This window comes from Cibotium barometz, chromosome 15, assembly GCF_041138505.1.
Source record: "Cibotium barometz isolate CiBa-2024 chromosome 15, ASM4113850v1, whole genome shotgun sequence".
Lineage (NCBI taxonomy): Eukaryota > Viridiplantae > Streptophyta > Polypodiopsida > Cyatheales > Cibotiaceae > Cibotium > Cibotium barometz.
Window position 1 is genome coordinate 43,795,295 of NC_141060.1, and position 120,289 is coordinate 43,915,583.

General features: G+C 46.4%; 2 protein-coding genes across 6 annotated transcripts; one reads left to right on the plus strand and one right to left on the minus strand.

Moving 5' to 3' along the window:
* The first annotated feature begins 973 nt into the window (after nt 1-973).
* Nucleotides 974-111,971, plus strand: LOC147631340 (uncharacterized). 5 transcript variants are annotated; one of them, XM_086809737.1, is made up of 15 exons: nt 974-1,102; nt 22,482-22,646; nt 24,354-24,404; nt 24,600-24,681; nt 46,044-46,132; nt 49,220-49,415; nt 72,356-72,480; nt 72,633-72,893; nt 72,983-73,183; nt 73,357-73,755; nt 73,874-73,972; nt 82,728-83,837; nt 84,011-84,796; nt 110,406-110,717; nt 111,643-111,971. In XM_086809737.1, the coding sequence occupies exons 1-15, from the start codon at nt 1,034-1,036 to the stop codon at nt 111,754-111,756; spliced, it is 4,059 nt and encodes a 1,352-aa protein (XP_086665863.1). In that variant the 5' UTR covers nt 974-1,033; the 3' UTR covers nt 111,757-111,971. The 5 variants fall into 5 exon arrangements, with proteins under 5 accessions (XP_086665863.1, XP_086665866.1, XP_086665864.1 ...); XM_086809740.1 differs by lacking the exons at nt 974-1,102; nt 22,482-22,646; nt 24,354-24,404; nt 49,220-49,415 and having other exon boundaries at nt 24,647-24,681; XM_086809738.1 differs by lacking the exons at nt 974-1,102; nt 22,482-22,646; nt 24,354-24,404; ... (1 more) ...; nt 46,044-46,132; nt 49,220-49,415 and adding an exon at nt 59,705-60,009.
* Nucleotides 78,057-79,500, minus strand: LOC147631341 (uncharacterized). Its single transcript, XM_086809742.1, has 2 exons — nt 78,272-79,500; nt 78,057-78,191 (listed from the first exon to the last, which is right to left on the minus strand). The coding sequence occupies exon 1, from the start codon at nt 79,373-79,375 to the stop codon at nt 78,485-78,487; it is 891 nt and encodes a 296-aa protein (XP_086665868.1). The 5' UTR covers nt 79,376-79,500; the 3' UTR covers nt 78,057-78,191; nt 78,272-78,484.
* Nucleotides 111,972-120,289: the final 8,318 nt, after the last annotated feature.

Below are 120,289 nucleotides of genomic sequence, written 5' to 3' on the forward strand. Positions count from 1 at the left end.
GCAATTCTCTATCTACATGTGAGAAACCTCTAAGTTATAAATGAGAAAGGTGAGAAAAGTTTTTAAACGATAATGAAGCTAAGTTTGAAGTCTAATATGGTCCCTATCGGATAATGTGGTTGGTTGGTCATTTTAGACCAAGTTGTGGGTTGGCCAATTACATGGCTGATCTACGTCCTTGCCAACCCTGGGTACTATATTAGACTAGTTTTGTAGCCCTAGTTCATCATCGAGCTCATTGTGTTCAAGCACTCTTCTAAGCAACACATCCTCTATCCAGAGTAAAGGCCTTTTAGACCAAGTCGTGGGTTGGCCAATTACATGGCTGATCTACGTCCTTGCCAACCCTGGGTACTATATATAGACTAGTTTTGTAGCCCTAGTTCATCATCGAGCTCATTGTGTTCAAGCACTCTTCTAAGCAACACATCCTCTATCCAGAGTCTATTCAATGAAGCTAAGTTTGAATCTACACAATAAAAAATGAGAGTGAAGGAGTTAGGCTCCTCAACAAAGAATGGCTAGTTTTTCCCTAACTCATACATTGATCTTCCTCACATTTTGCTGAGGCTTGGAGTCCTCGCACTATTTTTGCACAAACCTCATGAGATGCTCTAGCAACACGTTTGTAATCCAATTAAGAGAGGTGGTCCACATCTGTTGGACGGCCATGTGATTAGAACTAAAGACTTGAACAATACCAAAAAAGTCATAAATCTTGCTTCTAGGAGTTACCTTCCCAGTACTTCTTCATGAGGAACACCAAGTTGTGGATGCTGTGGGAGCACGATGAGTGAGACACATATTTATACGAGCTAGCATAGGTGGCTATTTCTAAAGGAAAATAGAACATTAAAATCCATTTTAACATATTAAATATCTACAGTTAAATTCTACTACTCTTTTTTAAACATAAAAGAAAAGACGGTTGATTTATCATGGCAAAATCTGTGTTCGTTGCGCAAGAGCTTATTTGAATCTCGTCACCTTGAGAACGCGAAGCCGAAAGGAAGCAGACACCAAGCAAGGAAGCATGTCGAAGCCCAAGCCCCAAACGAAGACAGAGGCAAGGAGCGGCACTCCGGCGCCCTCTCGTGACGAGGTAATATGCCACCCTAAACATAACTGTTGTATCTAGTACCATGGTTTCTGCGCAACTATCAAAAAGCCGCTTACAGGCCTTCATGCCGAGCTATCGCAGCTCATTGGAAGGGCGCCATACCCCAGCCCCATGCAAGAGTTGAAGATTCATCTAAGAACATGAAACGTGGTACAAAGAAGAAGAGATCAACGTCTCTGTTTCAATTTGAAGTAGAGCATACTATGGCCTTACATGTGGTATCATCACTAATTGCACCATAGGGCTTTTGTGGATTCAATCTCGTTCAAAATGCCCTTGAGAGCATCAAAAGAATCTGAATAAGGCATTTACCGAGAACTATGGTGGTGCTCGTAAAATCACAAGCCGTGTCCTCCTTGCAATTGGTGTGTTGGTACCCACCTCTAGTTGTGAGGTGGGGTGACTGGTGTCAGCGGAGTGTATGGTGTGGTATAGTATCCACCGTGGGTGGGGGAGAATTATTGTTGCTAGTGATGCTGGCGGAACACTTTGAGGTAGAAACAATTCTTGTTGTCATGACTACCCATTTCACAGAAAGTGCGGAAGCGCCATGGTGGGCACTCCTGTGTGGTATGCCCAAATGCCTGGCACAGAGCACATGTTGATTTTTTTAGCTTCTGTATTTCCTTCTTGAGTTGGGCCAGGGGGCCTTGCTCATTCTCAAATTTTCGCAATTTCAGGGCTTTCAGTTTGCGTTTGAGTTGGGCGATTGGATCATCAAAATAAGTGATAGGACAAGTGGCACCCCATGCTGAGTCGCGCTCGAACATGAGTTAGGCTTTTGCAATTGGGATGTTATCTCTTGAAACTCTTGTAGGGTAGACGCTAGCCTCATGCTCTCACGGATTTTTTGCTTGGTGGTTTGTGGCAATGCCTGCATAGTCCAATGGTGCACCTTGAACTTGCCGGCATAGATGGGCAAGCATTGTCACCCACACTTTGGGCCTTGTCCAGGCTGTAGCTGCAGAGAACTGAGATCTTTGAGGATGTGGTCCTCCTCGTAGTTACCTAGGCATAAGGTGCGGAGGAAGGTATCTCTTAAAGCTCCGTCTCCAAAGTGGTTGACTGATGATCTCAACCGGGCACAATGGTGCCAAGAGAGTCCTCTAGGGGTCGATGAGAAAAAGATCCCATGATCCCACTCCCTCATGAAAACAGTGCGATTTGCTTGCACAGATCTGGATGGTCCTTGTATACGAGCCCCGTATAGTATAAATGCACCGAGTGTCGTATATGTGAATGCCCTCTATAGCCTCTGTGCATATGGCCCTTGAAATCTGCCAAGCTATGATACTGGCAATGATCCCCCAAGTAACATCAATCCTCTGCAGAGGTGATGTATACTGTGTATGAGGAATATCCAATAGCATGCAACCTTGGGCGACACCTTTCCATATCATTATGGCGGTGTCCAATCCCTGCCCTCAAAAAATATATGTGGACCAGATTGAGTGAGTCACAAACAATAACACCCCAAGTAACATAGATGGTATCTCTCCTCAATCTGCTCATATGCTGAGATATCGAGCCCCAAGTCTTGTGATCAGCTGTATAGTGCATATTGTACACTGCATATGCAATGTTGTATTGTCTTAGAAGCTACTGAATCTACCGAGCATCTTGGCAGGAGGGGTCTGCACAAAAAATAGCCCTCCACTGATTAATGGGGAGGTCACCGTGTAAGAATGACCAAAAGAAGTGGGAAATCTGGCTCCTCCTGAATCAGTGCCAAAGTGTGTGCCAAAATATCGTTTGATTCAATGGGGTAATGTCATAACTCTCCAAGTGCGGCCTGAGTGTAGGAATCGCTTCTCCAGGCCTGGATCATGGCTTTTCGCTCAAGCAATTAATCGCTCTGTTGCTTCATGAGAATCATGAAATTTTGGAACATCGCTTGCATCTTGTCCCCAGTGAGAGCACTTCTCCATGATGCAGTCGCTGTAGAAGTGACATTCTCTTCTTGGATTTGTTGCTCTCATCGTCCAAGGTCTCGCAATAGTGGGAGTTGCCAAGGTTCTTCCTCACCGCAAATAAACCATCCACTATGTGTGTGTGGGGAGACGTTTCCGGTCGTGTTCTAGAGGCTGAAAACCAACCGTCCTTTGAGGGATAGGAGTCACACTGGAATGGGGAGTGCTTCTGGTGCCTAATTACCACTTTTTTCTTGGCTGAATTTCTTCACCAAAAGGCAAAGCTCTGATCCCACTGTAACCTACAGAAGCTTATACTTTGATAAATAACTTTCAGCCCTTTGTTCTTGACGATGTGTAGCCCAATGTAATGAAAGCAGAGAGACAAATACATAGGATTGGGTGCCAACAAATACCCTCTGAAGGGCCCCCACCACGTATGCTGTATTTGCTTTATTGAATGAACAGGCTGACAGATTGCTGGCTGCAAATAACGAGGACTGAGTTGACTTGGATACCTTCACCTGGCTGAAATTGCATTCAGCCTGAAGAGGACCCCTTGATCTACACTTGCCTTTAGCTCCTTCTTGGTTGTCTCAGCCCTTGGAGTATGGCTCTTGCAGAGAATATGAGATGAATTATGCAAGAGGCTGGAGATCTCTTATACTGACCCCCATATGCTGGTCGGTTTGCTACTACTGCTGTCGGCCTGTTTATCTACTCACAGCTAGGAGAAAATAGCATTTAATGCTATCGCATTCATTCACACGTGTGCTGCTGGGCAGCCCTTGTTGTTGGCCGACAGGGTTCCATGGTCCTTTAGAAGGCTGTCCTATCGCCTAGGTTTGGCCTATGGCTAGCTACAGTTTCCACCAAAGGGCAAGTGGAAAAAACGGGTCAACCGATTGTGCCCTGAGGTGAGCTTGTGCTACCGATTCCTTGGCTGATTCCTTGTTGCCTCCTTCCTGGTCCCCGCCTCTGTCCCTTCTACTCCCGCCTGCCCCTTCCGCCTCTGTCCCAGTTGCTGTTGCCTCTTCTTTGCCCCGCCTCTGTCCATTCTGCTCCCCTTCCCCCTCCGCCGCTGCCCCAGCTTCTCCCGCTTTGCCATTGCTGGTCTTGCCTGCCCCGTACCTACCCCTTCACCCACACCCCTAGTGGAGCACCCCAACCCTTATGCAGCTCCTGTCTCACAGGATGTTGATCCTTCTTTGGAGGATGCGGCTTTGCAAGCACATGATCTGGATCCCTCATAGAAGGATGTTGCATTACAGTTACAGGATGATTGTACCCTTGAGGATGATGTTGCGCAGTCGCATTATCATGGTACCTCTCCAGTTTTGAGGACTAGCCTTGGCTTTTCCTTGGAGTGGGAGAGAGAGGTAAGATTTACATCATTAGCTTTTCCCTCCCTTACCTATGCGAGATGTACTTCCGTCTCTAAAGGGGGTCCTTCGTCGCCCACGAGATTTGGTCGTTCCTACTCTGAGTCCTTATGAGGATTGTCTCTTGGAACATTCAAGGTCGTGGGGGTTTTTTTCCGCGCCGACCGAAACAAATTGTCAAAACCCAGCTTCATCGTGCAGTCGGCCAAGCACTTTAACTACACGCATTGGTATTCTCAACCTCTATGCTCCTAACCATAGAGGTGAGAAGATTGTCTTCTTGAAATCTCTCACTAAGCTGATGCCTCTTGCCGACTATTGGATTGTTGGTGGAGATTTTAACATGGTTGAGATGCCAACAGATTAAAGAGGTGGACATGAGGGCTTGGTGCATCCTCTTGAAAGAATGTCTTGAGAGAGGTTTATACTCTCTGTTCATGGTAGAGATTGTTGGCATGAGGATGACATTTCGAGGAGACCATCCACTCTTCTTTATTCATGGTCTAACAGGAGAAGGGATGTAGGATGCATTTATGCACGGTTAAATTTTATGTGGATGATTGGGTGGTGGACAGAGGGGGGCATACTCTTATTGCTACAAGCACCTCTAAATCGGATTATTGCCCAATGGTTTTATGTATTAGAGATCCGAGTTGCCATGGATCAACACCCCATGTACACATCCCTGATCATTTGTTTTCAGATGCAAAGCTATCTCGTTGTATGCTTGATATTTGGAGATCTCATCATTTCTCACAGGCCTTACAAAGCCTGCTGGCCTCTGCTCTCTATGATATTAGTGACTTTTATCAGACATGTGCCGTGTCTAAGAGGCAAGAGGCCTTGGATTTAGAAAGGGCTATCAGACGTAGACTGGCTGCCTTACAGAAAGAGCACAAGAAACATCCTTGTGCTCAATGGGTTGCAGATTCTCTATGTATTGTTAGGGCAGAACTTCATCACTCCCTTGAGCAGTGTGCGGAGTACTGTTACCATGCCCAGGAATCCTTTTAAACACAGATGGGTGGCAAATGCAACAAACATTTCTTTGCTACTCATGACCCATCTCACGCCAGAGATAGTGTCAGGCAGTTGTAGGATTCACATGGCACTCTTCACTTAGATCTTCTTATGGTTAGCCAGATTGCCACTGATTTCCATCGCCAGCTTCTTAGTACTGAGCCGCACTTTGATTTGAGACACAGGGCACAGAGGAAGGTTTGGAATGCATTGCGACATTTGATCACTGAGGAGATGTGTGCCGTTCTGGATGCCCCTTTTTCTATGTAGGAGTTCAGTCATGCTCTTCATTCCTTACCTCATGGTAAGTGTCCAGGGGAGGATGGCCTCTCACCTCTTTTTTCATTACTTTTTGGGATGAGATTGGGGCTGAGATCACATCGGCTCTCCAAGAGAGGTGGGACACAGGTTCTATGCCTTCTTCTCTCACTGAGGGGCTTATCTATCTTATCCCTAAGAGTGGGGATAAGACATTGATTGGCCAGTGGAGACCTATCTCCTTACTTGGGACTGCATATAAGATTCTTGCTAAGGCAGTGAGCATCAGATTGCAGCCAATTTTCCAGGATGTCATTCATGATACTCAGAATGGATTCCTACATGACGGAAGGAGCATCTTTGAAAACTTTTCCTCGTTTTTTTTTTGGTTTTTTTTTTCAGAAAGGAGACTTCTATTAAGTATGAATTTTTTTTATAAAATGGAGATTTCACACCAAGCAAGGTGGAGATCTCAACTAATCAGCAGCCTTGTGCTGCCAATAGGGTCCCGAATGAGAGGACGTGAAAAAGATATCAATGTCCCACGCTCTCATAAACTGGCCACGCTTCCTCTTTGTAGCCCACAAAGATCCCTGGATTTTGGCCCACGTAGCCATAATGGTGTGAATAATATCACTCCAAATCCTGCAAAGACACTGAGAAACAAGAATGGGAGTACCCTCAATGGCCTCGGTGCATCTAGCCTTCCAGATATTCCAGGCTGAGATGCTAGCAATAATCTCCCAAGAGCTGTCTAACCTCTGTGCCGGAGGGACAAAGTGTGAGAGTGGCAAATCGTGAAGACAACGCTGCCCAGCAAATCCTTGCCTAACGATAATGGCCAAGCTCCTGTCAGTAGCTGAGGCCCAGACTGTGTCAACCAAATGATAGAACCAAAAGAAATGATAGCATCCCTCTTAATCCTACCAAAGAGGTGTGTAATCGTAGACCAAACCCTCTGTGCTTCCCTGCATTCCCATAAACAATGGTAAACTGACTCCAAAACTCTTGCACATCTAGGGCATGCTGGGCAAGCACCAGTAACACACCTCCACTGATTGGTGGCCAGACCACCATGAAGAGAAACCTAGATAGAGGAGGAAATCTATAGCTTCCTATAAGAATGCCACAATCTCCGCCAAAATACCCTATGAATGTCAATCGAAGTGCCGTAAGATTCCCAATGGGGTCTAAGAGTAGGGACACTCTGAATGTGTCCCAAGATAAGATGTCTGGCATTCCGCACCGTATAACTAAAAAAAGGCATGATATTCCTGTTGGAAATAAGTGCACACTAGGTGTACTATTTCTAGTCTAGTTTCACTTAAGTCTTTGTGTCTTGAGTCTAGTGCCATGTGGCACCTCTACATTTATCCCATAAGTCAGTCTACTCAATCTTGTACTTCTCACCTATATATTGTAGGTGTCACATCAATGAAAGTATCAATCTTGTGTCTTGTCTACACTCATCTCAAGGTAACTCTTTGTATTTCATTTGCTCTTGTTTTATTTCTAGTTTTGCACTTGCTTTTATATTTCCTACATGGTATCAGAGCTAGGTTGCCTGCCATAGCTTCTCCCTAGCTGCGCTCAGCCTGTAGGACCAGCCGGTTCCACTCATCTCATAGCTGCGCCAACCTGAATCTGCTGTCCACCCTGCGCCGGCTCCATTTATCTCAAGGCTGCGCTGACCTGAATCTACTGTCCACCCTGCGCCGGCCTGATTTCAGTAGCTGCTGCATACTTCTGTTGCTTTCGTGAAGCTGCTACTGCTCTCTCACTTGGAGCTGCTGCTGCCCGCCATACTGTTGCAGCCCATCTTTGGCTGCCTTCTTCATCAACTCAAGGGTGTGTATCATCTCAAGGAAGCTGTAGATCGACTGTCCTCCTAAACGAGCTATTTTTTTGCTGCATTCAGTTCTGCCATTGCTTCCTCTTGAAGAGTCTACAAGGTAATTGTGCATTGTCTCCATCAGTTTGCTGATTAGTCCTTTTTTATCTACAAACTGCTAGTTCCTCATGCTTCGATAGGCTGTCAAATGCTATGGCCTTGACAAGTGGTGAGAGAGCCGGCTTCTAAAAACAGTTTGGATCTCTTCTTTCATTCATTTCTGCAATCTTGTAAGGGAATAGACACTGCCCTTGCATTTTAGCAAGAGGTAAGACCTTCCCACATGGCCTCTTCTACTCATTCTCTCATGTCTATCGACAAATTCAATGGCTCCAACTTTCATACTTGGCAAATCAAAATCAAGTGCCATCTTATGAAAGAAGGTCTCTGGGACATTGTTCACCATGTTGCTCCCGAAGATTCCGACATTGAGCAAGTTATCACTTATGCTCCCACTGCTAAGAATGACAAAGCCTATGCTATCATCCTGCTCGGTCTTGGAGATGATTACATTCATCACATCTCCGACATACAGTCTGCTTCTCGAGCATGGATCAGTTTGGATACCCTCTTTGGACCCCGCTCTAAAAATTCTAAGATTGCACTTATGATCTCATTCTTTGATCTATATATGCAGGAGGGAGCTACTATAGCCTCTCATGTCAATTATTTTCGCAGTCTTATGGTTCAGCTTGCTTCAGTGAAGTCCCCCATCTCCGAAGATATTGCTATTGCTGTGCTTCTCAAAAGCTTACCTGATACCTATGCTACTCTTGTCACTACCTTCAAGTATCACAATAATCCTACTCTTGAAGGTATCATCAATGCTCTCCAAGAGGAGGAAAGAACAAAACAACAAAAGGTAACTGACACTGCATTTTTAGCAAAGAAAGGAGGATCTAAGGTAAGAAAGCCTTGCACCCATTGTGGAAAAACTAATCATTTGGAGAAGGACTGCTTCAAGGCTCATCCATGCACCATTTGTGGCCGTGATAATCACCGGGAAAAGGACTGCTACTCTAAAACCTCTACATCAGCCCCTGCATCTGCCTCAGCACATGTTGCTGCAGCATCTACAACAGCAGATCTTGCTGTTCATTCCTCACATGATGAGGAATGGGCTTTCTGATTACTTCACCTTTCTTGTCTACCACTTTGACCACCGATGATGTAGGTCAAGGGGTTCTAGTGTCTTACTCATTATGCTTTTTGACCTCTCTCTTGTCCCTACCCAAGAGGCAGCGATTGCCCTTGAGGAGGGGTTGTCTTCAAGGTCCATCTGCTTGTCTACAGTCAGTCATCTGTCTATCTATCTGTTGTCTGTCTATCTATCTGTTGTCTGTCTAGTCTTGTCTGTCTATCTATCTGTTGTCTGTCTATCTGTCTATCAATCTGACTGTGTCTTGTTTTAGATCCATCTTGTCCCTACCCTTGTGGACCCATATGAGGATATCACTTGAGGAGGGGTGTCTCAGGATCTTCTTGTCTCTCATGTCTTGTCTCTCAGTCTATCAGTCTTTATGTCTATCTTCTAGTCTTGTCTTTTTTGTCTTCCTCCTAGTGTCCACTTAAGGAGGGTGTTGGAAATAAGTGCACACTAGGTGTACTATTTCTAGTCTAGTTTCACTTAAGTCTTTGTGTCTTGAGTCTAGTGCCATGTGGCACCTCTACATTTATCCCATAAGTCAGTCTACTCAATCTTGTACTTCTCACCTATATATTGTAGGTGTCACATCAATGAAAGTATCAATCTTGTGTCTTGTCTACACTCATCTCAAGGTAACTCTTTGTATTTCATTTGCTCTTGTTTTATTTCTAGTTTTGCACTTGCTTTTATATTTCCTACAATTCCAAGGGTTACAAGCATCCTTCCACTCCCACTCATCGGGGTCCCAATGCAAATGTCTGATAGGGTAGCCACCATACAACCAAAGGCTAACACTCTCTGTGATCATCCCTGGGGGGGGGAGTGAACAAAGACGTGCTTCCCTAACCTACCAACAACTCTGAGTGGATGAATCTGGGGGCCCTCAATAAGGTCCTGCACGTCACACCTCTCCAGCTGCCATCCATTCCGTACAGAAAAAGAGACCGGTACATCCTCCTCGCTAGGCAAGGGGAGACCCATAACCTGAAGAGGAACACCTGTCCCAGAAAAAACCCCAAACCAAGAATGATGACGGCCTTCCAAGAAAGATCCAGTGGTTGGGAATGGCTGCATGAATCTGTGCAATCCTTCGGCTGGAGCCTCTCAAATGTTGCGTGAAATCCAATCTCTGCACCTCGGTGAGGCTCTGAAGCCTCTTCCAAGCTAGCATTGTGGGGCATAGGGTTTGAGGCTCTGAAGCCTCTTCCAAGCTAGCATTGTGGGGCATAGGGTCTCCTAGCCAGCCCAAAGAATATGCATAGCTGCCCCAAGAGGCCTACCGTGCACATCTAAGATCAAATCATTCCACAGAATGGGCTGCCGGTTAGCTTCCTCCACTGAACGCGGGGGGATGTGTACCAAAAAACTCCTTAGGCAGTCCCAGGCCCGTAGGAGAGACCTAACCAGGGGGGATGAAGGGAAGCGGTGAATTGCATCCGAAAAAATAAAGCGTGAGCTGAGAGTCCAGTCACCTCTGCGAACAGGGACACACTTCGTAATCTACTGCGTGAGAAAGTCCTTCCACGGCACAGTGCCTGGAAGAAAGCCCCTAACAACAAGCTTACAAAGCAAAGCCTTACATTGCACCTCAAGGTCAATGATATTCAATCCCCCTTCCTGCTTAGGCCTGATAATGGTTTCCCAAGCAACTCTGGCCCTGGTGTGCACATTTCCATCAAGTGTTGGAAATAAGTGCACACTAGGTGTACTATTTCTCTAGTCTAGTTTCAGTTGAGTCTATGTGTCTTGAGTCTAATGCCATGTGGTACCTCTACATTTATCCCATAAGTGAGTCTACTCAATCTTGTACTTCTCACCTATAAATTGTAGGTGTCACATTAATAATAAATCAATCTTGTGTCTTGTCTACACTCATCTCAAGGTAACTCTTTGTCTTTTGTGTTCTTGTTTCATTTCTAGTCTGCTCTTGCTTTCATATTTTCTACATGGTATCAGAGCCATGGTTTTAGGGTTTCCCTGTTTTTCCTCTGAGCTTTCGCCATTCTCTCCAAGCTGTCCCACTCAATTCAGCGCAGCCCGCTGGTGTTTGCTTGGTTCAATTCTCTCTCTCGTTTTGATCTGTTCGGTGCAAAGCCTCCATCGCCATGGACCCCAGGACACGGAAGGCACGCGCTCTAACACATGGGCCTCTCTCGCTGGCGTGCACCAACCTCTCTCTCTCTATCAAGCGATGGCGAATCAAGAAACCCCTACTACTGTCGGGACAGTGGTAGGAGGAGCTCCGACATCAGCGTTAGCGTCCTCACGGGCAGCTGCTGGCGCCTTTCTGGGCCGCATCTCAGAGACTTGGCAGCACACCGTCTCACAGAGCCGGCCATGGCGGGAGCTCGTGGACCGCTCATCCTTCGCCAAGCCAGACTCTCTGGCTGAAGCAGGCAGCCGGATCCGCAAGAACGGCGCCCACTTCCGCCTCAATTACGCCTTTCTCTTTACTGCGGTACTCGCCTTAACCCTAATCTCTAATCTTGTCTCTCTTTTCCTGCTCTGTGGCCTCCTTGCAGCTTGGGTCTTCGCCTACCTCATCAGAACCACTCCCCTCATCCTCTTCAACAGAACTTTCAGTGAAAGGGAAGTCAATGTCGGATCTGTTCTCATCTCTGCTGCCATGTTAGGGTTTGCAATCATCTGCATCCATGCCACTCTCTTCTTCATCAACATGTGGGTTAGCTGTCCATTGGACCAGCCAGACCTGCAGCAGCAAATCTAAAGCAAAAATCAAGTATCTCTCTATCTTGTAGGGGATTAGACACTGCCAAATATGGTAAGACCTTCCCATCTCTCTCATATTTGTCTATGCTTTCATGCTATCTATCACCATTGATCACCAATGATGTAGATCATGGGGTAATGTCATGTTTATTTGTCTACATGGACTTATCTTGTCCCTATCCAAGAGGCACCCCTGCATTACCCACTCTAGCAGGAGGATTGCCCTTGAGGAGGGATTATCTATCTAGGTCCATCTCTCTATCTATCTACAATCAGTCAGTCTCTCTGTCTATGTGTCTATCCTGTGTGTCTATCCTGTCACATGTCTTTGACACTCTATCTATCAGTCTATATGCCTCTCTTTTGTGGATTAGCTACCCACATTCTCTTGGCATTTTCTGTCTATGTCCCCATTTATCTTCTATCTGTCAGACTCTCTCATGTCTATCTGACATTCTCTCTCTCTGTGGGACCACTCTACTGGCTGATTGCCTCTCTCTCTCTCTGTCTATGATCCACTCTTGTCCCTACCCTTGTGGACCCATATGAGGATATCACTTGAGGAGGGGTGTCTCAGGATCTTTTGTCTCTCATGTCTTGTCTCTCAGTCTATCAGTCTTTATGTCTGTCTTCTAATCTTGTCCATCTTGTCTTCTAGCTTGTCTCTCAATCCTTGTCTAGTCTCTCTGTCTTGGTCTTATCTTTTGTCATGTCATAGTCTTGTCTTTTTGTCTTCCTCCTAGTGTCCACTTAAGGAGGGTGTTGGAAATAAGTGCACACTTAGTGTACTATTTCTCTAGTCTAGTTTCAGTTGAGTCTATGTGTCTTGAGTCTAATGCCATGTGGTACCTCTACATTTATCCCATAAGTGAGTCTACTCAATCTTGTACTTCTCACCTATAAATTGTAGGTGTCACATTAATAGTAAATCAATCTTGTGTCTTGTCTACACTCATCTCAAGGTAACTCTTTGTCTTTTGTGTTCTTGTTTCATTTCTAGTCTGCTCTTGCTTTCATATTTTCTACATCAAGGCCTAACAAAAGAAAGTTCCGAATAAGGCGACGAAGCTAGCCAATGTAGCCCTTATGAAAAATCCAGCACGAAGCGATAAACCAAGCCGTGGCTAGCAAAACTTGGTTAACCTTCAAAGCTCTAGAGGCCAAATCGAGCTTCCTCCTACTCCAGTGATGAAGTTTGCTTTTAATGCTCAAGACCATTGGAGCAAACTGTTGTGCAGGGTAGATGTCAACGCCCACTCTTGGGAATAAGGTGAATCAGCCCCTCCGTGAGGTATGAAGGCATCATACCCGACAACCACATTTCTTGAAGGTGAATCAGCCCCTCCGTGAGGTATGAAGGCATCATACCCGACAACCACATTTCTTGAAAGGCAATAGTGATAGCATCTCCAATATGATCCCAAAAAAGAATAAAGAAAGCGGGAGAAAGACCATCATCCCCTGGGCATGAACCACTGGAAAGAGCATGTAGTGCGTGAAGGAATTCATCCTTCGAGATCCACTGCACTCTAGCAGGGATGATAACACCGTGCCCAATAACATGAGGCATAACAGATGCTGCCAATGAAATGCAAACACCCCCCTCTAGTCCCAACTGCCGAGGACTAGAAGGTGTGGCTAGAAAGCATCTTACCAGTTTTGCCACACTGAGATCTATCCAATTTGTGTTCTTGCAACAAAAGTACATCCATAGACCCTCTTGTAACAGCAGGGTGAAGCTGGTCCTTCTGAAGGCGCTTCCTACCACGGGTAGGAAGCCCTCCAAGGCCCTGAACATTCCATGAGATGATTCTCATGGAAGAGAAGAGGGTTTGACCCCCGATCTAAGAAGACGATGGGCAGCTTGAGGATGCCTCTCATAATGCGGGAGGATGGGAAAATCCACGGGGCAAAGTCCACTAACATGCTGTTGTCTGAGGCCCTGCATAGTACCTGCATATGTACGGGAAATCTGTTCGCCCTGCGGGGCATCAAGGGCAATGGCATCATGCTGAAAATCCTGCAATACATGATCCCCACTGCGCTGAACATCCTGCATATCGCCCCCTCCAAGTAGAGAGGACTCAACAAAATCATCCTGATCTGAGATATCATCTCTCTGCAAAGATGCATCAGCTGACACATCCCTCAAACCCGAAACATCATCTATCTGTACATGATCCGAGGGGAGGCCGTGGAATGGGCTAAAGCAAGCAATCAACCCTTAGCCATTCTGCTCTTGGATTTTGAGAAGGCCTATGATAGAGTGGATTGGGACTTCCTTGAGGGTACACTTAGCCATATGGTCTTCTCTCAGAGATGGATCGAGGGAGTTTCATGCATGTATCGTGATGCCCACAGTAGTGTGCTCGCTTGTTGTGATAGAGGAGAGCGGTTTCAGATTTCTTGCTCAGTACGGCAAGGTTGCCCTTTAGCCCCATTATTACATATGATAGTTGCACATGCCATGAGCATCTTTCTTCGCTCCACTGCTAGTATTTCTGGATTGAGGTTGCCTCTTCATAGTCAAGGGGAGCTGGTTTGCTCTGAGTTAGCTGATGACACAGCCATGTTCTTGGAGGCCTCACATATATGCTTGTGTTCCTTCCGGGTCGCACTAGAACAGTTTTGTTTGGCAACAGGGGCACTCATTAATTGGCACAAATCTGTTAGTTTTTGGATTAGTGATTCACCAAGAGTTGCTTGGGATGCAGAGCTTGGTTTTACTTGGATCAGTAGAGGATGCATTGCTAGATATTTGGGATGCCAGGTTGGGATTGATATTTCTCCTGCATAGCAGTTGGCTCCAGTACTTATGAGTATCCAGAAGAAGCTTCTTCATTGGAGCTCCAGGAGATTAGATTTAGCTTCCAGAGCTTTGGTGGCTAATCAAGTATTGCTTGCCTCGGCTTGGTTTATTGCCTCTTGTTGGTGCTTCTCTTGTGCGTGCATTGGTCAATTGTGGAGATTGATCCACAATTTTCTCTGGTCGGGTTTGGATGGCATCTCAGACACTCGTGCCAGGGTAGCTTGGCTCACAATTATTCAGCCCAGATGAGAGGGGGGCTTGAATATTATCAATCCGGATGTTCAGTGCAGGGTGTTGCTCTGCAAACTTGTGGTTAGAGGTTTCCTACCTGGCACTGAGCCTTGGAAGGATTTTTTCTTGTCTCAGATTTCCGGATGTACACCCCGGGTTTGGAGAGACTGGCTGCCCAACACACGGTTTTTGTCTACAGAGGTTGATATCAGGGCACCATCTTCCCCTCTTATTGCAACCATTGTCAGAGCATGGAGAAGCATGAGACCCTTTTTGCGACAAAGGTTCCTAGGTCTTTGGATGAGGCTGACCGACAACCTATTATGTGGAACAAGCTCATTAGGGATGAGGCCGGTCGGGCACTTGGTGTATCTTGCTACATGCAATGGTCAGGATGGGAGAGATGTGCATACACAGTTCTTGCTTGGAAGACCGTTAAAGAGTCTTACGGAGGATTGGAGAGTTGCATCCATTCAGCATCTTGGGGACTCTCGCATTCGTATTGATCAAATTGATGCAGCTATTCCGCATGAGTGGCTCCGTTGGACCTTTCATGGAGAGTTGAGACTATCATCCGAGTTGGTTGGGAGTCTTTTCGAGGATAGGCATACCTCTGTAGGTCATTGCTCTCCTAGGCCAGGAGGCTATAGATTGCATCATCTACTCTATCATGCCTAGAGGGATTGTAGCATGAAGGAGATCCTCCCAGATACTAGGCTTAGTCCAGTGAGGATTGTTGGTCGTTCGGGGAAGCATTGGTTCATTGACCCTTCTCCTCAAATAGTGACTCATGGCTCTTGGTGTTTGTGGTTATATGGTGGCAGTGCTATCAGATATCTTCAGTGGGATCGAGGAGAGTGGGAGTGGATTGATGCCTTCGATTCATTGAAAAGCCTTCTCTTTTTCAATTTCACAGTCCGGAATGCTAGGCTTCTCCTCACTCGATAGATGCATAGGATCCCTACTCTCAGGCCTCATTAGGAGAGCTATGATATTTCTCCAGTGATACAACGCAGATATTGGCATAGGCTTTGGCATTCATACAAAAGGAGCCAGATCTCTCATTTCTTTTGGTTATTCTTATATGGTGGTCTCCCCACTAATCAGTGGAGATCGGTTTTCAGTGTAGCACTTACTTGCCCTGGGTGTGCGGCAGATTCTGGGACTGTACAGCATTGTTTATGAATACAACACTACACAACAGATTTGGGGTTCTGTAGCCCAACTTATGGGCAAATTGAGTGGCCGCGCCATGCATGTGACTTGGGGGGCAGTTTCTTGGCTCTCCCAGTCCGGTCCACAGCTCTTTTATGAGGGCTATGGTACAGACTCTGCTATTTTCATTCGTAGAGGTATTGCCCAGCATGGTTTATTGCAGATGTCCCTCACTTTGATTATACACCCCCCAGACAGAGGATTCACACCAGTTGGGAGATTGTTGCCAGTATTAGAGCATGGCAGATCTGGAGAGCTAGATGCACGGAGGCTATTGAGGGTGTCCAAATTTTTGGGTTTCAGTGCATTAGTACTATATGGGGTGATATCATCCATACTCTTATGGCTACTTGGGCTCGTATTCAGGGGTCCTCTCGTTCTGCGCAGGCAAAGTGCGTTATATTTATGCGGGAGTGGGACCATGGCATTTTCTTTTCCTCTAGTCCCACAAGTCTCTCGTGGCATCATGATGCTCCTTAGTGGTTGAAATCACTGCACATATTGGGGTGATTCTATTCTTTTCCAACTTATAGCTGTGATTGTTGTATGCCTTTTTTCATACTTAATATGCTATTAAGTCTCTTTCTTGAAAAAAAAAAAACGGGTCGACCTGATGGAGAGGGTGGAGTGTTGCGCAAATGGGGCGACCAAAAGGGGCGAGTATAAGTGGGTGGTGGACCGCTGGTGTGTAGCCAGCCGACTCGATGTTATGCAAGTGCGACCACTGGTGTCCTCAAACAGCGATGACAGAGTGGCTGCCATGGAGGAGTCCTGAAGGGTGGGGCCAAAGGGGACCCAGAACTGTAAAGAAGATCAACCTGTGGCGAAGTAGTGGACAGGGAAGATTCCAATTGCACCTTGGAAAATCTATTTTGATTTTCTGTTTCAGGGAAACATTTTTTTGATATTTGAAGAATTTATTTATCCAAAAATATCCCAATATCAGAAAAGGTGGAAGATGAGGGGGGGAAGATGGTGGCAATTGACGGAGGGGGGGTCCGGTCGGTCAAGGTTGGCTGCAGGGATCGAGCTCTGACTTGAAGGAACAAGGTTTTCAGGGGAATAGGTGCTTCAATTGTCATGAAGTGCAATATTTTAGGGAGTCCCCAAGTTGTAGGTCACCCACCTAGGGACCACAACAGACAACAAGCATACAAGGCTTATTGGATGAGAGTAGCACAGTTTGTTTTGTGAGCCAGATCCACAAAATAATTTTTTCAGACATGGGGGAAGACTTGCTCCAGCATTCAAAGGTGGAAAGATCTGCAATTGTCATTGCAGATGCTTAGAGTGTCAAGAACAGTAGCAGATTTGTTGGAGATTGAGATGCTGCTTGAAGTTGCAAGGACATCAACAGATCCTCTACAAAAGCTGCGATAATCACTAGATCACATATCCATTTTTATTTGAGATAGAAGACTTGAAGACGGAATTGATCAAGCTGTAGATGATCCATTACTAAGTGAAGTGTGGAAGTCAACACTTCAGTCTCTTGTTTAAAGATAAGCAGGTGCAGATGCCACATGCATTAGGGCTGAGATGTATGTGCCAGGACTGGTGAGGCCATGTGCTGGGTAGTTTAGGAGAGAGAGAGATCATTTTGAGCTCTAAGGGTTTGCATGTAGGATGCATGTCTGTGAAAGGACTTTCAATGCTTGTGTTCAAAGGCCTATGTAAAATAGCTGACTGAAAACTAAGAATGAATAAAAGATGGGTTGGACATTGTGGACACTTGCATCAGGGCAACATCGGCAGTAAATTAGCATGAAGCAGAAAGGGGACAGGTTTTGGTGGTGCTAAGTAATAAGCAACCCTAGCCAGGTGACTAGGGCCTTGCACTTCGAAATATCTCTTAGGGGCTAAAAGGGAGATGCAAGCCCAAGCCCGTAGAAGGGATCTAACCAAAGGGAAAGATGGGGGGGGGGGCGATTCTCTGCCTTTGAAAACATAAAGCGTGGGCTGTTTATCCAGTCACCTCCCCTAACCGGAGCACCCCTCTCATGATCCAAAAGTGAACATCCGCCGTTGTCTATAAAACTCCCCAAAAGCCAGCACATGGAATTCTCCAAGGTCTCTGCGACCGAAAACGGGTTTGATTTCTTCCGCTTGCCCCTCATGGCAGTGGCTAGGACTGCACCACTGGTTTCCAACCATCCACAAATCGCTCAACTCTGCCTTCAAAAACATAAAGCGCGGGCTGTTTGTAATCACCTCCCCTAACCGGAGAACCTTGTATGATCCAAAAGTGAACATCTGCTGATGTCTAGAAAACTCCCCAAAAGCCAGAACGTGGCATCCTCCAAGGTCTCTCCGCAACACAAGTGGTTTGATTTCTTCCACTTGCCCCTCATGGCAGTGGCTAGGACTGCATCACTGGTTTCAAACCATCCACAAATCGCTCAACTTGCTCTGACTGTCGGATGGTCCTCAGGAGCATGAGCAAAAGCTTCTAGAAATGAGTGAGATAGTCAGTTATCTATTTGCATAAAATGCTACGATTGTTTCTTTGATTCACACGCTGGTAATCTATGGGAATAAAGTGCTTCGGAGTGGTGCCTAATAAGATGGTCTTCCCACTGTATAGAGCGGGGTTGGTTGCCCGGAACACTAAAGCGGTGGTTCTTCTCTGGACAGTATGTCCGGGAGTCCTTGATAGTCACGACACAATGTAACACTTAAAACATACTTGAATGTAAGCAAAGAACAATGCACAAGAATACTATAAACATCACTTGTATTACTTCCAAGCCTCACTGCACTGTGCACATCGAGCAGTGTTCACAAACACAGAGGACAGAATGACATAATTACTACAAGACTCAATGAACAAGACAAGATGACAATGACGGACTGAGCTGAAAAGATGTATGTAGAATCCGATGCCCCAACGGTTCCATTGATGTGTCTTTTAACGCTCTGGAGAGCCACACCGTTGTTGGGACTTTGTTTTGGTGATCCACGGAGGAGCCAGGGTGGGCACCAAGACCGGCGTTAAGATGATGATGAGTCCTAGATGTACATACCTTTCTATCTATGTGAGTCATGTTGAGCCTTGTGTGCCCAATGGATGAAGAAGCTTTTGTATATATTCAATTAGTGTTTGCAGGTGTCTTTGAAGGGTGTAAGCATTGCATGGTTTACATTTTTGTAAATATATAGCATGGCTGTTTGTTAAGCTGTGTGTGCACATGCCAGTGTTTTTTGTGTCTATGCTAGTGGGAACTCAAACTAGTGTGATGAAGAGGCGTGTGCCTTATGCAAATCCCTAGTGTCAACTAGTGGAAGTGACCTGTATCTAAGAGGTGATAGGTGTAAACCTATGTTAGCTAAGAAAAGTACATTTGATCTAAGAACAAGTGGCCAACATGTGAGCAAATGCAGTATGTGAGGCTTGCTGCCATGTGGGATGAAAAAAATGTTGTGAGGAGCCACCAACTGCAGCCATCAAGGACACGTGGCATAAGCTCATGGAGGCCACATCAAAAGCACTTTTATACGGCTGACTCAGAGCACATGTTACTGATGTATTGGATGGGTTTAGCATGGCTGCTCTGCTGAGCATGCACTGGATTATTGACAGCACACCATCAACGTGATCCTGAGGAGATAGCCGCCTCAATCTTGCTATTAAAAGCTCCTCATCGTGGAAGAAGAGTGAGCTCTCAAGCTCTTTCACTTAACACATGTTCTAAGATACTAAAAACAGGGTAATGGGGAGACAGTTACGCCAACAACAGAATGCAACTAGAAGGAGGAGTTGGGGGTAAAAGGAAAGGACTTTTGGGTGGTTGTGTTTCTGGAACTATCCATTCCCTGAGAGAGAGAGAAGGATGATGATGCCAGACCACCCAAGGTCACAGACAGAGCTCGCATGATGCTATCATGTTGGGGTACTGAGTTTTTTTTGAAGATCTCGAAGCTGGTGGAGGCAAACTCCTTGACGATTCTTATTGCTGGTGTTGAAGGCGTTAGCCGTACAGTGCAGTTCTGTTAATAATGTGGGCATGTTATCAACGTGTCCAGTTTGAGGTATTATCTTTCTGATTGTGTTGGTGTTGAGGTTTCGGTTTCTTACTGCTTAAGAAATTATGTGTGATGGTGCTGTTGGTGTTGAGGCCATGTTCTTGCCTCAATTGAAGACAATTGATAATGTATCCTTGATGATCCTGAGGGCTTGGCACGCGTTTGGCCAAGAGAGCTATTCCTTCCTCTTGCTTGGGTGGGTAGCTGTAGAGGCCTTCTTGTTTTCCCAGCCTGCCAACACGGTATCCAAGGATGCTTTCAGTGAGTATCTCTTGTCTTTGGAAGATGCCAATCAGCGTGGTGCCTGTTGGCGCGTGCACCTCCCATTTATCTGTTTGTGCGCTTCTTAGAGATTCTTTGGAGATCCGTTGTTGTGGCCACTGGATGCTCTAGCCAGGATGGCCCAAGATGACCCTGCTAGACGGTCGAGGATGATCTAGCCTTGACGGTGCAGCTGGCAAACGGGAACACTGGCACCCTTGGTGGCTACACCCACCAAGGCAACACCTGTCAAAGCCATACCACCGAATGGAGTTCAGAAATATCCAAACCACCTATTGCCGTGGAGCCATCTCCCGGGTCCAATTGGTGACAACTTCTTCATCCATCTTCCCATTGAACTTGGGAGGCTTCAAAAGCTTCAATATTTGAGTTCGTTCCTCACGAGGCACGGAGGAAGAACTCAACAAATCGGTTGTCCCCCCCCGGTGTTGAGCTGGTGAAGGCGAGTGGGAAGTTTTCGGAGAATCTGGTGGAGAGGGACACGGCGAAGGACACAGTTGTGGTGATGCGAGAGGCGTCTCTACTGCTAACTACGCATAGGTGTAGAATGATGACTGCCGGACCAAGATCGAAGCGTGTCTCCAATACATTTCTACCTGCATCCAAAGGAGTGAAAAACCCTCCTTTGGAGAGTTTCGTCACTTTGTTCCAGAATCCTCGTGGCCTTGTTGAGAAGCATGAGCCTAGGTAGACACCAAATCTGCAGCGGCAGATGGCCGGGGTACTTTATCCATTTGACCACAAGTGGTCGTCAAGGGCTCAATTCGCACATCCACATGAGCAACGATTTGCTTCTCTGAACGAGCAAGGCTTCCATAAGTGCCTCTGTATCCATGATGAAGAGCTAGAAACAATTACAAACAAGAGAAGGATGGTGGGTTGCAACCCTTCGTACTGAGGATGGGTGGGTGGCATCTGGTGGCCAATGGGGGGCAACTATACACTAGAAAGAACCCAAATAATTACTTCGGAAACCCGGCCTTGTGCACTCCTGGTATCTAGGGGCTCTACCCTATCCAGGCAGTCAATGCACAAGCGTGCCTAAGCTCTGGTACCAACTGTAGAACACTTGTGCCCTTTGTGCTTGGGTTTTGAGAGAAGAGTGCGGCAGAATCAGACATTCAACACACATGGGAGTCCTAAACTACTGATCTATATTATGTACAAGAAAAGAGTGTTACAACTGTACTTCAAGTACACAAGATGATTGAGAAATGAAGACATCAAATCAGAGCCCAAACACTGCTGAGGATCTCTCGGCCAGCCCATGCTCTGAGAGAAAATCTATGTAGAAAGACTCATGCTGAGAAAGACTAGTGCTGAGAAATGCAGATGCTTTTGATGATTTTCTAATGCATGTATATATATATGCACCTGAGATGCTGCTCGGCCACTTCAGATGGTGTTGGCTTGTGATGAGGACTGCCCACGACCCATTTCCAACCTGGCCGACAGCTGTCCACTGGCTGACTACCACGTGGCACAGGCACCTATCCTGAATGCTTCGCATGCTGCCCTGCTACCTACTATCTGATGTCTGGCTCATCCATGCATGGGGGTTGTGCCTTGAATACTTGTAGGTGTGTAGTGTATTCGATATTTTCAAATATCACTATACATGTACTATGCATTCTGTTTTACCACACTGACACTATATATTCTGTATTAATTATCCTAGATTAAGAAGTGCCCTTTCTTGAAGCACCGTGAGCATTAGCTTGCAATACAAAGGGCTGATCTTAAATGCTATAGAACGTCCAGCCTTTGATCATAAAGAAAGACTTCTTGAGAAGTAGTCAAGCATCCTTTACTGGTTATAAGGGATTTCACTATATTTTTTAGAGGCAGAAAATTGGGCCAAGCAGCATACTCATGATGCTAAGGACTTGACTGAAGTGTCTTATGCAAGAACTACAGCATCCCTGCCTACTGCCAACATCTGGCAAGCCATCCATCATCTGGTCTCGGAAAGCCTGCCGCAGTGCATCCACATTCAAGTGGCCAAAATGGAAGTGCCACAAGTCCCCGATTTGAGTGCCCGTAAGAGAGGAGAGTGCTGAGAGTTTGTAGATACTGTTCTCCACTCTGCCTTCCCATATAACTTGGCATGTTTCTCTATCCTGTGCTCTTTCTCTGTTTAGAGCAAGATTCAAGGTCCCTAAAGACTGGTAGAGGCCAGAGGCCTACTTTCATGAGCATTTGCGGTGACAGTCCTTTCCTTTCACTTTCTCTTGTGGGGATAACATTGCATTGTTATCTTCTTGAGTGGCTTTGCCACCTATTCTGGAGGGGTGCTATGACTTCTGATGCTTGTTTATTATGTTTGACATGTTAGACATTCCTTCATGAAAAAATGACGTCATGAAATAAAGTTCTTTCTTTGTGAAAAAGATACTGTATTTATGTTTACAATAAACATGCAATGCTATGCAATACACACTGATTATGCTTTGTATATTATAGGCGCAGGCTTTGCCTGGTTTCCCCATAACCTGGACACCAATTGGAGTATGTGTGGCGATGGTTGAGGAAGATTTCAGTTACCAAAAGTTGGTGGATCTTGTCAATAAAATCACATTGCCACGTTTGAATGTTGTCGTGGTCAACACTCAAGAATTGGTCGAACAGGTAGCAAAATTTTACTATTTGATGTGAAAGCAACAAATTTGAAAATTTCCAGCATGTTGTTTGTAAATTTAAGCAGATTCAGCAGACCTTTGGCATGGTAGAAAGAATTGTCACCATTTACGTGAAAACAAGTCAGAAGTTGGAGGCAGATTGGGCAGCTACAGTTTGCAGTACTTTCAACCATCCTTTGTATCCTTGTCACCAACGTTTTAGGACACATGCTTGTTCCCCCTCCACACCCTCCCCTCACCCCTCACCCCTTGCTCCTCCTCCCCCTCCCCCTCCCCCCCTTGTTAGTTAGAAAAGGGCGTCTTCTCAATGTAGACTACAACCCTCCGAGGGGGCTGAAACCCTTCTGTGAGGTTAAGAAATCGTAGAAAAAAGAGGGAGGGGGGGCGCTCCCTCTTTGATTGGCACTCTAGGAGGGAGGTTACATTGGAGGGGAAAGTGGGGGATAGTCACACAAGGGGCTTCTACCGCCAAACGAGTCCCGAGCCCTTGAAGTGAAAAAGGGGCTCTAGGCTCAAAGTACAAGGTGGCTTGGCATTGTTGCATCATGTCCGAATTGTTAACTAGGCACTCCCATTGTCATAGACGGATGGTTTCCGCAGGTGGGGTAACTGAACCATCGATAGTCTCACTGCCCCTGGCCTGCTAAATATACCATGCAGCAGTGATGCTGTTGATGAGCTCCCATATCTGGTCCACATGGGACTCTGGGGTCCCAAGAGGCTGGTCAGCCACACACAGGCTTCCCTCACAGCTGGTCAACTCCTCACTTCTTCTCCATTCTCCTTCTCCCTCTTCTTCTTATTCTTCTCCTTTTCCCTTCCGTCTTCTCCTTCTCCTCTCTCTTTTGTTCTCCCTTGTCTCTTTCCCTTCTTTCCCTGTAATTCCCTCTCGTAAAATTTTTCTTTTTCCCCCTTAATTAGGTGACTTTCTTCTTTTCTCCTTTATCCCCCTCTTTTCTTTTGTTCCATTAGGTCATCCCCCCCCTCTTCCCCCCCTTCTTCAATTAGGGCAATTTATCCAATTCTCCTTCATTTAGGTCGAATTGAGCCTTTAATTACTCATGTATATCATGTTTATTTATAGTAAAAAAACATTGATTTTTCGAAACCTCGAAACCTTGAAGCCGAGGGACAAAACCTCGAAACCTTGAAGCCGAGGGACGAAACGTTTCAAAACAAAACCTCAAAAACCTCGAAATGTTTCTTGTGACTATGGTCCACACTATTCATCGGTCAACAATGGCATGTGGGACGTTTTATGGATTTCTTGGATTCACAGGAATCCGTGGATATGAGGCTTTCTTTTGGATTATTTTACTTGTAATCTGGATAATCTGGCCTATCCCATGTGTGGGAATTAGAGAGGCTCCCAAAGCTTGTAACTGATAAATACTCCTTGGTAAATTCCAAGGGAGGGAAGGGGGGGGGGGTGGGGGGGGGGAGGGGGGGGGGCATTGCGGTCCTAGTGTGGTTTCAAGTATTGAAATGTGCATGAAGTTTTAAGTGGATAAAGTATGTGCCTTTATTTTCAGTGTCTAATCGCATTAATAGTTGTGTAAGTTCCCCCGGATTTGTTACAGTTGAAATGTTGACAACAAATCCAAGTACTCATAAAATATGTCAAAGACTGACTATAACATAGTGAGAAGGTTTTTGAGTTTGTTTAAGAGGTAAATTTAGGCTATTGGTTTGGCAGGAAGTTCGTGCTAATACTGATTTGGGTTCAAGGTTAAAATCTGCAAAGCAGGTTCTTTTTTTTGGCCTACGTGATGCTTTATTCTACTTGATCAGGTTCACTTTGGACATGTTTGCCTTTGGTTAGGATTATTTTAGTTCCCTTTGGGACATTGTTGTTTCAATGAAGAAAGCAAAGTACAAGGAAAAAGCATTAAGACTGTATATCATCTTCTAGTTGTGAATCACAAACAGCTCCTTGTGTCAGGAGTTCAATGAAAAAAGAAAGAATGAAACAACTCAGCAAAGCTGGATACCGCCATCAATGTTGCTTCTAGAATCACTCAATGGTATGGTGTTATTTACGTAGTTCAAGATGTGATCCGTGAAGTTAATGACTCAAAAATTAGTCTACCCATGTAAGTAGAGAAACTTATTAGTCTACCCATGTAAGTAAAAGAAACCCTAGTGTGACACTCTTATGAAGTAACGCCTACATTCCTTCCCTGTTAATAAACTGCACTAAATGCATCATCAAGTTCCTCCAAACAAATTCTTCCACATTTTCTTGCTGTCTATGATTTGCGAAACTTGGTGCCCTCAATGACCTCATTTGCATCAAGGAAAAGAGATTTCTATTAAGTATGAAAAATATACAAAAGGGAGATTTTTTTTTTGTTTTTTGTTTTGCACAAAGGAGACTTCGATAAAGTATGAATAGCCATACAAAATCATGCCTAGAAGCCAGAACAAAATATCCTCATCCTAGAATGTAGGGTGGGTCAATGAGAAAAGACCCCTTGATTCCACTCTCTCATGAAAACAGTGCGTTGTGTTTGTGTAGATCTGGATGGTCCCTGTATACGAGCCCATATGTAATATCTCCCTATATAGTACAAATGCACTGAGTATCGTATATCTGAATGCCCTCAATAACCTCTATGCGTTTGGCACCCCAAATCTACCAAGCTGTGATACTAGTAATGATCTCTCAAGTAGTGTATAATCCTCTGCAGAGGTGGTCTATATTGTATGAGAGGAATATCCAGTAGCATGCAACATTGGGCCACACCTCTGCATATCATTATGGCGGTGCCCAGATCCCTGAAAAAATATTTTTGGAACTGAGTGAGCCAAGCAATAGCACCCCAACTAACTTAAATGTTACCTCTTCAATCTGCTCATGAGCTGAGCTATAGAGCCCCAAATTTTTTGAGCAGATCTACACCCCCATACACAATGTTATATTTGGGGTTCGCCCCAAATATAACCCTTCACCGATTAATGGGGAGGCCACCATGTAAGAATAACCAAAAGAAGTGGGAGATCTAGATCCTCCGGTATGAGTGCCAAAGTCTTCCAAAATCTCTTGTGAATCAATGTGGTAATGTCATAACTCTCCCAGTGCGGCTTGAGTATAGGAGTCCTCTGAATTTGTCCAAGTAACAGGAGCTGTGGCACTACAGACGGTGTAGCTGAAAAAAGACCAACTCTTTATAGGATTGGATGCATCAATCCACTCCCACTCACCAGGATCCCAATGAAGATATTTGATAGGACACCCTTCGGTCGAGCGGCGACCTGCGAGCTCCCTGAACCTCCACCTCTGTCGACTGTGTGCCCCCCCTCCTTCCTCCGCCCCCCCTCCTTCCTCCCCCGCTGTTCGCCCCTGCTTCTGCCCGCCCCTCTTCCTCCCGCTATTGTCTCCAGTCTCCGCCCCTTCCCCTCCTGCTCTCCTTGTTCGCCTCCTCCCTTGGTTCCTTCCCATCCTTCAGTCCGCCAGGTGTGGCGAGCTGTCTCTCATGCCCGCCCCCCTGGTGTGATTGATGGGAAGGCCTCCTCGGATCATGCATAGATAGATGATGTTTCTGGTCAGAGGGATGTGTCAGCTGATGCATCTTTGTAGAGAGACGATATCTCAGATCAGGATGATTTTGTTGAGTCCTCTCTACTTGGAGGAGGCGATATGCAGGATGTTCAGTGCAGCGGGGATCATGTATTGCAGGATTTTCAGCATGATGCCATTGCCCTTGATGCCCCGCAGGGTGAAGATGTTTCTCGTACATATGCAAGTACTCTGCAAGGCCGCAGACAAGGGCATGTCAGTGGACTTTGCCCGTGGATTATCCCGTCCTCCAGCATTATGAGAGGCATCATCAAGCTGCCCATCGTCTTCTTAGATCGGGGGTCAAACCCTCTTCTCTTCCATGAGAATCGTCTCATGGAATGTTTAGGGCCTTGGAGGGCTTCCCACCCGTGGTAGGAAGCACCTTCTAAAGGACCAGCTTCACCCTGCTGTTATAGGAAGGTGTATGGATGTACTTTTGTTGTAGGAACACAAATTGGATAGATCTTAGTGTGGCAAAACTGGTAAGATGCTTTCTCGCCACACCTTCTGGTCCTCGGCAGTTGGGACTAGAGGGGGTGTTTGCATTTCAGTGGCAGCATCTGTTATGCCTCATGTTATTGGGCACGGTGTTATCATCCCTGCTAGAGCGCAGTGGATCGTGATCATGCATGAGGGTCAGAAATTGGGAATCTTGAATATCTATGCACTTAACGTGAGAGGTGAAAGGGTGGCCTTTTGGGACACCATTACAAATGTCATTCCCCAGGTCGATCATTGGATAGTGGGAGGAGATTTGAATATGGTTGAGCAACCTTCTGACAAGAAGGGTGGATGCGAAGGGGGTTTACACCCTTTGGAGCGAACCTCATGGGAGAGGTTCCACTTTCTTTTTTTGGCAAGATTGCTGGACTGAGGATGACTTCCAGAGAAGGCCAAACTCCTTATCTTTCTCTTGGCATAACCGCAGGAGCGGGGATGAGAGCATCTTTGCACGTCTGGATAGGTATTATGTGGATGATTGGTCCTTGGACAGAGGAGGCACCATTGCTATTATGCTTGGCACCACCAAATCCGATCATTGCTCCGTTGTTTTGTGTCTCATGGAGCCTGGGGCTCGCTCGGCCTCTCCCCGTGCCCGTATCCCTGACTCTCTTTATCTAGATGCTGACATCTCCCTTAATATCAGAGAGATATCGACATCTTGTGACGGTCTTGATCCTCGTTATAATATTGCGCTGGCTCTTGAGAGGACCAGCCATCATTATCATAGCACTGCCTTGTCCAAGAAGAAGGAGGCTCTGGACAAGGAGAGAGATATTAGGCGTAGGATTGCTGCTCTTCAGAGGGAACATGAAAAGCATCCACATGCGTCTTGGATTACTGACCTCTTGACCGTAGTTAGAGCAGAGCTGCAGTTGGCTATGGACAGGAGGCTGAGCTCGCGTTTCATGCGAACGAGGCTTTCTAGACTTAGATGGGTGGCAGATGCAACAAAGAGTTTTTCTCAGCACACAAGCCTTCCCATAGCAAGGATTCTTTGAGGTACTTGCAGGATTCACAGGGTGAGGTTCAGATTGAGCCTGATAAGGTGAGGGGTATTGCTTCAGATTTTTATCGGTCTTTGTTGACTGCAGAGGTGCCCTCTCCTCAGAGATGTGGCACGATAGAAAGTTTGGGAGTGCATGCCTAGGCTCATTACATATGCTATGTGTTTTTCCCTGGATGCCCCTTTCTCGAAGGATGAATTCATTCACGCAATGCATGCTCTTTCCAGTGGTTCATGCCCAGGGGATGGTCTTTCTCCCACCTTCTTTATTCTTTTTTGGGATCATATTGGAGATGCTATTACTTTTGCCCTTCAGGAAATGTGGTTGTCGGGTATGATGCCGCCATACCTCACGGAGGGGCTGATTCACCTTATCTCCAAGAGTGGGGACAAGACTGACATCAAGCAATAGAGGCCCATCACCCTCCTTGGATCTGCATATAAAATCTTAGCTAAAACCTTGAGTATAGGGTTGCAGCCGATTCTCCAAAGGACTATCCATGATACACAGAATGGGTTCCTCCAAGGAAGGTGTATATTTGATAACATCTTTTCTTTCTGGGAAGCTGTCGAGTGGGCAAAGTCTAGTTAGTAGCCTCTTGCCATTCTTTTGTTTGATTTAAAAGCTTATGACAGAGTGGATTGGGATGTTTTGGAAGGCACTATGGCACATATGGGGTTTTCCCAAAATTGGATCAAAGGGGTGTCCTGCATATACAGGGAGGCTCATTGTACTGTTTTAGCTTGTGGGGGGCGCGGCGAGCGTTTTCAGATTTCCCGTTCAGTGAGGCAGCACTATCCCCTTGGCCCCTTTACTGTCATTGTAGTTGAGGCTATGAGCAAGTTTCTTTGGGCTGCCCCTGGTGTTGTGGGTCTCAGGCTGCCTTTATGCACGGAGGAAGAGTTTTTGGACTCTGAGTTAGCAGATGATACGGCGTTGTTCCTTGAGGCTTCACATGGTTGTTTATGTACTTTCCGGACAGCCTTGGAGGCCTTTTGTTTGGCAAGAGGAGCTACTATCAATAATAGTTTGCTCCAATGCTCTTCAGCACATTAAAAGCAAACTTCATCCACTGGAGTAGGACGAAGCTCGATTTGGCCTCTAGAGCTTTGGTGGTTAACCAAGTTTTGCTAGCCACGGCTTGGTTTATCGCTTCGTGCTAGATTTTTCATAAGGGTTGCATTGGCCAGCTTCGTCGCCTTATTCGGAACTTTCGTTTGTTAGGGCTTGATGGAAATGCACATATCAGGGCGCCAGAGTTGCTTGGGAAACCATTATCAGGCCTAAGCAGGAAGGGGGATTGAATATCATTGACCTTGAGGTGCAATGTAAGGCTTTGCTTTGTAAGCTTGTTGTTAGTGGCTTTTTTTCAGGCATTGAGCCATGGAAGGACTTTGTCATGCAATAGATTACGAAGTGTGTCCCTGTTCGCGGAGGTGACTGGACTCTTAGCTCACGCTTTATTTTTTCGGATGCAATTCACCGCTCCCCTTCATCCCCCCTGGTTAGGTCCCTCCTACGGGCTTGGGACTGCCTGAGGAGTTTTTTGGTACACATCTCCCCGCGTTTAGTGGAGGAAGCTAACCGACAGCCCATTCTGTGGAATGATTTGATCTTAGATGTGCACAGTAGGTCTCTTGGGGCAGCTATGCATATTCTTTGGCCTGGTTGGGAGACCCTATGCCCCACAATGCTGGCTTGGAAGAGGCTTCAGAGCCTCACCGAGGTGCGCAGATTGGATTTCACGCAGCATTTGAGAGGCTCCAGCCGGAGGATTGCACAGATTGATGCAGCCATTCCCAACCACTGGATCTTTCTTGGAAGGCCGTCATCATTCTTGGTTTGGGTTTTTTCTGGGACAGGTGTTCCTCTTCAGGTTATGGGTCTCCCCTTGCCTAGGGAGGATGATGTACCGGTCTTTTTTTCTGTACACATGGATGGCAGCTGGAGAGATGTGACGTGCAGGACCTTATTGAGGGCCCCCAGATTCGTCTAGTCAGAGTTGTTGGCAGGTTAGGAAAGCACATCTTTGTTGACCCCCCCCCCCCCCCCCAGGGATGATCACATTGAGTTTTAGCCTTTGGTTGTATGGTGGTTGCTGAAACCGGCCTCTAGTAGAAACCAAAGTGCGGTAGACTAGCAGTCACCCTTCCACTTGTAGTCCAGATATAAAAACAAATTTGATTGGAGCTAGAGTGCCCCAAATCTGAAATAAAACCGACACCTGTTGGCCCCAAAGCTTGGCGCCCCTTGCGGTATTTCTTTATTCAATTTCAAAAATATGTAAGGCTGAGTACAACAAAACCAGCCAAGAGAATACACCTGTATTTATCAGATAACTCTGGGAAAGCTTAGCCTGCAGCTGGAGATACATTGCCTGCTACTGCTCAGAACTGGACAGATCTGGAACCGACTGTACCTGTCCGTACAGGTCAGTAGTTCATCACTGTACCTGTCCGTACAGCTGTACCTGCAGGTTCCTTCACCTGTATAAGCCTGTGCGTAGCCTGAGTTCAGCGCCGCCTGTACCTGTTCTGTCCAGCGCCGCCAGCACCTGCCCTGTCCGTACAGCTGTCCGTACAGCTGTACCAGCAACAGCAGTTCTGTACCCGACTTCAGCTACTGTCAGCGTAGCTTGTACCTGCAGCAGAACTTGCAGCAGCAATTCTGTACGGGCAGATTCCTCCTGGACTGTACGGCCTGCAGCACGTGGACTGTATGGCCAGCTTTGCACAGAAAACAACAGCAAAAACAGCAGCCAAAACAGTTTGCTCCTCTCACACAGCAATCCACCGTCGACTTCCCTCTTCTCCACGCTTCAAGCTTGCACGATTCCCAAAAGCAAGAGAGAGAGAGAGGTGAGAGAGGCATGCAACTCCAAAAGTGGAGTGGCCTCTCTCCAAACTTATCCTAGGGCCCCAACTTTAATAAACATTAAAGTTCCCTAGGGGCCACTAAGGCCTAGGGGCAACCATCAATAAAACATTAAAAACATTAATGTCTTGGTCCCCCCTTTCACATCTGAAGTGTCCACACATCATTTCATTTGTCCGGGCACCCCAAATGTGAATCTTTTAATATTTTTGCTCAGCAACAACCATGCCCACACTTGTGCTGTTCCATTTTCACAAGGCCATGACATACCCCCCTCTTGAAAAATGGCAAGCGTCCTCGATTGCATTTTGGTGATACAGCAAAATATCCAAAGTGAAATATACAATATGGCAAGATCAGCGTCCCAATCTCTCTAAGCCATGCACATGTATCAACATTCACTGCAAACCAATGGCGTAGTAGTAGTCCAAGTTGTATACCACTGTGAACCATACACAACCACAACATCCAATGTGACTAGTACACATATATCATAGAAGTCCCATAAACACATGTACTGTCAGCCATCAGTATCTTCGGGTGAGATAAAAACTGCACCAAGCGACCTCTGAGCCTGTCAGTATCAAGGGAGTGGAGGTGCTACCCCCCTCTTGAGCATCAAGAAATGCTCCAGACCCATGCTCTGCTGAACCTGAATGAGCCACAACAAGAGTCGGCTCTAACTCAAAGGCATCGAGATAAAGCTGCAAAACCTGAGGTGAATCTGTTAAGTCACCTTCCTCCATCCACTTCGCATCCATCGGTGAATAGTTCTTGAACTTCACAAGATAGCAACGGGAAACTTTACCTCGTACCTTTCTTTCCTTATGTGCCAGTATCTGCTCTGGAATAAGAACCTCATCAAGTTCCTCAACTTCCGGTTGAGCCTCGTCTGATACATCCTCAGGCACATCCCCACGGAAAGGTCTAAGGAGACTCACGTGAAATGCATTGTGAATCCTCCAGTGATCTGGTAGCTTCAAACGATAGGACACCTCACCAATCTTTTCCAATACCTGAAAAGGCCCATAATAGCGCATGCTCAACTTAGGGAATAAGCGCTCTTTACCCTTCATCTTCTTGAGTCTAGCCTTTTCAAAGCGCAAAAGAACCCAATCACCCAATGCAAACTCTAATGCACGTCTGTGACGGTCTGCGGCTTTATTTTGCTTCTGCTGAGTTTTCTGGAGTGCCAACTTAACTCTCCGATAAGCTTCATCCATATTTTCCACATACTGATCAGCCTCAAAAATCTTATCCTTTGTGTGCAAAATGGGTGGTACCTTCTTCCCTCCTTCCACAATCTCAAAAGGCGCCTTGCCTGTCGAGGTATGAACAGTGTTGTTATATGCAAACTCCACCAAAGGAAGATACTTTTCCCATTGTTGCTTGTGCTCTGACACATAACACTTAAGAAGATCCAACACTGTAGAGTTAGCCTCTTCTGACTGACCATCTGTTTGTGGATGAAATGACGATGAAAACTTGAGAGTTGTACCCATGTTGTCAAACAACCCTCTCCAGAACAAACTCGTCATCGGTGGATCACAGTCACTAATGATAGACGTAGGCAAGCCATGATACTTGAAGATGTTCGCCATGAACAACTTCGCCATATGATCAACTTTGATCGTCTTACGCACGGGAATGAAATGAGTCTGCTTACTGAACCTGCATATGATAGTCCAAATGCCATCATTGCCCGTTTGTGTCCGTGGAAGATCAAATATAAAATCCATGGCAATGCTCTCCCAAGGTCTATCTGGAATAGGTAAAGGCTGTAATAACCCTGGTGTCTTTTGACAGTCAAACTTTACCTTCTGACATACGATGCATTGCCTAACAAAGGCATCAACATCTCTTCTCAAGGTTGGCCAATAAAAGAAAGTCTCCACTGCTTTTACCGTGGCGTCAATACCTCTATGACCTGCATACGGTGGAGCATGACTTTCAATCATAACCTTGAGGCGCAATGGCCTGGTAACACACAGTCTGCCATGCATCAATAAAAATCCATCTCTGAGAGTATAGTGCTCATGCCGCTGACCCTCAGACATCTGATCATACAACCTTTCAAAGTCCTCATCATGGGCATACTGCTCTTTCATTTCATCAAGCTCATGATGATAAGCAAGTGAAACTGCTGAGACCTGTGGCTTGCGTGACAAAGCATCTGCCACTACATTCTTTTTGCCTTCCACATGCACAATCTGGAAGTGAAACATAGACAAAGTTTGCCCAACGCATATGCTTCTCTGAAAGCTTAGTTTGCGTGAGGAAATAACGCAAGGTCTGATGATCTGTCTGCATAGTGAAATCAGCCCCAAGCAAGTAGTGTTTCCATGTAGAAAGAGCGTGAATTACAGCCAACATCTCTTTCTCATAAACCTGTAAATGCTTCTCCGCATCTTGCAATATTCTACTCTCATAGGCTATCACATGTCCTTCTTGCATGAGAACTGCCCCAATGCTACTTCCACATGCATCACACTGGACAACAAAAGCCTTTCGGAGGTCCGGTAACATCAATACTGGATCCGAAGTAAGCTTGTCTTTGAGCTTTTTGAATCCTGTAATTTCCCGATTAGCCCATCTAAACGGAGTTGCCTTCTTTGTTAAGGCATGAAGGGGCGAAGCAATTTCAACAAAATACCGTATGTACCGCCTGTAATAGGAACACAATCCTAGAAAGCTGCGTACATCATGCACGATCCTCAAATCTGGCCAATTAAGAATTGCTTCCACCTTCGCTGGATCCATACGAACTCCATGCTTAGACACAATATGCCCCAAGAAATGTATCTCTTGCAAGAAAAACTCACTCTTCTTGCCATTAACAACCAGCCTATGGTTCCTGAGTTCTGCAAACACAATGGCCAAATGCCTTCTATGCTCTTCCTCAGTTTGTGAATGCACAATCATATCATCAAAGAATGTGCCCACAAATGCTCTATGAGGCCGGAAAATCCTGTCCATCATTCCGTTAAATTTGGCAGGTGCATTTGTCAAACCAAAGGGCATAACCAAGAACTCATACAACCCAAACGTGGTTCGAAATGCTGTCTTATGCACATCCTCGGGTCTAATTCGTATCTGATGATACCCACTTTTCAAGTCAATGCGACTAAAAACTGTGGAGCTCTGTAGGCGGTCCAAAATGTCATCGATCCTCGGTATGGGGAATCGATTCTTGATGGTATTCTTGTTCAGCGCCCTGTAATCAATACACATGCGCCAAGAACCATCCTTCTTTTGCACTAAGAGTACAGGTGAGCAAAAGGGTGATGCGCTAGGCTATATCAACCCTTTATTTAAAAGCTCCTGTACCTGACTCATAATTTCTTCCTGTTGGGCTGCACTAACACGGTACGACGGTCTATTTGGAGGAGTACTACCAGGAATTAGATCAATGGCATGATCTTCTGGCCTCTCAGGAGGAAGTTCTCCTGGCAATGACTCGGAAAAACAATCTTGGAACCCACATAAGAAATCAGTCCTGTCCTTATCTAGCATAGACAAATTAGACTTAGACTCATCATCTTGTGCATCCTTTACATAATCAAGTACGCGGAAAGATGCTTTTTCATTACTGAGGAAATTGCCGAAGCTGATACAATAGGAACAGATTCCCCTTTAAGTTTTACATCCAATACATGTTCTTTCCCTCTATGAGTCAAAGCAATCTTCCTATTATATGTATCCACCACCGCATGTACTCTGTGGCATGTTAGCCTCATATAACGGCCCCATCTCCTCTGCACGAATCCCTAATCGGCCAGCCAAATCCGGTGAAATAAAGTTGGCTCTAGCACCTGTGTCAAAGAATATCAAGGCATTCTGATCTCTCACTTTGCCCCATGCCCTGCACAACTCTGTCTCTTCACCACCTTGGATGTTCCCCCACAAGATCAGGAACTAACCCTACAGAAGGTTTTGGTTTCTTTGCCTTGGGCTCTCCTTTATTGTCAGAGTCCTTTTGGGACTTTCTCTTGGGACAATTAAATGACATATGTCCCTCTTCAGTACAGTAAAAACATTTCCGAGCATCCCTCAAAGCATATCTCTCCTCAGAAGTTCTCTTGGGCATTGGCAACTTCTTATACCTCGTCTCTGAAGACCCTTTAGCATCACGAGAAGCATACCCAGATTTTTCAGCTTTCTTGCTGGAGTTCTTACTGCCTTTAAACCCAGATGATCCTCCAGTGAGTAACGCATTAGCTGTCATAGAATTCTCTATCGTCTGTGACATGTTCGTTACTCGAGTCTTGATACAATAATCACGCACCTCTTTGGGCAGCCCACAACAATACTTCTCTACCTGCTCAGACAAAGGCACTGCACGGTAAGAAGTCACTGGGAGTAAAGCTTCCCAAAACTTCTTGTTATAATCTTCCAAATTTTCACACTTTGAAGCATCCAACTTGTGCCATGCAGTCATAACATCCACCTCAAATGTAGATGTGAGCCATACGGAAGAGAACACCTGTTTAAATTGTACCCAAGTAGTGGGTGCTATGCCCTGCAGAAGAAGAGTAGACCACCACTGCAAAGCATTGCCTTTGAGAAAAGTCGCAGCTTTTCTCACCTTTGAGGACTCCGTGTAATTACCACCAGAAAAAGCAGCATCAAACTGTTGTAAAAAGGTGAGTGCTTTTAATTTATCTTTGGCTCCACTGAATGTATTAAATTTCACAGCAGCTCCCCCTTCCTTATAATCCTTCGCCTTACCCATAGGCGTTAGATTATCGTAAGGAAGTGGCTTCGCAAGATTGCTGCCCCCAACATTCATGCCCATCATAGGGTCAACATTACCCATTCCCACACCTGGCATGCCATACATTCCAGCCATGTTTCCAAACATTCCATTATGCATACCGGGCTGCATGCCACCATATATATTTGCTTGCATTCCAGGTTGCATGCTCCCAAACATATTTTCTTGCATTCCGGACTGCATACCACCATACATATTCCCCTGCATTCCAGGCTGAAAATTAGCTCCAAAAGGCCCTGGCATACCCATGCCTCCCTGAGGATAACCCCCAGTCATAGATTGGAGCACCGAGCCACCACCAAAATAACCTGGATGCATAGTCTGCTGAGGAATAGATGGCTGTCCAAAGAAGGAACTCTGAGAGTTAGCACCATAAGCATGCTGCATGTTCGGAAACTGTCCAAAAGATGGATCCTGTGGGAAGGCACCACTATGACCCTGAGGAAGGTTCTTAGAACGCACCTTCTTCTTCTTCTTTTCGGGCTCAGAACGGGATCTCATAAATTCAGCAAACTTCTCACTTTGTGTGAGCTGCATAAACACATCCATAACACCAGCCAAACGATTTTTAAACTGAGCATCATCTTCCTCTTTACCAAACACATCTTCTGGCTGTGTTACATCCTCATATTGCTCAACATTTGCAGCCTGTTCTCCTGCAAGAATATCCTCGGATTCATTTCTCTCAGGAGAGGTCTCTTGCTCTTCCCCTTCATGATAAAAGTACTCGTCTTCTGTATTAGACATGCTGCTGAATTTTTCAGCGATGACTTTCCTCGAGGCAACCACGAGCTCACCCCCTTAAGAAAGTTGATGATGGTCCCGGCAAAACGGAACCTTGAAACTGGCCTCTGGTAGAAACCAAAGTGCGGTAGACTAGCAGTCACCCTTCCACTTGTAGTCCAGATATAAAAACAAATTTGATTGGAGCTAGAGTGCCCCAAATCTGAAATAAAACCGACACCTGTTGGCCCCAAAGCTTGGCACCCCTTGCGGTATTTTTTTATTCAATTTCAAAAATATGTAAGGCTGAGTACAACAAAACCAGCCAAGAGAATACACCTGTATGTCCAATCTGGCAGCCCACAATACCTCTTAGCACAGAGGATTCACACACACAGATCTGTGTCTCAAAGCAACACTCTGTGCTTCCCTCTGATCAGCCAAGACCATTCAGTAGGACAGCCTTGAGCATACATCTGGCATATCTCATGCACATGATTCCACAACTCAGCACAAACATACATTCACTGTCCAATCTCTGTTTCCACCCTTTTCAAGCTGCCATACCCCTCCTCTCACAAGGGGCCAGATAGCACAACCCTGCAGACATAAGCCAATGGAAAGAAAGACAGATGAACAAGTTCAGAGCTTACCAAATCAACTCGTGGTTCTGCACTTGCGAAGCCAATCGTACCAATCTGTACTTGCCTTCTTGCAACCACTTGTCTGATGTATCAGATAACTCTGGGAAAGCTTAGCCTGCAGCTGGAGATACACTGCTTGCTACTGCTCAGAATTGGACAGATCTGGAACCGAATGTACCTGTCCGTACAGGTTAGTAGTTCATCACTGTACCTGTCCGTACAGCTGTACTTGCAGGTTCCTTCACTTGTATAAGCCTGTGCGCAGCCTGAGTTCAGCGCCGCCAGCACCTGTTTTGTCCAGCGCCGCCAGCACTTGTCCTGTCCGTACAGCTGTCCGTACAACTGTACTAGTAGCAGCAGAACCTGCAGCAGCAGTTCTGTACCTGACTTCAGCTACTATCAGCACAGCCTGTACCTGCAGCAGCAATTCTATACGGGTAGATTCCTCCTGGACTGTACGGCGTGCAGCACGTGGACTGTACGGCTAGCTTTGCACAGCCAAAACAGTTTGCTCCTCTCACACAGCAATCCACCGTCGACTTCTCTCTTCTCCACGCTTCAAGCTTGCACGATTCCCAAAAGCAAGAGAGAGAGAGAGGTGAGAGAGGCATGCAACTCCAAAAGTGGAGTGGCCTCTCTCCAAACTTATCCTAGGGCCCCAACTTTAATAAACATTAAAGTTCCCTAGGGGCCACTAAGGCCTAGGGGCAACCATCAATAAAACATTAAAAACATTAATGTCTTGGTCCCCCCTTTCACATCTGAAGTGTCCACACATCATTTCATTTGTCCGGGCACCCCAAATGTGAATCTTTTAATATTTTTGCTCAGCAGCCACCATGCCCACACTTGTGCTGTTCCATTTTCACAGGGCCATGACAATTGCCCTATTAGACATTTGCATTGGGACGCCGATGAGTGGGAGTGGAAGGATGCTTGTAACCCTTTTGAATATCATGCCTTTTTTTAGTTATACGGTGCGGGATGCCAGACATCTTTTCTTGGGACACATTCAGAGTGTCCCTACTCTTAGACCCCGTTGGGAATCTTACGGCATTTCGATTGACATTCAGAGGGTATTTTGGCGGAGATGGTGGCATTCTTATAGGAAGCGACAAATTTCCTCCTTTATCTAGGTTTCTCTTCGTGGTGGTCTGGCCACCAATCAGTGGAGGTCTGTTACTGGTGCTTGCCCAACATGCCCTAGATGTGCAGGAGTTTCGGAGTCAATTTACCATTGTTTATGGGAATGCAGGGAATCACAGAGGGTTTGGTCTGCGATTGCACACCGCTTTGGTAGGATTAAGAGGGATGCTATCATTTCTTTTGGTTGACACAATCTGGGCCTGAGCTGAGATTCGAGGGGACTGACAGGAGCTTGGCCATTATGGTTAGGCAAGGAGTTGCTCGGCAGTGTTGTCTTCAGGATTTGCCACTTTCACACTTTGTCCCTCTGGCACAGCTGTTAGAAAACTCTTGGGAGATTATTGCTAGCATCTCAGCCTGGAATATCTGGAAGGCTAGATTCACTAAGGCCATTGAGGGTACTCCCGTTCTTGTTTCTCAGTGTCTTTGCAGGATTTGGAGTGATATTGTTCACATGATTATGGCTACCTGGGGCAGAATCCAGGGATCTTCGAGGGCTGCGGAGAGGAAGTGCGACCAGTTTATGAGAGAGTGGGACATTGGTATCTTTTTCACATCCTCTCATTCGGGACCCTATTGGCAGCACAGGGCTCCAGATTGGTTTAGATCTCCACCTTGCTTGGTGTGAAATCTCCATTTTGTAAAATTTTTTCATACTTAATAGAGGTCTCCTTTCTGCAAGATATTTGATAAGACATCCCATAAGCACCAAGACCCATGAGTGACAATATCAGGGAGAGGGTCAACATGCCAGCACTTCCCTAAGGAACCAATTACTCTCACTAGATGAAGGGCAGTGCCAGTAATAATCTCGTGCGTGTCACATTTCATCACTCTTCATCGTGACTGGATAAAATAAAAAACCTAGTCTCCTTCCTCATCCTAATTCAACAAGGCTAACACCTCTAATGACACTCCTGTCCTAGAGAAAACACCTAGCGAAAACCAAGCAAGGGGGAGATCTCAAGAAATGAGGTGCTTTGTGCTGCCAAGAGTGTCCCATATACGTGGGCGGGAAAAAGATGCCTTGATCCCACTCTCTCATAAACTGGCCGCGCTTTCTATTTGCAACCCTCAAAGATCCTTAAACTCATGGACCAAGTGGCCATGAGGGTGCGGATGATATCCTCCAAATCCTGCAAATGCACTGTGTATCATAAAGCAAAGTGCCCTCAATGGCGCAGTTCATCTAGCCTTCCAAATGTGCCACGTTGCAATACTAGCAATAATCTCCATGCAATGTCCAACCTCTTTGCAAGTGGGACGTATCTTGACTCTGACAACCGAGGAACTCCTTCACTGATGATAATGGCCAAATCCTTGTCGTTCACGATGAACAGGAACCAGACATAGTGGACGAAGTTGAAGTTATGGTTTCACAACAGATCCTTTTACATCGTTTCAAGAATCGCTTCGGCCGAAAAGAAAGACACTGAGATTTCACGACTGAGGGGAACACAAAGTGATGTGGCTTGAGATAATTTTTGAATATGGCTCTTTAGAAAAGGTGACGTGCTGAAGTTGTGAACCTGCGCTGCTGCCCCTGCCTGCCCTCTGTTGCCTCCACCTACTCCTTTGCTGCTCCCGCCTGCCTCTGCTGCCTTTGCCTGCCCTTCTGCACCCCCCCGTCTGTCCCTCAGCAGCCTTCGCTAGCCTTTCCTCAGTCCCCGCCTGCCTTCGCTAGCCTTTCTTCAGTCCCCGCCTGCCTTTCAGCTGCCCCCGCCAGTGCCTCTGCTGCCCCCCTTTTGCTGCCCCCGCCTGCCCGTGAACCTCTACCTCTGAAACTATCCACAAATACTGCGATCTCATCAATGTATAGGCCAAAGAGTGTAGGTGAGAGTGGGCAGCCCTGCTTAACCCCAATAGTGCTACATATATCTCCCGAGGTCCCACCGGGTGCACGTACTCGGCCGAGTACTGCCTCATATAGTGCCATCACACCCCATATCATCTCATGTGAGAACTGGAGCTCCTGCAAGCGTCCTATCAGACGAGATCGAGGGACGGAGTCAAAGGCTTTGCAGAAATCCACAAAGCAGTAATACACATGTCTCTTTGAGGACCTCGTCTCCTCTATGATAGCCGTAAACTAAAGATATGGTCCAGCGTGGAGAAGTTTCTCCTAAAGCCTGCCTGGCCTGATGCTCTGTTTCCCATCCTCTTTGCCATAGAGCTCATCATGTCCTCTAGTACTGCCCCATAGATTTTGACCCAATCATGATAGTCCTGTAGTTACCTAGGTCAGTGGGATCTTCTGCTTTGTGGATGGGGACAATGGTGTTGGTAGTCCAGGAGGGTGGGAAGCCTTCACAGAGTGCTTTGTTAAAAAGACTGGCAAGAATGGGAGCCAATACGTGGTGCCCGTGGGCGAAATGTTCTGCGCATAGATCCTCATGATCTTTTGCTCTCCCATTATGCAGCTTTTTAAGAGCCCTAGTGACATTGCGGGAATCAAAGAGATAGGATGATGTAGTCCTAGGGATGTGTGACATTTGTGGTATAGGCTACTTTGGCACATCATACAGTTGTCGTGCACAGGCTTCCCAAAGGCTAGGATCTGTGATAGGTGTAGGTGCTCTTTTTTCTTCCAGAATGTGCCAAGCTTCTGAGTTGTCCTCGCTTAAAAAGAGCTGGTATAACTCTTGTTCTCGTCTGGCGAGAAATGCCCGTTTCTTTCGGCAAGTGAATATACGGAAGGTGCGTTGCATCTTATGTGCTGAAATCAGCCCATGTTCCCTCTTGTGTAAGAGGTGAAACCTGGTGGTTTTGCACTCTTCATCATACCATCCATTCTAGGGCTGGGATCCCATTGGCAAACTTGCTATGGAGCATGTGGTGTAGGGGACGCTGGCGTGGGCAGAAATCATCGAGTGCATGAAGATGCTGCTATAGACCTCCTGGAGACTCAGACACTAATACAATATCATCAGCATAAAGCATAATATGTACTGAGGTACCTGCTAAATCAACTCCATCTTTGCCTCCCCGTGTAATGAAGTCAGCCACCTCATCAATGTATAACCCAAATAGCGTGGGAGAAAGTGGGCGTCCTTGCTTCACACCAATGGTGCTAGCAATAGTCTCGGACATACCTCCTGGACATCTGACTCGCCCAAAAACCTGCTCATATAATGCATAGATGCCCCATGTCATATCTGCTGGTATGCCAAGAGACTGCAGGCGCTGAAAGAGCCTCTCTCGTGGTACTCCACTGTCTCCTGCCCATATGTGAAAATAGGCGCTGATCTCCAGACCCACTGAGCTGTAGTGTTAAACACCATAACCTTGGTCTTACCAAGGTTAACTGAGAGCCCACTGTCCTGTGCATAAGCATGTAAAGTATCCAAGTGCCTCTGCATACCCTCTGGTGAGTCTGCTATAAGCACAATATCATCAGCATATAAGAGTAGAGGTATCCAAGTGCCAGCCAACTGGGCTCCTCTGTCCCCTCGTGTCCCAATATAATCAGAGATCTCATCAATGTATAGTCCAAATAGAGTCGGAGAGAGCAGGCAGCCCTGTTTCACCCCTATAGTGGAGTGTACTGGCTGGGAGAGACCCTCTGAAGTCCGCACCTGCCCAACTACTGTCTCATAAAGTGCCATAATACCCCAAATGAGCTCACATGGAACCCCCAAGTCTTGTAGCCTGCGCATCAGTCTAGCTCTGGGCACTGTGTCAAAGGCCTTGCGGAAATCCACAAAGCCACAGTAGATTTTCCTCCCATGTGCTTTGCCCTCCTCAGTGATAGCCCTGAGGGTAAAGATATGATCCAAAGTAGAGAATCTCCTCCTGAAACCGGCTTGTCCTTGAGCTCGGACCCCTTGTCTCTCTGCCCATCTGCTCAACTCCTGCTCAAGAATAGAGGCATATAGCTTGGCCAGCAAGTGACCAATCATAATGGTGCGGTAGTTAGTCGGCAGGCTCGGATCTCCAGAATTGAGTACCGGCACAATCGTGGAAGTACTCCAAGTCCCAAGAATTCCCTCACACATGGCTCTATTAAACATGAGAGCTAGCAAGTCTGCAATCATATCTCTAGCATGTATGAAATGCTCGGCTACAATGCCCTCATGATCCTGTGCCCTCCTTGTATGCAATCTGTTGATGGCCCTCCTCACCATCTCTGCTGTGAAGAAGGTAGAAGTGGGTGGACAAGGCTCTGGAGGGTTCGGTAGTGGTGGCTGCTCTGGTACTGTGTAGAGGGAGGCTGCATACTCGCCCCATGTATCTGGAGAGGTAATGGCCGGAGGCGGGGGGTGCTCTCTAAGCAATCTCCAGGCCTCCCCAGAATCCTGACTCAAAAAACAGCTGATACATGTCTCTCTCCAGCCAAGCTAAGAATTCTCTCTTCTTCCGCCAAATGAGGCATCGAAAGATGATGTGTGACTGTCTATATGTAGTAACACCTGTGGCCACCTCTCTTTGTAGCCGGGCTCTGAGCTCCCTACAGTCATCATCATACCAACTATTCTGGGGCATGCTCCCAGGATGTGGTCGTATTGTGGGCTGCGTGTGTGGGAAGGCCGTCGCTGCAGCTGTATGTAAAGCCTCTGTCAGGATCTGTGTGAGCTCTGCTAATGGCCTCTGTGGATCCTCTGCACTCAACAAGCTGTAGATCTCTGCAGTGTATAGTCCATTAGTCTCTCTACAGAAGGTATATCTCGGGTGATAGGAGGACTGCCCAACCTGGCGGGTACTGTAGTGGAAATCCACCGTAAAGGAGAGAAGTGCATGATCCACCGTAACTCCAATGGGCCTGGGGCCAATCGCAAAATCCTGGATACTCGGGATGAAGGTTGGCAAGGCTAAAATATAATTCACTGTGCTGGCCCCATGTCTTTGTGGAAAGCAAGTAAAGCCACTGGCAAGTGGATACCTCTCTAGGCCATTTAAAATGGCCAGCCCATGTGCAGTCCCTATCTCCAAGAGGTATCTCCCATACTCAGTACACTCCACCTCATCCTTTGATCTCTGGGTCAAACACATCTCCTCCACATCTCTCTCTCTCAACATCTCTTCCAAAGTGTCAAAGAAGGAGGTCTGGTACTGAGCCGTTCGAGCATTAAAGTCCCCAAGTATGATAACATCTCCCTCCCTGGAGAACTCCCATATGTCCTCATCTAGAATCATATATGGAGATTGCCCCTTGGGCGCTGCATAATGAGATGTGCTGGGTGGAAAGTAACATATAGCAATGTATAGGGGTCTACCCTCATCTGCCCTCACTGTGACCCACATGTACCTCACGCTCTCATCACGGCGCATAACATGGATGAGTGGCTGAAGCTCCTCTCTAAAAAGAACTGCAACTCCTCTAGATCCGTGACCACCATGCTTCGAACGGGCCTCCTGTCTACAAGTCGTCTCCCATCTGTATCCCGCCACTCTCGGTAATGTGCTGCCTAGGGCCTGATGTGTCTCCGAGTAGAAGATGATGTCCCTATCTCTGAAGTTGTCCTCAAAGGCCCCCACATCCAGTCTCAATGCTCCGTTGCAGTTCCATACTGCAAGTCTCAGACTGGTCCCATAGGTCTCTCACTGCCGTCAAGTGGTGCGTCTCTCTAGTATCACCACTGCCTCCTCTGTAAAATGCTAGCTTCCCTTTTTCTCTGGCTGCCCTAATCTCCGGTGTGAGGTGAAAAAAAGAAAAAAAGACTATGTCTCTATAGCCCTTCACCTCCCAAACTTTGAAAATACTAACACAACGGAGGCACCACCAGCCACCGGTTGGAACACTTCTCACTGTTCACCACCCACCCACACCAGAAAGACAGCTCAAAACCACGATAGACAATTGATCATCCAGCAAAAACATACACAGCACCATCCACATTTCAAACAAACCCAGCAATTACACCAAAAACCAGGACTCTGGCCAGGATTTACTGCCAAGGGAATTCACCCTTGCGTCTGACAACCAAGCCTCTGTCTCCCGGTCTCTGCTTCTCTTCAGAGGGCGCCCCACCAGCAACCCTCCTTCACTTCCAACTTGTCCCCTCTTCTCTGCTTCACTGCCATCAGCCCTCGCCCCTTATGGTACCGGCCTTTCTCACCTGTCTTCAGCACTACCAGCCACCTCTGCAGCTGCTTTACGTGCCAGCCCAGCGACACTTGAGACGGCCTCCAACTCTGCACTGCGCTCCAGGCTCTCTCCCACAAGGTATCCAGCCGACGGTCAACAGCTTCTCTCTCACAAGGCAGCAACCCCTTGTATCACCAGCCACCGTAACTCCTCTAGGTGCCTCTCCAGCGCCTGCAGCTTACCTGCGAGCGACTCTTCACACCAGGCGGCAACGCCACCTTTCCTTGCCTCCACTTCTTCCTCGCTTTCCACACTCGTCCGAGAGACTGCAGCCCTTCTCGCTCACCAGAGCACCTGCAGCCAGCGCCTCTCTTTACAGACTTTCCGAGCCCTCCTGTGCATCCGCTTCAAAGACGACTCCCCGCAAGAGCACCTCACTTGTGCCTCACACAGTCGCCTGGCACTCTGTCGCCAGCAGCCAGCTACACCAGGTTCTCGTCTGGCCCTCTGCAAAATCACCCGCCAGGCTTCTACAAGGCGGCAACCTTCTTTAAACCGACTCCTTTTCTTCGCCACCATCTAGACGTCTGCATTCACGTGCTGGCAGATGGAGTTGGCTGCAGCACAAGCCTCCACATGGTCTTCTACAAGTTGGCCACGTGGTGGTGTATTTTATTCTTCTTATTTTCCTTTAAAACCTCAATTAGATGGCCACAACACTCTCTTCATTACCTTGCGCTTCAGGTGTACATGCCGCGCCCATAACCTTCCTTCCAGTGCCAGAGCTGCCCACAAGCTCGTAGTCATCAGCACCTCATGACTTACCAAAACCCGACCAATTCCCCATGCTCCAAAGGCGGCCTACATTCGAATCGATCGGTGCCCTGCATTTGGCAACCACCCGCACACCATACTGTTGCAATAAAAAAAACTTCCAATCTCAAGCATCTGCTCCCAAAAAAAAAACGTGCGTGTACCAGCTCACTGCAAAACCATTCAGTCTGTACATTTGCCAGGGCATTCAGGGCAAAGCTTATTCGCAAACCATGCATCCCATATGTACACAGACCCAAAACACCTTTCAGATTTTTACCTGACATACTTTGCCCAACCCCTAGCCTGCTGAATCATTCATGATCAGCAGAAAAAAGCATATGACCACGTTTCCCTCCATCAATCCTTTGAGCATCATACAAAGTAACCAAAACATCTCTATTCCATGTGATCAAAGAAACACTGTCATCTTCCCAAGACATAGTTTGCCATCCCACATCCCACCACAAAACATAAGGATTCATGGAAACAAGGCTCTTGACATACACACCATCCTGCCTCATCTCAATTCCAAAATCACTGATATGGTCAACACCAATATTGGAGAACCAGTGAAGCGATTCTTGCTGAGGGTAATAACCGATGAAAGCTTCATCAAGAAAAACCTGTTGTGCCATAATACTTTCTTGTCCATCAGCATAAGAAATATCACCATCAAAGCCAACCACTACAGGCAAAACAAACTCCCCTTCAAAAGGCACCATTGCCAAAGCATCCACTTCAGTTCCTGTATGCTCATCTTTATCAAGGCCAATAAGAAATTCATCTATCACAGCATCCATAGTCTCATCCATAGCATCAACATCATTCAAAGACTTCTGGTGTTGCTCCTCCTTCATAGCATCAATTCTACTTATGGCTTTCTTAACATTAATGCACATCTGATCATCCAACTCCAACTCAGGTTCATCGTCCTACAGACTTTCTATATCCCACTCATCCCACAAAGGTTCATCATCCAAAGACTTTAAAGCATTCTCTTTCACATCACATGCATACCTTTGCTCATGATTCACTTGTACCTCCTCGCATTCTTCCTGTATGGCCTCTTCTTGTTGGGCAACCTCATCACCAAGCACTTCCTCATCAATAACCAGGGCATCCATCACTGCATCCTCCTCACTGGATGAAGTGTCTTCTGTTCCCTCACTAGTAGTAGTACTACTAGTCGTGTATGAAAAATAAAGATGAGAGAGAGAAATGAAATGAAATGAAATGTTATATTAACGTCTTCAAAAGGCCAAAGTGACTTATGAGACCAAAGTTACAACCATGTGACAAAGTTTCTTTTTGTAGTGAGAGTTAATGCTGATCGAGATCTTGAACATAAGAAAGAAGGTGCAAGGCGGGAAAAATCTCTAGACGATGCACAAAATGCTTTGGAGGTACATTCTTGACTTAACTAAGTATTGCACACCTTTTTATGTACTTTATTTGTTTAGATGGAGTGTCACCATTAGTCCTCGATTATCTTTGTAATTATTTTTGTTTTGTTAATGAAAGTTACATGGCGGCCAGATTTTTCCATGGGTATGTTTACACCAGTGGACTCAAGTGGTACGGTCCCTCGAGCCTAGGTGTGCTAGCTCTAGTGGTGAGCTGGAGGCTCAAGCAGTACTATTCTCGGAGCTTGTTGGCAAGATAGATCAAGCGGTATGATTCTCGGATCATGTGAGTCGGAGGACCAAGTGGAACGACTCCTCTGGGTCCTCAGGAGGATCAAGTGGTACAACTCCTGGATCCAGAGCTAGTTGAGCTGGTGATGGTACAAGCATTGTGAACGGATATTTCTTGGATGAGTGATTTGCACTAATATAAGTTTGTGTGACACTGGATTTATGCTTGAGCATGTGTATGCTTTGTTATGTGTTGTCCCGAGGAGCCGGGGACACCCGGAACTACACAACCCCAAGGCATGTGGCGTGGCGTGTTTGTTAACATGGCTACGTGTTGGCTTTGAGCAGGGAGAGGTCTTTGTAAATGTGTAGCCACCCTGGCTGCCCACTCCTGCGGCCACCTTGGTCCTTCACTTTTGGACCGGACAAAAGTGCCAGCTACCTTGGACCAGTCCAGCTCATTGCATTGACACCTGGGCCAGCGCACCACTTGCACTGACACTACAACCATGCACCACTTGTCTCTTGTGCTCACTTGATGAACACCACGCTCCTCGGCAGTGACAGCAGGACCACTTGATGGTCACCCTTGGACCAGTCCAAAGGCCAAGCGGCATTGTACAAAGGGATATGGGATTGTGTGATGGGGATCATTCTAGCAATACTAGTCTCATCTATTTTCGTGTTCTGGTGTTCTTGCCACTCTCACTGCTCTTGCTCATCTGCATGCCCTTGCTCATCTATGTTCTTGTTCATTTGTGTTCTTGCTCACGTGTGTGTGTTCTCTGTGCTAGTGAGCTATGCGTGCGCCCCTTAGCTCACGTCTCTCCTAGCTTGGGAGGACTCCTGATGGCATACTGTCCTAGAGGGGACCCTGTGTTCACTGTTGTGTACACTGTCTTAGGCGTGCCTGGGCAGAGAGGTGTGCTATAGGTACACTAAAAATTTGGCGATCTTGCTGGGGAACTCTAGTGTTTCAGGAGTTCTTGTTGATTCCATGATAGTATAGTGTCTGCATGCCCAATACACATTCTCGTGCTAGTACGGCCAGTCCAATCAGGAGTCCTCTGTCTATACGTTGCTACAGTCGTAGGAAGGTCAATTTCATACCATCCAGAACCCCTCCTCCACCTCTACCCATGGCTACTGCAAACCTTGGTAACCCTCATCTTGGCAACAACCAAGGTAACCAAGGTAACAACTCAGGCAACAACCAAGGGAACCCCCAACTGGAACCTCTCTCCACAGTGTTGGGCCGGGTCCATGTCAAACTTCCCATCTTCAAGGGCTCTGCTTCAGAAGATGTGGATGACCGTGTGCGGCGTTTCGTCCCGATGTGGAGGAGTAGAGGCTTGGACAGGGAAGATGCCTATGTGGCTTTCTTTCCGTCCACACTTGAAAGTTGTGCAGATAAGTGGTTCAGCCAATTCCCAGCTGATCATTTTGCAGACTGGGCCACTTTAAGGGACACCTTTGTCCAAACCTTTAGGCCGGGCAACTATGAGGACCACATTCTCCAAGAACTGTGAACTCTACAATTACGCCATGGAGAGAGAGTATCTGAGCTCATGACAAGAACCACAGTGTCTGAAAACACCAAGATAAGCAAGAGGACTCATAGAAAATGGATAGTCTTTCCATTTCATTGAGTATGCTCCTACAATCACGGATCTCGAAAAATCCTGTATCTTTGAGAAAATGGCCATACGTGTATGCACAAAAACTCAGTCCACATGCAAGAAAGGGTATGACAAGCTAGGATCTGCCCTTGGCTTCTGTTCACTGACTCTTTAGATGTGCCAAGCTGTGATATTGGCCACTGTCTCCCAACATTGCATGGCCTGAAAACAGAGACTAGAATTGCATCCATGCAGAAAAACAGAATAATATGAATATGAATCTTGATAGGCAGAGAAGAGGCAAAGCTGTCAGAATAATATGAATATGAATCTTGATAGCCAGTCATGCAACGGAAACCCAAGTGATAAAACCAGTGGAGTGGGGCAATCTACCAAGGAAGAAAGAAATGACAACCCAAATAATCCGGTTGGGCTTGTCTTCAGCCCCATAAACAAAGCGGAATAGACTCTAAAGCATGAGAGTAGTGTAAGCATGAGGAGCACAAGGATCTATCTCACTTGTTCACAGCAATCCCTCCATGAATAGAAAGCCAAAAGAAAAGCGAAGCCTTTCCATTACTATGAGATTTTTGTAATCTTGTCAAGAAACACCTCTGCGTACTTGTGTCACTTGGAAGCTCTCCCAATGAGGCTTTCTGGAGGGTTCCCACTGTCTAATGGGAATCCAAATCTCCTGCCTTTCCGGACTGTATACTGAGAAAGGCATTCTGGTGATCTTGGAGCTGGGAATCAAAGAGAAGAGAATGCCTTGAGAGAAAGCTTGCATGAATAGATGAATTGACCATTACGTGTTCCAACCATATTGGCTAATGAAATGGAATGAGATGGTGGCCATTCTCAACTATATTGTCGGTAAACTGCTCCATCTTGCACGACCTTTTTAGTCAGAAGTGTTGCCAAGGATGGGTGATAAATTGATACATTGGTGTCTCCCACTGAAAAGCACCAAGTTGGAAAGCAAAAGGTATCAAATATGTATCTAGTAATTGTATAGATCCCACATTTGCTTTTGTACACTCCAATTTGAGGTAGTACAATGCTGACCTTTTCTAATTCATGCTCTTTGTGCATCCATGCTCTATCAAGTGCAATCGATCCCTTTTCTCTATCGACGCTGTTATTGATAATTTTCACTTCATCCTGCGGCATTCCTTTTGTTGAAAAGCATGGAATTAAAAAAATTGTAATTTGAAACATATCTTCTCGTCTTTCTCAGGGTGCAAAAGCAGAATTAGAAGTGTCTCGAAATGAGCTGTTATCTGTAGAAAACTCTGTCAAATCCTTCAAAGATGGTTCCATGAAAGCTAGAGATGAAGAGGCAAAACCAAAAGAGTCCAACACAACAAGGAAAGGAAGCTCCATGTCATCATCAGCCAAGCTTGAAAAGGATAAGATAGTAGGTGTGGTCCCAGGTAACAATAAGCGGTAATGTTGAAGCAACATCTACATTCATTTTTCATATGCCTTAGGGAAGCAGTATTTTTTACATTATAAAGAGAGAAGCCACTGATTTGCTGGTCCTGAAATGACTTGCATGCTGGTTCTTCAAATTCATCAAACTCAGGCAAGTCAAAAACTGGCAAAGACAATACTTTAAAAAGTGAATTATCTGAAGTTGCAGAATACGGTCTGCAGAAACTTGAGGTGTTGTTCACTCAAGCTAAGATAAAATGCCAAGAAGTGGAGAACAAGGCAAGGACTTGGAATTTCACTTAGTTTGATGGCCTCATGGCTTTCCAAGTTTTGCAGCAGTGTTGCTATTTTTTGTCTTCTGTATCCACTATCCAACGTATACATATATTTAAGGCTTCGTCAAAACTGCAAACCAAAAGCAGCTACATCTTACTCAGTTATATCTGCTTTGAATCAGCTTATGGATGCAATGTCCCTTGTGAAGACCACCGAGGCCTCTTTATTGGAGCCATACAAATTGGTGCAGGTTTACATTCTATTAGGTCTTGGAAATGATCCATTATTTGTAGCCACTCTTGCAAGTGGAACACAATGCATTCTCCACGCTATTTTGAATCTGAAAATGCTATGCAAAAATGATCAAGATTTGATGAATGGTGACAAAAATATCTCCTCCAAGGAAGCAAGTGATACATTTGCTGATAGCTCAAGATCAGAAAAAGTGTCAAACTTAGTTATAGGGATGAAGGCATTGGCAAAGGCCTCAAATCTCGATGATCCTGCAAGACAAATAGCCATAATTGATGTTCAATATGAGAACTACAGTGCCAATGATACCAAACAACCACAAGACCTCAAAGAGATTTTTGTAGACGAGAAAAAATCTGGAAAGAAAAAAGGAAAGGATCCTGGGAAATCTGTACCTTATGAAAGTATTGCAAAGGCTATGGCATTGTCACTTCAGAAGCTGGTACAAAAACTGATTACATACTGGGGCATGAAAGATAAGACTCAATATGTGAAGGTACCCCTTGCAGCCTCTTTCAAGGTTAGCATATTCCCCAATTTACAGTATAAAAAACTATGCCACTTCTCTTAAAAGATTTTTATATGGCTGCTAGTGGTATATTGATAAAATTCGTGGTGTTTATGCTAGATCAAAAAGATGTGGAGAGAGACCCAAAATACAAGAAAAGATCTTGCTTATTAAGTTGCTCAAAATACAACTAAGCTTCATGCTCATGTCCATACAAATGCCTTTGGCATGTGCCTTTAAATAGGCTTGCTAGTGGCCTAGGGTTAGGTGGCTCCCTTAGGGCAATTCACACCCACACACCTTCTACACCCTTGTTCACTAAGGCTCCAAGGCCTATATCTTAATATCCCCCCTCAATACCAGCCATGAAAAAATGAGCTTGGAATGGGTGGTATTGGACATATGAAAGAAAAAAAACTTGCCTTTATAACATTAGGCTCACAAGAATGTTCATGGTGGTGTGGTTATCTAGGACTTACAACTATGTTCCTAGAGCCTTGGAGGCTAATACAATGATGCCATCTAAGTCTTTATTTGATGTCGATGAAGATGTACACCTTAATGATGGTGCACCCCACTCTTTCTGCTTGCTTGACCTCTTGTAGTTGACATTCTTTGGACATACATGCCATTGCTTCCACATGCTTTCCACGACCATTCTCACACAATGATCAACACAAGGTTGACACCCTGTGGTTTGCTTATACGTGTTTTTTTTTCCGAGAAAAGATCATTTCATTAGTTATAAAAAACCCACTGGGCTACAAAACCCCTCTCCTGCTCATAAGAAGGCAGAGCAGAGATCCAATCGAGGCAGCTAGGGAGACTCTCCCTAGGTGCAGAAAAGTACAAATAAAAGTACAAATAGCTGAGAGGCTATATCATACAATAGGAGGGGGGAAAATCCAAACAGGTGGCCTGTAGTGCCAGCAGGGGGTACCCGCGTGTAGAGTATAGAAAGGGCTGCTGCGCCAAGTGGTGTGGAAGGCCTGGCGCTGCAAGATCGCTCGATCCGAGTCGCCCCGGATGTGGTTATACTGTCCTCGTAGGGTGTGAATCAACTCCTGCCAGATAGCCCGAACAGTCTCTGCTGGTGGCTCCAGTCTCCCCTCAAAGGCCCTGAAACAACGGGCTCTCCAGGTGAACCATATGGTGAGGCTGCTGAGGAGCTCCCATCGTATATCCCTCTCCTGTGTCCAGCCAGTTGTCGAGAAATTCGGTGAAGGAACAAGGCGAGGCTGGCCCCCAATGAATCTGATGGCCTGGCTGTCCTGCTCCGTCTCGTATCCCAGAGCTGGCCCTTACGAAGTCGACGAAGCAGCGGCTCCCCACGTATACATGCCCTCTGGAGAGAGGGGGGGCAAAATGCGCAGCATCCGCAGCCAAATCTGCTGTGCCTGTGGGCAGTCCCATAGGCAATGTCTCTGTGTCTCCAATGGGTGGCCGCATCGGACGCAGGCCGGCGGAAGGCCACTGTAGACAAGCCAGGTGCCGACTGCAGAGCCCCTGTGGGCAACCAGCCACTGGAAAGCCGAGATCCTGGGTGCCTGTCTGCTAGCCTAGAGCCTGGTCCAAAAATCCTCCAGGAACTCCTGTGAGAGTTCCTGAAGCCGCCAGTGCTCCGATGCAGTTGGAAAGACCGTCCTCCTCGCAGCCAAAATATGCCTCCCCAAACGAACAGTGTACTGGAAAAAGGTGATCTCTGTGGCCTCGGGGGACGCATAAGGATCATGCCACTCGTACTCGCCAGGGTCCCACTGGAGCCGGGCCAAGGGGCGTGCAGCATATGCCCATATGCGCCCATCAGAGTCCATATCTGCAGGGTCTGGATCAATATGCCACTTCCGAGAAGCGGCGGCCACTACCCGTATCCTCTGAAAGATGCACTCTGCAACCAAAGCCTCCACTCTCTGAAGTCTGCCCTCATCCTGTATCTCATAGTAGAGGCATCTACCATCCTTAGTGCAAGCTCTGACAGCAATCAGGATCTCCAATTGTGTAAAGGCTCCCATCCATCGTGCTCGAAAGGCGTGAACCACTCCTCAGTGAGTACCTCCTGAATGTCATCCCTCATAATCAGCCCCCCTCTCAAGTGACTCAGCCTCTCCGCCTGGATCTCCTCCGGGAGACTGCAGAAGGCCTGCCAATCTCCAAAACTGCGCCCTGGGCTTGCCGCCAATGGTCCCCAGGCTAGACGAGGCCGAGAACGCAGCATATGACCTTGCTCTGTGCGTACCGCGGGGCTCCAGATGAGCGGCTGTCTGGCCCGCTCCTCATCACAAGTGGGAGGTCTCTGAGAAAGCCCCGGTCTCAGCAACTCCCAAGCTCGCAGGATACTCAAGGAAAATCTGTCCTCCCATCCTCTACTGAGGCCTGTCCTCCTCATCTCTGTGAAGATCCACCGAATCTCTGGTGCCCAAGTGCCCCCTGCTGGGGGAGCTCTAGCCTGCAGCCGCTGAAAAAGAAGCTCCTTCCAAGGCTCATCGCCTGGAAGCAGCCCCCGAACAATAAGCTTCCCCAACAAGGCTCTACTCTGATCAGCTGGATCTATAATGCCGAAGCCCCCCTGGGCCAGCGGAAGACTAATAACTGCCCAAGCAACCTTAGCCCGGGCCGGCTGACCATCCCGCCCCGGCCAAAGAAAGTTCCTGATCAGCCTCTGTACGTGGCTGATGCAAGAGCTCGAGAAAATCCAGCAAGACGTGATATACCACATAGTCGCTAAAAGCACCTGATTTGTCACCACCACCCTCCCAGCCAAGGATAGCCGAGCTGTACTCCAATATAAAAGATTCTTCCGAATGCTCAGAAGAAGCGGGGCGATCTGCTGCTCAGGTGACAAATCAAGTCTAATCTGGCATCCCAGATACTGCACTGCTATGCCAAGAGGAATCCATCTAAAACCCGGGTCTGGGCTCCATGCTGGAGCGGGAGCGCTACGGATCCAAAAAGTCACTGTCTTGCGCCAATTGATCAATGCTCCCGAAGCCACACCAAAAACCTGTAAGCGACTGCTCTGCCCTCTGTAGATTGGCATCCTAGCCATGCAGAAACAATCCCGTGTCATCAGCAAACTCAGAATCGAGCAGGTCCTCTCCCCGAACTGGAAGCTGGAGTCCTCTCAAACCAACCTCCTCTGCTGTCAGATACATGCTCATAGCCTCTGCAAAGAAAAGAAAAAGGAACGGGGCGAGAGGGCATCCCTGACGGACTGATCTGGTCAACTCAAAACTCGGCCCCCGTCCTTCTGCCATCAACACCTGGCTACGAGTTGTGGAATATAGAACCGCCACTCCTCGAATCTAGTCTGGCTCAAAACCCACGCGAAGCATAGTGCCCTCTAGAAAACCCCAATCGACTCTATCGTATGCCTTCTCAAAATCGAGAAGCATAACGACCAAGTCCTCACCGAGAAATCTAGCTCGGGCCGTTGCCTCCCAGAAGGTGAAAATGTTGTCAAGGATACTGCGCTCCTTGATGAATCCTGTCTGAGTAGCATGAATCAAATCCCCAAGGAAGGGCTGGATCCTCAAACTCAAGGCCTTTGCTAGGACCTTGTAGACAGTATTGAGGATCGTAATAGGCCTCCAATGCCGAATATCATCTGACACTCCCTCCCCCTTGGGGATAAGAAAGATCAAGCCCTCTGAAAAACTCTAGTGTGGCATCACCTCAGTGTCCAAAACATACTGAAAACCCCTGCGGAGGCCTGGCCCCACAAGGTCCCAATAGCGCATAAAAAAGGCAGGCGTCAATCCATCCTCCCTAGGGCAACTATGACGCAGAAGGACCCTCAAAGCCTCAACAAGCTCATCCTCTGAAAGGGGCTCACCCAAAACTGTGCGCATACGATCTGTGACCCTCCTCTGCACATGGGCCCACACAGTCTGTTTGCAAGCATCACGTGCCTCCGTGGCTGGCTCCGCTGAAAGCAGGTCTCTATAGAACTCAGTGGCAATAGCTCTAATCTCCCCGGGCTCAGTGGCTAACGATCCGTCCTGCCTCTTGAGCTAGCGTACTCCTGCTCGAGCCTGGCGGGGTCCAGTGATCTCAAAAAACTCCCCAGTCACTCTATCACCAAGCTGCGTCCACTGAGAGGCCTGGCGATGATAGTAGAACTCGTGTCTCTGCTCCTCTGCCTCTCTAACCTCCTGGCGTGCCTGGGTCAGCTGGGACGCCACCCACTCACATGTAGGCTGCTGCTCCTGAAGACGCTGGAGCGAAGCAAGGCTACGTCTCAAGCGACGCTCCCGCTCTCGTGTCTCCCCCAGTCGTGTCAAGGCTGTAGCATGCAAAAAAGAGCTGAGCTCGATGAGTCCCTGGGCACACTGGCATGCTGCATCCAGGTCAGAGCTTTGGCTATCATGCCATATCCTCTTAATGTCCTCGAAAAGACTGGGGTCTGTAAGTATCCTCTCTGGGATCCTCAACTGCAAGCTAGTCTCCCGTGTCCTCTCCTCTAGTGTCAAAATAACTGGCGCATGGTCTGAAAAAGAGGTGCCAGCGAGAATGCCAACGGAGCCACCACGCTCCCCGAATAGAAGCGATCAATCCGTGATAGATTAGTCCCTCCCTGTCGGCGATCCGACCGAGAAAAACTAAGACTGTCCTGAGAACAGGAGAGAGCCTCATGCTGCCATGCATCAGTGATCCGCAGTGTCATACAAAATCGCTCCCAAGCTGCAAGCTCCGTGCCGTGCACTGTAACATGACTGCCTGCCACCCTATCAGCTGGGTCCTCAAGCATGTTGAAGTCTCCCCCGACACACCAATGTGCGGCCTCGGGCAATGCATTTGTGTAACAAGGGTCAAGAACTCTGCTATGTAGCATGATTGGGCGCATAGACATCAAAGTGGTCATCGTGCATCCTCAGAATGACATACTGCGCTCTACCAGGCACAATGACCCCGCGATCCACAATGGCCTGCCGCCATACATCCGCAATGACCATACATACTTCTCCCTGCCCACCCAAGGGGCCAAAACCTGCAGACCAAAATGTGTCCAATCTACCAGGCATCACCGAACCATATCTCCGAATCCTGCTCTCACTCAAATGGTGCTCCTGCATCATCAGAATATCAATACTGCCCCCAACCAGGCATCTCTGAAGCTCCTGCCTCAAACAACCACGATAACGTACACAGTGTGCGCCGCCAAGGCCCTGTACATTCCATGAGATGATCCTCATGGATGACCTGCTGAGGTGGAGGCTGTGTCAGCCATACGGCGGGCCTTCGCAAAGCGGCTTGGATGGAGAGTAATCCCCATCCGAGCGGCTACGAATCTGCCCACCAAGTGTCGATTCCCGGAGGCATCCGCACTCCCGGTATCAAAGAAATGTGCCAACTCCCAGAGTCGGCCTATCACGTCTGTCATCTCCAAATTGCTCACATGGTGAGAAAACTCAACTGCCTGTCTCCTCAAAATACTAAGAGCGAGATCCAGAGTCCACTCCTGGTCGCTAGTGCCGCAAAGAGGGAAGGAGAAGGCCACCGCTGAATCAAGTGCCTCCTCCCCTCGGGCCGGAGGTATCACCACATGAACTCTGATGGGTGCTGGCTCATGGAGGCCCTCCGCTCCAAAAAGGCGTGTAAAGGAGTAGTCGAAAGCCTCCGAGCGATGTCTAGTGTCGAGACTACTCAGCCGACTGCGGATAGAGGATATCCGTGAAGCACGAATCGGCATGGTAGGTCTCCTGTGCGGTGCACGAGCAAGGTCGGTGCTCAGTGCCCGCCTGCAGGTGAGCGCCAGGGTACTGCCAGTGCCTCCCGGGGAGCTAAGGCGAGCGGAGGGGGAGGAGGGGGGGGAGAGGGGGGTGGGGAAGGAGACGCTGAAAATGCGGGAGCGGGAAAGGGAGGATGCGAGGGTGGAAGCGAGGCGGGAGGGGGGGGTGGAGGAGAAGGGGGGGTGCTGGCATCTCCTGATCCTCAGTCTGCGCTAGGGTCTCCTCTTGGAGGGGAGCAAAGTTGTTCCTCACTGGAACCCAATGATGCTGAGGCTGTGTCTGCTGCTGCGTCGGTCTCTGGGCATGCTGCTGTGGCTGTCTCCCTCTACGGCGCCCCTGTTCAGGCTGCCAATCAGAGGTCGCTGTGGGCTGAGCAGGTGTCCCGGAGGCTGCGTGCCGAGCCGCATCTGTGGGCGGGCCATCGGAGGTCTGCTGTGCTGCGGTGAAGGTCGGGGTCTCCTGCGAGGGCAGCAGGTGGCCGACCTGCCTGCATATAAAACACTGGTTCGGGAGCCCCGAAAACTCCACTCTCTGATCGATCCATCCCCCCCTATCCTAGGTAACTGAATGACCTTCGGAAGGGAGGAGATGTCAAGAACCAAAACTCTGACCGAAGGAAGGTCAGCTGCTCTAGCCACCACTGAAGCTGCTGTGGGGCCAGTCTCAAGCACCGAGCCCACCAATGATCCTATCCTAGAAAGGAGCGGAAGGTACTCGCGGCAAAGTCCAGGAAAGCAAACTGTGACATGGAATAGGCGCTCTCCCTGCTCGGCCGCTGCTAGGTCGAAACCATGCTGCCAATGTCTGAAAAAGGCCCGAGCGCCCCTGATGTCAAGGGGACTCATGGCTAGGACCTGGGCCACGCTCTGGGTTGTCTCGAACTCAATCTGGTAGTGTCCGCGGCCCAGTAACTGAACGTCCAGGATCTTGCCCACATCTGCAAGAAGGCGGGCCTGGAGAAGATCCCGGATCTCCCCTCTGCTGGGGCGAGTGCCAACTATACGGCAAATGGTGGAATGTGCCTGGAGGCGTTCCACCTCTGCGGCGAGGCTTGCTTCCTCTTCTGGCGAAAGAGAAAGCCTGATGGGGGTATCCTCAGGGGCGGGCGAGGGGGCTGCGGAAGAGTCCCTCTGAGGTGGGGCGGGAGGAACCTCCATCAGAGTCTGAAGCTGAGTCGAGGGCGAAGCGAAGACGGAGGGTCCTGCAAGAAACAAGCTGCACGAAAAAGCGGAGCGGGGAGGGGAAGAGGGGGAAGGGCGGAAGACAGAGGGGGACGGGCGGAAGACAGAGTCGGGGAGCGAAAGAGGGTGGGAAAAGCGCGAAAGGGGGGTGGAGGCAGGCAGGGGGCGGGGCGCGGAGGAAGGGGGGAGCGGGGGGCGTGAAGGAGACGGAGGCACGCGGGCAGGGGCGATCGGCGCGAAAGGGGGGGCGGGGGGCGTGAAGAGCACAGGGGCGCGAAGGGGGGGGTGCGAGCGGGCGGGGAGAGGCGAAGGCTCGAAGGCGGGGAGGGGGGGTGCGAGTAGGCGGGGAAGAGCGAAGGTAGCTCAAGCAGGGGGGGGTGCGAAAGCTTCAGCGAGTGTTTTAGGTCGGCCATGTTTGCTTATAGGTGTTCCTTCAACATGCTTGTTGCTTGTCTGCATACCATACCTCCTCCATGGGCAATGAGGGAATTCCTTAGAGTAATGGTTATGAGGTAGATTCATATGGGAAAGGGAAAGGGAGGGTCTTACCACTTGCCTTATAGATTGGTCAAGGGCAGTGTCTACTCCATAATTACAACAAGAGCACAATAAGTATGATATTACCAATTCCCTTTACTGGATATGTGGTATGATCTGCACATGATACAATGCGGCCATTTGAAGCATAAACCAAGTGCTGAAATACATCTTTGCATGAAGTGATGTGGCTCGAAGCACCACTATCAAAATACCATGATACATCCTGTCTGTCAGATGCAATGCAAGACATGTCATTGTCTGAAGCACTTGGTGTGTCACTAGTGCATGTGACCAAAAAAGTGTACTCTTCCTGAATTACATTAGCCGATTGCTGTACTTTGTTATCAGAAGAGTCTGCTACTGCATTGCCTGCTTCTTTCCTTTTCTCTTTTGCAATCCGCTTTCTACATTCATTGATGTAGTGTCCACGCTTATGGCTGTAGTGACATTTGCTCTTCTCTTTAGGCTTGTTTGCATCCCCTTTGTCAGACTGTTCACCACCAGAAGAGGGCTGTCCATGACCAGCCTTGCTAGACTATTGTCCCCCATGCCTAAAGCTCTTTGCTTTACCTATCTTCGTTAACCCGAAATCATTGTTTCGCTTAATGACTTTTGGTTAAACATGCTACATATTAGCTGTCAGCCTGCTACAGCTGGCCGACCAGCTCATAGGAGGCTTATCCTTGGCTGTAAATGCCTTGTCTCCACCATGGTTGCTAGATAAGTTTGCTCTTGTTTGCTCTTCCTGCAAGAGTAAACCCATCAGCTCTTCAAAAGTGACGGGATCACCACCTCCTCTCATAGAGGGGTTGAGAGAGGTGTGAAAGCCCAAGTAGGAAGGTGGTAAAGAATGAAGAGTGTTGGTGACCAGCTGTCTGTCTGGGATAACCTCACCAATGTTGAGCAATTGTTCCTACAAATCTTTCACTTTGGTGAGATGATCTGCCATGAAGTCACCCTCATCCATAGAAAGAAGATCCAATTGCCTCTTCAAGTAGGCAACTCTTGCCGCGTTGCACATAGAAACTTGCACATTAGGGTTAGGTGCAGGAAGAAGAAGCTCACACAGAAATGAGAGAGAGACAAAGAGAGAGAGCCAAAAGTGTGGTAGCCACAAAATGCAAGTCAACCCTTGCATGTGTGTCACATCCATATAATATAGAAGTACAAAATATTATATATAGAGTGTCCTTTCACACTTGAGATCCAAGGGGAAAAACCACATGGGAAAAAGTGCCCTTGGTTAAGCCCTGTCCACACATAGCACTACCATAAGTGAGCATATGCCTACAGTACTTCCATCAATGAATCACCAACTTGGAGTGCCACTTGTCACCTGTCATAACAGTTGGACGGCTAGCACTTGTCAACTTGACATTGAGCCAGGCAATCTAACAGGTTACATTGGTCAATATATCTTTGACTCCATCTAAGGTGCTGGACTGAGGCGTGCTGGACTGAGGCGAACACTGCTTGTGAATCTTGTAATAATATCTCTGAGACTTTATAGAGCTTTTTGTAAAATTTCATATGAGATTATGCCTTTGTGCCGCTATGATATGAAATTTTGTGGAGGAAGTATGGAGAGGTTAAATCAAGGATTTGATCTTGCAGGATGTAGACACAAGGTATTACAATCAGCTTCTTCGTGAAGTTCCTACAAACCTCCTAAGCGTACCTGTAATTTTGCATTGTGTAATGGAACAAGCAGTGCTGAATTCTTTTTACACCGTAGAATCAAAACACACATACTGGGAGGAAGAGAAGAAGAAAGTGAAAGATTATCTAAATGAAAGCTTCATAAAGCTTGGACAAAAGCCGTCCTATTCATTTTCTTGTAATGAAAGTGACTTAAAAGTGGTAGATGGTCTCTCACTGCCAGACCCTCTATATAAAAATTCTGTCAAAGCTAGACAAGGGTGCGTCTCTGAAAAGTCATTAGACAAAATGAACTCCACAGAACAGCTGCTCATAGTACATGAATTTGATACAGTGGGAAGAATCGATGCATTCCTTTCAAGGGAACATTCTACGAGTTTAAGAAGTAAGATGGTCATAGATGTGGCAGATGTCACAAAACGCTTCGCAAATTTAATCTCTATTCCAGGTAAGTTCTATCTGCACAGTGTGTCACTTTCTTTATCATGAAATGAAACTGAAATGTTAAAAGTTCTGAAATTGAATGAATTTGCTTCAATTAAAAAAATTTACTGAAATGTACTATACATTTCCTTCAAGGTGTTGCTAGCGATATATGAAAAAGTGTCCCAAATTCACGAGGAAATCGCCTTTGAGCTCCCGGACTGCTTAGGCTGTTGTGCCCTTCCTTTGCCCTCCTGTGAGCCATTCTCTGCCCGCCTGCAACACCTCTTTTGCTCGCATGCAATCCCTCCGCTGCCCGCCATCGCCTGCAACCCCTCTTCTGCTGCCCGCCATTGCTTGCTGCAACCCTTCTGCTACCTGCCTTTTCCTGCTTTGCTCTCCTCTGCTGCCGGCCTGCATCCCCCCCTCCTCTGCCTGCCTGCAAACCCCCTCTGTTGCCCGCCATTCCCCCCTCTGCTGCGCCTTCTCCCCCCTGCCTGCCTCTTCTTCCTTCTTGCTGCCCTACCTTGGCCTGCTGCCCGGCCTTGGTATTGGGCTTTCCCCCTCCTTTCTCATTGAGCTTCAGCATCGGAAAGTTCTTCCTTGTGTTCAGTTGGACCTTTTTCACTCAGATTAGCATTTTGGCTAGTCATTTCCCCCCAGCCAGGCGAACCATTAATTTTACAGAAGCTGAGCTCACGACCCTCTTTGCCGATATTGAAAAAGATGCCAAACGACCCTCATTACCAAAATCTTCGGGTACTTGCAGCCTTGCCCTTTGACTTTGCTCTCTCCACTTCAAAGATGTGAGGTCACTTGGGAGAGGTTTCTTTCAAGTTAACTTGATGCTGAGGAGGCGGCCTTAGAGGTGCGGAAGGGCAGCCCATTCCCATGGGCCCGAGAAAGATGTTTCTCCTACCTTACACTAGCTATTTTGACCCTATTAAAGAAGACCGGAACCACTTTCCTCTTACACTCAGATTCCCAGGTTTTCCAAGTGTATTGGGAGATGTTGGAGGCCATGAAGTCAGCTTTTGGGCTGGTCCTACAGGTGCCCCCTATCCTTGCCTTGCCGACCTTTGCCGTCTAGGTGGTCACTGCCTCGACAGACTCTGTTCCCAAGGTTATGGTGCTTTCTTGTGATAGTGAACTCATCCGACAAGGTGGGGATAAGACCAACATCAAGCAGTGGAGGCCCATCACATTTGTTGGATCTATATATAAAATCTTAGCTAAGGCATTGAGTATGAGGTTACAGCTTGTTCTTCAAAGGTTTATTCATGACACACAAAATGGGTTTCTCCAAGGAGTGTATTTGATAATATCTTCTCATTTTGGGAAGTTGTAGAGTGGGCTAAATCTATCCAGCAACCTCTTGCCATCCTCCTGCCGGACTTTGGAAAAGCATATGACAGAGTGGATTGGGACTTCTTGGAAGGCACAAGGGCATGTATGGGGTTTTCCCAAGACTGGATCAAAGGGGTCCCATGCCTGTAGAGGGAGGCCCATAGCACAATTTTGGCATGCAGGGGACTTGGTGAGTGTTTTCAGATTTCCCACTCAAGTGTGGTAGGGATGCCCCCTAGCTACCTCATAGTAGCGGAGGGTATGAGCAGGTTCATTTTGGCTACCCTAGGAGTCTTGGGCCTCAATTTGCCCGTACATACAGAGGAAAAGTTATTAAACTCAGAGCTAAAAGATGATACCACAATGTTTTTGGAGGCCTCACATGCATGCCTTTGTGCCTTCCGGAGGAGGTGTTTTGTTTGGCAGAAAAAGCCATCATTAATTGGCACAAGTCTGTGGGATTTTGGATGAGTGATTTTTCGCAGGGAGATTGGGGTTTCCATGGTTTGACTCCGATTTGACTCACCAAATTTAGTAAGACCACTAGGGGCATCAAATGTAGGGATGGTAATTTTTGAATATATATATATATATATATATATATCACAGGATTTGTTTTTTATTTGAATTAATTTTTTTCAAAAATAATAATTACTTTAAAATGGTCAAATAAAAAATGGCCAACTTATTTAAGGCTATTAATCACCATTCATTTCGTGTGTACTTGGTACCTGTTGTGTCATTCTTTTTCGTTCTTGCGTGCTTATCATTCTTTCTTGTTCTTGCGTACTTATTTTTTGTTCCTTTTTACAATGAGCTGTACAATCACCTTCCCATCTTGTAAGAAGAATCTATGTTCCAGCAATGGTTGAGTTCTCGTGAGTGTAAAGTTCTTACAAGAATAAGCAGCTTTCCACTCATTCTATGGACTGCAAGCAATAGTAAATATTGGGTCCCGAGAGTTGCATGTCCCTCTAGAGACAACCTCTAATCATGAGGGGGAGGAATTCTATATACTTGAGGACACTCTTTCAGCCAATTACTCCGCAATAGTTCATACTTCGTTAAACTCAAACCCACAATCTTAGATAGCTTGCCTAGAGGACTTCCAACTCAATCTAATGTGATAGATTTTTATTTTTTTTCAAGAAAGAGACTTCTATTAAGTATGAAAAAGGCATACAACAATCACGGCTATAAGCCGGAATAGAATAGAATCATCCCAATATGTAAGGTGATTTCCACTGAGGAGCATCATGATGCCATGAGAGACCTGTGGGACTAGAGGAAAAGAAAATGCCATGGTCCCACTCCCGCATAAATATAACGTGCTTTGCTTGCGCGGAATGAGAGGATCCTTGAATACGAGCCCAAGTAGCCATGAGAGTATGGATGATATCACCCCATATAGTACTAATGCATTGAGACCCAAAGATTTGGACACTCTCAATAGCCTCCGTGCATCTAGCTCTCCAGATCTGTCATGTTGTAATACTGGCAACAATCTCCGAACTGGCGTCAATCCTCTGTCTGGAGGGTGTATAATCAGAGTGAGTGGAATCCTGCAATAAAACATGTTGGGCAATATCTCTACTAATGAAAATAATAGAGTCCGTACCACTGACCTAGTTTGGTTTGAACTCTCCCTTTCGTATATTTTTTCATACTTAATAGAAGTCTCTTCTCTGGAGAGGGAAAAAAAAGCTACGGACTGCATTAGGAGAGCCAAGAAACTGTCCCCCAAGTCACATGCACGGCGCGGCCACTCAATTTGCCCATAAGTTGGGCTATAGAACCCTAAATCTGTTATGCAGTGCTGCATCTCCATAACCAATGCCGTACAATCTCAGAATCTGCCGCACATTTTGGGCAGGTAGGTGCTACACCGAAAACCGATCTCCACTGAGTGGTTGGAAGACATCCATGTAAACATAACCAAAGGAAATGACTCCTTCTGTATGAATGTCAAAGCCTATGCCAATATCTATGCTGTATCGCTGGAGAGAAATCATAACTCTCCCAATAAGGCTTGAGAGTAGGGATCCTATGCATCTGTCGAGTGAGGAGAAGCCTCGCATTCCAGACCGTGAAAGTGAAAAAGGGAAGACTTTTGAATGGATGGAAGGCATCAATCCACTCTCTTGGATCCCACTGAAGATATCTGATAGGACTGCCACTATATAGCCACAAACACCAAGAGCCATGAGTCACTATCTGAGGAGAAGGGTCAATGAACCAATGCTTCCCCAAATGACCAACAATCCTCACTGGACTAAGCCTAGTATCTGGGATGATCCCCTCCATGCATGATATAATAAACGATGCAATCTATAGCCTCCTAGCCCGAGAAAAGCTGCAAAGGTATGCCTATCCTCGAAAAGACTCCCAGCCAACTCGGATGATAGTCTCCATGAAAGGTTCCAGAGAGCCACTCATGTGGAATCGCTGTATCAATCTGATCAATACGTATGCGAGAGCCCATGGTTGTTAGAGGCATCAGAGGCGTTTGGTATGAGGCGGGTATGGTACGCGCCTCGAAAGACTTGTATTTTTTAGAGATGTTAGAGGTGTGTTAGAGGCGTCTGTTACATACCATGACTCATGAGTATATAACATGCACGTTCCTAAAAGGTGAATTTGGGCATGTTCCTGGATTCATCTAGGTATATATATATATATATATTGATAGATAGATATATAGTGAAAGTTGAGAGAGAGAGAGAGAGTCTAGAGTGTGTATGTATGAGCCTTGAGGGAGGGAGAGAGAGCGTGTGTATGAGAGAGGAACATAGAGTGTGTGTGTGAAAGAAAGAAAGCTGTATTAAACGTCTACAGAAGGCCAAAATGACCAAAATAGTACATCCTCATCATCTGGATACATCATCAAGATTCAAGGGCTCAAGAAGGGGGCTTTAAGGGCCCAAGGCAGCCCCTCTCACACACACCTCGATCAAGCAGTCGTACACCTCGAATGCCTTGAACTGTTAGAGGCACGCCTCGTAACAACTATGCAAGAGCCCCTAGGATGCTGAATGGATGCAACTCTCCGATCCTCTGGAAGACTCTTAAGGGTCTTCCAAGCAAGAACTATGTATGCACATCTCTCCCATCCTGACCACTGCATATAACAAGATGCACCAAGCGGCCGACCGGCCTCATCCCTGATGAACTCGTTTTCCGCATAATAGGTTGTCGATCAGCCTCATCCAAAGACCTAGGAAGCCTTTGTCGCAAAAATGGTCTCATGCTTCTCCATGCTCTGACAATGGTTGCAATAAGCGGGGAAGATGGTGCCCTGATATCAGCCTCTGTGAACAAAAACCGTATGCTAGGCAGCCAATCTCTTCCAACATGGGGTGCACATTCGGAAATCTGAGACAAGAAAAAAACCTTCCAAGGCTCGGTGCCTGGTAGGAAACCTCTGACCACAAGTTTGCAGAGCAACACCCTGAACATTCAGATCGATAATATTCAGCCCCCCCCTCTCGTTTGGGCTGAATAGCTGTGAGCCAAGCTACCCTCGCATGAGTGCCTGTGGTGCCATCCAAACCCGACCAAAGAAAATTGTGGATCAATCTCTGCAATTGACCAATGCACGCATGAGAGGGGCACCAACAAGAGGCAATAAACCAAGCCGAGACAAGCAATACCTGATTAGCCACCAAAGCTCTGGAATCTCTTGGAGCTCCAATGAAGAAGCTTCTTGTGGATACTCATAAGTACCGCAGTAGCAAATTGTTGTGCAAGAGAAATATCAACCCTAACCTGGCATACCAAATATCTAGCAGTGCATCCTCTACTGATCCAAGTAAAGTCAATCTCTACACCCCAACCAACTCTCGGTGAGTCACTAACCCAAAAACCAACAGATTTGTGCCAATTAATTAGTGCCCCTGCTGCCAAACAAAGCTCTTCCAGTGCTACCCAGAAGGAACATAAGCATATGTGTGAGGCCTCCAAGAACATGCATGTGGCATCAGCTAACTCAAAGTCAACCAGCTCCTCTTGACTACGAAGAGGCAACCTCAATCTATAAATACTAGCAGTGGAGCGAAGGAAGATGTCGATGGCCTGTGCAACTATGATATATAATAATGGGGCTAAAGTCCAACCCTGCAGTACTGAGCGAGAAATCAGAAACCGCTCTCCTGCATCGTCGAAGCGAGCACACTATTGTGGGCATCACGCTACATGCATGAAACTCTCTTGATCCATCTCTGAGAGAAACCCATATGGCTAAGAGTACCAAGTCCCAATCCACTCTATCATAGGCCTTCTCAAAATCCAAGAGCAAAATGGCTAAGGGCTGATTGGTCGCTTTGGCCCATTCCACGACCTCCCAAAATGAGAAAATGTTATCAAAGATGCTCCTTCCGTGTAAGAATCCATTCTGAGTATCATGAATGACATCCTGCAAAATTGGCTGCAATCTGATGCTCATTGCCTTCGCAAGAATCGTATATGTAGTCCCAAGTAAGGTGATAGGTCTCCACTGGCCAATCAATGTCTTATCCCCACTCTTAGGGATAAGATAGATTAGCCCCTCAATGAGAGAAGAAGGCATAGAACCTGTGTCCCACATCTCCTGGAGAGCCGATGTGATCTCAGCCCCAATCTCATCCCAAAAAGTAATGAAAAAAACAGGGGAAAGGCTATCCTCCCTTGGACACTTACCATGAGGTAAGGTATGAAGAGCATGACTGAACTCCTGCATAGAAAAAGGGGCATCCAGAACAGCACGCATCTTCTCAGTGATCAAATGTGGCAATGCATTCCAAACCTTCCTTTGTGCCCTATGTCTCAAATCAGAGTGCGGCTTAGCACTAAGAAGTTGGCGATAGAAATCAGTGGCAATCTGTCTAACCATAAGAGGATGTGAGTGAAGAGTGCCATGTGAATCTTGCAACTGCCTGACGCTACCTCTGGTATGAGATGGGCCGTGAGTAGCAAAGAAATGTTTGTTGCATTTGCCACCCATCTGGGTCCAAAAGGATTCCTGGGCATGGTAATGGTACTCTGCACGCTGCTCAAGAGAGTGATGAAGTTCTGCCCTGACAATACATAAAGAATCTGCAACTCATTGAGCATGAGGATGTTTCTCGTGCTCTTTTTGTAAGGCAACCAATCTCCAAGGCTTTGCGAGGCCTGCGAGAAATCATGAGATCTCTAAATATCAAGCATACGATGTGATAGCTCTGCATCTGAAAACTAATGATCAGGGATGCGTACATGTGGTGCTGATCCATGGCGACTCGGATCTCTAATGCATAAAACCACTGGGCAATGATCCGATTTAGAGGTGCCTGTAGAAAAAAAAAGTATGCCCCCCTATGTCACGCACCCAATCATCCGCATAAAATCTGTCTAACCGTGCATAAATACATCCTGCATCCCTTCTCCTGGTAGACCATGAATAAAGAAGAGTGGATTGTCTCCTCGAAATGTCATCCTCATGCCAACAATCTCAACCATGAATGGAGAGTATAAACCTCTCCCAAGACGGTCTTTCAAGAGGATGCACGAAGCCCTCATGTCTACCTCTTTTATCCATTGGCATCTCAACCATGTTAAAATCCCCACCAATAATCCAACAGTTGGCAAGAGGCCTCAACGTAGTGAGAGATTTCCGAAAGACAATCCTCTCACCTCTATGGTTAGGAGCATAGAGGTTGAAGTACCCTGGATAAGAAGGATCCACTGCGCTCTCGCAGGCAAAATGACACCATGTCCAATGATGCAAGGCAAGATCAAAGCTGAAACAGAGATAGAGACACCACCTTTGGTACCAATAGCCAGTGACCAAAAGGTGTGTCCCGAGAGAAGCTAGCCTGATCTCCCACACTAGCTAGCATCCAGTTTATGCCCTTGTAAGAGCAGTACATCCATTCCTGTAACTGCAAGAGCAGTACATCCATAGGTCCACCTGTAACTGCACAATGAAGCTGAGTTTTGACAATTTGTTTCCACCGACATGGAGAATGCCCTCAAGACCATGAATGTTCCAGGAGACAATCCTCATAAGGACTCAGAGTAAGAATGACCAGATCTTATGGTCGACAAAGGACCCCCTTTAGAGACGGAAGTACATCTCGCATAGGCAAGGGAGGGAAAATCTGACGATGTAAACGTTACCTCTCGTTCCCACTCCGGGAAAGCCAGGGCTGGTCCTCAGAACTAGAGCGGTACTAGACAATGCGACTGCGCAACATCATCCTCAAGGGTGCAATCATCCTGTAACTATAATGCAACATCCTCCAGTGAGGGATCCAAATCCTGTGCCTGCAGAGCCTCATCCTCCAAAGAAGGATCAACATCCTATGAGGCAAGAGGTGCATGAGTGTTGGGGTGCTCTAGTAGGGGTGCGGGTGAAGAGGTAGGTACAGGGGTTTGAGGGCGTCTGTCATCTCTAACACAACCCAACGGTGTGTGGTCTACTGTGGCATAGGGGCAACTGGAGTCTGGCAACTGCAGAAGGCATCTGATGGGTAGGACCACACCGCCTCCTAGCGTGGCCCCTTGATTTGGGAAAATCTCTAGCAATGTGGCTTTGTTGACGACAAATCCGACACTGGTCAAGTCTGCCTGTAATCTCCATCCTCTGGCGGAAATGAGAGCCGTCAGGTCTCTGAAGCATAATATGGTCATCAGTAATCGATGGATCTTGAACAAGCACAAGGACTCGGGGTACACCATCAGAAGTGGTGGTAACAACCGCGGAAGCTAAGGCGGGAGAGCCCGAAGGGCTGGTACCCCTATAACCTGGCCAATGGATGCCCCTATGGAAGTTAAAAGCTTCCAATAAGACCGAAGCCATTCATGGGCCCATGAATGAGAGGGGTGGGAACCGTAAACCCTCGCAACAAGGGTGGTATGGACCTCAATGTCAATGTTGTGATGAAGAGAGCTGAGCTCGTCTTGCGAAAAATTAATGATTCTCTCGGCCTGTGGGGGTGACGAAAGATTGGCTGCGGCAGAAGCCATAGAGCCAATCGACAGTGGTCGGTCGACTCGAATCCTGTTTTAATCTCCTTGCAAGCGATTCTTTTTTTTTTTCCCGGAAAAAGATCCTTCAATTAGTTAAAAGAAAAACAGCCACAAAAGGCTAGATACAACCACGAAGGGCTAAATACAAACTCGCCTCACTCAAGGGCGGGAATCAAATGATCTAAAGGAAGAGACGCTTCTCCTCCGGCTGGCCTAAAGGCTATCTCATACAGGGGGAGGGGAGCGGGAACCACCACACAGGTGGTCTGTAATGCCATGTAGGGTCACCGCCTCTATCTATGAGGAAGGGGCCAAGCCTCCAAAATCTCAAGAAGGCTTCCCACCGCTCTGCATGTAGTTAGAACCTCCCTGTAACTTCCCCCACTGACCACGGAGGGTGTGAATGATATCAAGCCATATGCTCCTAATGGTCTCAGCCGGCAGTGTGGGTACCCTCGATGGCCTCGTTGCATCTAGCATGCCAAATGTGCCAGGCTTCTATGCTACTGCAAATCTCTCATCTGTGGCATGAGCCTGGCTGCTAGTCACCTGTAGGTGGGGCTGTGATTGGTACTGCTGCAATACGATGGTGGGAGACCTGAAGGGTTAGTCCTCCCCCGTCCTCCTCATAAGTCCTTACCACTCCAACCTCAGTGGCCCAAGCGATAGTGCCCCAAGTGATGATCCGGGTTGATGCGCTATCCATAGCGAAGATGCGGAGAATCCGCTGCCAAATCTGTTGAGCCTTCGGGCAATCCCAAAGGCAATGTCGCTGAGACTCCTGTGGTTGGCCGCATCGCGGGCAAGCTACTAACCGACCTCCAACTGCGAGCCAAGACCGACTGCCAAACTCCTATGCGCCATCAGCCAAAGAAAGAGAGCGATCTTCCTAGGCTGAAAGCTGTCCCAAAGCCTCTTCTAGAAATCTGAAAGGAAGCGCTGTGATAGGCCTTGAGACTGTCAGTGTGCTGCTGTTGCCGCTATGCCATCTATCTCAGTCATCTGGATCTTGCGGCCAAGCCACACTATATATGCAAAGAAGGGGGCATCCAAAGTCTCCTCCCGATCCACGGGATCATGCCAGAGAGAGACTGTGGCTGCTATGGATTTGGGAGTGCCGACCTCTCACGCGGCTGTAGTGGGACCTGGTAGAGTGGACTTGGCCACCTTGGCCGGTGCTGGATCTATGTGCCATTCCTGTGCCCAAAATCCAATCACCCTCACCCTCTCCAAGGTGCAACCTCTGAAATCCTCCAAGGGGAGCTTTGATCTCTCTAGTTTGCCATGGGATCCAATAGAAAAAGTGAGTAGACCACTTGTCCTCATATGCTCCATGGACCACCACGAGGATATCGTGTCTAGTAAACTCGCCTAGCCACACCAGGGGGGTTAGGTCTGGAATAGTGAGGAATAGCTGAGTCAATGTCGATGCTGAGCCTGTCTCTACCCCGGATCCCTGTCAGGCCTCTCTCCTGCTCCTCCTGAGGTAACTGCCTGTGTGCAATCCAATCTCCGAGACACCTGGCTCGTCCCATGCTCAAGGCGCCCCAAGATACATGAGGTCGGGCCCCTAGCATGTGGCCACCGGTTCCAGACCAAAGGCTGCCGAAGCTGCTCCTCTCAGGCAACAGGAACAATCTGTCTGAGGACTGGCTTGAGATGATCCCAAGCACAAAGTAAATTGGCAGCGAATCTGTCCTCAAAAGCTGAGCTAAAACCACGGGCTCGCATCTCTATGAAGATCCATCTAGTACTCTGCAGCCACGGACCCCCAAGGCTCGGAGTGCGGGCTGAAATCCGGGCCAAGAGGAAATCCTTCCAAGGCTCTCCATCAGGTAGGAGTCCTCTGACAATCAGCTTGCCGAGTAGGGCACAACTCTGGATAGCGGGAATGATGAGTCCAAGCCCCCCTCTGCTATGTGGCTGAATGATCACTCTCCATGCCACCTTGGCCGTGGCTGGACTCCCATCACTTCCGGCCCACAAGAAGTTCCGGATCAAGCATTGTACCTGGCCAATACATGCCCGAGAAAAGGCCCAGCACGAAGTGATGTACCACATGGTGGCAAGCAGTACCTGGTTCGCCACTACCACTCTGCTTGCTAGGGATAGCCTTGCCGAGCTCCAATATAAAAGCTTCTTCTGAATACTTAGAAGAAGCAGAGCGAGCTACTGCTCGGGAAAGATATCAATGCCAACTTGGCAACCGAGGTAGTGGATTGGAGTGCTCCTTGGGATCCATTAGAAAGCCTCAACTGGGCACCAAGTCAGGGCAGGTGCTGACCCTACCCAAAAACCACACGACTTGTGCCAGTTGATCTGCGCTCCTGATGCGTGGCAGAAGGTCTCGATCGCCTCCGCGAATCTCACGCAAGCAATTCTTCTTCTTCGAATGTGCAACTTTTGTTTTCAGCTTTGTGGTATATCTAATGTGATAGATATACCACAGGAACAAAGTCCAGCTAGAACTCGAAGAATAATAATTTCCGCGGGCCAGGGGGAAATGGGCTGCTAGCAAGTGCTTGAGATGTGGCTTCAGGGAGTTGAAGTCAACTTGGAAGAACCCTCGTCCAAATAAACATGCATCAAGGAAGTGGAAAGTCAATTCCAAGCCAAAAGCCAATCTCTAACTTTTGAATGCGAGGGGGGAGAACCATAGACTCTCCCAATGAGAGTTGCGCTTATTTCATTGTCAATTTCACTCTGGAGGATAAGGAGCTCATCTTGTGAAAAATTGATAGTTCTCCTAGCTTGTGGGAGCGGTGGAGAAGCATTTGCTTGGGCAGAAGCCATAATGCCAATCAAGGGACGGGTGGCCGACTTGAACAAAGTAAGAAGACATAGGCAAAGAAGCAGGAGAGACAGGAGGAAGGGCTGGAAGGTGGAAATGCACAGGTAGACAGAGATGAGGAGGGCGGGGTGAGGGAAGGGCTGGATAGCAAGCTGGATGACTGGCAGGGCGAGGTGAAAGGCGGGCAGGAAGAGGGGGGCGAGGTGAATGGCGGGCAAGAGGAGAAGTGCACAGCAATGAAAGAGGGGCTTGATGACGGGCTGCAGAGAGAAGGGGGCAAAGTGAATGGCAGACAGGAGGGCTGGAAGGCGGAGGCGCACAGGTGTGCAGGCAGGGAGGGCAGTGTGCAGCAGTACAGGGAGCTCTGATGCAACTCCTTTTCAATTTTTATACTCAATTGATATGCATCATTTGGGATGATATTTTACGTACTCTTATGGCCACTAGGGAACATATCCATGGTCCTTCAACATCTGCACAAGTTACGGGCAATCATGGGATCTTCTCATCTTCCACTTCTTCAAAACTCTCTTGCAATCATTAAATACCAAACTGGTCACACGCACCTTGCTTGTCGGGATGATTATTCACTTGCCTTTCGCCATGGTTTTGTATTGTTCCGTTCACAGTTCCATCTTCTGCAAAAGAAGGGAAGAATTCAGGAGTGTATTGGCTAGCTCACCTGCCAGCCGTATCTCTACTCCCGTGCACCGGCAAGCCTGAGAGTATACCAACACCTTGCCATGGTTCCCTACACTGTGTTGTCATCCTGTACCAGGAGAAACTACCCTAAGGTGTTAAGTGTGAGCTTGACAAGCCTATACCAGGTCTTAACTTCCCATGAGTTCTCCCCACTGCTGGAAGTTCCCATCAATGAGCCCTCATCTCACTTTTATAATTATGAAGTGAGGTATCCTTAAGTCAGTTCACAAGGTCATTTACTAAAGAATAAGTTCCTGTTTTATGTCTAACATGCTTATGGCTCAGCTCCATGCTCTTAATTTTTGTTCAATGTGACTATGCCCCAGCTTTTTATGAAGATCGTATGCCCCAGATTTTTATGAGAAGATTTCCTTCAGTTTGAAAGCAGGCCATTATTTTGCTAAAGAGAAAACTAATTAAAAAATAGATTTGCTGACAATGCAGAAATGGTTTTTGATGAGCACAAATGTTTAAGGACACGATATAAAACATGTACAAATCTGAAAACAGAATGCTTGGCGCTTGCTTAATCGTGCATGTCTCTCAGGTAAACTCCGGCAAGGGATGCCAGAAGTGCCAATGTCATCTAAAGAAGAGAGGGGTACGTTTGAGAATATGATTCAAACTAATGGCCAGTTTTCTGTTTCCTTGGTCCAAATCTACAGAAAGGTGGTAAGTGCTTGTTCCTCAAATATTGTTCGAAAACTTTGATACCTATAAGGAAGTGTAACCCTCAAAGTTAAAAGGATGTTTCTCCTTTTTTAAAGTTCTTTGAATCTTACTGATAAGTACTCCAATTAGTTGGTGTGCTTTGTTTTGTGCAGAAAAGATTGAAAGAGGCTCTGCTCAGAGATGCCCACGTTAACACCCAAGAGATCTTGCAGCTTGAAGAAAGCCTTCAGTGTATAAGGGATTGTCAGTATGTGGAACTATTTCCTGATACGGTGATTGCTGATGTTTATTCAAAAGCAAAATTAAATCGCCCATTTGAGAGACTAGTTTATGATGAAATGGAAGACTGCATTATGTCTGTGCTTTATGCAGCGAATGGAGAATATGAATGGAAGCATTCAATCCCTTGTCAGGTGTAAAAATGTGTTGCTATTTCTTGTATTTTCACATTCTCTTGTGATTGCTTGAGTATGTTTGAATCATCCAAATGATTTTTGTGCAGATACCTTTTGGTGACTTTTGTGAGAAACATGAAGATTTAAGATCTTTTAGAGTTGATCCAAGGTCTTATGCACTTGAGGAGCACAGAAGTCAAGTTATTGAAAGAAAACATTTTTACCTTTTAGAAGGTGGTGGCTTATTCTCTTGTGGACTTCCATCCTTGTACAAAATGGGAAAAGAACCTCAAGGAACACTTTATATGGTAAGATAATCCAACCCAAGTTTATATATATGAACTTAGGTCAAGGTGTATTTCCATCTCTTCTTTTGAGGGGCTCTTTTGATCACAGTACACTAAAGTCAGGGCTTATAAATAGCAAGAAATGCAAATCTCATGTCTTTTCTTTGTGGGAATATTTTGTGGAAATATTCAAGGATGGGAATACATATGTTTTGCGTTCCACCAGAAGGGAGAGCAAAATGGACATCGAGCTGTCTGCTTGTTTTGAAGATGGACTTAATGTATGCTTCTTTCTGGCACAAAATGGATCAACAAGTATCCAAGTTTCGAATCCAAATGGAACAACAATAGAGATGGACTCTCATGGTTTCATATATATGTGTAGCACATATATGTCTTCTGAGAGGCAAATGACCTGCCAAACTACAAAAGAAGAAAAGGTCCACCATTTGCAGACCATGTGCAATGATGATATAAGAAAGTCTGGAAATGTTTCAACGTGTATTGCAAAGAATATTGCAGAGGAAGAGAGTTGGCGATGCATTATTCCTTCCGGATCTGTCATTTGTTGCAAAAGGAATGGAGAGCTAGTGGTAAGGTTTTTCATATAAATAGAAAAATCAAGTAAAATACATGGAGTGTTCCTATTTGTGAGGGTGTGCTACCTATGTGTAATGCATAGATTGTGCTGAAAAAGACAAGTTTTTGCAGGCATTGTTTCGCAATGGTAACATCAGTGAGTATAAAAGTTCAAAGATGGGATGTTGCAAATGGGTCACAACAAACTCAAAAGGGTATCAAGTGCTTCAGGTACAGCATAGTATGAGTGCAAGTGTGTTTCAATATGTGTTCTTGTTTCAATCCTCAAATGCCATAGAGATGTACCGCCATAGTAGGGGGACATTGCTCTACTGTGTACACCATTCAGGGCAAGGGGATGAGATTTGACTCTCTTTTTTGTATACACGGTCTCACGTAGTTTTTGGGCCTGTTTTATTTGGTAGTTGTCTCTTTTCTCATGTTTTTGACATAGAGTCATTTTCAGTCTCATTGACCGTTTGGTTATTTTGTATAGACATTAATACAATCATGTATCCCATTTTGACTAGTAGCATTAGCTTCCCACTCTCCCTAGTTGCTGCTTCCGGATGCTCCCTACTGATGTATTGTAGGGCTAGATACTTACCTTCAGTCCTTTCTCTTCTTTTCCAGATAGTGTATCAGATGTCATATGGTTGTAACTTTGGTCTCATAGGTCACTTTGGCCTTTTGAAGACGTTAATATAACATTTCATTTCTTTTTTTCGTGAAATGGTGTTTTATATTATATGTAAAATGTACATCAGCCACATGGCTCACACAGAACCTATGGCCCCAAACAAAACCCCCACAAAAGATCCTCTAAAGGATCATGACCATGCAAACCTGTACACTAATAAGAAAGCCTCCTAGCCAAATAAGCATCCCAGATAGAAGCATCAAAGATGAGCCAGCCGAGCCGCCGTAGACCATAAGGAAATAACATCTGCATCCAGTAGCTGAGCTGAGAGAAGAGAAGAAAACTGCCAAAGCAGCAAACCGCGGATACGTAGAATGTGCCCATGTATTCCAGACAAGGAATCAAAAATGAACCCATTCCGTGTAGTCCAAATATGCCAAAGTCCTGTCCATCTAAGGAAATGGAATATCACAAGGTGGCTGTCTGAAGTAATGACTTGAGGACAAATCCCAAATATCCACTGATGAGCCGAAACAGTAGACCTCTCTACTGCCTCCCAAACGCGAGAGACAAAAGACCAAATCTGACGGGCCACTGGACAACTCATGAACAGATGCATAACTGTTTCAGTGCATGTCGTGCAGAAGAAGCAAGAGGCCAGTGTAATTTTACGACGGCTCAGCTGATCCCGTGTAGGTAACCCTCCCACCAACATCCTCCAAATGAAAACCTTACCTTGGTAAGGGAGTTTAGACTGCCAACCACGCATAAGAGTTTTCTGCCACCATGATTTAGACTTGTGCAATCCCCACACCTTATTGGCCTTGGCTGAAACCCAATCTTTCTCTGATACAAGCTTATGATAGACCTGGTTAGCTGAGAGTGATATCAAGTCACCAGATTTACATAGTGCCCAATCAAGCCAAGGCTGATCTGCAGATGGCCGAGGCAATGGAGTAAAAGGCTCAACTGCATGCATGATGTCAGCCCATAGTGGCTGAAATGTCCGAGGAACCCTAAAGTGCTGCCGAATACGACGAAATGAATATGGCCTGTCACGACCAGGTATCACAGCATCTCGGATTCTAACCAAGCCTAGCCTGACCATGCGGTTGAGTCGTATGCGTGAAGCATCTCTGTCTGGCCAAACAATGACACGCGACTCCACAAATGTTTCGAACTGCAAAGAGTTCAAAAGTAGTCTTTCATGACCAGGATCCCACCGAGCCAACAGTAGAACTTCATGCCAAGAAAGGAGAATATGCGATAAAATGTGTGATGAGCGAATACGGACAGGATGAGCCGCATTCACAATGTCCCACCATGACGCCTGCACACGTGTCCGCCCATGTGACAATCCCTCCAACTCAATCAAGTCACGAGCCATGAAAACCCAAGGCTGCTCTTGCAAACACATATCCTGAAAAAGCGCCCACCTACGCGCCACCATATGCAAGCGGACATCCAGTAAAGCAACCCCACCCATTCTTTTGGGCGTCGTAATGTGATTCCAAGCTATCCATGTTTGACCCATAATATTTCCTTGCCTCTTCCACAGCATAAACCGAATGGGAGCAACCAAATGGATGAGAGATTTGTGCGTCCAAGGTAGCAAAGGTAAAAAATAGGAAATCATGCTAAGCATAATAACCTGAGCTACCTTAACCCTCACATGCATAGGCCACCCTTGAGCTTTCCAATACACAAATTTATCTGAGATCCGAGCAGAAATCCAAGCAAGAAGCGCTTGGGGGTCCACATCCACACCCACCGGATATCCAAGATGACGAACAATGTCTCCTGTATGCACCACACGGCCTCGCCACCCTAATGCCTCAAGATCAAATTCCGTGCATACAATGAGGGCTGATTTTGATGAATTTATTTTCAGCCCAGAAGCCAATGCAAAATTATTCCAAGCTTCCATTGCTCGATCTATATTGGCTTTTTCGGCCCTGAGAAACATAAAAGTATCATCCGCAAGGGCTTGAGCAACCAATTGCTTGCCATGAGGGAGATGCAAACCAACCACTTCACCATGCGATGCCATAGCATCTAGGCGAGATAACATAGGATGAGTGGCAATGGCAAAGAAAAGAGGGCTAAGAGGACAGCCCTGCCGGAGAGAACGGGTGAGAGAAATACCATCCGAAAGTCCTCCATTGAGCATAATCCGCGTGATAGAGCCAGAGCCAAGTAAATGCACCAAATTAGCCATTTTGGGACCAAAGCCCATGGCTGTCATTAACTGAGAAAGGAAAGACCAGCTGACATGATCAAAAGCTTTTTCAAGATCCAGCTGCACCATCACAATCTCTTGCTTCTTTGCCTTGGCATAATCCACTCCAATTTGAACATTAAGAATATTATGCAAAATATTCCTGCCATGCACAAATCCATATTGATATGGATGAACAAGAGTAGGAAGCACCTTCTGCAAGCGATTGGCAAAAATCTTTGTAAAGATTTTATACATAATACCCATAAGTGAGATCGGGCGCCATTGAGCCAAAGAAGTAGGCGAAGGGACTTTGGGCAACAAACGAAGTATGCCCAACTTCCAATCGGCAAGCATATATCCCTCATCCCAAACCCTTTGACAAATAAGCGTCAAAGGCTCTGCAAGCTGATCAGCATATTTTCGGAAAAACTCATTTGTCAAACCATCCCAACCAGGGCTCTTTCCCATGGGAAGTTTGGAGAGAACAGCTTCCACTTCCCCTTGAGTAACAGGAGCATCAAGCTGAACCGCCACATCAGGGTCAACTTGATATCGTACTTCAGCAAACAATGACTCCCTTGCAGCCAGGACAGCCGGTGAGACATCCTCTCGAGGGGCAAGCAAATCTTCATAAAACTTGATGCAATGCTGAATAACCTCAGAAGGTTGAGTAACAAGGTTGCCTTTGGCATCCATCAGCCTAACAATATTCTCACGCATATGTTTTTGATGCAACTTATCATAGAAGCGATGAGATTGACAGTTAGCATCCCGCAAAGCATCAAGACGTGCAAGTAGTTTAAAGCGAACATATTGTGCTTCCTGCACCCTAGATAGCTCCTTTTTCAGCCATTCTATGGCATCCGCAACTTCAGCATCCATAGAGTCAGTAAACATGAACGCCTGCAAGCCCTTTAAAAGCGACTCAAGGAGGGCCACATGCTGTTTTTGTATAGAGGCATTAGCAAGACCATAATGACGTGCTAATTTCCGAGCGTTGGTAAGGAACACTGGCCAAGCATGATAATCAGCCATGGACACTCTTGTGGAGAAATGTCGTATCAACTGACGCATATAAACATCAAAAACTTCATGCTCCAAAAAAGTGTGATTTAAGCGCAAAGGCAAGCGTCCCAAGAAGCCTTTATATGCATCCACAGGATGATAGACCATTTCAAACACAAGCGGCCAATGATCTGACAAAACCTGTTGCTGATCAACCATCATAGTAAGAACCTCTAGCAAAAAGAGATCTTGATGTAAAATATACATCCTATCCAATCTAGCATAAGTGCCCCGAAACTGTTGTGAGGCATAAGTGTAACCCCTTTCATCTGAATGCAACCAAGACCACATGTCTTGTTTTAGCGACCTTGCTGCAAAAGCTTCCCACGCCTTTCTCTCCGGGCCATCCATTACAGAATGAGGCGACGTGGCTTGCTCCCTGGAGACATATTAAAGTCCCCCATCACAAAGCCAGGATGAGAGATTGAAAGAGCACACAAGTCATTCCACAGCAAACGGCGTGCACGAGCATTATTTGGAGCATACACCCCTAACAACCATAAAGGCGTATCATCCCAAACAATCTGTATCACTAGAAATCTTCCATGAACATCTTGAATCACAAGAGAAGGCTAAAACTGCGAACGAACAGCAAACATAACACCTGACTGCGAAGCAGGATGTCCGCTGTAGAAAACATGAAATCCCTTATATACATAGGCTTTGCCAGCCAACTTATGCTGCTTATGTTCAACTGCACACAAAACATCCCAACCATGACAAAAAGTTGTACGCCAAAGCCTGAACTGCTTTTGGCGCGAAGAAATACCCTTTACATTCCATTGTACAATTTTCATAAGCCTTCCCAGAAAAGGAATCAACAAGGCCGTGTACTAGGCCCAGGACAATCTGCCAAATCACGAACCTTTTGAAGCATTGCATTTTTAGACATGGTATTTGTGATCTCAGATTGCCCTTGGAGTTCCCGAGCACGTGTCAAAGGGTAATGACCATCCCATGGCGAGATGACCTCACCCTTCGAACCAAACACAAGAGGCAATTGTTGTTGTGCTTCTTTTGTTAGGCGATTTCTAATAGGATAGCGTTCTACTCTATCCACCCCAAGAGGCCCTGTACCCTGAGAAAGTTGGCCTCCCGGCCTCTCAATCCTGGTCTGTTGCTGGGCACCTGAACCCAAAGGGCGACGAGCATATGTATGTAAGGGCCCCTGATGAGCACGCAAAGGCCCCCGCCAAACAGCATCTGAGAAATCCCCCCGCGGGGCAACAAATCGTGTCTTTTTACCACGTACTTCCACCCATGGCTGCTCAACCTCATTCTGAACATCCACATGTACATCCATGTGTTGGGCATCATGTGAAGGAGCATCATGCTCATCTTCCACGGGCAACTGCCCATCAAGGATATCCTTTGTAGCAGCAACTTGTTCTTTCTTAGGACATTCGGAGACAAAGTGGCCCATCTCACCACATTTGAAACAGTGGCCAGCAAATGTATCCCACCTCAATTCATACATTAAAGGTTGCAGCCCAGCCATATTGACACGCAAATGTGTCGGCCTAGGTCTCCCAGTATTCCACAACATGCATAGACGATTTCGGTTTCTAGATGTCATTCGAGGCACCACCAAGACATCACCGATACCTCGCATGAGACTTGGTAAAACACGCCAAAACATTGGTGGGAATTGTTTCACTTCAACCCAAACTGGGCAAGCCTGGCGCAACATATCTTGGTACTCTGCCATAGGCTTCCACGGAACCACATGAACCAACTGCCCATCCAAAAAAAGTGGCACCTGCTCCAAGACTGCCCTACGGGCTTCCGAAGTGCGAAAAAGTATTTCATAAAAGCCTCTCGGACCATCGTAAATCTCCTTGTGCCTCAGGCGACACCAAGCGGCCCAGCCATGCTCTAAGACGAGGCAACAATGGAATACGCCCAGTAAAGAAAAAGATAGCAGCACGATCATGAAAATCTGCTAGCTGTTGTAGCAACAAAGGAGTCTCCATGCATACATCAGCCACACCACTATTATCCACTGCAGCCATTTGCACGCTATTTGCCTTCACATATTCTTGCAGAAGCTCACCAGTGATCTGCAGCAAACGTGCAAACTCCGGAGAAGGTGCCTGAGAACTTTCCTATGCATTCTCTCCAACATTCACCGGAGTATAGCTTGCATCAACATCAAGCCTTTGACGTTTTTGTTGCTCTGAGGCATCTGAAGCATAACCCACATCCTTCTCGATCATCTCCTCAATAAGATCCATGTTAAGGCTATTGGCAGCCATGTCGCCAACAGCAGCAGCCGGGTCATCCAAATCCATGTACAAAAGCAAAGAAAACTCGTTCTCTCAAACCCAAATTCAGCACCTGCTGCAGTGCTGGCTGGAAACTCTTCTGTACCTGCAGTACCTGCTGAAACCCTACTGTACCTGCAGTACTGGCTGGAAACTCTTCTGTACCACCTGCTGAAACCCTACTGTACCTGCAAGTCACCTGCTAGAAACCCTACAGTACCGGCAGCTGGAAACTCTTCTGTACCTGCAGTACTTGCGGAAACTATTGTACCTCGAAGAACCCCTACTGTACTGCAGCACCTGCTGGAAACCCTACTGAACCTGCAGTACTTGCTAGAAACCCTAGTGTACCTGCTGTATTTACAGTAATACCTCTTGTTGCAAGCAGCTCCACTGATAACGAAAGGCGGTATGTTGTCTTCTCTGCAAGGATGTCGATCACACAAAGGGCAAGCTTATCTCTGCTGAACGGCCTGTTGATGGCGACTATCTGCTGGGGGTGACGACTGCCTGCTGATGGCGACTATCCGCACACACACACACTCTCTCTCTCTCTCTCTCTCTCTCTCTCTCTCTCAACATTTCATTTCTCTCTCTCTCTCTCTCTCTCTCTCTCTCTCTCTCTCTCTCTCTCTCGATGTGTTGCGCCCCTTCGATGCTACTGTAGTGCGCACCCGCTGCCCTGTAGTGGTCGCGTTGCGACTGTGTGTACTATGTCTGCCTCCCCGATGTGCTGCTCCCCTTCGATGCTGCTGTAGTGCGCACCCGCTGCCCTGGCCCTGCGGCGTTGTGTACTGTGTCTGCCTCTCTTATCCCACCCGCCCTTGCTCAGGCCCCCAAGGCAGCAACTAAGGGGAAATAGCCACAATGAACCTACAGGATCTGGAGGCATGCATCAAGACAGTGGAGGACAACACCAAGAAGTTATTGGGTGAACAAAAGAAGGTGCTGGACAGGGTTCTAAACCAACATGAAAAACAGTTGGAAGGCCTCCGCAAGGAGATACAGGGAAAGAACAACAAGATTGAAGAATCGGCAGCCCAGGTGAACCACTAGGAAGAGGTGATTCAGGTGTTGAAAGAGACCCAGGTGCAACAAACAGGAATGCCAAAGGCTGCTCCAATGATAGGAGAAGTCCGGGCAGAAATGGAAGCCCTAAAGGCTATGGTCAAGGACCATACAGTGGAGGAAGGGGAACTGAATATTCAGGAGGGTTTAAGGTCTGACTTGGAGCAGTTGAAAGCTGCGAGTGATAAGCTGCGGGAAGAACTGCAGACCACTAAGAAAGATTGGGTGGAGGTGATGAAGAAGCACAAACCCCCATAGATACATACTTTAGACTCTTGTCTCTTCTCAACAAAACCACAAGGCTGAGATACATAAACCTCCTCATGCAAATCACCATTCAAGAAGGAAGTCTTGGTATCCAATTGATGTACATTCCAACCATGATGTACATTCCAACCATGATGCATTGCCAATGCAATTATACACCTAATTGTAGTCGTACGAGACGTGGATGCAAAGTGTCATCATAATTTATTCCCTTTGCCTTGTAGTGGTCAACGCTACCATTAGCTTTACGCTTAAGCTTATAAACCCACTTTGTACCAATGGCCTTTATACCATAAGACAAATCTGCTAAATACCAAATGTCATTTTTGAGGATTGAGTCATACTCATTCTGCATGGCCTGCATCCAATGATCATTTTCCTGTGCAAGAAACAAGTTCCTCTTCGTTGCATATATTGGCAATGAGAACATGATCCACAAAAGAATAAGATGCATGATGAGAACCTGCATATGTCTTGCTAGGCACAAAGGAGTAGCCAATTTGCTATCCTGGAATGTTTGCACCAGTATCATCAATAGACTGATCTATGGGCTGAAAGTCAAGTTGATTTTCAGCCTGTATGGGCTGATTGGTAGCACCTTGTTGAGTATTCATTTGCTCCACATATGGCTTCCCGACATTGTACCAAAGATAGGAGTGTATCAAAAATGTCCTGTGAGCATACATTTTATTGATTTTTGCATAAAAGCATGGGTTGAAGTGAGTTCTCATCAGCAAAGACAACGTCTCTACTCACCAAAATCCGCCTTGTGGCCGGATGGTAGAGTCTATAACCTTTTCTTTTTGAGCCGTATCCCACAAAAATGCATTTTACCCTCTGAGTAGATTGACAAGAATGAGTCAAGTACAAGTGAAGTGACATGATAAGGTCACTTATACACACACATAAAAGTGTGTACACGCTCGAGGAAAAAACCTCCTAAGGAGGAAAAAAGTGCACTGGCCCATTATTAGCCTACATCCGCACATGACTACCATATAAACGGCTACACGACCAAAAGTTGTGACCAAATAATAACTTGCCACATCTACCACATTGACTCCTAGTGAAGATCATAGAATTCCCTTAAAGATTTCTTGATGAATTTTTGGAGGCTTAAACATTGGATTTTGAACATTTCATCATCCATCTCTGCCCAATTGATCCTTCCATCAAAGCTTTGGAGAACCAAGCTTGTTGGGCTGAAGAGGAGATTTCCCCTAACATGGAAATCTTGAGAGAGCTTGAGGAGAACCAAGGTATTCCGTGGAGGAAGAGATATTACCTGTTGTCTTGGATACGCGTCTAATGAAATGAGGAATCTAAAAAGAATACCTAATGAAATGAGGAGTCAGCAACTTTTGGAGAATGATTTAAAAAAAACTTAAATCCTGTTTGATTTATGTTTAATTCCCTTTCTTTATGTAATAGCTGATTAGATTTGCTTCATGTATGATTTAGGAAGAATCAGAAGCCGCTGCCAATCAATTGGGAAGGTCTAGCCAAAACCAACTGTCAACAAGCGATCAGTCTATGTCTCAAAAATCTGAACCTAAAGTACAAGAAGAAAAAGAAGGGAACTCTAAAACTCCAAAAGAATCTAAACAGATAAAGAGGGAAGATCCAGGAGAGATCATACCTTCAAAGAGTATCCCAGGTAAGAAGAACAAAGTCATCACAGAAATGGAGGGATCCAGAAAAAGTACCAGTGTCTCAACTTCCAGTAATGCAAGCAAATCATCTACTGACGAGTCAATGGAAGACAAGAAAGAGAACTCATTTGGTCATAATCTACCCCGAATTGTTTGTGAGGATGCCTTGAAACCCTCCCTCTTTCTGTTGCCAAGAAAAAGAGTGGTGCAGATTCCGGATTTACAAACAGGTGGTCTTATAGAAAGCCGTGAGGATCTGGTAACTGTAGTGAAAACTCAGGAACATGAGCTGATTGTCCACCATTCTGATGGAACACAGATGTACACAAGGCCTTCAAGATATCAATCCTCATCTATCGACTCTTGCCTGAGCAATGACAGAAGACAAGACATTTCACCTAAACAAAATAATTCCAATTCTCAAGAGGAGAGATCAGAATTCATTGAGGATTCAGAAACTCAAGAATTGAAAGTTCCTTCTAGTAACATTATCTTCCATGAAAAAAAGAGTGTGTCAAATGATTCATCCCTCGCACCTGACTTGAAAAAATCCATTGCTTGTGTGGCATCATGTCCGAAAATTTGGCAAGTTAGGAAAGAAAACTATCCCACTGCTTGGTCAGAAGGAGATGATATTATGATAGAATTCTCAACTCAAAAGAATCAATACAGCCTCAGATTATGCAAATCAACTGGCAAACTACACTTGTCCCTGCCAAGTGGAAAAAGTTTGTACACTCGTGGCGTTACTGTAATTTTGGATGGTTCAAACATTAGAAGGAACATTTCAACAAATGATAATCCTGTTGATGAGGTCAAAGAGCTTGAAACTTGGGAGAATTTTCACATTGGTAGCAGGACAGATCAGGAGCATCAGCAGCAGCACATTAGCAACAATGGCCTGTATATTTTCAATCTGGTGAGGGATGACACTATCCCTACTGCTTGATATAATCTCTTCAGAAGTTCTCTGAGTCTGCAGATGCATGTTATAGAGCAACTGCTAGCAGTAGATAAAGTATCAAACAGAACCTTTGGTTGGTTTTTTTTTTTAAATTCTTGCACTGTTCTTCTTTTCGCATTTGTTAACAGGAAAAGGGTGTCATTTCCCATGAAGATTGCTCTGGTAATGGTTTTTATGTGCCTCAAGGTGTGAATTTTGAAAGTTTGTGTGTCTCAAAAGGTGAGCATTCAATAGCTACAAAAATGTCTGCCAAAGATGAACACGTTTCTGCAAGTTCTGAAATTTCAGAAAAGATGGACATGCAAAGAGGATCCAGCATTCAACTTCGAGGCCCAGCCACAAGGTTTTTTGTTCTCCATGAAGGTTGTTATGGTTATGAAATTTCTGGCAGAAATGTTTTCAAATGTCAGTTGGAAGAAGCCCAAAATGAGGAGCACTCAATGCACTTCTCTGAAGAGTACCAAAATGTTCAGGATAAGATTTCTCTCCATACATTTATAAAGAGGTATGACAAGAAGCCTCAAGACAGCCAATCATCCCCTTCATTTGATGCAAAAAGGGGTGTCAAATCTTCATGTAAAAGTGTGTCAAGGAATGAGGATTCGAATACCAGATTTGAAACCAAAATCAAGCATTGTTGTAACACAAGGGGAGAAAATTCCATTTCTTACAGCTTGCCTCGAGTCTTATTACAAAGACCCTCAAGAAAAATCAAAAATAAAAGCAAGATCTTGGTTTTCTATCGACATATTCGTGAATATCCTACTCTAAGTGAGACCCAAAGAATTGAGATGGAACATTATCTGGAAAATTTAGCAGATTGGACCAGGGACATAACGACCTCCTCTAGCAGCAGAACTGTTGGCAACCTACAGGCTGAAAATGGGACACTGTTGGAATCTCAAGATTCTCAGGTAGCATGTCACTATTGATGTGTTAAATTCTCTTCAATTTTAAAAGTTTTCGAAGAGTGCGTGAGCTCCCGGGGAGGCTGCTGAGGGACGTGCCCTCTTTTGCCTCACCCTCCTCTGTGCACCCTTGCTTCATCCTCCTCTGCCCGCCTCCTTCCCCCCTCTGCTGTCCACCTTCCCCCTCTCTTCTGCCCGCCTTCCCCTCTCACCCTCCTCTGAGCACCCCTGCTTCACCCTCTGCTGCAGAACCACACACACCCCCCCCCCCGCCCGCCATTGGTCCCCTCTGCTGCCCCTTCTTCTCTCCGCCTCCCTCAACCCCACCCCCTTCTCCTACGGAGCCCTTCTGCCCACCATTCCGCTCCCCTGTTTTTGAGCCCTTTTGCGCACCTTTTCTTCCCCCTGCTTGCCTCTTCTTCCTTTTTGCTTCCCTACTTTGGCCTGCCACCCAGCCTTGGTTTTCGGCCTTCCCCTCCTTTTCCCGTTTAGCCTCAGCATCAGTAAGTTTTTTTCCTAGTGTTCAAGTCGGCCTTTTTTCCCTCAGATTAGCATCATGGCTAATCATACGCCCCCCCCCAGCAGCCCCCCCCCCACCCCTCTCCCGTGCGGGCCAGGCAGACCATTAATTTTACAAAAGCCAATCTTGTGAGTTTCTTCACCGAGATTGAAAAAGACACCAAAACGACCCTCATTGCCAAAATCTTTAGGTCACATCCATCCCGTCTCCAAGCCCGTGATTGGGTACTTGCGGCATTGCCCTCCGACTTTGTACTCCACTTCAAAGATGTGAGGCTGCTTGGGAGAGGTTTCTTAAAAGTGAACTTCGATGCCTCAGGCGTGCTGAAGGGAGCCCATTCCCATTGGGCCCGAGGAAGATGTCCTTCCTACGATACACTAGCTATTTTGACCCTGTTGAAGAGACCAGAATCACTTTCCTCTTACACTTAGATTCCCAGGGCTTCCGGTGAGAATGGTTGGGACACATGATCATTCATCACCCACACACAATGTATTGCAGAATGATGATGTATTGGGTCAGTGTCATGAGGCTACTAAGTTATCTTCACAGAAGGATGATGCATGCGGCCAGAATGGCTTTGTTGAGATTGTGGCTGGACAGTATACATAATGTACATGGCATGGGAGGATCATGTAGACGCACACCAAGACATGTTGCCTTCTCATGAGACTTTGCATAGCATGATGTATCTGATCACGATGCCTTGCAAGGTGTTCATGTATTGCACACGTATGTAGAGACTGTGTAGAGTGGATTACCCCCTCCTTCAACATTATGAGGTGTGCATAGACATTGGCTGGTCAAAATCACATCTTTACCACTGGCTACCTAGGTGACGGCGACCTGCGAGCTCCCCAAACCCCCGCCTCTGTCGACTGTGTCGCCCCCCATTCTTCCTCTGCCCCCCCTCCTTCCTCCCCTGCTGTTAGCCCCTGCTTCTGCCCGCCCCTCTTCCTCCCACTGTGCTGTCTCCAGTCTGCGCCCCTTCCCCTCCTGCTTTCCTTGTTCGCCTCCCCACCTCTCTCCGCCTCCCCTCCTTCCTCCGCCTCCTCCATTCTGCGCAGCCTTTGCTGCGCTGCCCTTCCTACGCTTTTCTTCGCCTGTGTGTCCAGCCCTCTTCCCTTCCCCTTGCTTCCCTCCGTTTTTGCCCCTTTTCCACCCTCCCTTCCTTCCTCCGCCTCCTTGCCTGCCCCTTCCCCTTGGTTCGGATTGCTCCTCATCGGGGTTCAAGTCAGCCTTTTTCTTCGATTAGCATCATGGCTGATCAACCTCCCTCGGCTGGGTGAACCATTGTTTTCTCTGAAGCCCGGCTCAGGGTCCTCTATGCCGAAATCGAGAAAGACTCCAAAACGACCCTCATTGCCAGAATCTTTGGATCTCACCCTTCCCATCTCCAAGCTCGGGATTGGGTCCTGGCGGCTCTGCCCTCCGACCTCGCCTCACACTATCGAGATGTCAAGTTGCTTTGGAAGAGGTTTCTTCCAAGTGGATTTTTTTTTTTTTTTTCAGAAAGGAGACTTCTATTAAGTATGACAAATTTTTACAAAATGGAGATTTCACACCAAGAAAGGTGGAGATCTCAACCAATCAGGAGCCCTGTGCTGCCAATAGGGTCCCAAATGAGAGGACGTGAAAAAGATACCAATGTCCCACTCTCTCATAAACTGGCCGCGCTCCGCAGGCCTCGAAGATCCCTGGACTCTGGCCCACGTAGCCATGATGGTGTGAATAATATCACTCCAAATCCTTCAAAGACACTGAGAAACAAGAACGGGAGTACCCTCAATAGCCTCGGTGCATCTAGCCTTCCAGATATTCCAGGCTGAGATGCTAGCAATAATCTCCCAAGAACTGTCTATCTGAGGACGTAGCCTCAAGAGTTTCAAGGGCAGCCCTTTGCCATTGGGCCCGAGGAAGATATTCTTTCTTCCCTACTCGAGCTATTTTGACCCTGTTGAGGAAGACCGGAACCGTTTCCCGATTACTCTCAGATTCCCAGGTCTTCCTCGCGCATATTGGCCTATGTTAGAGGCCATCGGGTCCGCCTTTGGCCTGGTTCTTCAAGTGCCCCCCCTCCACGCCTTGCCGACATCTTCTACCCAGGTGGTCACTGCCTCGGCGGATGCTATCCCCAGGGTCATAGTTCTTGCCCGTGACATTGAGATCTTTGAGGACTATGTTTTGCTTCTGGGCCCTTGTGGCCCTTTGAAGCAACGTCACCAACAGGGTCACTTTGCTCGAGATTGCCCTTGGGCTCGGGGTCACAGGAGGCCTCGCAAGCGTGCTTCTCAGGCACCACCTCCCTTGGTTCCTTCCTGTCCTTCAGTCCGCCAGGTGTGGCAAGCTCTCTCACGCCCGCCCCCCTGGTGCGATTGATGGGAAGGCTTCCTCGGATCATGTACAGATAGATGATGTTTCTGGTCAGAGGGATATGTCAGCTGATGCATCTTTGCAGAGAGATGATATCTCAGATTAGGATGGTTTTGTTGAGTCCTCTCTACTTCGAGGGCATGATATGCAGGAAGTTCAGCACAGTGGGGATCATGTATTGCAGGATTTTCAGCATGATGCCTTTGCCCTTGATGCCCCGTAGGGCGAACAGGTTTCTTGTACATATGCAGGTACTGTACAAGGCCTCGGACAAGGGCATGTCAGTGGACTTTGCCCCATGGATTATCCCGTCCTCCAGCATTATGAGAGGCATCCTCAGGCTGCCCATCGTCTTCTTAGATCGTGGGTCAAACCCTCTTCTCTTCCATGAGAATCGTCTCATGGAATGTTCAGGACCTTGGAGGGCTTCACACCCGTGGTAGGAAGCGCCTTCTGAAGGACCAACTTCACCCTGCTGTTACAAGAGGTCTATGGATGTACTTTTGTTGCAGGAACACAAATTGGATAGATCTCAGTGTGACAAAACTGGTAAGATGCTTTCTGGCCACACCTTCTGGTCCTCGGCTATTGGGACTAGAGGGGGGGTGTTTGCATTTCAGTGGCAGCATCTGTTATGCCTCATGTTATTGGGCACGGTGTTATCATCCCTGCTAGAGCGCAGTGGATCTTGATCATGCATGAGGGTCAGAAATTGGGAATCTTGAATATTTATGCACATAACGTGAGAGGTGAAAGGGTGGCCTTTTGGGACACCATTACAAATGTCATTCCCCAGGTTGATCATTGGATAGTGGGAGGAGACTTCAATATGGTTGAGCAACCTTCTGACAAGAAGGGTGGACGCGAAGGGGGTTTACATCCTTTGGAGCGAGCCTCATGGGAGAGGTTCACGCTCTCTTTCTTTGGCAGGGATTGCTGGACTGAGGATGACTTCCAGAGAAGGCCAAATTCCTTATCTTTCTCTTGGCATAACTGCAGGAGCGGGGTTGAGAGCATCTTTGCACATCTGGACGATAGTATCACCCGACACACCTGCATCTAAATGATGCTCTCTACCTTTATACATAAAAGTGATTTTGTTGGTCTTGTAATTCTTGGTAGGCTCAAGGCGTGCATGCCAAGGTTTTCCCAGTAATACATCACATCCACTAAGAGGGGCAACGAGAAAGTTCTCGTGGTCGAGGTATCCTTGGATATGGATTCGCAGCTTTCCAGTAAGGGGTGTAACCTTCACATCTTTTTCCAGAAAAGCTGAACATGCATGAATTTCGGGTCCCATGTCACCTACTTCAATCCCCAAGGCAGCAGCCATATCAGTGGAGATGAAGTTGTCAGTGGAGCAGTCATCAAACATGAATAAAGCTGGCTGGTCTTTTAGTTGTCCCCATGCTTTGCATACCATTCTATGCATGTTTGCATGTCCCGTGTTGCCTAGCACCACCAAATCCGATCATTGCCCCGTCATTTTGTGTCTCAGGGGGCTCGCTCGGCCTCTCCCCGTGTCCGTATCCGTGACTCTCTTTATCTAGATGCTGACATCTCCCTTGAGATCAAAGAGAGATGGAGATCTTGTGACGGTCTTGATCCTCATCATAATATTGCGCTGGCTCTTGAGAGGATGAGCCATCATTATCATAGCATTGCCCTGCCCAAGAAGATGGAGGCTCTAGACAAGGAGAGCTATTAGGCGTAGGATTGCTGCTCTTCAGAGGGAACATGAAAAGCATCCACATGCGTCTTGGATTACAGACCTCTTGACCACAGTTAGAGCAAAGCTGCAGTTGGCCATGGACAGGAGGGCTGAGTTCGCGTTTCATGCGAACGAGTATTTTTGGAGTCAGATGGGTGACAAATGCAACAAAGAGTTTTTCTCATCACATAGGCCTTCCCATAGCAGGGATTTTGTGAGGTACTTAAATGATTCATAGGGTGAGGTTCAGATTGAACCTGAAAAGGTGACGGGTATTGCTTCAGATTTTTATCGGTCTTTGTTGACTGCAGAGGTGCCCTCTCCTTACAGAGATGTGGCACGGCAAAAAGTTTGGGAGTGCATGCCTAGGCTCATTACAGATGCTATGTGTTCTTCCCTGGATGCCTCTTTCTCGTAGGATGAATTCCTTCATGCACCGCATGCTCTTTCCAGTAGATGCTATCATTGTTGCCATTCAGGAAATGTGGTTGTCGAATATGATGCTGCCATACCTCACGGAGGGGCTGATTCACCTCATCCCCAAGAGTGGGGACAAGACTGACATCAAGCAATGGAGGCCCATCACCCTCCTTGGATGTGCTTATAAAATCTTAGCTAAAGCCATGAGTATAAGGTTGCAGCCGATTCTCCAAAGGACTATCCATGATACATAGAATGGGTTCCTCCAAGGAACGTGTATATATGATAACATCTTTTCTTTCTGGGAAGCTGTCGAGTGGGCAAAGTCTAGTCAGCAGCCTCTTGCCATTCTTTTGCTTGATTTTGAAAAAGCTTATGATAGAGTGGATTGGGATTTTTTGGAAGGCACTATTGCACACATGGGGTTTTCCCAAAACTGGATCAAAGGGGTGTCCTGTCTATACAGGGAGGCTCATAGCACTGTTTCAGCTTGTGGGGGGCGCGGCGAGCATTTTCAGATTTCCCGTTTAGTGAGGCAGGGTTGTCCCCTTGCCCCTTTACTGTACCTCATGGTAGCTGAGGCTATGAGTAGGTTTCTTCGGGCTGCCCCTGGTGTTGTGGGTCTTAGGCTACCTTTATGCACGGAGGAAGAGTTTTTGGACTTTGAGTTAGCAGATGATATGGCGTTGTTCCTTCAGGCTTCACATGCTTGTTTATGTGCTTTCCGGACAGCCTTGGAGACCTTTTGTTTGGCAGCAGGAGCTACTATCAATTGGCATAAGTCAGTTGGTTTTTGGATCAGTGATTCTCCTCTTGCAGATTGGGGTACAGATGTTGGTTTTACCTGGATTGAGAGAGGATGCTCTGCCAGATACCTTGGTTGTCAGGTGGGTGTTGACATCTCCCCTGCACAACAGTTTGCTCCAGTGCTCCTAAGCATTAAAAGCAAACTTCATCACTAGAGTAGGAGGAAGCTCGACTTGGCCTCTAGAGCTTTGGTGGTTAACCAAGTTTTGCTAGCCACGGCTTGGTTTATCACTTCGTGCTAGATTTTTCATAAGGGCTGCATTGGCCAGCTTTGTCGCCTTATTCGGAACTTTCTTTGGTCAGGGCTTGATGGAAATGCACACACCAGGGCCAGAGTTGCTTGGGAAACCATTCTCAAGCCTTAGCAGGAAGGGGAATTGAATATCATTGACCCTGAGGTGCAATGTAAGGCTTTTCTTTGTAAGCTTGTTGTTAGGGTTTTTCTTTCAGGTACTTAGCCGTGGAAGGACTTTCTCATGCAGCAGATCACGAAGTGTGTCCCTGTTCGCGGAGGTGACTGGACTCTCAGCTCACGCTTTATTTTTTCGGATGCAGTTCACCGCTCCTCTTCATCCCCCTTGGTTAGGTCTCTCCTACAGGCCTGGGACTGCCTGAGGAGTTTTTTGATACACATCCAAGTTCGTTTAGTGGAGGAAGCTTTGATCTTAACTGTGCATGGTAGGCCTCTTGGGGCAGCTATGCATATTCTTTGGGCTAGCTGGGAGGCCCTATGCCCCACGGTGCTGGCTTGGAAGAGGCTTCAGAGCCTCACCGAGGTGCAGAGATTGGATTTCACGCAGCATTTGAGATTGTGGCATTCTTACGGTGAGAGACAATCTTACGGTGATTTGTGCACATCTAGGGCATGCTGGGCAAGATTGTCTCTTTCTGATTGTGGCATTCTTATAGGAAGCCACAGATTTCCTCCTTTATCTGGGTTTCTCTTCATGGTGGTCTAGCCACCAGTCAGTGGAGGTCTGTTACTGGTGCTTGCCTAGCATGCCCTAGATGTTCAGGAGTTTCGGAGTCAGTTTACCATTGTTTATGGCAATGCAAGGAAGCACAGAGGTTTGGTTTGCGATTGCACACCTCTTTGGTAGAATTGAGAGGGATGCTATCATTTCTTTTGGCTCTATCATTTGGTTGACACAGTGTGGGCCTCAGCTAAGATTCGAGGGGACTGACAGGTGCTTGGCCATTATGGTTAGGCAAGGAATTGCTCGGCAATGTTGTCTTCAGGATTTGCCACTTGCACAGTTTGTCCCTCCGGCACAGAGGTTAGACAGCTCTTGGGAGATTATTGCTAGCATCTCAGCCTAGAATATCTGGAAGGCTAGATGCACTGAGGCCATTGAGGGTACTCCCGTTCTTGTTTCTCAGTGTCTTTGCAGGATTTGGAGTGATATTATTCACACCATTATGGCTACCTGGGCCAGAATCCAAGGATCTTCAAGGGGTGCGGAGAGGAAGCGCGGCCAATTTATGAGAGAGTGGGACATTGGTATCTTTTTCACATCCTCTCATTCGGGACCCTATTGGCAGCACAGGGCTCCTGATTGGTTGAGATCTCCACCTTGCTTGGTGTGAAATCTCCATTTTGTAAAAAATTTTCATACTTAATAGAAGTCTCCTTTCTGAAAAAAAAGAAAATCACATCTTTACCATGAGGATTGTCTCATGGAATGTGCAAGGCCTTGGAGGGCTTCCCACCCGAACTAGGAAGCGGCTCATGAAGGATCAGATCCATCGTGTTGTTACTAGTGGAACTACGGATGTGCTTTTGTTATGACAGCTCAAATTGGATACGCACCAGTGTGGTAAAACTGGTAAGATTCTTTCTGGCTACACTTATTTCTCCCCGGCACATGGGACCAAAGGGGGTGTATGCATTTTTGTAGTAGCGTCACTTATGCCTCATGTTATTGGATAAGGTGTTATCATACTTGCTAGAGCATAGTGGATTATGTTCTTGCATGTGTATGAGGTTACAGGCAGTTCTTCAAAGGATTATTCGTGACACACAAAATCGGTTCCTCCAAGGAAGGAGTATATTTGATAACATCATACCAAGCTGAAGAATGGGCTAAATCTAGCCAACAACCCCTTGTCAGCCTCTTGTTGGACTTTGAAAAAGCATACAACAGAGAGGATTGGGACTCCTTGGAAGGCAGGACGGCACGTATGGAGTTTTCTTGGGACTCGATAAAGGGACCTCATGCCTATAATAGGGAGGCCCATAGCAAGTTTTGTCTTGCAGAGGATGTTGTGAGAGGAGTCCAGAACTGAGATCAAACATGGTGTATAGGAACATATAAGGTATATAGAATGGTGTGAAATGGATCAGAGGTGGTAGAAACAACGCGTGGGAGCCTAGAAGAAATGCGTAGTCATCAACGAAAAAAGAAAGTGCATGGGCAATTGAAGGAGTCAGGCAACACAACATTCTGGATGAATCAAGGCGGCGACGGACTTATGAAGGGGAATTGGAGACGTTTTTAGAAAAAGGAGGAGAAAAGAGTGAGAGAAGGGAGGATTGAGTGAAGGGATTACAAAGAGGAGGTTACCTGTAAGCTAGAGGTCTAACTGTTTTGAAAGATTGCTAAGAGAGGATCAATACAGTGTGAGTGGAATTGGATGAGTCAGAGCAGAGAATGTGCCGAGGATCAGAGAATCGGTTAGGAGGTGGTTTCCCTAGGATCTCTGTGTGGCGTCTCTATTAGAGACTTGGCTTAGTCTAATTCTTGTTCAACTGTAGCTGTTGTCAATCAGTTGAATGCTGGTTTGTGTGTGCTCGGGAAAGACCTGCTGTTTGTGGCTACAGATTCATAGAAGTTTGAATTCTTGAGTGAAGATGATGCTTGGAATAATTGTTGTTGGAGTCTATCTGTAGAGGATTTCAAAGGTGCTTGGTGTTTTGTTCTTGTATGTTTTAGCCCACGTCTCAGGGTTGTTGAGATTGGCTAAATTATCATCTATATGCAAAGGACTTCCTATGTTTTTGATTGATGAGTTGTTTATGCATTGATATATGTTGTTAATACCTGTGGGAATGAAGATCTGAAGTTTGTTGAATCAGGTCTGAGTCAGACAGCTCTAATTATCCTCAAACTTAAGAATGAGATCTCTTTTTCGTGGTGTCTTTTCTCACTCTCCAAGCACTAGCGAAGGAAGTGCAATATAACTTTTTCACCTAGGTTCCTATCACCTCTGATGCGAGATTGGACATTGGCATGGGGGTTCAAGTCACAGTGGGCAAAGATCGTAGATGGCAGAATTGATTGACAGGAGAGGGAAGTAGCGTGGAGAGAGACCGATGGGAGCAAGGTGAAGAGAAATGAAATGATATATTAACATCTCTAAGAGGCCATAATGGCCTATGAGACCAAAACTGAGAGTACATCTGAAGTTGGTATCTCATCAAAGAGAACAACTAAATGAGACTAAAAAGTACAATATTGAATAAACTGATTGTCTTACAATTATAAGAACAGAATTGTAAGACTCCGAGATGATACTGAGTAGAAAATATTGGAAAATGTATATTAGGTAGATCCATGTATGCTAATCAGTTGAAGTGTTGCCCTCTCCTTAGATCAAATATCTCCGCCATGGGGCTGTCTAGAATGGAGAGGTCGTAGAAGCGAGGTGGGCGCCTCGAATGCCAAGCAATAATGGCTCTGATCTGGTGATGGTGAGGATGCCATGGTCGGGATCCTGGTGGGCGTGGCCGACGAGCACGACATAAGATGACTGCTCTATCAGTGGTGACTCCCTAGGAGCGTGGTCGGTGCCCTGATGGCCCAATGGAGGTGTGTGGGCTGGGTTGCCGGTGCCGGTGCCGGTGCCGAAGAAATCTGTCAGGGTCCTCTGTCTAGGTACATCATGGCTCGGTCTCCTGTCTGCCAAGAGGGTCTCTCTGTGTCCCCTGAGCTCAAGTAGGAACAATCCTCTCTCGGAAGAGGCAGTGATATCTCCCTCGGATCTCATAATAGACTGTACATCGGCAAATGTAGTGCTCCTCTGTCTCTGCCTCTTGGTAGCATAGCTGACAAATGCGGTCATCCAAGATCTAATGCACATATCGCCCTATCTCAATCCACAGCTGGTGTGATGAGGTCCAGATCTGTCCAATGGCACAATGTATCCCATGTGATAGGTGTACATCCATGTACGCCGGGCGGGTGATAAAATCATTTGGTGAGAGGTGTAGAAAATGGCTCTTGTAATGAGCCATTTTTGTGCCTAAGGGCTCAAGGGGACTAGTCCATGTCCTCTCTGTGTCCACTCTGATGATATCCATCCTGATCACGCGGTTTTTCTCTGAGCGGGTGAGATCCAAAAATGGACAATCCAGACTGTATTGAAAGGGTGGTAGTGCCTCTATCCACAAACCATGTAGGTCAAACCATGATCTCATGTGAGCGTACCAACAATGAGTATCTCCATCCTCTGCCAACTGTATGGATGAGGTCAATGCCAATCGGGAGTACCTCTGCTGAGGGAGCTCCCATAGCTGCTGTAAAAAGGTAACTGCCTGGAATTGGGCCTCGGTCACTATTGGTGCAGCACCCAGCTCAGCTCGAACGATCTCATGTGGTACTGATGATTTGCTCCGAATCATGTGGGCAAAAGGGGTCACAAGCTCAGCTTCGAAGAAAGTAATGATTTGCCCGGCTAGGGGGGTTTGATTAGCCATGAGGCAGATCAGAAAAAAGGCCGACTCGAACCGCCGTGCTTGAGCTCTTCTTGCATTCCTTGCCTGCCGCAATCTGGAATATTGCAGCCCACGTGTTGTCTATTCGCACCCAAGGGTTGTGCTTTCTCTCTCTCTGCACACCACCCCGTTGTCTACCTTATTGGCAACGAGCAAGCCTACAGCAGCATGTCGTTTTAGGGTTTCAATATGCCACAGCAGGTCGTTTTAGGGTTTTCCATGTTGCCAACTGCACATTTTAGAGTTTCGCCTCCTGTAGGCTGTTGGTTTAAGGGTTTCGCTGCTGGCAGGGGGTTTCTTGCTGCCTCTATCTCTCTCTCTCTCTCCACGCAGCCACCCTCCCTCTCTCTCCACGCTATGCTCTTTTCTCTCAGAGAGGGACGGATGAGGGATGGAGGCAAATGGAGAGACCACTGATTATGATGATTGCCGAAATGGAAAAAGACCCAAAGACGACCCTTCATTGCCAAAGTGTTTGGGTCTCATCCCTCCGTTCTCCAGGCCCGTGACTGGGTCCTCACGACGTTGCCCTCAAACCTTACTCCACAATTAAAGGATGTCAGATTTCTTGGGAGAGGCTTCTTCCAAGTCGACTTTGATGATGAGGATTCAGCCTCTTTGGTACTGGAGGGCAGCCCGTTCTCTCTGGGCCTGAGGAAGATGTTCTTCCAACCTTATTCCAACTACTTCAATCCCATGGAAGAAGACCGGAACAATGCCCCCATCACTCTCAGATTCCAAGGTCTTCCTCGTGCATATTGGCCTATGCTGGAGGCCATCGGGTCATTGTTTGGATAGGTCCTTCAGGTGCCGCCCTACCCTACCTTACCGACTTTATCAGCCCAGGTGGTCACTACCTCGGCGGATGCTGTCCCCAGGGTTATGGTGCTCGTTGGTTGTGATGAGCCTCTTGATGATTTTGTGTTGCTTACGGGACGTAAAGGTCTCCTGAAGCAACGTATGGAGGTTGCCGGTAAACCTGACTAGTGCTAGGTTTGTCACCAGTAGGGGCACTTTGCCCATGATTTCCCTAGAGCTAGGGGCCATAAGAGGCAGCGCAAACACGCCTCTCCCTCGCCACAGCCTATGGCCCCAGCCCATCCAGTGGTCCGTCAGGTGTGGCGGGTCGTGCCACGTGCCCATCCTCCACGTGGGGCCGCTGGGACGCCTCCCTCAGGTCATGCACAGCAGGATGGTGATGCTTTGGATCATAGTGGTGAGACCGCTGGATCATCCGTGCAGAAAGATGGTGCCTCAGGCCAAGATGACTTTGTTGAGTCCTCCCTGCTTGGGCAGGGCAGTTTGCAGGATGTACAGAGCTTGAAATGCAGATAAACAACAGAATGCACAACAAGATGTATCAGGTCACGGTGCCTTGCATGGCAATCATGTATCTCGCACTTATGCAGACACTGTGCAGAGTCCCGGATATGGGAATGACAGTGGACTTTGTCCCAAAGATCACCCCCTCCTTCAGCATTATGAGAGGAGGGCTCCGACCCCGGCCCAGCGTTTGCTTCGGTCACAGGTCAAAACTCCATCTTGTCCATGAGGATTGTCTCATGGAATGTGTAGGGCCTAGGGGGCCTTCCCACCCGCAGTAGGAAGCGCCTTGTGAAGGACCAGCTCCATCAAGCGGTCACAAGTGGAAATATGGATGTACTTTTGATGCAGGAGCATAAATTGGACAGGCTCCAATGCTGCAAAACTGGCTAGTTTCTTTCGGGCTTTACTTTTTGGTCTGGTGCAGTTGGAACCAAAGGAGGTGTTTGCATTTCAGTTGCAGCTTCCCTCTTACCTCATGTTGTTGGATCTGGTGTTATTATACCTGCTAGGGCTTGATCATGCATGAGGGTCAGAAGTTAGGCATCCTGAATATCTATGCACCTACTTGAGAGGTGAAAGGGTGGCCTTTTGGGACACCATCAGAGGGCTCCTCCCCCAGGTTGATCATTGGATAGTTGGAGGAGATTTCAATATGGTTGAGCTGCCTTCAGACAAAAAGGGTGGCCATGAGGGCAGAATTCACCCCTTGGAGCATGCCTCATGGGAGAGATATACACTTTTCTTATATGGCAGGGATTGTTGGACAGAGGATGACTTCCAGAGGAGGCCTAATTCTCTCTGTTAGTCTTGGCATAATTGCAGGAGGGGGAATGATTGCATTTTTGCACGGCTCGATAGATTCTATGTGGATGATTGGATTATTGCACAGACCTCACTCGTGATCAGAGAGATTCGGAGGTCATGTGATGACCCTGACCCTCGCCAACAGGGTTACCATGGCTCTGGAAAGGACCAGCCAGCACTATCAGTCTGTTGCATTGGCCAAGAAACACGAGATCTTGGAAAAAGAGAGAGCTATCAGATGGAGGATTGCGGCGCTTCAGAGGGAACATGAGAAGCATCCTCATTCTCCTTGGATTTCAGATCTTTTATCTACAGTCAAAACCGAGCTGCAGGTGGTCTTGGATAGTTCTTGTTTCACACTACTGAGGCATTCCGGGTACAGATGGGAGGCAGATGCAACACACAATTCTTCTCCTCACATAGACCTATCCATAGAAGTAGGGAATTTGTCAGGTGTCTGCAGGACTCGGTGGAATTGATTCAGACTGAACCGGATACGGTGAGGAGTATTGCCTCAGATTTTTATCGGATTTTGTTGTCTGCAAAGGCACCCTCTCCACACAAAGATGTTGCACAGCAGAAAGTTTGGGAGTGCATGCCCAAACTCATTTCAGATGATGTGTGTTCCTCTCTAGATGCTCCTTTCTCGAAGGATGAGTTGAGGCTGGCTTTGCTGGCTCTCCCAAAAGGAAAATGCCCTGGGGATGATGGTCTCTCCCCATCTTTCTTTATTCAGTTTTGGGATCACATTGGCGATGACATCACTCTTGCCTTGCAGGAGATGTGGTGTACAGGGTTCAGCATATAAAATCCTAGCTAAGGCTCTGAGCATGAAGTTGCAACCGGTCCTCCAAAGGATCATTCATGACACACCGAATGGCTTTCTCCAAGGAAGGAGTATTTTTTATAACATTTTTTCATTTTGGGAAGCTGTTGAGTGGGCTAAAGCTAGCCACCAACCCCTTGCCATCCTTCTGTTGGATTTTGAGCAAGGTGTCACCTAGGGTCAGCTGAGTATCAATAGGAGTCAGTTGGGGGTATACAAGGCTAGATCTAGTCTTTTGGGTTGAAAGGAAGTGATATAGGGTTTTTGTCTGACTGTCAGATTTTCAGTCAGTCAGCAACGGTTAGATTTGCAAAAATGAAGGGGAAAGTTGTTCCAGAGTTAGCAGGCAATCAGCTGGTTGTCAGTCTTGGGTTTGTTGTGTTGGTTCTTGGTGTATTCTGAGATTTTTGAGAGTGTAGTGGTGTCAGAGGACATTGAGGTTGGTGAGTTGTGAGTCGGATCTGAATCAGTTGAATCAGCTGGGTCAGCTATTCGGGTTGGTGTTCAGAAGGAAGTCAGCAGGGGAGAGCTGATAGGATCGGTTAAGTTGTGAAGCAAGAGTTTGAAGTTTGCTGATACTGGAGGATTTTTTTGGAGCTTGGAAGACAATTTGGAAGCTTCGCATACATATACCGGACTGGGGTGAGCATCAGTCCTCTGGATCAGCTTACAGTTAGCCGTGTGTCAACTGAGAAGAATTCTGGTCAACTAGTTGTCAGAGGAGGTCAGCAGGGCTACATAGGTGGAAGATCAAAGGCGTTGGAGGTCAAATCTGACTTGGGAGGTTAGCTGGAGGAGTCAGCTAGGTGGTCAGATTGGGGAGTGTTTGTTAAGATTCTAGAAATGGGATTGATCATGGTGAAGGACATAGATTAAGCATAAGAATTAAGGTGGATTAAACCACACTAAGAACTCCATAACTAGAGAGAGAGAGAGATTGCACACTCAACACTATTCCCTTCTATTGCATATCACAATGAACCATACAATGATATAGGCTCTCTAGCCTTATCCCACTTTACACATCATCATCCATGTGGCAACTCCTTTTCCACTTCTTTTGGTCAACACTCACACACCATACAATATTACATGTGGTATTCCTTTCTCACCACAATATCTTGCACCTCTAGGGTGCTTTCCCACATACACACATACACACAATATCTTGCACCTCTAGGGTGCTTTCCCACATACACACTACACCACGATTACATCTCTCAACACCCCCTCTTAATCGAGGTGTTCTACAATTCACCCATCATCCATCACCCATATCAATGTAGCATTGCACAAACACAATCGCTACCTCTCAACACTCCCCCTCAATGATACATTGGAGTGTCCATCAACCAAACATGTGTGCCCGTGTCTACCATCTTAGACACCTAGTCCATTTTGAGCCGACTCATCGCTCACAGCGGAACCACTGAGTCCGATTTGAACATGGAAGTTCGGGTGGGATCCAACCCATGCGCATGCACCTCACACGTGCATCGCTCTTGCACACATCACAATAACCATTTTGAGCTTCTAGGTGAGCTCGGGCATGACGACCCTCATACCATGGGTGAATGATACATATCTTGTTTTGAGCTTTAAACTCGGGTACGATTACCCTCATAATCATGGGTGAAAAAAAATACAATCATTTTTGGCCGAAGCCGGGCAGAGAACCCAAATATGTGTGTAATCAATTACCAAGCATGTGAACAAGGGCTTTATAGTGTTTACAAGAGTGTGTGTGAAACCACCATTAAAACTTTAATAAGAACCAATAAAAAAACACAATTTGTTTGTTTTGTTTTGTTTTTTTTTTTTTTTTAAACAACATGCCAAATCGCATCATTGTTGTGTAGGAATCTGCAATTAAGGGACCAGGCTGAGTCGTCTGTGCTGGGACCCGCGCCTTCGTGGTAGGTTATCTTCTCCATGGTTCTGCTATGACCATCGCCATGGCTGGAGCTCTCATCAACTGTGGTCGCCTTCAGTCTAGTTGCTACTGTCCACCTTGCCTCTCTTCTTTGAACGTGTTTGCCTCTCACTTGCACGAGTTGTAGCTACTGCTTCCTGCGCTGGGCTACCTCTGCAACGGCTATGGCGGGTTTCACCCCTCTGTGTACGGGTGTGCATGCTCTCCTCGGCTACACGCGCCTGCTGCGCTGAGACTGTTCGCTTCTCTTCGCCTTAGCTCGTGTCACTTCCATTGTAAAACTGGCTGCTATTGAAGTCGCTCGTTTTTGCTGAGACTGCCAATCTACTAATAATCGAGCCATCATATCCATACTTGTGTTCTGTGTGATGTTGGTTGCCATATGCTAGATTGTCTCTTGGAATGTGTTAGCCTCAAGGGTATTGCTGTTGCTGCATATGTACTTGTATGCCCCTCTAACATAGCATTGCTGCTGTAGTTTTCTATTGCACGTACTCGTGGCTTCTTCCATGGTGGCGAGCGGCTTCTTCCATGGTGTTCTCAAGATCCTCTTTTCACCAAACTTTTGTTGAGACTCTCGTTATGCTGCCTTCTCCGATTTCTTCTACACTGTCCTTGCTACCCTTTTTAGTAGCTTCTATTCTCTTATGTGGATTGGTTGTCCACATGAGCTTCTCTCTTTTCCTCATCCATTTAACCTCCCTCTTGAGGTTTTACACACAGCCATCCAAATGGCCTTCAAGAGCTCCCCAATTTGAGCTCTAACATGCATCTATTCTTGTTTTAATCTCTTTGCCTCTTCTAAACCTCTCTCATTGAGGTTTCTCCCATAGCCATCAACATGGCCTTGCAAGTTCCCAAATGAACTTGCACTCTCTATGCTTTTTCTTGCATACAAACTTCAAGGGTGCTTCTTCACATGGTCTCTCAAACGAAACCATAGGTGCAAACCAATGTGAAAACTCCGAAAGCTTCCACCAAACATTGCCCATCTTCTATGAGCAAAACCATGAGCATCACTCTTTCCAATGTGCTCAACCATGGACTTCTTCCAAGCCCATAACCGCTTGTCCCTTCTTAGACAAGCATTGCACCTCTTACACTCTTTGCTTGGAAGCAAAGAACCTTGGGATTCTTCCATCCCATCAAGCAACCCTTATACTTGAGTATTTTTCCATGCTCAAACACAAAACTTTGAGGCAAAACTTCACAAAACCAACCTTCTTGAGGCATAATCAGCAGCAATTTTCTCTTGGCAGCTTCTCCTTGATGATGATGAAGACTCCATAGTCTTCACACTTGCTGAAATCTCCATTTTCAGCTTCCTTGATGATGAGCAAGCTCTCCATGTTGCAAAACTCCATTTGCAACTCTCTTGGGCAGCTTCTATGCAACCTCCTTGTTGCAAATCTCCTCTCAATCCTCTCACAAATGCAAATCTCCTCTCAAATCCTCACATATGCAAATCCAAATGATAATATGAGTGTGCATAATTTTTTTTTCATAATAAGCTGAAAATAATGCTTAATCAAAGAAACACACAAACTAATATACATAATAATCACCCATGACCAAGAGCCCATTTGGCTCTGATACCATGTTAAGATTCTAGAAATGGGATTGATCATGGTGAAGGACATAGATTAAGCATAAGAATTAAGGTGGATTAAACCACACTAAGAACTCCATAACTAGAGAGAGAGAGAGATTGCACACTCAACACTATTCCCTTCTATTGCATATCACAATGAACCATACAATGATATAGGCTCTCTAGCCTTATCCCACTTTACACATCATCATCCATGTGGCAACTCCTCTTCCACTTCTTTTGGTCAACACTCACACACCATACAATATTACATGTGGTATTCCTTTCTCACCACAATATCTTGCACCTCTAGGGTGCTTTCCCACATACACACATACACACAATATCTTGCACCTCTAGGGTGCTTTCCCACATACACACTACACCATGATTACATCTCTCAACAGTGTTGAGGTGTCTGATTGTGTCCGCAGAAGGGTTGAGGATAGGTACAAAGTTGGTTGGTGCCCTTGGAGTTGGGATCTTGGTGTCTCGTAATTCTGATCCCTTTACATTTTCTTCTTGTGTGCCTGCAAAAGATCCCTTGAGCCCACTCCCTCATGAAAACAGTGCGCTTTGCATGCGCAGATCTGGAAGGTCCCTGTTTACGAGCCCATGTGGCCATAAGAGTGAATAATATCTCTCCATATAGTACGAATGCACTAAACGTCATATATCTGAGTGCCCTCAATAGCCTCTGTGCATCTGGCCCTGATAGTGGCAATGAGCTCCCAAGTAGTATCAATCCTCTATAGGGGTGGTCTATATTGGGTATGAGGAATATCATGTAGCATGCAGCGTTGTGCCACACCTCTGCATATCATCACAGCGATGTCCAGATCCCTGCCCTCAAAAAATATTTGTGGACCAGACTAAGTGAGCCAAGCAATAGCGCTCCAAGGAACATTAATGGGTCTCTCCTCAATCTGCACATAAGCTGAGCTATAGAGCCCCAAATCTTCTGAGCAGCTCTACACCCCCATATACAATATTGCACTGTCTCAAAAGTTACTATTTGGGACAAGTGGGGTCTACTCCAAAAATAGCCCTCCACTGATTAGTGAGAAGGCCACCATGTAAGAATAACCAAAAGAAGTGGGAGATCTGTCTCCTCCTGTATGAGTACCAAAGTCCATGCCAAAATCTATTTTGAATCAATGGGATGATATTATAGCTTTCCCAGTGTGGCGTGAGAGTAGGAGTCCTCTGAATCTGCCCAAGTAGAAGGAGCCTAGCATTACGGACAGTGTAGCTGAAAAAAGGCTTACTCTTCATGAAATTGGCTGCATCAATCTACTCCCAATCACCAGGATCCCAATGAAGATATCTAATAGGACATCCACCAAACAACCGTAAGTACCAAGACCCATGGGTCACAATATCAAGCGGAGGATCAACATGCCAATGCTTTCCTGAGTGGCTCACTATTCTTATTGGATGAAAGGAAGTGTGAGGAATAATCTCCAATGTGACACATTTCAACAGTCTCCATCCTGGCTGGATAGAATAAAAAACATTATCTCCTCATCCTGAGCTAGCAAGGCTAACATCTGTAAAGGCAGATTGGGGTTTGGATGTGGCATTCACTTGAGTTAAGAGAGGATGCACTGCCAGATACCTTGGCTGCCAAGTTGGCATTGACATCTTCCCAGCGAAAGTAAATCTCCGCTTTGGAGTAGCAGAAAGCTTGCCTGCCTCTTCCCCTTGGTTCAAATTGCTCCTCATCCGGGTTCAAGTCGGCCTTCTTTTTCGATTAGCATCATGGCTAATCATTCTCCCTTGGCTAGGCGAACCATTGTTTTTTCCGAAGACAAGCTCGCGGTCCTCTTCGCCGAAATCGAGAAAGACTCCAAAACGACCCTCATTGCCAGAATCTTTGGATCTCACCCTTTCCGTCTCCAAGCTCGGGATTGGGTCCTGGTGGCTCTGCCTTCCGACCTCGCTCCACACTTTCGAGATGTCAGGTTGCTTGGAAGAGGTTTCTTCCAAGTGGATTTTGATTCCGAGGACGCAGCCTTAGAGGTTTTGAAGGGCAGCCCTTTGCCATTGGGCCCAAGGAAGGTTTTTTTTTCTTCCCTACTCCACCTATTTTGACCCTATTGAGGAAGACCGGAACCGTTTCCTGATTACTCTCGAATTCCTAGGTCTTCCTCGCGCATATTGGCCTATGCTAGAGGCCATCGGGTCTGCTGCCTTTGGGCTGGTTCTTCAAGTGCCCCCCCCTCCACGGTTTGCCGACATCTTCTGCCTAGGTGGTTACTGCCTCGGCGGATGCTATCCCCAGGGTCATGGTTCTTGCCGTGACTGTGAGCTATTTGAGGACTATGTTTTGCTTCCGGGCCGTCGTGGTCTTTTGAAGCAATGTATGGAGATAAACCCGATCAGTGCCGCGTTTGTCACCAACATGGTCACTTTGCTCAAGATTGCCCTCGGGCTCGGGGTCGCAAGAGGCCTCGCAAGCGTGCTTCTCAAGCGCCACCTCCCTTGGATCCTTCCCGTCCTACAGTCCGCCCGGTGTGGCAAGCTGTCTCTCACGCCCGCCCCCTGGTGCGATTGATGGGAAGACCTCCTCGGATCTTGCACCTCAGATAGATGATGTTTCTGGGCAGAGGGATGTATCAGCTCGTGCTTCTTTGCAGGGAGATGATATATCAAATCAGGATGATTTTGTTGAGTCCTCTCTACTTGGAGGGGGCGATATGCAGGATGCTCAGTGCAGTGGGGATCATGTATTGCAGGATTTTCAGCATGATGCCATTGCCCTTGATGCCCCGCAGGGCGCACAGGTTTCTCGTACATATGCAAGTACTGTGCAGGGCCCCGGACAAGGGCATGTCAGTAGACTTTGCCCCGTGGATTATCCCATCCTCTAGCATTATGAGAGGCGTCCTCAAGTTGCCCATCGTCTTCTTAGATCGGGGGTCAAACCCTCTTCTCTCCCATGAGAATCGTCTCATGGAATGTTCAAGGCCTTGGAGGGCTTCCCACCCGTGGTAGGAAGCGCCTTCTGAAGAACCAGCTTCACCCTGTTGTTATTACAAGAGGGTCTATGGATATACTTTTGTTGCAGGAACACAAATTGGATAGATCTCAGTGTGGCAAAACTGGTAAGATGCTTTCTGGCCACACCTTCTGGTCCTTGGCTATTGGGACTAGAGGGGGTGTTTGCATTTCAGTGGCAGCATCTGTTATGCCTCGTGTTATTGGGCACAGTGTTATCATCCCTGCTAGAGCGCAGTGGATCTTGATCATGCATGACGGTCAGAAATTGGGAATCTTGAATATTTATGCACCTAACAGGAGAGGTGAAAGGGTAGTCTTTTGGGACACCATTACAAATGTCATTCCCCAGGTTGATCATTGGATAGTGGGAGGAGACTTCAATATGGTTGAGCAACCTTCTGACAAGAAGGGTGGATGCGAAGGGGGTTTACACCCTTTGGAGCAAGCCTCATGGGAGAGGTTCACGCTCTCTTTCTTTGGCAGGGATTGCTGGACTGAGGATGACTTCCAGAGAAGGCCAAATTCCTTATCTTTCTCTTGGCATAACCGCAGGAGCAGGGTTGAGAGCATCTTTGCACGTCTGGACAGATTTTATGTGGATGATTGGTCCCTAGACAGAGGAGGCCCCATTGCTATTATGCCTGGCACCACCAAATCAAATCATTGCCCCGTCGTTTTGTGTCTCAGGGAGCCTGGGGCTCGCTCGGCCTCTCCCCGTGTCCGTATCCCTGACTCTCTATATCTAGATGCTGACATCTCCCTTGAGATCAGAGAGATATGAAGATCTTGTGATGGTCGTGATCCTCATCATAATATTGCGCTGGCTCTTGAGAGGACCAGCCATCATTATCATAGCGTTGCCTTGTCCAAGAAGGAGACTTTGGACAAGGAGAGAGCTATTAGGCATAGGATTGCTGCTCTTCAGAGGGAACATGAAAAGCATCCACATGCATCTTGGATTACAGACCTCTTGATCACAGTTAGAGCAGAGCTGCAGATATTCTAAATCTAACTCTCCTAACACTTGCAAGTTTGTGCCACTATCTCCTTATGCTAGAATTCAGTTGTAAAAACTGACCATAAGTGATATCAGCTTTCTTATGTTTAACATCAGACAGGAGACTATAAGGGCGTTGACCCTCTCTGTCACCTGGAAGTCATGCATACCAATCTTTCTTCTTCTAGCCCTAGCTTTTCCTTTCTTGGTAGATTCAGCTTGTTCCATGGTTGCCTTCCCTTTCTTTTACTTCTTCCTGGCCCTTGTTTGCTTACCTGCATCCTCGGATTCTGACCTTTGCATCCTTGTCCTCTTATTGGCTAGCACATCAGCCTCACCTTCCTCTTCCATAATTTCTTCAATCATATTCACATTACCCAAAGGTCCTTGAGGCTGCACCTGTCCTTGTTTGGGTACTTGATTCCCATTAACTCCATTCCTATTGGCAGCATCCCTATTACCCTCTGGTCTCTAAATAATAGGATATATTCCTCCTGGTTCCCTTCTTGTCTGAGGACATTGAGGCACTATATGACCCCTCTCTCCACAATTGTAGCATTGAACTTGCTCCATTCTATTTCTTGGTTGTCTCTCCCCTTGTGGTCTTCTCACTTGGTTCTGAATAGCCTGCATAGCAAGATTCAAGTTTCCAATCTGTGCAGTCAACCTCTGAATCTCTTGATGAAACCCATCTTGCCCTCTACTTGGCTCTACAACCCTTGGAGCCTCCACATGGGGCTCCTTTTCCACATGCATATCCATAGGGAAAGGTTCCACCACATGCCTACTTGCTTCCATGTCCTTCCTTGCCAGCTCTTGTTTCCTCATCTTCTTCCTCCATTGCTCTGTAGCCATCCTCACTGCCTCTGCCTCTACATAATAATTTAGATCATTAAGCTCCACTTTTTCTTTAATGCTTCCATGCAACAATCCTATAAATCTGTCTTTCTTCAGCAAGTCTGGTGGGACTTGATTTTCTCCCAAAACCCCCAGAACCCTTCTCCAAACTGCTTCAAATCTATTCACAAAACCTGTACTACCTTCCTAACAAGAAACTGCCATGCGTTGCCTTCCAACTCTCCATGCACATTTCCTTCATCATGTAGATCTCCTGGATCTCCCCGTATCTACATGCACAGTTCTCCCTTATATTTATCCTTTTCAAACTACATCAGCTACACATTGTCCTGGACTAGCATATGTACATCATATCCTTCTACAACTTGTCTTCTCCTCCTCTAGGCTTGTCTATGTCATGATTCCATTGGACTCAGGAGTCAGAAAACCTCTCACACCGTCCCACTCGCCCCTTACAGATTCCACTCCCCCCTCCTCAACTCCTACCTCAACCCTCACCAGCTCGCCTTCCCCCTGATCGCCTCCCCCTACTCACTGCTCACCTACTTGCCCCTACCCACTCCCTCACCTGCACGCCTCCCGCCTCCCCCTAAAGTTTAAACCCCTCCTGCTCGCCCCCCCTCTACTCACCTACCCTCCTAGTATCTAGTCCATACTATGCATAATGGAGTTGATAGTTATATAGTCTTGTGGGTTGACTACCATGAGTATATAACATGCACGTTCCTAAAAGGTGAATTTGGGCATGTTCTTGGATTCATCTAGGTATATATATATATATGTTTTATATTTATATATGTATATAGGTGCAATCTCTTCCCCTCTATCAAATAGTGTAATATCTCTCTCCTTTTCATGGTGTGATCATTCTCTCTTCAAGGTGTGACAATTCAGTTATATCTGCTTTCCACATGTGCTTCTTCTTCTTTTGCCCCACCGAGGACCGTGAGCACTCTAGTGGTGGGCGACTTGTAGCCACCAAGGGTGCCCACAATGTGACTGTTGCACTGTGGACCATCCTCCTTGGACTGGTCCAGGACATCCTCCTTGGAACATCTCATTGGACTAGTGCAGCTGGACCATCCTCATTGGACTAATGTACCTAGACCATCCAGCTAGATTGGAATGGATCCCAAGAACCTCCAAAAGCAGAAGGCTTACGCGTCATTGAAGGCACTGCAGGCTGATTGGTATCTTCCTCATCAACCGCCGACTGGCAGCTTCCCACCGACACACCTCTGGACCAAAGATAGAGGATTCTCACCGACAGCATCCTCTAGCGGTGAGATTCACCAGAGCATTTAAAGACGCATCAAAGGAACCAAGGGATCCAACTCTTCATGCCACACACCTTCAGCTCATCCTCTTCGGCGTTGTGATTGTCATCCATTCATTGAGTCCTATAGTCACTATCATTCTGTCCTGTGGGTTTCCACCTCACTGTGGCCACTGCTGGGGGGAAGGGGCAAGTGGAGGAGGGGTGATAGAAGAGGGCGAGGGGTGAGGAGAAGAGCGGGGCGGCGAAGGAGAGGCTAGGAGGACGGGGAGGGCAGGAGTGGGCAAGGGTGGCTGGTGCACAGGGCGGGGCCAGCAGCTAGGCAATGGGAGATGAGAAGGCAGGCACTGGTGCACAGGGCGGGGCCAGCAGCTAGGCAATGGGAGATGAGAAGGCAGGCACTGGTGGTCAAAAGGCTAAGGTGACAGGGAGGGCAATAAAGGCGCTACGGGAGCAGGTGTGAAGGGGTGAAAGGGAAACGGGCACAGGGGAGGGACGACTAGAGAGAGCGACGATGGGCAGTGCGGGAGGCACAGGGCAGAGGACGCGGAGGGGAAGCAAGGCAAAGGGGACAGGGGACAGGGGCGGGCACAGCTGTGCCAAGAAACCCCCCGGGGAAGGGGGTGGGGGGGTGGGGGAAGCCGTGCAGGAGGGAGCTCCAGCTCTTGTTGGCCAACAAGATCCGACTGTGGTTCCCGACTGTGGTTCACCTCTGGATTCCTTACCCCATGTCTCCATGGTAAAGCACTAAATCCCAGAGCTTTGGAAACTTAAAGAACAATAAAGAAGGATGCCCATATAGGTAGCATGCCCATTGCCATGTGAGCTTTGATGGCCTACGACCACAGCGTGGGACCTGTTCCCTGTAAGATGGCAAATCCCTCCAAAAAAAAAGGGAGTGAATTCTGTTGTGAGACTAATTGTTGAAACAAGTGATATTGGCACCCCTCTTTCTAGGTAAGTCTTGGGGGGTGGACGCTTCCATTGTAGGAAGGAATCCACAACAGGTCCTGTTGTTAGTCTAGTGGTCTCGCTAGGTGACTATCCTTGAGGTGAGTGTCGGCCCCCCTTGCATGATGTAGCAGCCACCACAATGGCTTCCTATGGCAAAGCAGAGATCTGCTCTGGGTCTTCGTCCTCATATCAATGAAGGTTGAAAGTGGAGAAAAGTGGTTCCCATCATATGTGGAATGACTGTCAGTGTGGAGGGTCAAAAGCTTTCTGACCACTGGATGGGTGCCTTCCCCTTATGCCTTGACGCTAGGAGACAAGGTAGGGGCCTAAGATGCTGGGACTGGATCTTTGGCTATCTACAGCAAACCAAGAATTGTCTTGGAGCATGTACCTCATTGATGTGGCCATTTGAGGTTCTTTTGTTCCGGCTTCCAGCCATGATTTTGTATGGTCTATTCATACTTAATAGAAGTCTCCTTTCTATTTTTACCCAAAAAAAAAATTTGCACCATGATATAGCTGGTACTGTGACCTACTGTATTGCCATCGGTCATCTTTGCCTTGGCAGCTTCTGACCGGAGTGTATCCAGAACATGCTACGTCTCTGTAACCACTATGTGAACTGGTCCAATAGTAGAAAGGACTGGAAGATAATACCTTGGTACTAGGTAGGCTTGATGATTCAAAAGCTGAGCTTATTGGATATTTTTCTTGTGAGCTTTCTGGAGAATTTAAATCATTCTAAAAGATACCTCTTTGTAGAGACGAACATGTTTATAATGCAAGTAAGTTTCTAGAGAGAAACTAGCCAGCAACCATTTCCTGATGTGGCTATGGGAAAAAAAGATCCAAAGATCCTCCCATTCAGGATGTCAGAGGAGATCACACATAACTGATTTCATCAGCTAACGCCCTTCAAAAAAATAATCAGTTCTTCCCGCTGCTGGGAGTGGAAAAAAATCAGCTGAAAATCAAGTCGTTACATTGAACAAAGATGGGACGGGCCAAATTGAACCAACATTAATGCTTTGGTGAGGTGGAAACCCAAATTAGGGCAGCAGCCATAGTAGATAGCAAGGCACAGGAGTGTGCAGATTTTGTTTTTCTAGGGTTGTGTTCCTCATTGCATCAAGGAAACTCAAGGAGAAACGAGTAGCATGGGGTAGAACGGCATAGAGCTGCTTCTGACAATTATAATTGTGTATAAGACTTTAAGTATGTTAAGAAGGGATGTGTGCTCTTGTCTTGATACCTTTGCACCTACAAATTACTAAAAGACACAATGCACATGTTATATTTTCTAAAATAAGAAAGAAATTGGCAAACAAGCTTAAATTTAGGATTAGGGTTCCTTGATCTAGGTTGGCAAATATTCCTGCACTCCTTTTTATTGATCACTTAAAACACATTTTTGCCGAAAAGCTTGCTGTTGGCAACATCAATTGTTTTTTTCTTTCCTTCATGTGTATGTTCTCCACTTTCACGTTGTATGTCAGACATAGGTTTTGGCAGAGAATGCTTACCCAGCAGGCAACACAAAGTTGGACACAAGTCCAGAAATTTTACGGATAAAGGATTTGATGAAGGAGCAGCTTATGGCACTGATTCAAAGAACCAGAGAAAAAGAGGACACAGATCAAGCTGAAAGACTAACAAACCAGTATAGGTCTTTGTACAAGCGCTCCCACAGTGTATGCAAGCATCTGTTGAAGGGAATGCTAAATCTTTGTGGTCCATGGAAGTCCAAAGATAAAGAATTTCTTCTTTACTTCAGTTGTGAGGAAGGGCTTCAAGCTTTGCTGGATGGTTCTCAGGCAAGTTTGTGTTCCTTCAGATTGCTTGCTTATGGTATTTGTCAACAAAATCAAATATATTTGAGCTTCTGAAGATAAAGGTTGTTTAAGACTAAGATGAGTTTACACTCTTCTTTAGCTTGGTTTCATGATGGAGATGATATGTATGCATTCGTTGTACCAAAAAAAAATGTAGACTTGTACGTTATATTGCCATACATGATAATTCATCAACGTGCACTTCTTCACAATCGAAATCCTGTTTGAGGATTCACTGCTTATGAGAAATGATCTCCATGAGACACCACACTAGGACACCCCTGCTTGGGGACACAATACCTTTTTCATCTTATGACAATTCATGAGTTTGAATCCCCCTTGTGTCCATCACCGGACAAGGTCTTGAGACAGCATTGCAACCCTATCAAGCTTTGACATATCATGCCTTCATTGTCCCCACTGGCATCTTCTCGGCACACATCTATAGAAGAAGTTTGTTATTTATGGGAGATACTTGCCCTCGTCATAGCTCACAGGTATAAGCGAGGCATCCACCTTACCATCACGCAAAATTAGGTAGCCATGATCAAGAGTCAACATGTTGATGTCCCTCTGAAGTGTCCTTATATGGAGGAACTTATTGTTGAGGCTTGTGACAAAAGTATGTCTATATCTAGGTGGTACTCCCTACTTGTGTGACATGCATACCCATCTTTGTTCATATGGGTGTGCTTACACGTGCGCGTGTGCACACTTAATGAGTCATACATACATATCCTGATTCCCAAAAGGTATAAACATCCTTGCACACTGCAAAGTGTGAGTCATTTCTGACTTTAACTTAATTGTATACAGTTGGTTTTTGCAGTACATGAATAATGTCTCTTGTTTGCTAGTATGTAATATAGCACATTTAAGTTTTGCACTTGGCTCTATTCTGGAACAGGAACAAGAACAGCAGCAATCAGGGGTAGAAGTTGAAGTTTTAGAAAAAATTGTGCAAGCAGTTGCTCATCGCATTCAAGCACTTTTGACTCCTTGTTTGGAGTGGGAAAAATAGATTGGTAATCCCCATTCCAAAAAACAAGAGAAAAGGTTTTTCTTTTTTTTTTGCCTAGATTATCTTTACTATTTTCTCTTGGCTAAGCCAATAATTGTATAATGGCACCCATGTTACTTGCTAAAAAATTCTCTAATGAACATTGGGAAAAAAAAAGGTGTTAAATTGTAACATTTTTTGGTTGTCTTTGTGAAAAGCAAGGTGATATATTGGAATTTAGGCCAAGCTCAAGGGTTTTAATGTTAACGAAACTCTCAAAAAATATAGCTAATCTGCTGAAATTTTGGCTTAGCAAAGTTAAAAAGAAATATTACAAAGCAAGAGAGTAAATTTTGAATAATGGCATGCCTTCGTTGGCTCGAAGAAAAAGAAGAAAGAACAAAAAAAGGAACAAGAGAACAAGAGGAGGAGGAGAGAGAGAGAGAGAGAGAGAGAGAGAGAGAGAAGAGGAGGTGTGCCTTTGTTTGCTGGAAAAGGGGGGGTGACATGGGAAAACTATCCAAGGGGACTTGGTGCCTTGAGGGTATGCTAGCCCGCCCCGAATATAATGCATCTATATGGGGAGGAGGTGCAAGGCGGGGAGGGCAACCCCCGGGGCACTCGGCACCCACAGAACCTCCCCCACACCCGGGAAGGCCTTCCCGGGTGCGGGGGAGGTTCCGTAGTAGGCACCTTAGGCCTTCCCGGGTGCGGGGGAGGTTCCGTGGGTGCCGAGTGCCCTGGGGGTCGCCCTCCCCGCCTTGCACCTCCTCCCCATATACATGCATTATATTCGGGGCGGGCTAGCATACCCTCAAGGCACCAAGTCCCCTTGTATAGTTTTCCCACGTCACAGGAAGGGGGGGGTGTTGTTTGTGTCGAAACTCCATTCCTCTCTCTCTCTCTCTCTCTCTCTCTCTCTCTCTCTCCATAAAGAGATATTTTATTTATTTATTTGATTTACACTATGATTTTGATCCTTGCAAATATAAAATATGTGCAATTGATTGTGTACTTGAAGTATTGTTATTTGCACGGTTTACACATTCATGTGTGTGCCCAGAACCATAACTAGTCAAGATGCATGAGGTCCTTGGAGTATTATGCATACCTTGCAACACATGATCATATGTATGGATACTCTCAAATGCAAGAATTTGATACCATGCATAGGAAGCTTCCCTTAAATAAACTACATGCATAGACCCTTGATGGATTAACTTTATGATGCAAGAGGGTCACACTTATGTCTATAACTTTATGATGCAAGAGGATCACACTTATGGATGTGCAAATGAAATTAGCACATGCATAGATTTCACTTTTAAGTGCAGAGACACACTAACCCTTAACTAATGGACTTCACTAATATGATAATATATAATAATGGAGCAATTGGATTACATTTTGTAGATGGTATTTTTTTTTCTTTTTTCTTTCTTATGGATGGGTTTTTTAAAGGGAATATAAAAGGGGTGGTGTGGTAAGTGAAGGATGTCTGATTAGGGAGCACTTCACTCTCGATGGATCGAGTTGTAGAGCTTGCCCTAGTTACAAAGACAGTTGCTACAATATTCGCAGAGGTTGAGATACTTCTAGCCACAATTGGACTTCAAGAAGAAAGTCATGATCCACATCTCTAAGTAGAGCTGCAGGGACGCTTTGGAGTGTGTCAGCAATTATATGAGTCCAAGCACAACACCACAGGGCTTGGATGTGGGGCAATGCATTATAGACTTTGAGAAACACAACAAAAATAGTGAGACAGATACCTACTCACAGAAGTAGTACTTGAACTATAACTCCAAGTAAGGTAAAAATGTATAGTTCTCAGCAAAATCCACCATTGAGGAGGTAGCCACATCTATAGTAAATTGCACTAAGCATGCATGGAACTCGTGATACTACCACTTGGCATAGTTGGTGCGTTGTATCCAGTTGCCTATAGTGCTACCAATGAACTATGTCACTTGCTTTTTGCTCAAGTATAGGTAGTGTACACTCTACCTATAAGATGCAAGTGATGACGGTGTGCATTGGTAGCACTATAAGTACGTTATGTGTAAGTTAAACAGTAGTAGTGAAATTCACTACCTATACTTTGAGTAAGATGCAAGTAATGAGGAGATAGTGCACTGGTAGCACTATGAGTACATTATGTGCATTGCAACCAATGACGGTGTGCATTGGTAGCACTATAAGTACGTTATGTGTAAGTTAAACAGTAGTAGTCAAATTCACTACGTATACTTTGAGTAAGATGCAAGTAATGAGGAGATAGTGCATTGGAGCACTATGAAAGTACATTATGTGTAAGCTTTAGAGAGCAACTTGTAGAGAAAGATACTCCATGTGCAGTGTTAATTGGAGCTTTTAGAGAGCACATCCCTCCACATATGACACAGAATTAAGAGGTCGTAACTTGTAGAGAAAGATACTCCGTGTGTAGTGTTAATTGGAGCTTTTAGAGAGCACATATACTCCCTCTATATGACACACCAACTATGCCAAGTGGTAGTATCACCAATTCCATGCGATACTACCACTTGCCATAGTTGGTGTGTCATATAGAGGGGTAGATGTGCTCTCTAAAGGGTCCAATTAACACTACATGTGGAATATCTTTCTCTACAAGCTATAACCTCTTAGACTACCCACTACTATTAAGCTTACACATAACGTACTCGTAGTGCTATTCATGTGCATTATCTCTATGTCACTTGTATCAGGCTCGTGTATAGATAGTTTTGTCAATTGTTGACTTGCATCTTGCTCAAGTATAGGTAGTGTTGTCAACTATTCACATGCACCACATGTCCTCTTCACACATGAGAGCTGATAGTATAAGCTTGCATGGCCACAAAATAGAGTGTATAAAATCATGCAAGCAAGTAGCGGCCTCCCATTTATTCTCACTAAAGAAACAAAACATATTATGAAATAATTGAAACTCCACATGATATGGACAACAAATGTCAATGTAGCACATAAACCATGGCTCACATCTCTTAAAGATCTTTAGGCAATTCTAATGAGAGGATGTGCCTCCACAAACTAGGTATCTAACTCACTTTAAGAAGCAAGCTATTGAATGAGCACACCCCATTGAGACTCTTTTTCACATTGCTTTCTTGACAAATCTCGTCCCAAAATTGCTCTTTTTTTTTCTTGAAAAAGAGTCTATTAAGTAATAAAAATTTTACAAAAAGGGAGATTTCAGATCAAGCAAGGAGAAAATCTCAGCCAATCGAGTGCCTTGTGTTGCCAACAAGGCCCCATATGAGAGTGAATGAAAAAAATGCCATGATTCCATTCTATCATGAATTTGTCGTGTTTTCTCTTTCTCGCTCTCAAAGATCTTTGAATCTTGGTCCAAGTGGCCGTGAGCATGTGGATAATATCATACCAGATCCTACAAATGCATTATGTATCATAAACCAAAGTTCCCTCCATGGCCTCAGTGCATCTAGCCTTTCACATGTGCCAGCTAGCAATGATCTCCCATGCAATGTCCAACCTCTGTGGGGTGGAGATACGTAGCCTGCTGACTCTGGCATGTCCTAAAGATTACACCACCGACTTACTCCCTAGATAACTTATATGATCCTATCTCTATTGTTTCCTTTAAGCTGGATTTATATCTGGCCCCACTGTGTCAACCAAACAATAGCACCAAAACAAATGTAGGCATACCTTCTCATCCTTCCAAAAAGGTGTGCTATTATAGCCCAAATCCTATGTGCCTCCCTACACTCCCATAAGCAATGGTAAACTGTCTCTAAAGCTCCTGCACATCTTGGACAAGCTTGGCTAGTGCTAATAACTGATGTCCACTGGTTGGTAGCAAGTCCATCATGTAGAGAAATCCAAATAAAAGAGGAAATCTTTGTTTCCCTATACAAGTACCACAACCTTTGCCAAAAAGCTCCCTGAGTATTAAGGGTGATGTCGTAAGCCTCCCAATGCAATCTAGAAGTAGGGACTCTCTAGATTTGTCCTGGAACCAAGTGCTTGGTATTCCGCATAGTGTAACTGAAGAAGGCATGCTTTTCATGGGGTTGAAATTATCCCTCCACTCCCACTCATAGGATTTGTCCTGCAACCAAGTTCTAGCGTTCCGCATAGTGTAACTGAAGAAGGCATGCTTTTCATGGGGTTGAAATTATCCCTCCACTCCCACTCATGGGGTTGAAATTATCCCTCCACTCCCACTCATAGGATTTGTCCCGCAACCAAGTTCTAGCATTCCGCATAGTGTAATTGAAGAAGGCATGCTTTTCATGGGGTTAAAAGCATCCCTCCATCCCACTCACTAGGGTCCTAGTGCAAGTATCTATGATAGGACACCCATCATATAACTAGAGGCTCCAAGAATTCATAATCGTCCCTTGAGTTGGATCAATATAGATGTTCTACCTTGCATTTCCTACCACTCTCACTGGCCATACTGCCATACCCTCAATGATATCTTCCCCAAGACCTCTCCAAGAGCCATCTATCCCACATGGATTAAAATATCGATACATCATCCTCACTCGAAGTGGGAAGGCACATGACGTGAAGAGGTACCCCTACCCCTAATAATACCCCAAACCATAGGCGATGAGGCCCTTCCACAAAGTTTCCTACGATCCAGTGGTTAGGTATGGCTGCATATCTACGTAATCCTCTCCTTAGTGCCTCTCAAGTGCTAGGTGTGAAGCATTCTGTCATTCTCCGTGAGACTTATGAGCCTCTTCTAATCCAACACTGAGGGGAGAAGGGTCACCCAGGTAGCCCACTAGATATGTGTGGCTGCTCCAAGAGGTCTACCAAATTCATCCAAGATCAAGTGATTCCACACAATGGGCAGCCTTTAAGCCTCCTCAACTGACCGCAGAGAACTATGAACCAAGAAGCTCTTCATGCAATCCCACGCTTGCAAACGAGACCTCACCAAGGGATAAAGAAGGTGGTCGGTGCTTTGCATCAAAGAAGATAAAACATGGGCTCTAAATCTAATCACCTCCCCTAATCGAAATGCACCTCGTAACTTGCTCTACATAAGAAATTAGATTTGCATCCTTAACAAGGCACTTCCTACTACACATGAGAATCCTCCTTTTACATTATTAGCTCTCAATGGTCTATTGGGGACGCCTGTTCGACCATGGTTCCATGCTTACAATTAGTATCGTGAGTGATCATAATAAATATTACATTGTAAGATGCGATTGGCATATGCTTTGTGGGTCTATGCTATGTATAATGTGATTGGGTGATGCCATGTGTACGCATGCTAGTGTTGTTGATATTAGTGTTTGATTGCCTCACCTAACATGACTTATTGAGTATAGGTGATAAGTATGCCGAATGAGGCGTCGTACTTGTGCGAGGGTCACCGAATAAGATATCACACAGGCATGAGTGTGCAAGGGTCACCGAACGAGGTGTTGCACGCACGAGGGTCACCGAACAAGGTGACGCACACGGGTTTTGTCATGTGCGTGGGCGTTTACATCGCCTCAACATTTATGAGTTATACTTCATTATTTTTGGTTGGCCGCATGCCATTTATTTGTACTCGAATATTTATGTACACCGATGTGCACGGGTGTATTGTGTGTGAACTAAAGCTTCACTATTATTTTTGGTACACACTAGATGTGTGTGAGCATTCTCTAGAAGGATTGGTCATTTTTGTAAAAAGTAAAGAGCCCTATTTTTTGCAAAGCTTCACGTTGGCTCAAGGGCTATTTTGGTAATACATGATTAAAATACTCATGTCGTGGAAGGAGCCAGCACACATGAGGGAGATTTAACCCAACGCTTTGTTGATGGTGATGTCATCTAAGTTCTATTTTCAAGTCTATGGTTTAATCTCATGTTTATTTTCATATCCATGCTTAATACGTTTGAATCTTTTATTTGTGTATGGAGTTGATTACTAATTCTTGATTTATGCAAGCACTTGTGGTACTTTGATTCTCTTGTGTGGCAAAGATTCTCACAGTGGTATCAGAGCCAACCACACTCAAAGAGAACGCAAAAAGCTCAAAAATTGATGGAGAAATTGGGCAAGAGGCTTCCATAAAGGGCAAAGACAAAAATCCCAAGATAAAGGCAAAATCCAATGGTTAAAAGCTTGCATGGTTTCAAAAGCTCATCATGAAGGTCTCCAAACCATTTACAAGCCTACAAACCCACGCCTACGTGAGAGAAAGTAGTTTTCTACAGCAGAGCATCTCTTCCCGATCCAACCATACAGATTGAAGCAACATAGAACAAAACCTCACTTCCTCTTCTCAATTTTGGAAGAGCTTGAGTATCAGATGAATCTATAATCAACAATGGAGGGCTGAATACTCACATATGGGCTGCGTTGCATCGATTATATGTGAAGAGATTAGGCTTATAAATCTTAAACAAGTTTAAGGCTTAACCTTATGAAGTCTTTTCACCTTTCAAATCTCAAGCCTTTGAATTTTAAACTCTTCAAAAGCTTTTAAATTTATTAACCTTTTGAAGCCTTTGCAAGCCTAGAGAAGGCCTCACATACACACGGAGCCCCGGGCTAATTTCTGATGGCCTGTAGTAAATTTCAGATTTGCTGAAATTAAAATTTTCTTGCCAAGGCTCTCTGCAACGCCTTGAGGGAAAAAAATTTAATTATCAAAGCTCCCGAAAATTTATTTTACAATTTCAAAGAAATCAAAGGCTTGAACAAATTCTCCGCGAGCGAGCAAGTGTGTGTGGTTTCCGATATCTCTCGACGGTATTGTCCAAGAGAATACGAGTATCATCGATGCGCTTGAATCTCAACTCGACTCGACTGCAAATTTTGGGTTCAACGAAGTATTATCATTTTTACTAAATTATTTCTATCATTAATTAATCAATCTCTCTATCTCTTGACTTCATTACTTCTATTAATATGAATCCGCAACCCCCAACGGTGGAGTAGTAGTTGCTAGCTCTTCAAGCTCAGATTTTAGAGGAGAGGGAAAAGAGGGAGAAGTTGGAGAGAAAGTTGAGAAAGAGTAGAGGAGCGGAGTCTAATTCGGGTGATGAGATCCGACGTACGGTGAAACCTACCCTTAGAGCCCGGGAGTCTAGAAAGGAAAAGAAGATAAGTCGGAAGGCTTTTCCTTCCAAAATTATGATGGAAAGAAGGACGCCAAGCTAGTTCTCTCTTGGCTCAGTTAGTTAGATTACTTTTTCGAGGAAGACTTCTCTGAAAAAAAAAAGTCCAATGTGCTACTAATCATCTTATTAAAGGAGCTACGTTGTGGTGGAATGCTACCAAGACATGCCATCATAAGCGTCGTACTTAGAAAGAATTCCAGAAGGCAATTAAGAAAAACCTTTTGCCACCACAATACAAGGCCAAGAGTAGACAGCAGTGGGATGGCTTACGTGAGTTGGAGAAAGAAAACATTCAAATATATGTAGACAAGTTTTGGCAAGTTCTCCTACAACTCAAAGCCATTGAGAAAGTGAATGAGAACGAGAAGAGGAAGTTGATAGCGGGTCTAAAACCTCACATTAGGGCCGAAGGAAACATGTTCCATCCGCATTCTCTCAGTTCAACAATCTCTTTAGCCATTAACTGTGAGAAGAATAATAATATTCCGAAGGAGAATCGTGTTTACCAAAGAGTCTCGTCCCTTTAAATCTCAAAAGCATATTTCTTCATCTAAACCTTTTGTCAGGACTCATAGATGGCACCGCAATTTTGGTCGGTTCAAAAACAAAGAAGGCAACGAATCGAAAAACAAGAAGACCGACAATCTTCCGAAGACAAACAAAGAGAAGTCCAAGTGTCGAATCCGGTTTTTCAAATGCAACAAGGCCATGTGGCATTTGAGTGCCCGGAGCAGAAAAAGAATACACCGAAAGCTAGTGTCAACACGATCAAAGAGGAGGAGGAGGGTGACTGTGCCCGAGCAAGAGGGTAACCAAGCCAGAAGGAAGAGCCATTATCAAGATATGGAATTGATAACCAAGCCAGAAGGAAGACCCTCCTAGTGTGTGTTCCCTTGAAATGTGTAGAGGGATCAAATTTCATAAACAATTTTTGCCCTTTTTATTTTAATTGTGTGGTGTTCCTAGCATTGCAACAAGGCGGTGTGTGAAGATGAATGGCAGGTAATATACTTGGACATGGCTTACCCTACATGACATATTGTAAGCAAGGATAGATGTTTTTTAAAATTCAGTCATTCCTCACATGTAATCAACCAATTAACTGAGGTTTGTAATGTGCATCTAACATGAAACATATAGATGCAGATAGATAAGTTCAAATATATCATATTCTAGTAAACATAACAAGATATTTTTACTGTCCATTGATATTGGCGCTGTACCTCTTAATGAGTCAATACTCAAAGAATTTTGTTGATATGGTTGGCACTTCCTCCAACCATTGTGCACGACACTATTACCTTACCATCGACTTCACAAAATTACCTTCATATCTAGTAGTCTTTTAATGCAGACAACATGTTTTCATACAGACGCTGCAGCCTGCTGCTTGTGCACAATTAAGAGACTGACTTTAACCTCGCACGTG

Excerpts from the sequence above, each read along its gene's own strand:
- LOC147631340 (XM_086809737.1), top strand. The coding sequence starts at position 1,034 with ATGTCGAAGCCCAAGCCCCAAACGAAGACAGAGGCAAGGAGCGGCACT. Across the intron at positions 22,647-24,353 it reads CTCAAGAATTGGTCGAACAG|GAAGTTCGTGCTAATACTGA; the intron begins GTAGCAAAATTT and ends TTGGTTTGGCAG. Across the intron at positions 24,682-46,043 it reads GCTTCTAGAATCACTCAATG|TGAGAGTTAATGCTGATCGA; the intron begins GTATGGTGTTAT and ends TTCTTTTTGTAG.
- LOC147631341 (XM_086809742.1), bottom strand. The coding sequence starts at position 79,375 with ATGGCAGAGTACCAAGATATGTTGCGCCAGGCTTGCCCAGTTTGGGTT.